Source organism: Quercus lobata, chromosome 5, assembly GCF_001633185.2.
Source record: "Quercus lobata isolate SW786 chromosome 5, ValleyOak3.0 Primary Assembly, whole genome shotgun sequence".
In the NCBI taxonomy this organism is placed as follows: domain Eukaryota; kingdom Viridiplantae; phylum Streptophyta; class Magnoliopsida; order Fagales; family Fagaceae; genus Quercus; species Quercus lobata.
Window position 1 is genome coordinate 23445069 of NC_044908.1, and position 144179 is coordinate 23589247.

General features: G+C 33.8%; 10 protein-coding genes, 2 long non-coding RNA genes and 2 other non-coding genes across 15 annotated transcripts; 6 read left to right on the forward strand and 8 right to left on the reverse strand.

Annotated features, from left to right (window-relative positions):
* Window positions 1–5527: 5527 nt before the first annotated feature.
* Window positions 5528–6831, reverse strand: LOC115989435. Its single transcript, XR_004091926.1, has 3 exons — window positions 6757–6831; window positions 5797–5879; window positions 5528–5584 (listed from the first exon to the last, which is right to left on the reverse strand). It is a non-coding gene; the product is annotated as an uncharacterized LOC115989435 (long non-coding RNA).
* Window positions 6832–14392: 7561 nt separating this feature from the next.
* LOC115992123 lies at window positions 14393–18026 on the forward strand. Its single transcript, XM_031116192.1, has 3 exons — window positions 14393–15085; window positions 17182–17253; window positions 17659–18026. Exons 1-3 carry the CDS (start codon window positions 14537–14539, stop codon window positions 17659–17661), a joined length of 624 nt encoding a protein of 207 aa, XP_030972052.1. The 5' UTR covers window positions 14393–14536; the 3' UTR covers window positions 17662–18026.
* Window positions 18027–27686: 9660 nt separating this feature from the next.
* LOC115989478 lies at window positions 27687–29463 on the forward strand. The gene is made up of 2 exons (XR_004091952.1): window positions 27687–28237; window positions 29113–29463. It is a non-coding gene; the product is annotated as an uncharacterized LOC115989478 (long non-coding RNA).
* On the forward strand, window positions 28407–28552 carry LOC115993443. The gene has a single exon (XR_004092979.1). It is a non-coding gene; the product is annotated as a small nucleolar RNA snoR111 (small nucleolar RNA).
* Window positions 29464–32758: 3295 nt separating the features above from the next.
* Window positions 32759–44109, forward strand: LOC115990205 (receptor-like protein EIX2). Its single transcript, XM_031114051.1, has 4 exons — window positions 32759–33134; window positions 33257–35522; window positions 42806–42881; window positions 43318–44109. Exons 1-4 carry the CDS (start codon window positions 32759–32761, stop codon window positions 44107–44109), a joined length of 3510 nt encoding a protein of 1169 aa, XP_030969911.1.
* Window positions 44110–58651: 14542 nt separating this feature from the next.
* On the forward strand, window positions 58652–58993 carry LOC115990206. Its single transcript, XM_031114052.1, has one exon. It carries the CDS (start codon window positions 58652–58654, stop codon window positions 58991–58993), a length of 342 nt encoding a protein of 113 aa, XP_030969912.1.
* Window positions 58994–62014: 3021 nt separating this feature from the next.
* Window positions 62015–67649, reverse strand: LOC115988744. Of its 2 annotated transcripts, none has more exons than XM_031112363.1 (2): window positions 67439–67649; window positions 62015–62837 (listed from the first exon to the last, which is right to left on the reverse strand). In XM_031112363.1, exons 1-2 carry the CDS (start codon window positions 67479–67481, stop codon window positions 62176–62178), a joined length of 705 nt encoding a protein of 234 aa, XP_030968223.1. In that variant the 5' UTR covers window positions 67482–67649; the 3' UTR covers window positions 62015–62175. The 2 variants fall into 2 exon arrangements, with proteins under 2 accessions (XP_030968223.1, XP_030968222.1); XM_031112362.1 differs by lacking the exon at window positions 67439–67649 and adding an exon at window positions 64818–65231.
* A 958-nt stretch (window positions 67650–68607) lies between these two features.
* Window positions 68608–71139, reverse strand: LOC115989313. Its single transcript, XM_031112987.1, has 2 exons — window positions 70863–71139; window positions 68608–68964 (listed from the first exon to the last, which is right to left on the reverse strand). Exons 1-2 carry the CDS (start codon window positions 71086–71088, stop codon window positions 68711–68713), a joined length of 480 nt encoding a protein of 159 aa, XP_030968847.1. The 5' UTR covers window positions 71089–71139; the 3' UTR covers window positions 68608–68710.
* A 10915-nt stretch (window positions 71140–82054) lies between these two features.
* On the reverse strand, window positions 82055–82822 carry LOC115990207. The gene has a single exon (XM_031114053.1). It carries the CDS (start codon window positions 82820–82822, stop codon window positions 82055–82057), a length of 768 nt encoding a protein of 255 aa, XP_030969913.1.
* Window positions 82823–85501: 2679 nt separating this feature from the next.
* LOC115990208 (zinc-finger homeodomain protein 10-like) lies at window positions 85502–88736 on the reverse strand. The gene is made up of 2 exons (XM_031114054.1): window positions 88433–88736; window positions 85502–86058 (listed from the first exon to the last, which is right to left on the reverse strand). Exons 1-2 carry the CDS (start codon window positions 88734–88736, stop codon window positions 85907–85909), a joined length of 456 nt encoding a protein of 151 aa, XP_030969914.1. The 3' UTR covers window positions 85502–85906.
* A 286-nt stretch (window positions 88737–89022) lies between these two features.
* TRNAL-CAA lies at window positions 89023–89106 on the reverse strand. The gene has a single exon. It is a non-coding gene; the product is annotated as a tRNA-Leu (tRNA).
* A 3319-nt stretch (window positions 89107–92425) lies between these two features.
* Window positions 92426–93304, forward strand: LOC115990209 (transcription repressor OFP14). Its single transcript, XM_031114055.1, has one exon. It carries the CDS (start codon window positions 92426–92428, stop codon window positions 93302–93304), a length of 879 nt encoding a protein of 292 aa, XP_030969915.1.
* A 5269-nt stretch (window positions 93305–98573) lies between these two features.
* LOC115990210 (receptor-like protein EIX2) lies at window positions 98574–99032 on the reverse strand. Its single transcript, XM_031114057.1, has one exon. The coding sequence runs from the start codon at window positions 99030–99032 to the stop codon at window positions 98574–98576; it is 459 nt and encodes a 152-aa protein (XP_030969917.1).
* A 22736-nt stretch (window positions 99033–121768) lies between these two features.
* Window positions 121769–125238, reverse strand: LOC115990211 (receptor-like protein EIX2). Its single transcript, XM_031114058.1, has 2 exons — window positions 124962–125238; window positions 121769–124029 (listed from the first exon to the last, which is right to left on the reverse strand). Exons 1-2 carry the CDS (start codon window positions 125236–125238, stop codon window positions 121769–121771), a joined length of 2538 nt encoding a protein of 845 aa, XP_030969918.1.
* Window positions 125239–144179: the final 18941 nt, after the last annotated feature.

Consider the following 144179-nt stretch of genomic DNA (forward strand, 5'->3'; position numbering starts at 1 on the left):
CAAATGAAATGGGCAATGCAACAACTTGGGGAACTAAGGAGAGATCGACTGACAAAGTTGAAGGACCAATGCTATAAAGATGGGATTACAGAAGAAGAGGAAAAAGCCAAGAAACTGTTGTTGATTGATGGAGAGTAGTGGACGGCGTTGGTTGACTATTGCTTTTTGCCTAAAACATAAGTATTGCTACTTTCTTCGTCTATCTTATCTTTGTGGTAATTTACCTCTCAGCAACCTTTATTCAAGAGATGTTTTGTTATTTATTTATTTATTTATTATCTTTGTGGTAATGTGGTCGTAGACATTAAGTGATAAGAACAAGGAGAGTCGTGATAAACAGAAGGAGATAGCAAGGTCTGGGCTTAAAAGTTTTGCACAAATTTCTGATATAATGGTAAGAAATGCATTAGAAGTGCTACTTTCTTCGTCTATCACATAAGTTGATATTATGCTTCTGAATCATACTAAATGTTGAAAACAAATTTTAACTTTGTTTCTGGTGGTAGTTATAAACTTAGATTTCATGAATGCCTTAGTCAATGCAAATGATAAACAACATGACAATTATGAGAGCAATTATGTTTATTGTATGAATTATGTTCATGATGTAGGCGAAATCCATAAGAGAGGTAGTCGAGCGTGCAGTCGTTTATGAAAAAGTATACACTACCAAAGATGGGACTCCTGTTACTACCCAAGCGGGATAGAACATTTTAAGCACAATTGGAATCGAATTTTTAGTATATTTTGTGTTTGTATTTTTTGTTGAAAGTAATATGTTATTTAGTTTTTGTGGAAAAACAGGCCAAGATGAGAGAATTTTCGAATGAAGAGGGCATGACACTCCAAGGAAAGCTTGGTGGTGGAATCCTATGGTCCAAAAACGATGCATATGCTTGAGTGATGGGTTCAAAGCACTCTGGACGTGTATGTGGGGTGGGTTTTGGACTAACCCCATCAGAAAGAAATGGGGCAAACCTTTCACAGTTTGCATTGACTCCACTGTTGTCAAGCGAAACGACCGAAAGGATTGTGGAGTTAGAGACTTCCCTTGTAGATGTAAAGGAGCAACTAGCTCAATCAAAGGTGAGGCATGAAGAGCAATTCACACAATCACTAGGCATCAAGAACAACTCACCTAATTACTAGCCCAATGAGAAGCAAGGTATCAAGAACAACTCGCCCAATTAGAAGTAAGGCATCAAGAACAGCTCACCCAATCAGATGTGAGGCATCAACAGCAAATGGTCGAAGTGTTGACGCATATAAGAGATATGTTGGCCCAACTTAGCCCACATATGCGCGATTCAAATCCTTCTTAGGTAGCAAAAAAATGTTATTTAACAAAAAACAACTTATTGCAATGCATTGTTATATGATATTAATACGATACTTTTAATATATTTAAGGTGGTAATGCTTGATGGGGATTCTCTGTGGTATAGAAGAGATCTTGGGAAGTTTCAAGGAGAATTGCCATAAAAATTGGTGATTTGACTTTCATATGAAGAGTAGTAATTTTGAGATAGCAAAGTTGTGCATGTATTTGGTAGTATTTATGGAAGAATGCCTTTGTTGATCACGTCCTTGGTGATATAGTGTTTTTTGGATTGAATTAGTTAACTTAAAGGCTAAATAGTTTAAAAACATTGTGTTCAACAAATGATTAGATTGGTGTAGACGATGCATACTGTTTAATGTTGTAGGCCATGTTCATCTCAAAACTCTTGTAGATGAAGTGTCAAAATGTGATAATTCTTACTACAACAAATATTATGGAGCTGGACAAGGAGTGGGAGTGTTTGATTGAATTATAAAGATTTGATGGCTTGTTTGTAATGATGGAGCCATACATATCTAAGTGTTTGATAACACAGCTTTCAGATGTATGTGTTTAAACTCTATACCTTTAAATTTTTGTTCATAATTGAATTTGTTGGCTATTGATTGTGGTAATCATTTCTATTGTTTCTAGGGTTTAAGCTTGTTCTGGTTATCTATGTATTTAAACCTGACATACTAGACCTTCAATGCATGTAAAGTAAAGGGGTGGGGGGGAGGGAGATGTTACCGAGTACTGAGATGTTTATATTTCTTTCCTAGTTCTGCTTTTCCTGTATCAGCCATCTAGCTATGCATCAGGTAAGTTACATTTAAGACATTGTCCCTTATAAAAGAGCAAACAGAGTTATAGGCACATGAAGTCTTTCAAAACTTTTTTAGTGTGGATTTCAGTTTAAATGGGTTAAGCTGAATAGTATTGCTAATGCACACTTGAGTCACTTGACCTATCTAACTATACTGTTGGTTAATCCATAGCTAAATATTAGTGTTTGTTTAAGTGATGGCCTCGAATAGTATTGCCATTTTTATTTCAAACGTGCTTCCTATCAGCTAAATCATATCACCAACCTTGCCTCTTTACTTCATGTACTATAGTCTACAAATTTAAGGAAAAGCATTATGGAAGCAGTGGTGCCTCCTCTAAATTGACTTCAAATTTGGCATTTACACTTATGTAGGTTTGTACAACTTTGTACTCTCTCCATGAACTCTGTAACTGAATATAGGCTTCTAATGTGAAGCAAATATGGTTAACTAAAATTTAAGAAAATTTTGTAGGAAGCCCGAAGGTCTGCTATAAGAATTTATGCCAAAATTGACCATAACTCATGATAGTGTTTGTTGGCATGCTTATTTACGTAGTCACTTATGAAATTTCAATTTCACCTAGTATAATAAATTAGCAATTGAATTGAGGATAGGGCTTCTCTTCACTCCAATTGTATTTCAAATGAATATGTGTCAGTTCATGGTCAAGATTTTATTTAGAAAAATCTGAGGTGTCAATTAAATGCGTCACTCATTTAAACACATACTGGGACGCTTTGACTCTCCTCTACCAGGTGCACATTGTTCAGAGGGGTGTTGTCCAGCCTTTAATTGAGATGCTTAAGTCCCCATATGCACAGCTTGGAGAGATGTCAGCTTTTGTACTAGGGAGGTTGGCAAAGGTTAGTGTCTTTCCTTTTCACTTGTGCAATTATCAATATTATTATTTTTTGAAACTTGGTTGCATATTATGCAAGGGATACATGTTTCCCTGACCTGATAAAATAAATTGAATTTTAGGACAAGCATAACCAAGCTGGCATTGCTCATAGTGGAGGTATAGTGCCTCCACTCAAACTTATTGACTCAAGAAATGGAGTGTTGCAGCATAATTCTGCCTATTCTTATGGGATTCTCAAGAGCTAACTTCTTGCCTCACATATTTTTTTTCTGCGGGTTTAGAGTTGCTGCTTGAGCTTTTACAGTCTACAAGCCTAAAGCAGAAACATGATGGTTCAAAGGCACTATACAAGTTGGCTACCAAGGCCACTTCAAGCTGACTTGTAGCAATTGTAGATGGTTCAACTCAAACTGTCTTTTGTAATGTCTCGTGTGTTTTGTTCAGGAAGCCAGTTATCTTGAAGTAGTCACTTTCTTGTATGCCACATTGTTATGCTTATATTCCTTCATTAGATCAATGGAAGAGCATAGTAGGCAGTGAGTTTTAGCTGTTGAATTGATCATATTTCATTCTATGAAAAGTAAGGTTGATTAGTTAATAATGGTTGAATTGATCATATTTCATTTGATGAAAAGCATTACTTTGAGTATGGTTTTGCATTTGGAGCATTTTCTTACAGGAATGAGTAAATGGCAGGAATTTGTGATTTAGCTGCTTTTCAATTTTTGGAGTTTCCCGTAATTGGAATTTGGAAAACATTAATTTGTTTATATCAATGAGTGAACTCAATTCCCCTTTTCTCTCAAGTTTACCGTTTCTTTGTTTCTTGTTTGTTTAGTTAACAAATTATCCACCAGTATCGCAATGTTTAGACTTTAAAATTTAAAGTATATAAAAGTTTAGTGACTTAAGTACCAATAATCGATCTTAGGATTTCCTGATAAAGATAATAATAACAAAAAGTTTAGTGTCATAATTAAATGTACAATTTTTGCTACAACTCTCTCATAGAGTATGTTGTGAGTGATGGAGTTGTGAACCTATATGAACCCTAAACTTTTTCTCCATCACTCATACCATGCCATGTGAGCAAATTATGACAAAAATTGTGCATTTTATTTTAGCATTATACTTTTGTAATAATAATCACAGGGTTCAAGCTATTAGCCTACTAGTACTAACACCTTCTATTCTAAGGCTTCTGTAGTTTTTGTTGTATGATTTCCAAACCCCATTTACCCCTTCCCCCTTTACCTAGCTAGTAATTAAAAAAAAAAAGCACCAACAATTTGGAAGTGAATAAAATTGGAAATTCCAAATCTAAGTCGGGTGACAAGGCACACATTTTCTTTTTCTAAATTTATTTTTGCTCAATTTTTATTCGTGAGGCATTGTAGATAACATATATGAGTTAAATCTCAAGTTAAAAAGGGGTAATCAAATAAACTAATAAAGCATAAGTTGGATAACTATCCTGTGTTCCCCTCATATTAACATACACTACAAAAAAAGAGGGCTATAGCCGCATTTGCAAAACGCAACTATAGCCTATAAAAAACGCAGCTATAGGCTATAGCTGCGTTTTTATAGCTACGTTTCCAAACACAGCTTATGCAGCGAGGCTATAGCCCCCTGCGGGGACCTAGAGCTGCGTTTCAAAAAACGCAGCCCAAACCGGGGTCTGTAGCTGCGTTTTAGACATCCTAGAGCCGCATTTTTTCACACACCTAGATGCGGGACCTATAGCTGCGTTTTCTATGAAAACGTAGCTATAGGTACAACATAGAATTGCGTTTGAAACGCCAGCCCAAACAGGGTCTATAGCCGCATTTGTGTGCAAAAACGCGGCTATAGGGTGTCTGAAAAGCAGCTACAGGCCCCGGTTTGGGCTGCGTTTTCAGCTCTAGGTCCGGCATTGGGTTTTCCTGTAGCCGCGTTTTCAGAAACGCGGCTATAGGTCCTTATTTTTTCCTATTTTCTTCTCCCTAAACACAATCCTACTTAAAACAAGACCTGTAATTCCTGCCAACACTTACATACAACCAAGTGGAACCAACAAAACAAATTGCCTACACTCAACAATTCCCAACCAATTACCAGCAAACAAAACAAGTTCATTGCCAAAAGATTAATTACATAAACAAATAATTACATAATATAGTATTAGCTCTAATTATATAATATCTATGTCCCAACCTGAGGAGTGTTGTAAGTAAGATATTGTTAGGGGCAAACTAGTATTTGTCTTGGAATTAACCATAAATAACATGTACAAGACTATAAGTGTGTGAATAGCCTCTTTTGAAAAAATTCTTAACCCATTAAATAGATTCTAAATTTTTATAAAATTTCACGAATATAAGTGAAAATGGGTAAGGCCCACTATCCTGGATTTTGTCCTCAATAGTGTTTTGAACCACTAAATTTGGATTAAAACAATTAAAAATGCCTTCAAAAAAGTATGGCAACAATTTTAGCAATACCTCTGCATTCTTAATATCTGGAAGCAGGTGGTGGTTCACTAAAATATACCACAGTGAATCTCCTACTCGTGGAAGAACATACAAGGCAACTGTTGGAAAATAAAATAAATGACATTTAATTTTTTATATCTGATTTCTCATTTGGTAATTCCGCCCTACGCAACTAGTTTTTCCATACACGAACAAGAAGTCTAAAAAAAATCAAGAAAAATCAGGGATAGAAGCAAGGGCATGGTAGGAAATGCAACATGATAAGCAAACTGTTGAAGAGAAGAAGCCTTGGTTTTAAGCACAAACATACCTTGTTTATCAACCCATCATTGATTACAGAACTGCTAATGCTCTTCTAAAGCTCAAAAGGTGCTTCAACTTCACTAACAGTAACTGGGAAATAAAAAAAGGCACAGAAGATGAAAAAAATTAAAACTAGAAATAGAGAGTTGAGGATGATTATATGCAACACAGAAGCTCACAACAACAAAATGCAGAAAAGGCACAAATTTTTTCCAGAATTTTTTCCTAAAAGAATCCAAGCACTTATCAATTTGCACTTATCAAGAGACAATAAATAATTGGGCTGATCAAAGTCCGACTAAAACAAATCAACTAAAAATAGAGTGGGCCAATGAAGAGCACTAGAAACCAAGCCAACTAATGCAAGTGGACAAATTCAACACCATTAAATTGATCCAACCAATCAATGACATCACATAACAGTACCAAGGATTTCCTCAAATATTAATTAGACCCATTAAATTTTATTTTTTCTTGGGAGTTTAGTAATCCTGATTGGAGTGCATAACTTCAAAATAATTTTAACTAAATTATCTCTCACCTTGATCTCATTAGGCCGACAAGCATTGCATTACGTTTGTGTCTAGCCAAGACCACTTCATTAGAAGCCCAATAAGATAAACTAAAGCCCTTAGTCTCTACCCAAAATTCAAGGGTTTATGTGTCAGTGTCCCTACCCCAAACTTCATTACTAGTTAGTACCTTCTTTTTCCCTTAAATTTTAATGGTCTAAAAAAATAAACTTCAAAATATTAGAGTTTAAAACATATATATATATATACCTATGTGGGCTACATTAAGGCCGTACTCTAGGTGCTCATGCAATTTATGGGCTGCTTAGGACCTTAATCAAAAGAGTCTCTAATTTTTTAGTTAATATATAATGGTTTAATTGAAAAAAAAAAAAAAAAAAAAAAAAAAAAAAAAAAAAAAAAAGCAAAAGAAAGTATAGATGAGAGATTTTTACCATATTGAGAACAAGAGCACAAACCATAATAGTTTGCCTAAGTAACACATTCAACTCTTCCAAGCAAATTCCCTTCGCGAAATCCTACAAGAACAACATGAAATGTTTTAAAAAGTTCTTTGCAACAGCAAAATATGAGAAAAAGCTTATGATCAGAATACTTATAGATATCATTACACAATTCTCTAGATAAAAGATATGGCCTCTCTGTTTTCCAATCACATGGCATACCTATTACCAATGTCTTTATAGATATCCCTTATAGGATAAGAATCCACAAAGTGGTCAACTCTATCACCCAAGAAATAGAGTTAGCCACATGGTCTTTCATCATCTTCATGAAAAGCATGCTCAGCATGCTCAGCATGATGCTTTTTGTTTTTTGCTTATTAATGGGTTGTTAAAACACCAACTTAACCACAAGGCAGTATGAAAAGTAATTTATCCAAACCACATAGTGCCATTCTGATACAATTCTAAAGACTACCTAATAAAATTTCCCTTGAGAATCACAGACAACTCTGACAGCACAGTAAGTTTTTGCAAACTCATATTTGTTCATTCCCAGTAGACTAGGCCTATTACCAATAGAATTGCCAAGAAAAAATAGATTAAATTAACAAACTGTGTAAAAGAAAATCAATCTTGTAAGACATAAAGGTGTAAAGAAACTTGCCATAGCATGTTTATCTGATGAAAAAATGTCATATGGCCTATGATCACCTAGGAAATATACAACTAAGATATTAGAATTCATTAAACAAAAATTAAAAAATAAAGCCACACAAAACATTAGAAAGCCAAGAAGATAGAGTATCAATTAAAAAGGAATGGTCGCATTGTTTAAATGTGCCACAAAAAACTAGACTAAGTAGGACCTACATCAAAAAACTAGACCTTCTTCTTGTTATTATTTTTTTTATAGGACCTACAAAGCCACCATACATTTCATGTCAACAACTATACATAAGCATATATCCTATTCCTCATCAAAACCCTATTTCCAGTAACAGTATTGTTTAATATTCTCCTCTACCACCGTAGACTTCAACACACATTTGTATTGTGTTGCTCTATTGCACACGTCCTAAACAATGAAAATTTGCTCTCCCTTACTTTATAAAAGGTTTTGTTCACTCTATTTTTCATAAACATGGCAAGTCAAGGTTTTAAGTCCTCATCTCACAATTCCATCATTCTCATTAAATAGCCTATGTAACCACTAATATACAGTATGTGAATTAAAAATTGTATTTCACAGAAACTCTTACAAGACAAGAATAAAGTACAAATAATACAAGACAAATATATATACTATTTGTTGTAAATTTCTTGACCTATTGTGGTCTCTTTGAATTGAACACAATATTGTCTCTTGCTATTTCAATAGTTCAACTTCCTACTCCAGTGAAGATTTGGAGTATTGAGGCAAATGAAGAGGCCAAGGGAAGGGAATGAATGTTAGGCAAGGGATGGAGTATGTAGATGATGCTGTAAAACGCTTCTTTGAGGCTGGCCTTTATGCCAAGAAAATGGGAGGTGATGAAGATTAAATTGTCCAAATGAGGCCCTCTCTCACTACAAGGCCATCAAAATCTCCAAGAAAAAATCCATAAAGAGGATGATGCTAAATGAAAAAAAAAAGTGATAGAAATATTTGTTGAGAAAACTAGTAGTGTATCGTTAGGTACATATGTACAAAAACACTAATAGTTTTATGTATCTATTCAAATTAAAAGATAGGTGAAAAAAAAAGATAAGGTAAAAGATAGATTACTGATTAAAACTATTTATTCTTTACAAGGTAGTTCTGGTTTAGTTGTGCTAAGTTGTTAAACAATTGATTATGTGCCTAGACGTTACAAAGATTAGCTCTTCTAATTTGTTTACGAGGTGAATTAGTAATTGTCTACTTGAGCCAACTACATTTGGGCAAGGGGCACTACTGAGTTATAGCTATAGTTACTGGTCCTTAAGCCCAATTTGCAATTTTATCTAGATCCTATTACTAACATGTTAGACAACACAAGCCCAAAAGAGTTTGGAAGGGTATCCATTCTTTTTAAAGCCCAATGTGCATCCAATAATTTGACCAATAAATCTATTGTCATGAGTCTCCAAATGTCAGTGAACAGAACGATTTAAATGTCATATTCTTCACAAAAGCATAAAAGGTTCAAGCAAGAGACAATATACAATCTCATAAATCAATGCACATAGGTTCTTTATGAGAAGTTGTTGCCAGTACACCACATGTACAATATGCCACGGACTCATTAGCATATGATATACTTTTCCTGTCTCAAATACAATTGGTGGTCCACAAGAAGTTTGAAATCTATATTTCCCTTTCCAGAAAACTATTAGAAACTAAAAATGCATCAAATTTTTTTCTTGTATGTACAAAATAAACTATTGCACTTCATAGAATAAATTAAACAAAGGGGTAAAAACTCTTTCACACAGTGTGTTTTTCACAAGATTTATTAAAACGAAGTGTGTGAAAGAAATACTGTCCTAAACAAAAATACAGTGCAGTTATAAAATTAGCTTTTGTGAAGAAAAGTCCATTTAAGGCATTGGTGTTAATTAACAGAAACAAATGGGAAAGAGAAAGAAGTCAAATGATCCAAACAATGGAAATTTATATGGCCACTCTACCAAACTGTCTCTAACAAAGACAATATAGACTAATGGAAAAGAAACACACATTGGAAAAGTGAGAAAAGGGCAAAAAAGAAAAAAGAAATTTGGCCTTTTGGAAATTGGAATCACTGAAATATTAGTTACATACACAGAAATTTACAATCCCCCATCATTTATAAATTTACAAGTTTGGCTGTAATATTTGTAAATTTTGAAGTTTGGACATAATTAGAATTTGTGAAATCCTTCACTATAAAAGTAGTTTCCGATTGGAATATTCCAGTGACAAGTGCATTCATTAATACAAGTTCATTTTATTTATCTTTGCTTGAGATAATACAATATATACTTACAAAACAGCACACAGTAGAATTCAAACTTTAAGAAGTGATCTCTCTAGTCATTAAAAAAAAAAAAATACTAATACTTGTTGCCTGCAGCTGTTAAAGTTTACAATATAAGTGCAGCATAAACTAATATTTATAAATGGCAATGCAAAACAACACAAGAACAAACATAGCCTTGACTTTCCTCACAAATTAAGTTCTGTACATTTAAGCAGAATTAAAAGCATCTGATCTGAAATGTTAGTACAAAAGATTTTTTTCAACTATCGAGATAATAAGAAAAAACGCATCCAGTTGATAAAAACAAAGTTTTTTTTCAAATCTATTAAATATTTTCAAACCTGACCAAATCAGAGCAGTGGAGAATGGTATGGAATGTTAGAAAACTGTTGTCCCTCTCTTCCTCTTCGTTCTCTCATCTCTGAAATAGAGCAAGCAAGACCCAAACCCAGAACAATTCATTTCTCCAGCTCTGATACACTAGCACTAAACTAAGAAAAACACAGCAACTCAAACCCAGAAAACACAACCAAAACCCACTAACACCGGCAACCCAAACCCACGAATCGAGCACCGATACCGCCACAACCAATACCCACAATCGAGCACCTTACAAATCAAAAATTCAGCAGCCCAAAAGACAAAAATAGAAACCAAATAGAAACCCATAGCAACCCATGACAAAAATAGAAACCCAGCACCACGGCAAAACAAGCACCACAACCACGACCCACGGCCAGACCGACGGCGACACCCATGATCCCACGAATCGAAGCACAGATCGGAGCACGATCGCAGAATAGAAGCACAACTGGAGTACAGATCTCCATGCTAATGACCCACGCCGATCTCCACACTGATATCACCGCAACTCTAATGCCCAAGCCGATGCCCTCGCTGGTCAAAAAGTTTCAAGGTTGGGTTCGGTCTCAGGCATGGGAGAAAGGAAGGGATGGGGCTGAGTGAGCTGAGAGTTTTTCAATTTAGGGTTTTTTCCGTTGTTGTGTCCTATTGAGGGCTTTTTTTTTTTAATAACAAACCCAGAGCTGCGTTTTATAAAACGCAGCTCTGTATGAATTGAAGCTGCGTTTAATAAAACGCAGCTTCAATTCATGTTTAAGCTGCGTTTTTAACAAAAATGCAGCTCAGTTCAGCCATTTAAGCTGCGTTTATTAAACGCGGCTTTAGGATATATTGAAAAAATAAAAATAAAATATTACCTGATGGGTTTATAGCCGCGTTTTTAAAAACGCGGCCTAAGCCCTGCCAGACAAACGCAGCTTCAACCGCATAAAACGCGGCTTCAGTGCTGGTGGAGCTGCGTTTTCTTAAAACGCAGCTCAAACATCACTTTGAAGCTGCATTTTTTTAAAACGCAGCTCCAACCTGCGTTTTTGGTAGTGATATTAGCATAAACAAGCTAGGGCTGTAAATGATAATCTATCAGTAATGATATCTTTTGTTGTGTCTCGTGCTTGTGATTTGAATACCACTTCCCCCTTCCTCACTATTTACCTATAAGAAGAAAATGGGTTAATTATCATTTTAGTCTCTAATGTTTTCTTTATGTATCAAAATCGTCTCTATCATTTTAAACATGTCAATTTAATCCTTAATCTTTATACCTCTACTATTAATGATAAATCGAAAAAGTTAAATGTAACTAATAGTGATATTAAAATATTATTTTTATAATAAAAAGAAAAAGAAAAAGAGAGAGTATATACAGTAAAATCCTCCATATTCTATTCATTATATTATGACCGTTATTACTTCATTGGCCATAATATAGTTTCCTTTCCTCCCTCGGATATGATTTTGCACCCAGTTCTAATTGAGTATATCAAACTAAAGATAGTTTTTCGGAACCAAACCTTGTCCTAATAGAATTTTGTGACAAATTAATGAAGTATTCTACTTTACGAAAAAGAAAAAGGACAATAATACAAATGGGTAAAAAGGAAAAATACAAATAGGAGAGATTTCTTCGTTGACACTCAAAACTACGTACTCCAATAATGGAATGAACCACGGCACCCTTCGACACTATAAGATCAGAAATATACATGTACTGCTATTCTCTTTAAACCAACAATCTAACTTGTACATACTACATAAGGGTGACAATTTTTTTTTTTTTTTTTCCTTGCAATGGTTAATGTAAATGAGTTAAAGGTGACACTAACCAACATAGTATGACTTGATTCATATAAATAAATATTTTTTATCTAATATAAAATTAAGTAATTAAAATAATTCTATTTATTATATTAATATATTCTTCATCGAAACTCTAAGGTTTTTACTTTTTTAACCCAAAATAAAGAGAAAAAAAATCTATTCTTTTTTTATTTGTGGTAGATTGTGCATTTCTTTTGTATAGAACTTTAAGAACTATTTATTTGTAAGATATTAGTATTTTATGATATTCTTACAAAATGGATTTTGTGTAAAATTTATTTGTTTATAATTATTATAATTCATGAGTTTATAAATATAAAAATATGCCAATCATCTTAGGTAATTTTTTTAAATGGGTTATATCATGGGTAATTATATCGTCTTAGGTAATTTTTTAATGACCATTATTTCTCATTTCTAACTTATTGTAAAAATTCAATGTGTAAGATTTAATGACACTTAAACCATAAATAATACCATTAAATTTTTTTTTTTGAATTAAAAAAACTAAATAATACCATTAAACCATAAATTTCTTATCAAGTAAATCATCCAATATTATAACTAGCTCAATATGACATAAAATCATATTCAGCCTTTGGCGGTTTTTAATTTTTTCCACGAGGATGTAGATCCCTGATTGATGAGTCTAGACAAAAGTCACATAATCTTGTTTAATATCTTTAAAAGAGAATGTTCATTACAATTTTTGGAAAATTTATTTGTCTTGTACAGTTCGTTATATTTCAACTTCTTTGGAAAAATCTGGCCCATATGATCTTTAAATTTGGAAACATGGATATTTGCAAGTACGGTACACATACTTGATTGTTTTCACTCTGTCCATTAACGTTATGCACTAGATAGTTAAATTACTACTTGGATATTTCGAAACTGATTGAATCATGAGTTGGAGAAGTTCTATCTTACAACCTGAGCGAGCTTCGAAACGTTTTGCTAGAAAGTGTGAGAAAGATTTTATTTGAAATTTTAAAACATTTACTACCACTAGTCCACTACCAATTTGGGGAAAAGAAACTGTGGAAATTTTCAAGTGTTTTTTTATAAAAAATTGAATACTAAGTAAGCTCGCTAAGAAGTTTTGTAGTTTGGTGATATCGACTACTCTCTTTTATAACAACCGAGATTCAACTACTCCTCATTTTTAGTGTCGTACCTATCAAATTATCATAAACGAATAATATATTTAAACTTCTATTTATTTATTTATTTAAATCTCATCCTTGATTTCTGATCTCAACTACTAATAATAAAGATCATAAAAGCAAAAATTCTAGTTGTAACTCATTTGACATGTCTCCATTCACAAATTGTTTAAGGGTTCAACAGAGGAGATGTTCGAGATGTGATGTTATAGTAGTATATTATTGTATATATATTTCTAACCATCTAAAAAAAAAAAAACCATAAAATATCACTAACTTTTTTCCTGCTTTTTTAATATCTGTTTGCTGGCAAGATAAAAATAAAAATGCTACTAGTCATAATGGTTAATGGATTAGATAAGAGAGAATCTTAGAACCCCAAACTCAAATAAAGGGGAAAAAATCACCTCTTTCACATTGCAAAGCTTCTATATTTCCTTCTATATGATTGTCAATTTGTCATTGCAAAATAACACGAGTTACGATTTTTATGGCAATTTTTATAATATATAAAATGCCTATTATAATTAATCTAAAAATATGCATATTATAAATACCTATAATCTTTGATTGATAATCATAATGAACTCAAAATTTTGAATGTAAAGATAAATGGAAAAAAAAAATGATAAAATTTAGCTACAAAATTAGTTGTAGCCTAAGACTACAATTTTACTCAACATCTTTTTTTTAAAGTTGAATTTTAACAAATTTATCATTGGATTACATCTTTTTATATCCTCAATGTTTACAAAATTTCTTGAAAATTAAAGATTAATAGTTATATCATCAATAAATTGTTTATATTGTAAGTTTTCGTAATTTAAAATTATCCATAAAATATAAGTTTATAGTTCATATAGTAAATAATATCTGATTGACAAAAAATTTGACATGTATTAAAAATGTAAAGCACATGTAATTTAACGGTTAGATTTTCAAAATATATAGTAATATTTATTTTATTAAGTAAGGTTATAATCTTATACTACAATAAATTTTGTAATTAAACTTTGTCAAAAAAAAAACTTAACTTTTTAAAATGAATCTTGACAATCATATGGAAATTATTCAAAACCCCAATCCATTTTTATCAATTTTATCACGCAAAAGTCCCATTCCCATATTAGTCAACATCTTCAATAATTTTGAAAAAATGTCACAAACAAGTTATTACTAGGAAATTGGCAGGGTACCCCACCACAATTTCCTTACACAAAAACAAAAAATTAAAGAACAAACCAACAAAACTGTACCAAAACCCTTTCATTTCACCAACCTATCCCTTTCAAGTTTCAACAACAACCAAAACAATGTTCACAGGATCTTAAAACTCTTTTATTCTTTTTCAACAAAATTTCTAAGTTACAACCTTCATAGTTTATACCCCAAAGCCCAAAGGGCCCAAAAAAAAAAACTCCTTGTAAGTCATAATTCACAATGGCATTGGCACATTCCAAAGCCGAGTATTACACCCACACCCACTTACCCCCGCACCAAAACTACGTCGTTTTGACCCCTTACTACCCGCCTTTCAACAGAAACCGTTGCCGCATATTCTGTACCGTTTTACTAATCCTCTTAGCCGCCACCGTGTTCTTCTTATGGCCGTGCAATCCCGACGTGAAGATCATGCGGTTCAAACTGAACCGTGTGCATGTCCACACGTTCCCGCGCGTGGCCGTGGACATCTCAATCTTCGTGACCGTTAAGGTTCGGAACACCGACGTGTATTCTATGGACTACGCGTTTCTCGACGTTGGTGTCGGCTATAGGGGGAAGAGGCTTGGCCACGTGAGGTCTGAAAGTGGTCACGTGACCTCTAGAGGGTCGTCCTACGTGGACGCGGTGCTGGAATTCGATGGGGTCGAGCTGCTGTCAGACGTGGTGTTCTTGCTTGAGGACTTGGCTAAGGGTACGGTGCCGTTTGATACAGTCACGGAGATTAAAGGCCACCTTGGCGTTTACATCCTTCAAGTCCCACTAATGGTAAAAACTGTCTCCGTTTAAAAAATTACTGCTTCATTTTACTATTATCTTGTAAATAACGTGTGATAATGAAATTTAAAATATATATATATATATATATATTAGGGTGAGGGAGGTTAAAACTTTGAAGTTAATTTTAGTTTGCGATTGAGTAAAATTGAAGTTGAAGTTGCCGGAAAATTTGTTAATAAGTTAGGCTAAAGATAAACAGATAAAATGCTAACTTGTAACTTGTAAGGGAGGTTCAACATTTTTGTTTTGTTTTTGTTTTTTTATTTTTATTTGAGAAAGAAACTTGGAAGTTAATGTCATGATTGTGTACTGAATTGGTACAAAGTGGGGTATGATTCGTTTGAGGAAGAGTTATAGATGCTGTAATTCTTGTCTTTTCGAATCAGTTCTCATTGTCCCCTACCAAGGCCCATGGGATTTTTGTCTTGAATCCTGTCTAAAAAATGGTCTTTACTTTAATAGATAATGGGATTTTTTTTTTTTTTGTGTGTGTGTGTGTGTGTGGAGATTTTAATTATTTGAATCATTTGGAGGTTTCAAGATATTTGGTTAGTTTTGAAGTTTAGAGATATTTTTGTCATTTTTTAAATCTTAGGAATATTTTGAAGGCTTTGGCCCTTTTTTGGATGTACCTTTCTTACTTTAAAATTTTAACAGGTATTGCAGTCGTTTTAAATTTTGATGTATTTTGGAGATCTTAAGGTTACTTTAGGTATTTTGTCATTTTGAAGGTCTTAAGGTTATTTTGGTCATGCTAAAAGTTTTAAAGATATTTTGGTAAAAGATTTTAAGGCAATTTGGGTAACAAATCAATATGATAATCTTAATGTGAATAAAAACATCTTAAGAAACTAACATTTCACAAAAATCTGATATTATGTGAACTGTGAAAAACTTTATACTCTTTAAGACTGAATGGAAGTTGAGTCATGTGTTTAATTCAGATTCTCTTTCTGGGATTCTTAATATCAAAATTTTTTATTAGATATTATCATTCTTTCCAATAAAGTTTAATTTTTTTTAATAAATCAGTCATTTCATTTCCAGCTCAAAAGAGTTAATAAAAAAAATTCCGTACAATAATTTCTCATGTACATGCTGCAGTGAGTTACTGTGTTTGTTTCTCTTGAGTTTGCTCCAACATGGTATTCTGAGTTTTCTTACACTGATTGATGTACTTGTTTCTGTGAAATAAATCTGTTTAATCATTGAAAAAAATTATTGAATTGTAAATTTAATCACATAAATTGTTCTTGTAACTTTATATATGGGATAAATTTTGCTTCCTTGAACCACCCAAGTCTCAACCTCTTTTTAAATATTAGAATTTAAGAAATCTAAACTTTTTATTTTTTAGGGGAGGTGGAGCTCATAATTTTTGACACAGCTAGGCTAGCTAGGTTACAAAATATTAATTCTTAATTGTATGGAGTAATAGATTTTTCAATTTTTTTGGGGGGTTGAGGAGCCCATTTCTGAACTAGTTCCACCTTTTGGTACTGGTTTCTGTGGTTTACATGTTCAATAAATGTCAGTCACCCTTGGAGTTTATTGATTGAGGATTAGTTGTGGTGCCTAGAAACATTCAAGAGAAGTTACTTATTGATGAATGATCTTGTATGGGCATATTTGCCTTAATTTAGGAGAACATTTTGAGGAGCTAGATATCTTGGTGATTTACTTGGTTTGCAGTTTTGTAATACAATCATTAACCCAAATGCTTTATATGGAATGTTTTGCAAATGCTCCACACTGTTTTTTCCTTTCTATTTTATTTTATAATTTCTCAATGGAAGAAGTTGAGTTCCATCCCTTGTCTAGTTTTCCCTCAGATCTATATAATGCATCCATTTTCTCATTGTAATTTGGTGATGCAACACTTTTGGTTTTGGAGTCTGTTCTTCTGCCCTGCATAAAGAAAATAACAAGTTAGAATTTTTGTAATCCATACCAAATTATATGCTGGTACTCCACATTTTATTGTTTCTACTTTCTAACCATCCTTCCAATTTCTCTAACTTTCCCATGTTTTCAGAATACAATTCAAATTTACTGATACTGTGTTTACTGTAATTTTTTAACAGGCTAAAGTATCGTGTGAGGTGTTGGTAAATACGGTTAATCAGACCATTGCCCATCAAAATTGTTATGCTGGGGTAAGCAGAATAAGCTTATTATTCATTTCTATTTGTCGGCCAAAGTCTCCATTTTAGATCTAAAGAATGACAATACATATCTATGCATATACACCATAACCATCCTTATATAAACTGTAGAACTTTTCAATGGAGATTGACCATGACCCCATCCATGCATACAATGGGCTACTTTCCTCAAACTGCACCATAAAGTATAATCTAATTGCTGTAAAAAATTTTGGTTTGTTGCACATGCATGCAATGGCGGCTTGCAATTTAGTCATTATTGTGCAGTCATGGACAGTGGTAATTGATTGGTAGAGCTTTTTTTGCGGCGCTTCATCGTATACTATACGACAATAAGCAGTCAATTTATGGAAACGGCATTGAATTTCTTATACTTACTTCTGTTTATGTTATCAGTGATGAATTTGAGTGCCGCACAAGGTGCCACGGAGCTAGAAGGTTCAATGGATGTCTTTAAGTTTCCTCAATCTGTACATATTGAGACAGGTTTGGATATGTTCACATTGAAAGCACAGATAGTCCATAATATTCTAGACCACATGCCGGATTCCTGCATCTTCTGTTATTATATGTTATATGTAATGGTGGGGTGGGGGGGTTTAACAATTAGGTTGTGATTGTGGGGGAAAAGTGATTTGGGTGTAAAAATATTTATTCTGTTAGCCTATTACCAGGGTTGAGTCCATATTTTTACTTGCTGTAATTATCTTTGTGAAAGTGCTTTTGGGAATCAGGCCATGGTTATGACAATGTTTTCTGAATTCTCCATCCCTATATCTAGTCAACAATCTGAAACTTATATTGATTAATACGTTGTCCGGTCTGGGGTTTATATATGGGTGGTTTTGCTCAGTACATTGATTAGGATACAGAGGATTGGAATGAAAAGGATGAGGTGCTTTGTGCAAGTGTGTTGAGTCTAAAATTGGACATGTACCTAGATTGATCTAGGTTATATAAGTGATTACAAAGATTTTTTACGTGTGCTGATATTGTGTAGGCATGGGCTGATTAATTTTCCCTGGTTACATTAATTAGCCTCAAAACAAGAATTGTATAAAGGATTGATTTGCAAGTTCTTGATCCAAAATCAACCGAGTCCAAACAGAACCCACAACCAAACAAGAAAAAACTGGTTTGATCCTTCCAACCATACGTCATGACTACCCATGCTTTCTGCAAAGATCAGCTATATATGAGAGTGAGCCTCTGCAGATAAGCTTCACCACTTTAGCACTATCCTGTGTGTGATCACAAGTCCACTACCCAAAAAAAAAAAAAAAAATTACAAAGGCCAACACAAAAGCGGCCCCTTTTCTGAGAATAAATCCAAACTTTTTCCTAAATTATACCTCACCTTTCCTTAGCCTCTTTACCTTCCTTCCTTTCCTTCAGCTATAAGAATGGAACCTAGGGAGCTATCCTAAATCCTAATTTAATCAAAAACATCATAACCTTTCAAAGTAGCATAACAAGAAGAAATATTGATGTGTCACCCGGATTTTCCTTTGGTTGGTGTCAACCATGACTGGAAGAATAGAAGAAGGCAATTTGCATGGACTGCGGGGACGGCCTCGGTGGAGGTGGTTAACCGGCAAGCCCCTATTGAGCTACCTAGAGGTGTTGATGGAGGTGGTGCAAGTGCAACAAAGAAGTACTGTCTGTGTTCACCTACACGCCATCCAGGTTCATTCAGGTGTAGATATCATCGGTCCAAGTATATATGGGTAGGACGATTAGGACCCATGTCCAAATAGGTTTTATACTTTGTGTTGCATGCAAGGGAAACTTCAGCTAAAATGTTATGTACTCCGTATTTCTTTTCTAACAAAGTTCTGCAATATGTCATAGTCTTGTAGATAAATGGTAATGGTTTTTCCTGTTTTACCCCCTAATTAATCAAATGAACAGAACAAAGGAGATGAGTAAATGAGATTTATTAAGTGGTAATGGTTGGTTGCTTGTTGGATATTTGGATTACTGGGCTAGTTGATATAAGAAAGTGATATAATTGGTATTAAAAGTGACATAATAGGTGTTAAGATTTCCAATAGGGGGAAGTGAATATATTCATTAACAATCTTGACATCGCCGGAGGAAGATCCCTCTAGTATTTAAATATTTCAATTATCTCTAATTTGTAGTTTTTTTTTTATTTTTGAGAAATCTAATTTTAAGTTTGATGTGAGATATGTGGCACTTGGTTTTGTGTGGTTTTGATTTTTTATTTATTTATTTTTTTTTATTATTATTATTTTTTTAAGATTAGAGATTTTTTGATGTCATGTATCTCTCATGTCCTTAAAAATTGAAAGAAATTAAAGGATTTAAATTGGATGGAAGTATCTGATGTTTTCCAGAATAAAGGTGCGATCAAATTAAAGTGTGTTACAAGTGCTAATAATGATTTTAATAACTATGATAGTTAAAACTAATTGGGTTATGCTAAGAAACTTGTAACATAACTAGGGGCGGCAAAATCAACCCAAATCCATTTATTCACCTAAACCCACCCACTAAAATAAGGCCCAAACCCACTCATTTATTAATTGGGTCAAATGGATATTAACTATCAACCCAATTAACATAAGTATTAATTGGGTCTTATCTAGGTATCCAATTAGATCCAAGTATGACTTAATTATCATTTATCCAAATCACTAAAAAGCCAAAATACTCACCAAAATGGTTAAAATATATTCCAAATGTCCAAAATACCCACAAAACCTTTAAAATGACCAAAATACTTCTGAAATCTTTAAAATGTCAAAAATATTTCAATATTATCTAAAATAAGCCCAAAAAAAACCCTCTAAAATAACCAAAATAACCCAAAAATCCCTAAATGAGCCAAATACCTAAAAACGACCAAAATATCTCTAGAACAAAAAAAAAAAAAAAAAAAAAAGACCCAAATACCCTAAAAAATGCAAATCAAGGCCAATTGATGATTAGGACGGGGATTTGAATGATTCGAGGACTTCTATAATATATCTCTCAAAGATTTTTTTCTCCAAAAATTAGGGGTTGATTAATTTGCTTTTGAAATTTCCCACTTCTGACATCCTATTACTTAACAATTTAATTTTTGTCTATCTTTTTTATTATTAATACACAATGCACTATACATTTATTACAACCCTAATCCTTAATGCTTACTAAATCCACTCATTAAAAAAAAAACTCAGTTAAAAATAAAATCATTGAATACTCTTTTTAATATAATTATTACTACAAATAATAATACTCTTTTAATTTATGATGTGAGACCACAACATAAATATTCATCTAAGTGAATTATTAAGTACAAAAACTAAAGAGTTTAGAATAAATGAATCCTCAAAAAAAAAAAAAAAAGTGCTTCACAATAAATTTTTTTTTTTAAATGGACAATTTATAATTTATACCTAATAATATTCTTACAAATTTTTTTAAAGAGTTAACTAAATACAAAAATGACTATCAATAGTATTTAAATTATATATATAGGAATTATATTATGCATCTTATTGTATATCTTTAAGTGTATCAATGCATATGCATGGAGTTACAAGTTAGTTCTCCAAAAATGGTATCCATTAAAAAAAAAAAAAAAAAAAAAAACTCAGTTAAAAATAAAATCATTGAATACTATTTTTAATATAATTATTACTACAAATAATATTCAACTTGTACTCCAAAAAATTTAAAAACATATTAAATGTAACATCAAATTACAAAACTATCAACCTGGATTTAGTTATTTGTAAATATAACATTTATTTAAACATAAACGTGCTCTTAAACATATGAGAAAATTAAATAATTTTATACATTCATTCTTTTTATGCATGAATGAATTGATTAAGACACATTTGACCCTGACATTGTCAAGGAATTTTCTAACTTTAAACATTTATTGAAGGTATTTTGGTCATTTTAATAGTTTTGGTGGATATTTGGTCATTTTAGAGTATTTGGAGTATTTTGGTTAGAGTATTTTAAACATGAATTTGGTCATTTTAGAGTACTAACTTGTAACCTCATGCATATGCATTGATACACTTAAAGATATACAATAAAATGCATAATATAATTCCTATATATATAATTTAAATACTATTAATAGTCATTTTTTGTATTTTGTTAACTCTTTAAAATTTTTTGTAAGAATATTATTAGGTATAAATTGTAAATTGTCCATTTTTTTTTTAATTATTGTGAAGCACCTTTTTTTTTTTACGATTCATTTATTCTAGATCATTTGGTTTTTGTACTTAATAACTTACTCAAATGAATATTTATGATGCGGTCCCATATTTGATTTTAAAATTAAAAAATAAAACTCTTTAAGAATAAATAATTTAGGACACATGGTGCAAAATTGGAACTCTAATTTGGAATTCTAATTTGAGTTTCTCTCAGTTTCACCTATTATATATATATATATATATATATATATATATATAGATTTAGAGTATTTTAAACATGAATTAGGAGTTGACTAAATTGCTTCAAAGAAACCCTAATTACTTTCACTTACTAACTTTGTAAATTTTTTATTAAGAAAAAAAATCATTGAATATTCTTTTAAGAAATTAATATAATTATTACAACAAATAATGTTCAACTTGTACTCCAAAGAATTTAAAAACCTTTTACATGTAATATCAAAGTACAAAACTATTAATTTACATTTAATTATTTGTTAATCTTTAATGAATGTAATAAACTTTTTTTCAAATATAACATTTATCTAAACATAAACTTGTATGTAAACATATGAGAAAATTAAATAATTTTGTACATTCATTCCTTATATGCATGATTTGATAGGATGTTATACACAAATCCTCTTTTGCAAATCAAACAATGAACACGTGATATGGTGATGAAATGAAAAACACAAGTAAAATGTTGCCAAGAGAAAAATCACTACAAAGTAACCTACTATGGCCAACAAAGGAATCCTCTATAATACCAACCTTTGAACAAATAGTTTACTTTAGTAATTAGTAACACGTTAGGTCTAATTCTTAATTGATCGAGTCTCAATTGAGGGATAATTGAGCTTTGATCATTCTTAGGTTGATTGAAGAGCAATTGAATCTTCATAAATTCTTTTATTATACTTATTTTTGTATAATAGTTTTGAACTTGAACAAACATGAATTTATTAAAACACATTTGATAGTGACATTGTCAAGAAATTTTCTAACTTAAAACATGTATTGAGGGTATTTTGGTCATTTGGTGGTTTGGATGGATATTTGGTTATTTTAGAGTGTTTGTGTTATTTTGGATGTTCTAAGGATATATTTTTTCATTTTAAGGGTTTTAGGGTATTTTGAATCTATAGATATTTTGGTTATATTAAGATGTTTTGAGAGTATTTTGGTAATTTTATATGTTTTTGGTGTGGACACTATAAGGGGCTTAAAGTTGAAAACGTTTTACATTTATTTTTATCAGGATTTTACACGCACATCAAATAGCAACAAACACTAAACTTGTTTTTAAAAAATCATTGTAGGTATAAACAAACATAACCTTAGTTTTTTTTTAATTATCATTTAATGTGTACTTCGTTGTGGTTGTAACATTTTCCTCTCTTCGGTGTTTATGTGTACTCCAAGTATTCAAACATTATAGATTTTATGGATTGTCAAATAAGAACCCAAGCGAAGAAAGTCATCATTGACTACAAGACAACTAGGGGTGGCCTAAATCAATCCAAACCCATTTATCCACCCAAAAAAATATCTTGAAACCTTTAAAACAACCAAAATACTCTAAAACCTTCAAATTGACCAAAATATCCCTAAACCTATAAGATAACCAAAATACCCTTGAAACCACTAGAATAACAAATATATATATATATATATATATATATCAAACCTCTAGAATGACCTAAATAACCCTAGAACTTCTAAGAAGACCAAAATAAACCCGAAACCTCTAAAATGTCCAAAATACCCTCGAAACCACTAGAATGATAAACCCCATCCACAAAAAAAAACCTCTAAAATAACGAAAAAAACCCACGAAACGTAAAATTGACCCAAATACTCTTAAAAACTCTAAAAATGACCTATAAGTTATATTATTGGTACTTGTCATATTATAAAATTATGTTAAAGCTAATGATAATGCCTTACAAAGCTATGCATATGACAATTTTGTGTTTTACAAAATAGTAAGCATTACAAAACAAAACATAGGATAATTTTATGTAGTAAGAGTATATCACAAAGCTTGTATCTATAATTTGCCCCTGAAATTTACAACTCTTCAAGAAATTTCAGGGGCATTTTTGGTCTTTTAGAGGGTTTTTTTTTTTTTTTTTCCTCCTAGAGGTTTCAGGACTACTTCGGTAATTCATAGGTTTTGGGGGTAATTCTAGTTGTTTTGGAGTTTTTAGGGGTATTTCGGTAGTTTTAAAGGGTTCTAGGGCATTTTGGTCATTTTGAAAACTTGGGAATATTTTAGTAATTTTATAGATTTAAGGGTATTTTGGCCATTTTTGAGGTTTTGGTTGCATTTTTGTGTGTGTGTGTGTATATATATATATATATATATATATATATATAGAGGGCAATTAGGTGGATTGGGTTTTACTTATAATAATTGGGTTGGGTTTGGGTTATAAATAATTGGTTAAATTGGTTATAAATGGATAAATAGGTTTTATGTATCCAACCAATTTATGCTTTAGCCCAAACTCACTCATTTGATACCACACACATTTTTTGGTATTTTCAGTAGAAACGCTCTTCTATTATGTGTCACCTTGTAGTCCTAAGCAGCAAATTATCACTAGAACACCATCCAATATTTGAATTTTACAAATAAACTGAGCTTTTTATGTTAAATTCTGTTATCAAGTAACTATTTGAATCAATTACCAGATAGTCTAATTAAGCATAGATGGAGATTTCTCTCAAAAGCATAAATGGAGATATGGATTAGGACGAGAATATGCGTACATATGTTTCCAACCAAAAAATCTTTCTGCATTTGTCCCATACCTTCGGCTTTATCTTCCAACTGCGACGAGGATTTTCTTGGACACATTTATGATTTATGTCTATCTAATCTTTGTTCTCATTCCAAGTTTGTTTGTTTTAGGTCTTTGAGTCAATTTCAGGTCTCGTAGATTTGAATATCACTAATAAGTTTGCGGGAGTTGGGAGTCCAAAGCTTCTGATTTTGATTTATTTTATTTATCTCTTTTAAAGATTAAAACTAATTCAACATGTTTATTATATTTTATTTGGTTTCTTTGGGCTTTAATGTTTGGTGTGCAGCCCGTAGTGGTAGAATAAGACTAAAAGCCTCTTTTGCATGAATGCAGGCTTAATATCCCTTTATCTCAAAGGAAACCCCTACCATGAAACGTATAACGTATTAATCAAACGAAACTCCTACCATGAAATGTATTAATCAAAGTCAAGCAAATGATCAAGAGTTTGGTAGTTTAGTTACATTACCTATTCTCTTTAAAAAAAAGAACCAGAGCTCAAATTCCCTCTTCTTCTATTATTATGGGTGAGTTTGGTTCAACTTTTTATAAAAGTGCATAATAAAAAAAGTGCATTTTCAAAAAGCTGAGTGTTTGGTAAAAACTGTTAAAAAGAGCTTTTTGAAAAAGCTGAGTGTTTGGTTAGCACTTATAAAAGTGGTAGTTTGAGGGGTAAATTACCAAAAAGGACAATGTATATATAAGAGCATCTTCAACAGATTAGACAAATTTTTGTACTGTTTGGACAATCAACAGTGACATTTATCTTTTGCCTACCCACTTTTTTAATCTTTATTTTTTAATTAAATTTATTCTTTTTTAATCTTTATTTATTCTTTTTCTATTCATTCTCAACAATTATATTTTTCAACAAAAAATGTTATATCCACAATATTTTTTACAATACTTTCACAAGAATCATAACAAAATCTTATATAAAAAGTTGTTTCTAGTTCTAATTTGAACTCATTACTGAAATTATATTTTTACTCACCAATATTAATTAATTACTTAAAATTTATTGTAAAAATATTGTGAAAATATTGTGGTATTCTTTTTAAATTATGATTTCTTCTTCTTTGCCTTTTATTTCATCCACACGTTTCCTTTTTCTTTTTTTTTCTTTTTTCTTTTTCTTTTTCTCTTGCATTTTTTCAACCACACACGTATACCGATATTAGTTCATCCACTCCTTTTTTTTTCCTTTACTTTCACTTCCAGAAGCTCCTCACTCTTTCTTTCTCCAGCTCTCTGAGGTCTTTCTACTCTCTTTTTTTTTTCTTCTATCGGCTTCTATTTTTTTTCTATCGGCTCCTCACTCTTTTTCTTTTCTTCTATCGGCTTTTTTTTTTTTTTTTTTTTCCAGAAGCTCCTCACTCTTTCTATATTTTTCACTCTTTCTTTTCTCCAACTCTTTTCTTCTATCGGCTTCTATTTTTTTTTTTTTTTTTTTTTTTTTTTTTTTTTTTTTGCAGAAGCTCCTCACTCTTTCTATTTGTTTTGATTTTAGATTTGTTGTTTAAATTATGAGAGCAAGAATTTTTTTTTTGAGAGCAAGTGAGATGAATTTGCTAAGGCTGTGGTTTGATGAGAGCAAGAATTTTTTATGAGAGCAAGAATTTTTTTTTGAGAGCAAGTGAGATGAATTTGCTAAGGCTGTGGTTTTATGAGAGCAAGAATTTTTTTTCTTTTACTATTGTGGTTTGATTAATTTTATTGCGTGAGTGAGCTCCAGATGAGATGAATTTGCTAAGGCTGTGCGTGATCTGAAGAAGGCACCTTGCCCTTTATTGAAGGGCAATTTTGGTAATTGAAGTCACCCAACGGATATATATCAAACGCCCACACCAGCTTTTACAATTATGGACCGAAACATGTCCATTTTTCAAATGCGCGTTTCTTCACAAATGTAAAACGCAACTTTTTGCTAAAAGTTGCGTTTTATACTCACCAAACACCAAACTTGGGCTGGCTTTTTTAAAAAGCCAACTTTTGGGCTCAAAACGCCCAAACAAACGGGCACTATAACGCCCAAGTTAAAAATATAAAACGTAAGGGAATGAAAAATCTATTTCAAACCAAACTCTTTTTTTTGTCCTCAGATTAAAAGGGGGTTTTTTTTTTTTTTTTTTTGAAAAAACCTTCTAAAAATCTTGTCATGTAATACAACCTCACCAACATTTTTGACCAACAAAATTGCTTTCAGTTACTAATTTCCTTAAAACAGCAACAAATATGAATATGCAGTACTCCACCATTTTGTTGGAAGGCCAAATTGAACCAATTAATACTGAAATCCAAAAGAGATGTTGCCTCAAAGATGTTCATAGCCTAAATGCCAGTATTATTTTCTTCCAAAAATGTTAATATTTTGATGATAATGAAGAGGAAAGGATTTGATGCAGCACAAAATTCTTAAATGGATTTAAGAATAAATAAATTAAAAAAAAGAAAAAAAAAAGTGAGAGGATAAACGTAGTGTTGCATGCCATCAGCCCAAGCAGGAATGTAAAGAAATTGGGCCCAATTGGCTGTGGGTCTCCATCGTATATCAACAGTGAATGCATGGGCCGCTTGCATCAACATCCATAAACAAGCGTGATTGGAAGCCTATATATGTACCTTAAAAAACAAAGAAGAAGAAGAAGAAGATCAAAATAAAATCATACACTAGTTTCAAAAATTAGGTCACTGCTAGGACCCAGCTGTGTAGTTCAAAATTTCAATAATTTTTATATTATATTAATAATCCACCACATTTTTCTTGTTTTAACAATAAAAATTGGGTTGAATATGTCACATTTGCTATATGTAAACTGGTTGACAACTTTTAATGTGTCCATGACATTTGAGATTTAATCCTCTGATCTCCTTGTTGTAATTATCGAATTAAAAAAAAAATCGTAGCTTTTAAAAAATTAAAATTAAAATAGTCTATTTAGAAAGTCATTGTTAATTTTATTTTATTGAGAATCATTTATTGTTAACTAAAGTAAGGAAAAATCAAGTAAATTGTTCATGAGACTCATCTGAGGAGTGCTGACAGTCATAATAAGAAGATTACGTTTGCATTAAATTTTATATTGCTGTTAGAATTTGCAACAATTCTTTTCTGACAGTCTGATGAGCCAAAAGCCCATTTTAGAAAAGAAAAACAATCTTATCTGGCCTAGGAATAAAAAAATTCCCCCCAAATTATCAGATTATTAAAAAAGAAAAAGAAAAACCAAAAGTTACCGACTTGCCTTGTGGAAAAGGAATTGTATGGTTTACAGTTTACGTTATGACTCAGGAACGAGTCACGGAGCGATATGCGGAAGAACTTTGGCGTACCGTGTGGGAAATTATAGAATTGTTTAGAAGAGAGTAGGAATGAGACAAAGGAAAAAGTGAAAAAGTAGTCTCCGCTGAGTGGAAAATGGGTGGATCCGGATCCTCTCCATTTCCCTCTGAAATGGAGAGGCTCCAGTACACGGTGAGGATTTCCCATGGAGAGCATCAATGGTAAAAATCGTGCCACGTCATTTAAAACCCAAACCACACACTTAACTGCACACTTAACTGGGGTTAGACACTTAACCCATCTGAATATTTCAAACTTAACCCATCTGAGACCAAACCCATCTCAATATTTCAAACTCTCTTTCTCACTCTCTTCTCAATATTTCAAACCCATTTCTCTCTCGCCTCGCCGTCACGGTTCGAAACACAAACAAAAGAAACCCACTTCTCTCTCGCCTCGCCGTCACGGTGAGGATATCTACGATTTGATCGAGCTTTTAACTCAGCTCCTCGCTCAGTTCCTCGCTCACCACACAGATTGAAATCCCTAACCCACGAACTCAGCTCCTTGCTCTCATGGATTCAAGCTCGTGGGTCATGACTCATGAGGCATACAGGATTCAAGCACGATCCCTCACCCACGAACGCAGCTCCTCGCTCACCTCAGACTATGGGTTTCCAAATTTCTAGGTAAGTTTCTGGGTTTTTAAATTTCTTTGTAAACTGCCAATCTTCTTTTCTCGCCTCAAATTCGTTTTTAGGGTTAGGGTTTCAAATGGGTCTATTTAATTTTTATAAAGGTTTTTCATTATTTTCTTGTTCTTAATTTTTGTCGGAATCAAAAGCCTCTGTTCTGTTTTAAAAGAAATGAGAGACAGTTTGTATGTCTCTGCGTTGAATCCCTCTGCGTTGTGGAGAACACCGAGGTAGAACAAAATCAACGGCCGAGATATTGTTTCAGTCGTCATTTTTTGGATTGGTGGTCTGATTCTTGCTCGTCCACATTTATTTATTTATATTTTTATCTATCAAAAAAAAAATTTTCTTTGTAAAGTTTTTAAATTTCTATTCAGTTTCTGGGTACTTTTGTTCTTCGCTTGAAAGCTTATCAAGTTTACTAAAATTGTCTCCTACAATTGCTGGGTTACTCTGCTTTCTCTTGGCAATGGTGCTTCTTTTGTAATGTGTGTTGTGGTTGGAATCATAAGCATTTCAAGGGGCCGAAGAGTGGTTCGAGTACACAAGTCTGCCTTTATTAGAGATGTTTGTTTTTTACTTTTGGTTCTTGTGTTTTTGCTTGTTATATTGATTCAAGAGGAAATTGATCTGTGGAGTGCAATTGGTTTTTCTTCAATGTATGTTGTTTATGTGATAGCACAAGGGTGCAAATGCTTTTTAGTTTTGGAAGATCAAGAGCACAAGGGTTTTTATTTTATAGCTGTTTTCTTTAGTGGATCTTTTTTAGTTTCAAGGATTTTAGTATTTTGCTAATACAAGTGTTGGATTGGCTGTGACCAGATTTTGCTAATACTATTTGTTGTTGTTTTTCATGATTTTGGTTGAAGAGGCAACGGAGCAGAGGCTACAGGAAGAGAGAGAAGATGTTGCTCATTTGCCTGGGGCAGTCTCTGTTGATAAGTGGGATGCTACTCTGCTTGATGCTTCTTTTGTTGGCTAAATAGGTGGGGGGAAAATGGGTCATTAGGTGGGTAGGTATTAGTGGGAAAATGCCATAATTTTGGTGTATGTTGGTAGGTTTTGGCAGAATGCTTGTGTTGGTATGTGTTGGCTTGAATTTGTGTTGGTATGTATTAGTGGGAAAAGGCCTGAATTTTGGTGTAATTCTCACTGTAATCTGAGACTTCAGCAATGGAACATGGTCTTTTTAATTAATCTATGACTTGTATACCAATTTATTGCATTGTTGTGAAGTGTTTGTGCCTTGTGTGCACTCAACATCAAAGCAGTTTGAACAGCACCTTAAAAGGCTTGTTTGTGATATTATTGGGAACCATAAGAAAGAAGCAGATTAACTCAGCTGAATATGCAGGTTGACTATATAATAACTAATGCACCAAGATGCAATCATGACAATCATTCACCATTATTATTTGTCACATTCACAGCAGCAGTTCTTAAAAATTAAAAGTTATTAACAACCGTTCACCAATGCACCAGTTTTTAAAGTTAACAACCATTCACCAAGATGCAATCATAACAACCATTCACCAATGCACCAGTTTTTAAATGGTGTAGAAACACAAACACAAGCAATGCAGAACACAAACAGTGCAGAAACAGAAACAGTAATTATGCAGAAACAGAAACACAAACGGTGCAGAAACACAAACACAAGCAGTGCAGAAACACAAACAGGTAATTATGCAGAAACACAAACAGTGCAGAAAACAACTATTAGCCTTGAAGTTCAATGTATCTTGCCAGAAAAATGTTTTGAAGCATTCCATGAAGCATTGAAGCCATGTATCTTGCTGTCAATAGGCTAATTTTCAGTATAAATGAAACACTGAATGTATTCTTTAGTTTTGACACTTAGTTTTCATGTTCATTTACAAAAACTTTTACATAGATTTAGAGTACAAACCAAGAAGAATGTAATAAAATATAGTTATTCTTTTATTGATATTGGTTTGAGAATGTAATAAAATGTAATTGATTGTGTGCCTTATATTTCTAATTTCTTGTAATGCTTCAAATTGAACAATTTTGATGATGCCTGTATGGTCATAAATTGATGGAAGAGTTTGATCCAAAAATAAACAAAGCTTTGTTAAAATATACACTTTGATTACAAGGCTATTATTTCACTCAAAAAGAACCTAAAAATATGCACATTCATGGAACCTAAAAATTACATTCACAAATTCTACAAGGATGCAAGTTGAAGCCGAAGTGTAATGAATAAGATTATGCCTAAGCAAAATACTTCCATTCAAAACAATTTTTGTATCATACAAGTGGCTACTAAAGGTAAAGTGTTGAAGTTTGTTAAGAGCTTGATTGTTCAAGAAAGTAATGGCAAGAATTGGAGAATGGAAAGAATGAGATGTTGGTTACTTCGAGGGTAACCACCTCCAACAGAGTAAGAACAAGAAAGATAGAGAAAGGAGAGTAACTGAATTGATTCCAAACTTGTTTATTATCATCCCAAAATTGGGGGCTATATACAATTACAATCTCAGTAATACCAAATGTAACTACCACTAACAACTGCCTAACTAACTCTCACTATTTGATCACTTACTAAGCTTCACATCATGCACCTGCACCGCACATGCCTCAATATAGCCAAGTACACACACCCTTTATCACCCCAACAGGCACACCTCATCACACTACTAGGCACCACCCACACACTACCAAGCACAGCACACAGTACCTTAACAAAGTTTCTACATATATCCAAAACATATATTTTTCTACAAGATTTCACCAGAATGGTAGAACTTGTATAAAGAACTTATACAAGAGTGAGAACATGTGGTCTACACTAACAAACAATCTAAAATTTAGTAATCCCCCTCCACCTCCAGCAACTGCCTTTTCTCGCTCTTGGTGGTAGAACAATTAGCTCATAAGGACCACCATTGTATAACCATTCATCAACGGCAGCAGCTTCCCATATTGGGTATAGCATCCATTTAATCATGCCATTCAACCTAACAAAATAACAAAGAGTGATTTTAATGATAAACTGATAAACATATATCAAAATTTCAAACTAACAGCAGGCACAGGTGAAGCTATAAGATCACTATCACTACTAAATATGTAAATTTGTTGAGGGTTTAGCTTAGGAACTTCCATATTAAGAACTCAGCTAAAGGACCAAAATTAAAAGTGAAACTGTGAAATACAAAGCAGATCATATAGTCTGAATGTTCAAGAGATACTTTTAATTTCTTTGTAATCAATGACAAAATATAATAGCTGCATAGCCCAAATTTGATGGGGGCAATCAGACAATGACAAATGCATTTTGCATTAAGTAGAAGCAAAGATAAGATATTCACCTACTAAAAAAAAAAGTTGCTGAAGCAAAATTACACCCTAATAACTGAAAAGGGGACCAAGGCAAGCTCCAAGGTATTTAGTGGCAAATGCAGGTGAAATTTTTTTGGCACGATTTTGATTTCAAGACAAGCCAATTAAATTCACAGTATGCTTAACTATTTAAAGCTTCTGTGCTGGACAAAAACAAGAAATCAAGGAAAGAAAAAAATTCAAAAAATTACACAAGAAATTATTTATAGTAAAAAACGAAAAAAAAAATTAAAGGAGGAAATCTTTGACAAAGAAATCAAGAAAGGAGGGAAAAAAACTTTTTGATAAGCAAATAAGAGTGTGAGTAGCAATATAGCTTAGAAAACCAGTTGTGCATAACAAATCAAGAATTCAAGCAGATCATCAAGCTTTATACTCAAAAGGAAACCCAGTCACTAAACAAAACTCTAAGGGATTCAGTCACTTCTAAAAGGCAAATAAAAAGAGAAACAAAAAGAAAAATAAAAGAGAAAAGACAATAAAGAGAAAGAGAGGAGGACCCGACGGCCACTAGTGGTGGTGGCACCGACGATAGCACCTCCAGCGGCCGAAGGAGAGAGATAGGAACGTACTGGAACTCCGCCGGTAGTGGAGGTGTGGGACGCAATGGCTGCTAGCTGTAGCCATGGGGAGATTGAGCAATGGCATGAGAGAGTTTTTGAATTTTGGGTAGAGAAAGATCTGAAGAGGGAGTTTTTTGTTTTTTTGGGTAGCTGAAGGATCCGGTTGAGTTAAAAGAGCCTCTAGTTCAAGTGTAGTTAAGTGTGGTTTGGGTTAAATGGGTTAAGGTATGACGTGGCATGTTTTTGAGCGTGGATCATTTAAAATAAAATCCCTACCGTGAACTGGAGCCTCTCCATTTCAAAGGGAAATGGAGAGGATCCGGATCCGAAAATGGGTCCTAGTGTTTTTACGCATGACTCACGAGGCCCGTAGCTACACTTACCGGGTCAAAAAAAAAAAAAAAAACCTTAAACAATGACTTCTATGTTCGACCGTGGAAACAACGATTGACCTGACCATTCCAATCTAAAGTTAGTTCACACTTCAGTGATATATATTCATCATTAATGCATGGCTTTCGCTTCATAAAAATCGACAAGATTCATCATTAGCGTTGTCAATATCAGTAAACTATACTCCATGATGGTTAATTATAATCAAAGTGTTGCTGTATTTCTTCTTTTGTCCTTGGGGATGTTCAAACTGGGTTCATGCTCTGAAAATCAGAGTCAGACTAATAATGTGACAGTGAAATGCATTCAGAGTGAAAGAGAAGCACTTTTCAGCTTCAAGGCAGGCGTAAATGATACTCCAGGTAAGCTTTCTTCATGGGTCGGTGAAGATTGCTGCCAATGGAAAGGCGTAGAGTGCGACAACGAATCAGGTCATGTTACGAAGCTCAATCTTAGCAACCCAGCTGGACGCCACAGGCGCTTTGATTATTTCGAAAGAGGTCCAAATTCTCCGTGTACATGGTGCACGGACTCTTGTCCTAGGTCTCGGCGGAGGTCATTGCTCGGTAAGATAACTTCTTCTTCGATTGACTTGAAATATTTAAATATATTCAAATTCCTGAACTTTTTGGCATGCTAAAGAATTCTCGATGTATCTAAATTGCTCTTATATATGCATCTTTTTCAGGAGATGTTAATTCATCTTTTTCTAGGGATGACAAAGCATCTCTTTCAGGGGAGATTACTCGTTATCTCGGCAATCTGTCGAGCCTGACGCATCTTGACCTTGAAGGAAACTACAATTTGTTTATCAGAAACTTGGATTGGGTCTCAAGTCTCTCTTCTTTAGAGTACCTGTATATGGGGGGAGTGAAGATCAACCATACCAAAGCAGATTGGCTGCAGGCAATTAACATGCTTCCTTCCCTTCTGGAGTTAAGTTTATATTCATGTGAGCTTAAACACCTTCCATCTTCCCTTACTATCCTTAATTTCACCTCTCTTCATGTCCTTGATTTATCATACAACCCATTTAACACCTCCATAGATTTAATCTACAACCCATTTAACACCTCCATACCTCAATGGCTGTTTAATCTTACGAGCCTCACAAGTCTTGATTTGACTTTTAGCAATCAAGGAGGAAAAGTCCTTGATTCATTTGGGAGACTTGGAAGGTTGAAATACCTCTATCTTGGTGGTAACCATTTTTATGGTTCAATTCCAGCTTCTATTGGCAATTTGTCATCCTTGAAGGAGTTGGACCTCTCATATAATGAGATGAATGGAACCATTCCAGAAAGTTTTGGGCAACTCTCAAAGCTAGTCAAGTTGTATCTCTTAGAAAATTCTTGGAAAAGTGTCATAACAGAAGCTCAATTGATGAGTCTTACAAGCTTAGAAGAGTTTTTGCTAACAACAAATAAAAGTCAGTCTCTAGTTTTCAATGTGACAGAGAACTGGGTTCCTCCATTCAGCCTCAAATATCTTCATCTAGAAAGTTGTCGCATTATTGACCCCAAATTTCCTCAATGGCTTCAAGTTCAAAGTGAGCTTACCTATGTCATCCTAAAAAACGTTGGAATCAAAGGCACTATACCTGAAAAATGGCTCTCTATGATATCTTCTCAACTCACCCACTTGGATCTATCCAACAACCAGATAAAAGGGAACTTGCCGCACCAATTCGTATTTCCAAATGTGACTAAGCTATTTCTACAAAGCAATTTGTTTTCAGGTCCTATCCCATCAAATATTAGTGATCTAATGCCAAGCTTGCAATATTTAGATCTTTCAGGGAACCTCCTCTATGGTAAAATTCCTCTGTCCATATCAAAAATAAAACATCTTAATATTCTTGTCCTCAGGAGAAATAATCTTTCAGGGGAGCTTCCTTATCATTGGAATGAGTCACAAATGGGCTTGCGCGTTGTGGATATTTCATACAACAACATATGTGGAAAAATTCCGAGCTCAATGGGTTTCTTAGGAAACCTTTCTATATTAGTGTTGAGCAACAACAATCTTAGTGGAGAAATTCCTTCTTCCTTGCAAAATTGTTCAATTGTGAGCATGGATTTTGGGGGGAATCGTCTCTCGGGGAATCTTCCGTCATGGATAGAATCAGACATCTTCATGCTACGCCTACGATCAAATCTATTCAGTGGAATCATCTCTCGAAAATGGTGCAATCTTAATAAACTTCACATCCTAGATCTTGCACAAAATAATCTCTTTGGGGGCATTCCAGATTGTTTCAACAATTTTACTGCTATGGTTGATCACAACACCTTTGGGTTCAAGCCTATTGAGAACTATACAGAGAAAGCATACATAGTGACAAAAGGAAGGGAGTATGAATATGAAAGCACTCTCCAATTTGTTACATGCATTGATCTTTCAGGGAATAGTTTGACAGGAAGAATTCCTATTCAAATAACAAGCCTCACTAGATTGGGTACGCTAAACTTGTCAGCGAATCATCTAATTGGAAGCATTCCCAAGAATATAGGAAACATGCGGTGGCTGGAAACACTTGATCTCTCAAACAATAGTCTTTTTGGTCCTATTCCTGGAAGCATGTCTTCTTTGACTTCCTTAGTACACTTGAACCTATCTTTTAACAACTTGACAGGAAGAATTCCATCTGGTAATCAGCTCCAAACACTAAATGATGCAACCATATACAAGGGAAACCCTTTGTTGTGTGGGTCTCCTCTTCTGACCAAGTGCCCAAGAGATGAAACATCTGATGGCCTAACTATTACCGATACTGATGACAAACAAGATGGAGATGATTATGAAAGGATATGGTTCTATGTTAGCATTGGACTCGGGTTTGCTGTAGGATTTTGGAGTGTTTGTGGCACCATACTATTGAAGAAGTCATGGAGGCACTGCTATTTTCGTTTCTGTGATCACATCAAAGATAGGATAGTACTTCTAATTGCATTGTAAGTAGTTCATTTGAAAAGAAATTTGGCCTGGAAAAAAGTTGAAGTTTGTAGATTGTAAAGCTGTTTTAGTTCTAAATTGAGGCACACGTGTTTTGCGAAATCTTAAGTTAAATATTTTTGTTTTTGGTTTTTCTGTTTGAGTTTTTGGTTGTTATACATGTGTTTTCCTTTGTAGTTGAATTCATTCTTTGTTTTCATTTTATGCATTTTGGTTGTGTAGGTAATATGTTTGACAATTTAGATTGTCAACTTCTATATCAAAAATGATTACTTGTCCAATTTCTTTTGGGTATGTATCAACATCTTAATGGGTTCAGTGTACAGGAGCATTGAATTTGACACGTATCTGCATCTCAATAGATTCTAAGAAAACTTTTCAAGCGTATTCCTATATTTTATGTGACATTTACACTTTACCCCTTAAATAAAATGTTGCTAGTTACTATATAAACGGAGCAAGACTTTTACTCTCTATCAGCATAGGGAATCAAGTGGTAGGAAGAAGCATAAAAATAACCAGACAATTATTACTTCGACATTTTATTCTTTTGCCATTTTTTACCCAATAAATAAATTAAAAAATAAGAAAAAAAAAGAAAAAAAGGAGATCGAAATAGTGTGTAAAACTCTAAATCATTTATTTGGAAAATGAAGAGGGAGCATAAAAGCATAATTGAAACAAAAATAAATGGAGAAAATGGGCAAATGCCCCTTTCAAACAAAAAAAATTTAGCATTTTGCTCACATTTCCAAACTAATTAGGGAAATGCCCCTCTTTTGAAACTCGATTTTCTCAAAATTAAGTTATAAAAAAAAAAATTTCTGAAGCCTTATAGTGGCATTTTAAGGAGCCTATAGTGACGTTTTAAGGACCTATAGTGGCGTTTTTTAACTTGATCTCCATAAAGTCGAGTTACATGCAATTTTTTTTCTTTTTTTTTTACCTATAACTCGACTTCATGGAGATTGAGTTTAAAAACGCCACTGTAGATCCTTAAAGCATCACAATAGGCTCTTTAAAAATGCCACTATAGGGTTTAACTCGATTCTGTGAAAATCAAGTTTCAAAAGAGGAGCATTTCCCTAATTAATTTGAGAAAGATGACAAAATACTGGATTGTTTTTTTAAAAAGGGCGAAGGCCAATTTTTTTCCAAAAATAAACTAATAAAAAAAAACCTATTAACAGTGTACACACCTAAAACATATTATTACATAACCACAAAACCTTTTTGTCCTCTTTGTTTTCTCAAAACCAAACAAAACTTTATCAAAATTTCATTCGAGGGTATTTGTATATATTTTTAATTAGAAGTGAAAATGCATCAATACTGTGGGGTGTATCTCTATATCCGTCTTATGAAATATAATGTAAATACGAGTCTTCATAGCTACGCAAAACATGTCTTATTGGAAACAAAAATTTTTTTTAAAAAGAAAAATCCAAAAGGCTAAAATTTTTGTATTCAACTATTTTCTATTGTAAGGCATGCATAATTAACGAAGAGAAGCAATTCATTATCTTGTAAAAAGTCTAGCCTAACATAAATTAGAATAAAACTAAAACTTTTTACACATGAAACATAAGATATTAGTGAGTATTTAGCCTGACCTCCATGGAATTGCTCTGAGAGTAGGGTAGGAAGAAAAACTTCATGATAGCATATCCTTAGAAGATGCACGGCACGTTGTGAGACAATTAGTGTGGTGATTTTTTTTGAGTAGATATGATTGGTTTTTTGAAGGTTTATTATTATTAAACTCTTTGGTTTTTGCACTTAATAATTTACTTTGTACAAAAATTAAAAAATGATATAAACATGTAGCGCTAAATTAGACTTTGATTGAAATCTAATTTAGAATTTAATTGGATTTCGACTCTTCGGTTTTTGAACCATATATATCTTTTGAAAAAATAATTTAAAAATTATATGGGACACATGGAGCAAAATTAGACTCCAATTGAAATCAAATTTAGAATCTAATTCTCATAAAAACAAATTTAGAATCTAATTGGGTTTTCTCTTAGCTTTGGTTTTAAATATATACTAGTGTGTAGTTCCGTGCATATGCACGGATATAATTAAAAATAATCACAATTATACAGTTCAAATTGTACCATTTTTTAAAGAAGAGATTCAAATTATATAGGTATTAACTTACACTTTTTTTAAACCATACATTTCAAAAATATGTAATGGTTTATCATATTATATATATATATATATATATATATATTATTTAGAATTTAATTGGATTAGACTCTTCCGTTTTTTTATTTAATAATTCACTTGCCATAAAAATTAAAAAAATAAAAATAAATGGACACGTGATGAAAAATTAGACTCAAATTGAAATAAAATTTAGGATCTAAATGGATTTGGACCCTTCGATTTTTACACTGAATAATTCACTTAGCACAAAATTAAATTTTAAATGGAACACGTGGCACAAAATTGAGAATCTAATTGGATTTTCTTTAAGCTTTAGCTATTAATATATATATATATATATATATATATATATATATATATATATATATATATATAGACTACCTTGTAACCTCATGCGTATGCATGGATAAATTTAAAAAATATGCATTTAAATGCATAGTATAATTCTTACATATATAATTTAAATATTATTGATAGTCATTCTTATATTTTTTTTAACTATTTAAAAAGTCTTCTAAGAATATTATTAGGTAAAAAATATAAATTGTCATTTAAAAAAAAAATTCTTTTAATTGTTTTATGTTCATTAATTCTAAACTCTTTGGTTACACGTGGTACTAAATTGGACTTTAATTGAAATCCAATTTAGAATCTAATTGGATTTTACTCTTTGGTTTTTGAACCCAATGATTCTCTTGAAAAAAAATAATTTAAAAATTATATGGGACAAATGGAGCAAAATTAGACTCTAATTGAAATCAAATTTAGAATTTAATTCTCATAAAAAAAAATAGAATCTAATATGATTTTTTCTTAACTTTGACTTTAAATATATACTAGTGTGTAGCCCTGTGCATATGCATGAATACAATTAAAAATAATTATAATTATATCGTTCAAATTATACCATTTTTTAAAGAAGATATTCAAATTATACAGGTATTAGACTTTTAAATCATACATTTCAAAAATATGTAATGGTTTCTTATATTATATATATAATATTTAGAATTTAATTGGATTAGACTCTTCAGTTTTTTCACTTAATAATTCACTTGCCACAAAAATTTAAAAAATAAATGGACATGTGGTGAAAAACTAGACTCCAATTGAAATCCAATTTACAATCTAATTTGCTTTGGACTATTCAATTTTTATACTCAATAATTCACTTGGCACAAAATTAAAAATTAAATGTGACATGTGGCGCAAAATTGAAAATCCAATTAAAATCTAATTGGCTTTTCTCTGAATTTTGGTTATATATTAATATATACTAACTTGTAACCTCATGCATATACATGGATAAATTTAAAAAATATACATTAATATGCATAGTATAATTCTTACATATATAATTTTAAATTTTATTGATAGTTGTAGGGTGCTGGTTTCGAGCGCTCTTCCTATTAGACGAAAGGTCTCAAACCCAACTAGCCCAATACAATGAATTTTTAGAGAGTGGGCCTAAGAACTAAGTGTTGGTCTGAACCACAATCACTATACATGGTTGGGTGTGGACGGACCAATAAGGAAATGGGTTCAAGCCTGAAATGTTGTCCCCAAGTGTTTCGTCCGAGGAGCTTGGTGTTCTTCTTCTTCTACTTTCAGTACTAGGTTCCCATGGTTTTTCAAGACCATGCAGACTGTTGCAGTTTTCTCCTTTTTTCTCTCTTTCTGCCACTTTCTTCGCGATCCCCCATTCTTGGGGGGTCTCTCCCATTATATACTTCTTTCCAGTCGATCCTGACCCTTCATCTGTTAATTATGCAGGCCATTACTCGAGTGCTCGTCTCATCAGCCACCTTCCCAAAACCCTTTGTGAGTTGCGGCAACCAAGGCCATACTGTTCAGGGGTCCTTTCATCATTAATGCGGCCAAGACGTTAGTTGGGCGCATTAAATGCGGATGTGACAGTTTTTCCTTAAACTGCTCCTACTCCATACCCCCGTGTGCGTCCTACTGTACTCGTCCTTTCTTCGGGGAACGCTCTGGGAGGCTTCCTTTGATGGCGTGCCGTTCTTTCCCACTGGAGTCTAGAACGCCGAGGACAGAATCGTCCTCGACAACATCTCTAGACCATTTGGATTTTCAGCGCATGTTCTCGGACATTTTTCTCCTCGGCGCGGGCCTTGGGCTCAACATAGAGTGGGCTGGGTTTGCCAAGTTCTCTGGCCCCACAATAGTAATTCTTGTGATTTTTTAACACTTTAAAAAGTTTTGTAAGAATATTGTTAGGTAAAAAATGTAAATTGTCCATTTTTTATAATTTTATAATTTTTTTTTATGTTCATTAATTCTAAACTCTTTGATTTTTGTACACAATAACTTACTTGGATGGATATTTATGATGTGATCCCACATTTGATTCAAAAATTAAGAAATAAAACTCTTTTTAAAAATAAATAATTTAGGACACATGGCACAAAATCAGATTGAATTGTAGAATCTAATTGGATTTTCTCTAAATTTTACCTATATATATGTATATATACATGATGTATATGCACGAGTACAATAAAAAAAAATTGCAATTATATAGTACAAATTATAAATTTTTCTTAGAAAATGTTCAAATTATACATGGTATTAGTTTGCACATTTTTTTAAATCATACATTTCTAAAATATGTAATGGTTATATATATATGATTTAGAATTTAATTGGATTTACATTCTTTGATTTTTGCTCTTAAAAATTCACTTGCCACAAAAAAGAAAAAAGTAAAAAGATGGACACGTGGCCCAAAATTGGACTCTAATTGAAATCCAAATAGAATTTAATTTTATTTGGACTTTTAGATTTTTACACATAATAATTCATTTGGCACAAAAATTAAAAATTAGATTAGCAAAAATCTAAAAAATTTATATGGAAAACTAACAAAAACTAAATCCAATTTTGACCGTACATAGTCATGGTATATTACATAAATGACTTATAAATTTGAATTATTTTGAGTTATGCAAAAATATGGCTTATAAATATAAAATCATTCAAACTCTCTCTTCTCCTAAGGGCACTCGTTAGCATTTCCCTTATTGGGTCATGCTAACAAGTGCCCTTAGGGCACTCGTTAACAATCCATTTTAAGAAAGTTTTGACATCATTTTTATGGGAAATGAAAAAAGCTGTCAAAACATTAATTTTTTTTTCCAATAAAAACTTTCTTTAACTGGATTCTTAACCAGTATCCTAAGGGCACTCGTTAGCATTTCCCTTATTTATATTGTATTCCTCGTTTTCTACATTGATTAACTCACTTGGCACAAAAATTAAAAAATTTAGATTAGAGGGACACATGGTACAAAATTAAACTCTAATTGAAATTCAATTTTTATACTGAATTAATTCACTGAGCATAAAAATTAATTTTTTATTCGTAATTGTAAAAAAGAATAACAATGAGATAAATTTAAAATAATTTTACTTTGTGAGTTTCTATGGGGTTCAAATTAGAGATAAATTTTTTATTCTTAGATAACATACCTACTTGTTATAAATAGTACATAGCTAAAAAGAAAATCCACTGCAAAAATTGCACATTGAATGAAATCCTATTAACAAAATTTAATATCATTGAAATATAATATGATTAACACTCAAGAAATTTAAAATAAGCTTTATTCTTTACTTAAATTATTTTGTAATTAATGTCATCTTTGGTTTTTGATAAAAAACTTGGTCTTATACAATTTGCGTTCCTCAAATAACTTCAAATAATTTTTGGTCTTTAATTTATATATATTCCCATATGGCATAAGACTAGTCTGGCATAATACTAAGACCAAGAAATTTTGCAAGCATCTTTTAATGAAAGGTAAAGTAAATTTTACAAAATTTAAAACAAAATTTATTTGAGTGTTGAATATATATGGTATGATTTGGTTATTATACCATTTTGGGATGGTGAATAAAATACAAAAAACATGTATATCACCTATAAATCTAAAACGACGTGGCTTGTTATTTACAAAATTGATAGCTAAAATATTAGAAAATTTATAGCTTAAAAGTTTAATGAGATATTGGAGTGAATTAATATGAGTCAACTAACAAAATATTAAGGGTAAAATGTATTTTATTGACTAAATTGAATGTTAGATACACTATGTAAATTGCAACAAAAAACATAGATATAAGAAAATAGGGATCCAAACCTAACTAGCTCTAACTATCTATTTCCCTCTAAATTAGTTACAAAATTCTACCAATCAAAACATTATAGTTGGACTAATTTGACACACGACGTAGCACTACACCAAGCTTTAGTTATTTCGACCCTCTCAATAAATTATAAACACATGACATAGCACTACAACAAACTTTAGTTATTTTGACCATCTTTTATTGAGAGCTTACTAAAATCTGTTGATAAGATCTATAAATGTGAATATGCTTGGTTATATTACTAAACTTTATCTCAAAGGTTATTAAGTCCCTCAGAATAAGTTAAAACATCCTTGAAATAAATGTGAAAAAAAAAAAAAAAAAATTGCTGATACAAAACGTTTACATTTTTCAGCCCACAACCCTTGATAAAAGATAACAAAATTTTCAGCCCTGGAAAAAAGCCCACAAAAAAATTTAAAAAGCCACAAAGCAAAAAAAAACCAAATATATGTTCACTTCACTCTCTCACAGAAACTGAGAGAATACCAATATTTATTCACTCTCTATCGACGATCATGGAAATCTCATAGAGCTCGACGATGATGGAAATAGCTCGATGATCATGGAAATCACACAGCTCCGATTAGTTACGAATTGATCTCGGCAATTTTTGACTCTTCGTCTCTCTCGTCGTTGTGTTCTCAGCTCCGATTAGGTACGAATTGATCATGGAAGTCACAAACCTTAATTTCGTCTTTGATTTTTTTGTTTTTTGGTTTACCCGCACTTTTTCATCGATTTCCCCATGATTTTCGTTTCACATTTCTCAGAAAACTGAGCTCATCATCGATTTCTCTATTTCGATTTCTTATTGTTCGACTTTTGCAATTTCATTATTCGAGTTCAAATCATAATCTCTGTTTCCTTTACAGTTTTCATACAAATATTGATTGAGTTTTTACAGTTTTCATACAAATATTGATTGTGAGTACAGGCACAACAACATTGCAAGGCTCAATCCAAGAGATTGCTATTATTGGTTGTGTGGGAAATGTGCTTTTAGACACTCTGTAAGCCTTGATTTATTTCTTAATATAATTTGCACATTCAATAACTAGGAATTTAGTTAATATTAGTTATACATTTTTTCAATCAATGTTTGCTATATATTGTATGTGTTTGAACTTGGATATTAGTTATGGATTTTTTCAATTAATTTTGCCATATTGTATGTGTGTATTATGTTGAACTGCTTTGGCTTTCTGCTGTAGTGAAACCAATTGCTTTGGCTTGATTGATTTTGATTTTGATTTTGTTGGACTTGATTGATGGTGATTGATGCTGAGAGATTTGACTGTTATTTGAATGTTATTTCCATATATTATGTTTTATTGCTATCTGTTTTTTTTTTTTTTTTTTTTTATAAATTGAAATCTAATATAATATTCCAAAGGGGGTTGGTGCACTAGAGCTTGTTCTAGGGCTCATGGCTGTGGGTTATGGCAGAGTATTAGCGAAGGGTGGGACGTTTTCGCTAAGCATTTCTCTTTTGTGGTGGGGGATGGTTCCCGCATTCTTTTTTGGCATGATAAGTGGACTGGGGATGTTCCTCTTAAAATTATTTATTCTCAGTTATTTTTGTGCTCAGCTAATAAGGAGGCTTGTATTTCTGAGGTATTAAGCCCTCCAGTGGGGGATAATGACAGAGTGTGGAGCTTAAGATTTCATAGGGAATTCAATGATTGGGAGTTGGCGGCTTCCCTTTCCCGTCTTCATTTCATCCAAACCCGTATTCCTAGGGGTGGAGGGTGTGACAGGCTTTGTTGGGATCTTAATAGTAGTGGGAAGTTTGATACTCGGTCTTTTTATCATAAGATTAGAAATGCAGCTCATTCCACCTTCCCTTGGAAAGGAATTTGGAAAGTTAAGGTTCCTAAAAGGGTGGCTTTTTTCATGTGGACAGCAGCCCATGGTCAGATTCTTACTTTGGATAATCATATGCTTCGCGGTCGCCCTTTGGTGAATCGTTGTTGCTTGTGTTGTTGCAATGCAGAATCTGTGGATCACCTATTGCTTTTTTGCCCGATAACTCATTCTTTGTGGATGTATATGCTTCGGTTGTTCGGGATTGATTGGGTCATGCCAGGTTCAGTTGTGGACTTTTTATTTAGTTGGTATCATTGGCTTCCAAAGCATAGCTCTGATATTTGGGATTTGGTTCCAGGCTGTTTAATGTGGACTATTTGGACTGAACGGAATCGGTGGTCTTTTGAGGATGAGGAGAAAACTGTGGTTTAGTTATTAGAGATTTGTCAGCGGACCCTCTTTGATTGGTCTGGATGTTGGGGTTTCACGGATTGTTCCACCCTTTTGGATTTTCTTTCATCTATTAGAATAGTTTAGGGGTTTCTTCCGTCTTTTTGTTCCTTTTTCCTTTGTTCACTACCGTGAACTCTTTGTATTTCTCTTATTTTTCTTTTATTAATAATATTTTCTTCTTACTTATAAAAAAAAAAGATAATTTTGGTTTGTGGTCTTTAAGCGTGTGCATAACATATGAATTTGTTGTGCTTAAATGCAAGGTTGTTCTTGTTGCAATTGTACTCTGTTTGGAAAAACAAAAGAAGGGTAAAAGAGCAAAAACCGTGTCCAAATTCAACAGCTAGTCCATGTTTTGGTATGTATGAAGTTGGAATAATGTGTCATTAAGATTGGCTTCTAAAGTTACTATTGCTGCACTTATACAGGTGTGCCTAATTAATTTATGGTTTTTTTTTTTTTTCCTCTATTTTAGAAGATAGAATTATTTCAAGATTTGGCTCCATTGTTGTGGAATTCTTTTGGTACTATTGCTGCACTGTTACAGGTATGCTCTTTATAATTGTCAATTCGTTTTCATTGGTTTTATTTTCTGCTCTCTCTTTCTCTCTCAACCTGTTTTTCACAGTTGTCATATATACATCTATCTTAGCATCTTATGTATTTGGGATTATAAAATAGTTACCTCAAAATTTCTTCCAAGTTTGATAGCAAAATTTGATGGTTTCTGCTATCATACATAAATTTCACTGAGCTGTTACTGTATTGCCTGTTTACGATCATTAAATGACAAAAGTAAGGGTGAATATCATTAGGTGTCAATTTTAATGTCCTTGTTTTAAGGTAAGAATGGAAGCGGGTAGCCTGCCTGATGGAAAATAGATTGAGGTAGGAGGTGCATACACATTGTTGAAACCAGAAGAGGGTGCAATTGATCCAACAGCCTGCAGCTAAATGGAAAGATAAGAGCTGTGCTTTCCAAACTGCCAAGATCCTTGAACTCCATCTGAAGTTGTAATTACAATTACTTGCAAGTTAAACGTACTTTAGACTTCTAGCCTCTTATTCTTTACAGGAATTTGAGTTGTTCAACTAAGGGTGCCTTTTCAAAGCTATTAATTTTATTTTTCAATTGTGTATAGATTGATTACATTGCTGCTGAAAGATGGTTTATAAGATCATATGATTTGTTATTGATCTGTTTCTGTGAAACAAACACTTTGTTAAGATTGTAGGGGAATACTTTACAATTAGCAGGTTATCAAGCTAGGCAGTGCTAAGTGTGGACATAGAAGATGTTTTCTTTGTAATTTTGGAAGAGAAATAGGGATTAGTTTTGATTAATGGAAAAAAGATGCTTAAAAAAGTGAGTGTCTTTTTTAACAATATCAGATTACCACTAAATTATAGATGCTTGGTTATCTTACCAAGAGGGACTGTTTAAGGTGAGTTTTTCTTGTTATAAATACTTTGAGATGGGCACTCTATTTGTGTCACCTCTGGGCATGACTAGTAACCAATTCCCCCTCTCCCCCATACCCCACACCCTCCAAAAAAGAGTAAAAACCATGCCATAAAATTTATAATGATTGGCAAGTTGGAATCTGTGTGTGGAGTGCAATAGCTGCTGAAAGAAAGGGATCAGTTATTTGGTTCTGCGGGAAGCTGTGGTCATTTTCAGTTGCAGATTTGAATGATCACTTGTTTTAGTTAAAGCTTTAAAGCACCACTAATGTTGTGTCCCTGTAATCACGCATAAAAAATAATACTGAGGATAAGCAAGCTAATTGTTGGTTTTTAATCATGATATTGAGGCTTCTTTTACTTGTGCATCTGCTTTGCTTATTATTAATTCTGTAATCACATACTTTTTTAGTTACTGAACCCTATAAAACGGTATTTCAGGAATGACCATATTGAGAAATCTCTTAGTAGCTACAGCAAAGCCTTTGATGTTGTTTACCTGGTGAATTGAATTCTGTTTCTTTTTTTAATTGGTAAATAAGTTATCATGCACCAGTGGGCCTAGTGAGTTGAATGCCTTGAGCAACATATATTTGGTTTGTCTATTTCCTCCTTTTTTGGTGTGCCTCAAGAATAGTCTTGTTAATTGGTATTCTTCTCCTGAACTGCTGTCACAACCTTAGGCAATGAAAAAAAACAAAGAAGGCAAAATTACACTAGTTGTTAGGCATTGGCAGCCTTCTAGATGCTTGACAAGTGTCTAAATCCTATTGGCTAATGCTTAAGCAATCATTGAACTAACTAACTAACTAGTTACAATAGGATTTGGATGCAACAACTTGAAATGCCCTGCATCACGAAGTTTTGAAGACCGTGAAAGAACCATCCTAGAACTGAAGATGTCTTTTGTTACTTCCTTGTTTGGTGGCTGCCTTCATTGTGTTTCTTTTCTTTTTCGTCTCTTTTAGATTTTATTGATCATTGTACTCTACAAACACGATTGGTGGTCTCTGGTTTACTCCACTCTTTTTCAATAAATTACTGTATTTAAAAAAAAAAAAAAAAAAAAAAAAAAAAAAAAAAAAAAAAACAGATAGTGATAGTTTTCCTTGATTCATGGGAACATGCTTTCTTGAATTTAATGCTTTGGGCCTTTGTAAACCTTTTTCTTTAACCCAATTCTCTTTAACATGAATTTAATGTCTGATTTATCTTAACTTTGTCTAAATGGTGGTTGCAGAACTTCCCTTGTCAAGAAGTTGAAAGGCATAAGAAGCCAGAGGTTGAACTAAAGTATGTTCTTTTGTTTCCATTTAATCTTAAATACTCTTTCTTGTTCTGCTCCTTTTAGAATAGGTTATGTTTGTAATATGGAAATGTTTAGCTTTTGGCAAGTTGGCAACAGATGAAAAATACATAGAAAGTAAACACCATGTAAACATTGCCTGGACGGTTGCAGATCTTTTTAGCATTCTATTTGCCTTTACAGAACCATGGAAGCATTACTTACCTTAAGCTAATTATTTGAGTTAACTGGAAAACTGAGTTTCTGAAGCAAATTATTCAAGACTTGTGACATTTCTCTAGTTCAAATTTGACTCCTTTAACTATTTGCTTCAGAAGTTGGCCTTGTGAGTTGAAGCCATATTGCTGGTATAATAGAAAATACTTTTTTCAATAGGTTACAGACACACCTGATGGGTCTTGAACCCATGTGCTCACCCTCCACCTTGCACTTACAAGGAGCAGAGGTGCCATTTCAATTAGAGCTCTTTGGGATATAAAATAAAATACATCACTTCAGAATCTCAAAAGCAAAGCCCCAGGCCCATCCACATTCAAGAGGACTTTCTAGTCTAAGAAAGTGTTCACAGTAACCATTTGGGTCCTTTAGTAGCTTGATTTTAAGTCTTATTATATTTAGTAGGAATTGTGGTCCACAAATTTCAGATAATGGTTCTTAAAATCCCTTTCTATAGTTATTTTCTTTGATTCTTGTTTTTCCTCTTTTTTCTTTACCTTTAATGTCTCCACTATTACTCACACTTCTGATGGCTTATTCAATAACCACATTTCAAAACACCAAAACAGGGTTTGAAACCACCTGTGTATTTGACCTGTCTCCTCTTTAAAAGAAGATAACTTATTAAGTAAAGGTTTAATAATATTCTATTGATTTCTTGGTCCAAAATCTAATCCGTTTTCAACATGTATGGCATGTGTTTACTTATTCATAGGGACTTTTCCTTCCGTTTTTGCAAGAATATTCTCAGTGTGCTTTGTTTTGTGGCCACGCTGTTCACTCTCTTTATTGAATTTGATTTCACAGAATTTGGTTGGTGATTCACTATCTTTGATTACCACTATCCTGAAATAACAGGGAAGCTTATACTTTTAAAGGAAATATACATTACTCGAATAAGTGCTTGGATCATGATCAAGTTCTTAGGGATAATGTTTGGGTAGTGAAAGTTTTCTGCTTTATAACATTTACATAGGATGGATGACCTCCTGGGAAGTCCTCGTGTTGCACCCCTCTCTTTTATCTATCAAAAAAAACATTTACATTTGCTAGTTTTGGTTCCACTGAAGTCGGTTCCTGCTTTTAGATTTTTCTTCATGTGTTTCTTCTGGTGTTCCTTGCGTGTTCCAATTTCATAATCTGTATCATTCTCTCTTTTTCAGAAACTTGAGGTACCCATAACGGCTGAAATGTTCAATTGCACTAGCTGATAACTTCTTGCTTTGGAGATGATGAAGAATAAAATGTATCAAAACTATAAGCTCTTGGACAAACTTGGTCTTTGTACAAAGTGTGATCTTTGACATCTTTTCTCTTAAACAATAATTGACATATGGCTATCTGTATGCAATTCCTAGTCAATATTGAAATTGATACACATTATAGGTGTTAATTTGTAGGTTTGAGTTTAGAGATCAAAGAAAGTGTAATTGTAGCAATATACCTTGATAAAGGGATTAGTGGTGATTAAATATCTCTCTGTTTCGGATATATGAGGCCATTGATATCACTTTTGCTATACATCAATATGATCTTAACAATTGTGAATTTTTTTTTTTGTGTATATATATATATATATATATATATATTGTGCATGAGTGTGGTTTTTTTTTTTTTTTTTAAAAATAAAAATAAAATCTTATTTTGAGGGTCAAGAGACCTTTAAATAACCTTTTACCAAGATTTAAAAGATTTACATTTACAACTTTTGATAAATAAGGTTATTTAAGGGGTCTCTTGACTCTCAAAATAAGATTAGAGAATTTGTTTTGAGGACCACGAAGGCCTTCAAAATTTCATTTTTGACGGCACAAATTTCGAAGGTTATCAAGGGTCAATGGACTCTTAAAATAATTTTTCAAGGGTTTTGACCAGATTTGTTGTAGTGGACAAGCATATATTCCTTCATATGGAATTAATAAGCAGTCCCATAACTTGCAGTTTAATAAGATAAAATATTGTCGTTTATCTAGTTCTTTACATTTGACTTTAGTTTGAGAAATAAATATCATTGTAACAAAAAATTTCTCAGATTCAACGATTAACATAATTGGCCTTAAAATATGTTGACGCTCCCAGTGCTCAAAATATTAACAAGGAGAACTATCCAAGTTCGAAGGTTGGCACGTTAAGCTAAAACAAATACAAGGACATGGTTAGAACTCTCTTATTAGAGGCAACCGTTTGTCACCTGTAAGTTTTATTGTGGCTTTCATTGTTCATGTGGCTTCTACAAGTCAAAAGGTATGATAACATTTTTAGAATAGCACATTTTCCATATATTCATAATTAGCAACACAATGCCTTTGTATATTGCTCTATTATGCCCAACTAAATGATCTTAAATTGGTTATTGTTGTCTTTAATTATGCCAATATTGTGACAAGTTAGACCATATAACAGAATCAATCTAAAATTAGAAAGGAAAAATTATCAAACCAAAACATTAAAAGTGGAAAAATTCTCAAACCAAGACAACAATTCTACGTATGATTCCATTGAAGATAAATCAATTAGAGCATCATCAAGTTACATAAACAATAGTAGCAAAAAAAAAAAAAAAAAAAAATTACATAAACGATCTATGATAAATTAGCATTTAGCTTGTTGTATAACCGTTCATATGCTTCCAAGTATGGCTTGACAAAATTCTAATATATTACCTTTATGTTCATGACTTATTCTTTCCCTGAGTCTCAAAAGGCCTATAACCTAAAAATCAAAACCTGCGAGTCAACAAAACTTAAGGAAAGTAGGCTAAATCCTAACACGACTGAATAAAAAGAGATCATATCAGCGTGGATCCAACAGAGGATCTAGCGATCCTAAGTCTACCACAATTAGGCCATAACATCATGTAATTGTACCTAACTCACAAAATTAAGATATGCATTGGGTGGCTTAACTTGAAGCCCAAGCCTGCAAAGGGTCCAACCACCGAAATTCCAACATCAGGGATGCAGTTTGGTTGGGAAGGGAGCGAAGTTTGAATAGATGGTTATCTGCTATACCTCTATTATATTTGCTTGGAAATACATAAAGAGGGAAAGAAAGAACCCCTACCTGTAATGTATTAATCAACGCAAATAAATAATTAAGAGTTTTGTAATTTAATGACATTATATGTTTTCTTTATAGAAGAGAGCTTGAATTCAAATCTCCTCTCGTAGCTATTCAGTTAGAAAAAAAAAAAAAATGGCAAGAGAATGAAAAATCTATTCCAAGCCAAACTCTTTTTCATTTTATTATATATCATTGTGAGTTTTAATCTAATGGTTGGTGCACTTGATACCTTTTGACACTTTATAATTGCAACCAACCAGTGGTCCTCATTTCAATTTTAATTCACTCATAACTCGTATAAAGTTATTTTCTTTTTGGCAAATCCTTCTAACCATTGTGTCATGTGATACCCAATTTAACGACAATCACAAACCCCTCACCAACCTTTGGGACCAACAAAATTGCTTTCAGTTGCTAATTTCCTTCAAACAGAGACAAATATGAATATGCAGTCCCTCTCCCTTTTGTTCTCAGGCCAAATTGATCCAATTAAAAGTTTAATACTGAAATCCAAAAGAGCTATAGCCTCAAAGATGTTCAAAGCCTAAATGCCAGTATTATTTTTTCTTCCATACCTTCTAACATTTTGATGATAATGAAGAGGAAAGGATTTGATGCAGCACAAAATTCTCAGCCCAAGCAGGTATATAAAGAAATTGGGCCCAACTGGCGATGGGCCTCTATCATCCATCAGCAATATATGGGCCGTCTTTCTTGCATCAACATCCATAAACAAGCATGATTGGGAGCCTCATATATATCTGTAACTATCAAAAAAAAGGAAATTCAACATGAAATCATCCACTAAGAATAGCTCAAAACTGAATCATCCAGACTAGTATTTTTAATGGAAACGTTTAGGATTTAAATTCTCTCTTTCAACTATCAAATTATTAGAAAAAAAAAAAAAAAAAAAACTCATCCCTCCTCATCTTTCATTTCTTCTATTCCCCAGCTGGCAGTGTTGTAACAGTATCATTTTGTTTCTCATGTCTAAGCTAGGAAAGATTGGAATGCCATAAAGTCAATAGATATACTGGACTGGATATTCATTGTTGTTGAGATTGGACCAGTAATGGTGAACTATTGAGTGATGTAGCCCTTGCAATGGTGAACTATTAGTCTATTGAGACCTAAGGCTAGCTTATTTATCTACTAAAGTACCTACAAGCAATAGCTTGGTAGGAAACATAATGCAACCGTGTCTTTTTTTGTTGCGATGGGAAATTGGACCAACCAGTCCTTGCAATTTAGTAGCTATAGGGGCTTCAATAACTGCAAGTTGTTTGTTCTAGTACTAGTAGTAAAAGTAATTGCAAATTCAAGTCCTATCAGAGTGAAAAGTAATGCTAGTACTGATGAAGTAAAAGTAAAATGCTAGGAGCAGGAGTCTTTGTCATTCAACTGATTCTGTGAACTTTGTTTGAGACCCAAGTAATGATAGGTCACTTCTAGGACCCGGCTGTGGGGTTCATAGAGAGTGATGGTATGTCTTGGTGCAACCATATATATCTTGTTACACTAGCCACTAGGGACCCAGCTGTTTTATTGAAATTATTTGCATTTTAACTGGTAGGTCTATGTCACAGCTTGGAGGGCACATGAACCAGAAACATCACTAATTACCAAGGGTTCTGCTATCAAATCGCTTCATGCCCAAGTCTTTTTTTTTTTTTTTTTTAAATGATTTTTACTGTGTCTCAATAACATTCATTTCAGCACCAAAATAATGGGATGACCATATACAAAAGTAACATAAAAAACCAAAACCAAAACCAAAACCAATGTCTAATTAAGAACAATAACTTAATTGAACCCTTTTGATGGTTTGATTGTATGCTTGATTATCTACTTGCACTTTACTCACTTTGTCCAATCAAAAGGTAAAGGGAATGAGACTCAAAAATTGATTAAATGGAATGAGAAAACTAATTGAAAAGTACAGTAATTAAGATCAATATTAAATGCAGAAATGCAACTTATTATGACATGAAAATATTCACATGATTAATTTTAAAATGTTCCTTTTTCAGATGTATCAAACTCTCTTCTCAAAAAAAGAAAAAAAAGATGAATCAAACTTATCGTAAAAGAAATGATTGGAGACCCCTATAGAATGCGCTGGAAAAAGATAGATTGGATTACCAGCAGCCCATACTTGACAATAATGAAAGTAGTCTCAAAAGTCAACTAAGTTTGAAATGTTCTCAAGCACATACAGCGGTGCTTACCAAACTGCTTTTTGTGTTTTTCAAGCCAATACCACCAAAGATAAGAAGGGCATAACTATATATGTAGTCGAATTAAATAATGTAAATGTTTTAGCTTCCACTCCAATTAATGACAAAAACTAATGAATTTTTATTAAGAGAACTGAACTGTCCATGTACATATACATGTATCATGATCATTATACTAGGGTAACCTCTTGATAGCATCAACGGCTTGGTTATAGTTATCAACAAGTATAGGGACACAATATCTTTTCACAACTATTGTAATGACTTTTATAAAAATTAAAAATATTGAGAAGACTTCTTGTGATTGTTGCATAGTAAAATTGTAAAAAGGGTGTTAGTTGTAGGCTCAGGTGAAAGTGATATTATTCCAATCATAATAATCATTTCAACTGTTGTGGAAACAATTATGAAAAATGTTGTATTCCCAATATTGCTTGTTAGTTATTATTGCCTTTATGGCATAGAGCTTCAAAATAAACCCTTACCAACTAATTATTAGTGACAGTTAAATATTAACACTAAACTATAAACCCCATCACAAACTAAGACAGAATACATACAATTCTTGGGGGAAGAAAAGGCAGCCACTCTTTGAGATATATATCTCACTGAAACCTCAAGTCACATGCATTAGAACTTCAATGCTTTGGCCTCCCACTTACAAAGTGATGTAAGTTCGACACTCATCATAAATTACTAAATTAGATGTTTAATCTAGTGCATCAACAATATATCATGGGAATTTAAAGGGAAGGACTAAAAAAAAGGCAATTCAAGGTCGATTGATGATTAGGATGGGGATTGGAACAGTTAGAGGATTTTTATCATATATATCTCAAAGATCTCTTCTCCAAAAATTATGGGTTGATTAAATTGCTTTAGAAATTTCCGCACTTCCAACATCCTATTACTTAAAAATTTTATTTTCATCTTTTTTTATTTTTTATTTTTTTTAATACACAATGCACTATACATATATTAGAACCCTTGATCCCAAACACTTACTAAATCCATCCATTTTTTTTAAATAAAAAAACTAAATTAAAAATAAAATTTATGAATACTCTTTTTAATAGAATTATTACAACAAATAATGTTCAACTTGTATACTTCAAAGAATTTAAAAACCTTTTGCATGTAACATAAAATTACAAAACTATCAATTTGCATTTAATTATTTGTTAAACCTCAATGAATGAATAAACCCTTTTTTTTTTTTTTTTAAACATAACATTTATCTAAACATAAAACTCTCTTAAACATATGAGAAAATTAAATAATTTTATACATTCATTCCTTTTATGCATGAATGAATTGATTAAAACACATTTGACTGTGACATTATCAATGAATTTTCTAACTTTAAACATGTATTAAGGGTATTTTGGTGGTTTTTGGTGAATATTTTGTCATTTTAAAGTGTTTGGGGTATTTTGGATGCTCCAAGGATATTTTAGTCATTTAAGGGTTTTGGGGTATTTTGAAAGTTCCATGTATTTTTGGTTATTTTTAGATGTTTTAAGAGTATTTTAGTAACGTAGGCTTGTCACCAAGTGGGACATTAAAGTGGTTGAATTTATGTGTGACTTTCCAGGGTAGTCATGTGTTGAAGGGCCCCGGCCTATGGTTTAATGGGTTAACCACATCTTATATGGGTGGGTAGCAATTACAAAAAAAGAGTATTTTAGTAATTTTATAGATTATTCATTGAATGCTGTAAAACATGGCTTTTACACCGTGACCAATTTTGATTTGAACTCCTTTAGGGGGTAGTTTGTAACGTGTGCATAAAATTTAGTCTACATGGACAACAACTAAATTGATTATTTATATAATAGATCATAGTGTTATAGAGTATGTTCGTTCATTTTGTTTCAGCTTTCATCCACTGAGCAATAACTGAAGTGCTTATATATATATAAAAAAATGTAATGCAAAATATTGCTATAGGGTTTATTGTCATTCTTTGCGGCATTGAGTAGAGCCAGCAAATTCGTAAGCAACTTATCCTTGTTTTTTCTAATTTATCATCTAACAAAAACCAAAATGAATTCAACCCAATGACGTTTTTGAACATTCTACAAAATATCCCTTAAATTTGTTTGGATTTTAAAATGTATTAGAATATCTTTCAATAGGCTATTTTTTATAAGTAACATTATTCCTCAAACTGTGAAATTATAATGACTAATTTAAAATTTTAATTAGACAATTAACTTTTCTTGTAATCTATATACTAATAGCATTATTAGCATGAGATATTATTTTTTGTGTGGAAGTAATGCATATCAATGTTAATTGATGATTACAGTGGTGTCTAGATAAGCTTTGGACACTTCTATTTTATATTTCTCAAAAATTTCTCCTCCATGAATTAGTGGGGGACTAAATTGCTTCAGAGATTCCCCACTTTTGACATATTATTACTTAACAATTTCATTTTCATTTGTCTTTTTTATTTATTTTTTATTATTTTTTTTATTACACAATGCACTTTACATGTATAAGAACCCCTAATTCCTTTCACTTACTAAATCCGTCCATTTTTTATTTAAATAAAACTCAATTAAAAATAAAGTCATTGAATTCTCTTTTTTTGAAAAAAAAAAAAAAAACCTTTTACATGTAATACCAAATTACAAAACTATCAAATTACATTTAATTATTTGTTAACCTTTAATGAATGTAGTAAAATCTTTGCAAACATAACATTTATCTATACATAAACTTATACTTAAACATATGAGAAAATTAAATAATTTTATACATTCATTCCTTATATTCATGATTTTATACATTCATTCCTTATATTCATGATTTTATACATTCATTCCTTATAAACTTATACAAAACCTTTTTACAAATCAAACAATGAATACGTGATATGGTGAAAATTTTAAAACACATGGAAAATGTTGCCAAAAGAAAAATCACTACAAGATAACCTATTGCGGCCAACAAAGGAATCCACTATAATACCAACCTTTGAACAAATAGGTTACTTTAGTAATTAATAACACATTAAGGTTGATTCTCAATTGATCGAGCCTCAATTGAGGGATAATTGAGCTTTGATCATTAATATATATATATATATATATATATGTATATTTGATAAGATCATTAATAGGTTGATGAAGAGCAATTGAATTTTCATAAATTCTTTTATTAAACTGCTTTTTGTACAAAAAGTCTTTAACTTGAATGAACATGAATGTATATTGTCAATTAATTTATTAAAACACATTTGACAGTAACATTGTCAACGAATATTCTAACATTAAACTTGTATTAGGGTATCATGGTCACTTGGTGGATTCGATGGATATTTAATTATTTTAACGTGTTTGGGTTATTTTGGTCCGTTAAAATGTTGGAAGGATATATATATATTTTTTCAATTTAAGAGTTTCAGGATATTTTGAAAGTTCCAAATATTTTGGTTATTTTAAGATGTTTCAAGAGTATTTTAGTAATTTTATAGGTGTTTGGTGTGGACAGTGTTAAGGGGCTGAAAGCAGAAAACATTTTACAATTTTTTTATTTTTTTATTTTATTTTATTATTTTTTTTAACTGGGATTTATGCGCTGGAAAAAGGTAGATTGGATTACGAGCAGCCCATACTTGACAATAATGAAAGTAGTCTTGAAAGTTAACTAACGTTGAAATGTGCTCAAGCACGTTCAGCTGTGCTTACAAAACAGCATTTTGTGTTTTTTAAGCAAATACGACCAAAGATAAGAAGGGCATAACTATATATGTAGTTGAATTATTAGCTGATATATTTTTAGCTTCCACCCCAATTAATAACAATAACTAATGAAATTTAGCCAAGAGAACTGAACAGGTCATGTACATGTATGATGTATCATGATCAATTTAATTTCTAAGTCAACTTCTTGATAGCCTCAGGCCCTCAACGGCTTGGTTATAATTATTATCAATAAGTACAGGGACACAATATTTTTTTTACAATTATTGAGACGATTTGTTATGATTGGTACACGGTAAAACTATAAAAGTGGCGTCAATTCTGAGCCCTAGTGAAAGTGATAATGCTTCAATCATAACAGACCAAGTCAACAATTGGGAAAAAAATTATGAAAAATGTTGTGTTCTTAGTATTGTTATTTAGTTATTGAACCTTACAGCTAATTAGAAGTAACATTTAAATATTGGGGGAGAAAAGGTAGCCAATCTTTGACATACATATCTCACTGAAACCTCAAGTCACATGCATTAGTACTTCAATGCTCTTTCCAGGCAGATTTGGCCTCCCACTTACAAAGTGATGTAAGTTTGACACTCAATATCAAATTAAAATGTCTTGCTTTTAATCTATTGCATCAACACTATAACATGGGAATTTAAAGGGTAGGACAATGCACAACCATTTTTCATGGGGAAAGTAATTTGTTAACACAAGAAGAAACCTCCTTCCTTGCCTATAAATATTTTAAGTAAATTTCTTTGTTCTTTCTTCTCTTTCATAAATTCTTTGGCACCACTGTCACAGTGTTACTAATTGCAATGCACCACGCCTTGTTGGTTGTACACATAGAATGGTCCAAAATCCCTGAATTGGTCCCCCAATTTCATTCAATGAATTCCAGTTATCTTACCAACTATTAATCCTCACCAGCTACAAAGGTTTTAAGATGGTATGTGTATCTACCTAAAGCAACTAATTCATCACCAACTACGTACACTGGCGAATTTGTCATCATGTACAACAAAATAGGCATGCGCATGTGAACTCAAATTTCCACAAAATGCAATAAATTCTAGTAGGACATTTTTTTATGTGCTCTACTCTATAGAGTGTAAACAAAAAAAATTAAAAATAAAAATCTGAGAATATAAGAAAATGCAGTAGGAAACTATTTGTTGTATCTTGAATTTCTTCAATTCTTCTCTTGGCTGAGAGAGAAATTTTAGTACTTGTCCAGCCATATTATTACCAAGTAAAAATCGCACCACTGATTTAAAAACATGTACCAATGATAACTTAATTTTAGATTGGCCATGAGCCCTTGACCAAAAGTCCCTTTTTTTTTTTTTTTCTTTTTTTCTTATAATAAGTTGCGGTCGGAGATTTGAATTTTTGAACACGTGTTCTTCCAATGGAGAGAATCAGAAAATGCCACTGAACCACTGATTTCTTGGCCTAAACCTAAGATTTACATGAAAACTTCAAATATTCGACAATTAATGACATTATTAACTACAGTTGATATAGATTATGCAAGAAGTTATTGTGATGAGCTCCAATAAGTTACCTAGTATGCAATGTTTGTGCAGCAAGCCACATAAACTGGATGTTCATGCACACATGAGTCATGACAAGTGGATAGTGGATACTAATATAATAGGTAAAAATAACTAAAAGCAACATTTCAGTCGTGAAGGAAGGATGATTTAAACCTCACAGGATATACGATTCAAAATGTATATGTATTTAAATAAGCAGAAAGTATATTGGAAACACTCGAAGGAATTAAAAGGATATACATACTCATGGACCAAACTAGTAAGATAGCCCTCCAGTGCTCAATGAAATTAAAGAAAATGATCGTATCAAACAGGCAATGGCAAGAGTACATAATTATAAAGGGTATATTGTCCCACTAGCTAGGACCTATATAGATATAGGCCAATAGCTTTTAGTAAAAATTTCTATACTTGATACATCCCACTTAATTGATAATTTGATAGTTACAATGGGAAGAAAGATTTAAACTCTAAATGTCATGGACACATCAAAAGATACCAATCAGTTGAGTTATTTATGATATGTACAATTTTAGTTTTTGAGCTGCATCATGTAAATTAAATGTCGAAAGCATAAGCAATCTAACTCAGTAATAGCCAATTGAATGATCGGTCAACTGGCCCTCAATCGTTTACATTGTCTTCCAGTACAAGCACAAAGGCTTAGAGAATGAAACAAATGCGTCAATAAAAAGCAGCCACATAATGTTGCTTAATTGAAGCCTTAATTCTTATCACATTCTTAAAAATAAAATAAAAATTTAAAAAAGGTAAAATGACAAGTTTACCACCACCCCAATTTGTCCTGTTGTCATAGTTTATAGTTAGGACTTCAGGAGGCATAGTATTAGATTTTGCAATCTCGTATAAATAGGCGAGTGCATGCACTTACACTCTTTGCTAACAAAAAACCCACTTCAAGTTCTAAGATCTACATTATCCATTGCTGTTTTTTTTGCGATGGACTTCAATACTTGGTGGAATTCAGGTGGTACAAGCTTCAAGTCCAGCATGAAATATGTGAAAAATGGCTATGAAAGAATTGTGTCATGTGATATAGTGGTGAGTGGATCTAAGATATCAAGGTGGAGAATCCTATGGAGGAAATTTAAGAAGGAAAAGAAGAAGCTCTTCAATCGTTCTTCGAGTTTAGAGCATGTCCCTTCTTATGATCCTTATACGTACTCGCAGAATTTTGATCATGGTTCGATGTGGACTGACCCAGATAACCATTGTCGTTCATTCTCAGCTCGGTTTGCTGTTCCATCAAGAATTTTTCAGAAGAGAGAATTGATAGGTTGATGGGAGATATGAGGAAGAAAATGGAAGGTTTGAGGGTTTTTTTTTTTTTAAATAATAATAATAAATGTGTATATTTAATTTTGTTCACTGAAGTCTTTCCAGTTTTGAAGCTTAATTTGCTTCTTTTTGTTGTTGGGTTAAAAATTTAGATGTCACGTTTTGTGATGTCAAGAATGTCTTTGTCTTCTTCATATGATCTATCTCTGTCTCTGAGACACACATACCAGTTTCCACAAATTCTCAAAGATTGGATCTCTCATCATGACTTTATTCTATTGAAGTTAAAGCTTTAAGTTAAAGTAAGAGGAATAGATAGCTGTTGTTTTTGTTCCCTTTGGACTTAGATAACACTATTATACTTGTGATGATGAAAAAGCAAAGTTTTAGCTTGAAGGAATGCCCTTTAAGTGTAATATAAGTTTATAGTAGTTGAAAATACAATGCTCTTGGGCATGTTTATTCTCGTTTCACAATGAATTACACTACTATGATCGATCTACTAACAAAATCATGAGAGTCTTGTTAAATGACTAGTGCTCCATAGTGCAGTCCTTGCAATAATTGTGATATTTGCTTCGACCTAAAATCTTAGATATGTTAAAAAAAAAAAAAAAAGTCACATATGAGTTGAGTAGTAATGGCCTAGTAACAAAATTATTTTTAACCCAAAAAAAAAAAAAAATTAGAATCTTAGTGGAGTCATGTTAGAAAGGACAATGTTCATTAAAAGTGTTTATATTGTGTGATCACTTTTTTTAGTGGTAAATCTTTTGGTGATGTTTATTTGCTTTTAATGTTATATAATCATATAAAGGTTTCTTTAATCCTTATATTACATAAAAAAAGATTTTATCTCATTAATTACGATATGAGGATCAAATCTCTTTTTTCTTTTAATCTCTCTCTCTCACACTCAGATTAGAAGTGAGGTGCTTTAGCAGCTGTCTTGACCTATTCTACCCGAACTTTATGGTATTGAAAATTGAAGGAATTTATGTTTACCTCAGATTTAGAAAACACTATTAATAAGACAACATTATTAATAAAGTGGTAAGTATAACACTACGCTCACATGGGGATACTCAGGTGGTGAGCTTATTGGTCAGGAGTGTAACGTAAACTAGAGGTTAGAGTGGAATAATCTAGCCAAAAGTTTAGTTAAAGTATTATGCTATTTGATTAGTGGTCTTGGCCTTGCAATATGGGGGGCCGGTATACTTGCTTAATTATCTAGTAAAGTGCAAGCAAGCATGTGCTAGAAAAAGTTTATACTATGTCACCTAAATTTCAAACCCTGCACATGATGATCGAAGCCACAATAGGCTTGATAACCAAATTCAAAGCTTTTGCACTTTATCTGACTCACACTTTTGGAGACATGAACAATTAGTCCAGACAACTAGTGCAACCCAGGCATAGCCTAGCTAGCCAATTCTTGCAGTATAGCAGCCAAATGGAAAGCTTTAAGTGTTTATAGCAAGCACAGACCAGAAAAATCTAAGTTCTTTTAGGAAGCAATAGTTAAGAGCCAATATTAATTGTGGATACAAGTCCTACCTAAAGTGGTAGACTATCATAGAATAATAATGATTATCACACACTCATTATTAAATCGTTTTCAAATGGAATGTATACAAAAGATGCAATAGCAAATGTGTAACAAGATTTTCCCATCCTAAAAATAACATTGCCGAAAGAAAATCTCCCTTAGTCTTGAGATCTTTCAAGAACAACTTTCCTCTCTAGGTAACTCAAGATCTCTATAATATTAGTGCAACCATGTCTTCTTACACATTGACTCAACTACCACATAAAAATTGTGAATAACTCAATTGTCAGGTTACATCTTAGAGGGCTAACAGTCTAAAGAAATGAGGCCCAATAGAAATTTAAATAGCACTGTTTTAAGTACTATACATACCCTTTTTGTCCTTTTCCAGTACGATTACAGTGTTAAATAAAAGCCAACCCCAAAATTTCAAGACTAAGCTTTGATTGTTGAATTACAATCTTCTATAAGCACTCTCATTATTATTTTTTGTTTTCATTTTTGGGGGCAGATATAAGCACTATCATGAACCACAACACTAGAATTAAAAATCTTTATAAAAGTATTTTGGATAAACTGAAAAGGGAAAACCACTTTTTATGATACATACATTATGAAAAAAATAAGTCATATACATATGTTAACTGCAGCCAAAAAAAAAAATAAAATAAAATAAAGTTTAACAACCACAGATATTAATGAGAATTATTCTTGACAGTGTAAAAAGTTTGAGTCAATAGTTGCAACAAATTAAGTAAATTTGAATCATTCTAACCCTTGCATCAACGTCCAAAAGAATAAAGGTTCTCTACTTCCATGATTCCATCATGCCTTTTTGTATTACAAAGAAAAGATTTAAAGTTCCAGTCTCCCAGAAATATAGGTCCCCATTTTATTCAATGAATTCCAACTCCTACGCACTTCACAGCCCAATTGTCACTATGAGCTGCAAAAGCAATAATTGGCAGGATATCTATTGCCCAACAAAACCATGCTTCAATATATTGTCCACCTACTGCACTTATTAATCTCTACTTCTAATGATGGTCGGTCTTGGCAGTCCTCAGAGTCAGAAAAAGTTGAAAGATACAGTCATGTACATTATGCACTAAAGTTAATATTCCAAATTCTAGATTATTCGACATGCTCCATATTTAAACATGAAAAACTGAGAATGAATAAATGTGTATGCATGGTATAGACTTATAGGAAACTGCTTTTGGTGACAACAAAGTACAACTCCCCTTTGATTTAATTTTCCAGTGATAACAAATCCTTGAATTGGCCATATCCCGGAGATTCGCACATCTTCACTACTGAACAGTTAATTGATGAACTGTGTCTGAACACCATGTATTGGTGATGAAGTGCTATGCAACCACAAATTGTTTATGCAGCAAACCATAATAGCCCTTTTGTAGAGTACTTGATTATTATTCATATATTTATCATTTGTGAACACAATGTTAGCAGAAGTTAAATGGGAGGCGATCAAACTGAAGGCCACTTTGGTTACATGTCATTGTTTTAGGCAAAATACATGCTCTTTCTTACTATTCCTTTCATTTACATCAATGGGATAGATAAATTAATAAGTAGAATAGAAATAAGTTTAATCATCATTGCAGCAGAGCTACACCAGAGAGAGGCCACATATGACAACCACTAAATAAACACTGCAGTCAATGAAGATCGCACGGGTGGCCTGGTACACCACCAGGCCTCTCTCTAAAACCTTCTCTGCTTCTGCCCAGTTATCTCTATCTTTCGGAGGTGCCACTTCTTCTTCCTCTGCCTCTTCAGGGCCTCTTAGCTTCTCAAAGTGCAATAGTACAAGCACAATTGTCACATCAGTTAGCAGAAGTATGTAAAGAGGTCTTGAGGCTACAACACTCTCTGACTTCACTATGTTTCTCCCAAATAATGGATAATCAACATAGGATAAAACCGCTAAGAATGCTATTATGAGAGCACAAATAATGCGTGTACTCTCAGAAGCTATAATGCAGGTACTCATTCGTTTGGAGGTAAAAATTTTAGGCTGATGCCTACATAGTTTTTGGAGCGGTTCTCTATCAATTGAGGTTCTTTGAACCATTGATGTGCCAAGTGATGGTTGTACTTCTATCATATCATCCAAAGGAGTCTTAATTTCTTCAATACTAGTGCCACGTTTCCTCAATTGAGGTTCTCCGTGGCTTCCAACATCAAAATGATTTCCCCCGTAAACATCATCACTAGTCTCATGTTTCAGCAATGTAGAATCAAAGGCATTATCGTTACCCTCAGGGACATCTGCAAAATGAGTAAAAAATTAATGAGAAATACTAGTTGAATATATATAAACTTCACACATTGAAATAATAATGAGAAATACTAATTGGATATGTACAAACTCCACAAGTTGAAGTAACAATGGTATCTTGTCTGGGTGAGGTAACGCTATTTAATATCCACGATTTACTGTTTTATAGTGCACTAATTGGATGGCAAGATTTTGATCAAATTTATGCTGATAATCTCAGCCTTACCTTTGATGCTGTAGAAAGTACATTCTGCATGACACTGACACTGACAATGCAATAATTTAAATTTCATTTTGGGATACTAGAAGAACATATACTCTTAATGTACTACGGAGCCTTCTGAGTACCACTTACCACTAGAGTTATATTAAGAAGGAACTACTTTATAGAATTACAAGAACTTGTCTCAGTGCTAGTATACCGGGCTGACCTGCAGTTATAACGTTGCAAAATATATGCTCCCATTGCAAAATAGACACAATTTACAACTTCGGTATATTATTTTCTTTTAATTTTAGTATGACTAGTCATAAGTCCATATATTGAAACCCTTTTGTTGCAACAATTTGAGAGATATCTAAATCTCAATCATCGTTCTGGATTTGAAAAATAAAATATAGGAGGTTGCAATTATGTTTTATGTTGGGTGTATTGGTGTAAGAGTGTTAGTAACTCTACTTGTAACAAGCCACTTTGCTCTTTGTGACCCATTCTTTTTATGTATTTGTATTGAGGGTTGTAGTTAGTTTTTAGCTCCTGGTTTTGTTTGTGTAGATGTGGTTTTATTGGTCTGCAGCTAAGCTATTGTCTTTTGTTGTGTTAAATGAAATTTCTCACTTATCCAAAAAGAAAAATATAGGAACTAAGTACTTAAATAATTTAAACCTTGCACAAAAGATCATGTTTTGTCATTTGATGCATGCATAAATCCCTTTATCTTCTCAAGATACCTTTTGTAACTTGTACATGCAGCATTACTCTCACATGTACGGGGAGTTCATGTATGTGACATAGACCCATTGTACAACATACTCTTTTACCAAAATGCAGTATATAGTGCATTGACTCAACAAAATTTAGGAAAACTAGCGATGGAGTTTTAAAATTCTGAACTTTCTCATATACTTCAAAAGGAGCTTCTTTTTCTTTTTTTGCAAAATTTGAAACATATTAAAAAAGCATTATAATTTACAGAGGATCCTTCACCATGATCTGAAAATAATATTAGAGAGTTCACAAGCCAATCTTTAATCAATCAAACCTTTCCTTTTTCTTTTCTATTAGCACAGGAAGAATTGAAGATAAATTCAAGCATGAAAAATGAATGTTTTTCCCCTTTCTTTCCCCTAAATAGATATACTAATCGTACAAAATTTCTTACTAAATAATGACTTGAAAAAGCTAATGTCACACAACTTTATTTAATTTTTTTTGTATGGAGAAATTAGATTGTGAACTTTTACATAATCTGAACTTTTTCATCATTAGATTATGTCTTGCTTTCTAAAACCTCACTTTTAATAGATGCTTATTTTTAAAGCCTTACATAGTTTATTTTTAGGCATAATATTCCAAAAATTAATCTCATCCAAATTCACTCTAATTAAAAAAATAAATAAAAAATTATAGAATGCAGAAGAGAACCCACTTAAAAAGCATATCAACACAACTGCTCATATAAAAGTGAAATTGTCCTATGGTAAATCTTTATATAACTAATAATTATTGTAAATCACCAAAACCCAACACAAAATGAAACATATATACATCTCAAAAGTCCAAGAACCTTAACATTCTGCAAGTGAAGTTGTTTCACCCAGAATGTCAACTACCAAAACACAATTGTGCGACAATAACAAATTGTACCCACTAAAAGAGAATGTATTAACAAAATCATGCATAAGAATGATAAATAGAAAGATGAATGAATTATGTGTATATAAAAAATAAAAAAAGAATTTGAGTGTACCATTGATGTGATGATGAGGGGGAGAGGCAGAGGCATGTTGGTCAGGGACATGAACATTGGGGAAGAATGATTGTGTTTGTGTGGCATGAAAATGTTGACGGGTTGATGGTGGTGATGATGAGGATGATGGGGATGGAGGTAGTGGTCGTGGTGGTGATGCAATGGAGGCATAGATAATGTCGTCGGTGGGTTTAGTCATGTGAAGGGCCGCTGGGTCTATGGTTTTTGTTCTTTATTGTCTGCTATTGCTATTGTTGCTTGCCACTCTCTCTCTCTCTCTCTCTCTCTGTGGTGGCTTTGAAAAATGCCAGACACTCAGACGGTTATTTCTGTTGAAAAGAATGACATTATTTTGACTGAACAGCGTTGTTCGTTGATTGGCTTTTGAAAACAGAAAAGAAAAAATTGGAGAAAAAAGATGTCAACAGTGGGATTTGAATCCACGCTCTCTAGAACCAGAACTTGAGTCTGGCGCCTTGGACTTAGTCCACATGCTCCTATACTCAAGTATTTCACATTTCCTTTTATGCGTCAAATTTCAAACTTTTTTTATTTTATTTTATTTTATTTTATATAGGAATGTCAAAAAACCTCATTGAAAAGTGAAAACACATAGCTGGAATGAAACTTTTCCTATTTTATCAATAGTTTTTAATTTTCAAAAGTTATTAAAAAAAGTAAAATTTTTAATTAAAGAGAAGAAAAAGTATATGTCTATAACATGCATATTCAAATTGTTTAAATATGAAAGTAATAATATATTACAAATGATTCAAAAATAATAATGTATTTTCATCGTATTCATTATATATTGCCTTATCAAACTCATTTAAGTCAATGATCAATATCATTACGTTTATCATTTTGCAAACTTATTTCTTTATTAAAATTTTCTTCATCATCATTAACATTTAATGTCACTTTTTGTTCTTTTATATTTTAATAATTTTTATTAAAAAAAAAAAATTACTTCTTGACATTCTAGTTTCTTGGACTTATAACAATAATGACAATATATATATATATATATATATATATATATATAATCAATTAACATCTTATTTATAGTATAGAAAATGAACTTGTAAATATTAAAGTGAAGTGTAAGCGTGTATTGTGTAGTCTGAATTTTGTAAGAGAAAGAGAGAAAAAAAAAAAAAAAAAACTTATAAATATGTTATTGTATTAGGCAAAATTAAGTAACCAAATAATTTTGTATTAAAAACAAGTCTAACAACTTGTTAGATTCAAATAAAAGTAAAAATTTTAACAAAAAACCTCACTTAATGCATTTTTCTATATATTGTACGATATGTACAATTTTACAATATGATAGTACTTATAATATGTCGATGCGATATAGAACTTTTTACACGCAATATAGAATTTTTTAATTTATTTTTTAACAATCCTAATCAACCTATATGTTTAAAAAAAAAAAAAAAAAAAGGTTGGATAATTTCATCCAATTCTTGCTTGCTATTATAATTGAAGCAAGATCTCTACTTTCAAAGACATGAACCTATCCCCCTTCCCCTCCCCTCTTATATTCATCATTGTCAAAATTGGTCAAGTTTTTTTTTTTTTTTTCCTAGCTCATTCTCATCAATAGTCGACTCCTAATGTATACAAAAGAGTGTGGTTCATTCAATAATACATTTTTTTAGAGTAAAGACATAGTGAGATATTATTATTACTTAGTACTGTTGGAATACTATACGTACCCTTTGTCCTTTCCCAGTAGGATTATAGTATTAAAAAAATAAAGCCAATCCCAAAATTTCAAGACTAAAGTTTGGTTGTTGAATTACAATGGTCTATAAGAACTCTCATTACTTCTTTTTTTTTTGGTGGGGGGGAGCAGATATAAACACTCTGATCATGAACCACAACGCTAAGAATGAAAAATCTTTATAAAAGTATTTTGGATAGACTGAAAAGGGAAAACCAATATTTCTGATACACACGTTAATGAAAAAAATTAAGTCATATACTTATTTTAACTGCAACCACATGAAAAAAAGTTTAACAATCACATATATCAATGAGAATTATTCTTGGCAGTGTAAAAAGTTTGAGTCAATAGTTACAACAAACAAAGCAAAAGTGAATCATTCTAAATCTTGCATCAACAAGAAAAACAGTAGAAGTTCTATCCTTCCATGATTCCATCATGCCCTTTTGTAATACAAAGAAAAGATTTAAAGTTCCAGTCTTCCAGAAATATTGGTCCCCAATTTATTCAATGTATTCCAACTCCCAAGCACTTTACAGACCAATTGGTCACTATGAGTTGCAAAGCCTACAGACCAATTTGTTTTTGGGTTAAAAGGATGTGCCAGATTTTTGTAATTCATCTGAAACTTTTTTTCTTTTTTTCTTTTTTTGCCCCTACTCCCTCTTATTTTCTAAAATTTTGGGACAAAAAATAAAATAGTTTCAGATGAATTACAAAAAATTTGGCACATACCTTTGACCCAAAAAACAAAAATTTTGGTAAATCAAACATTATTATCTTCTAGACAAACCAAAAATCAATCAGATAAACTACAAATCCGGTCTAAGATATTAACCACAGAACAATCACAAATCAAAACAACTCAAATCCCTAAAAGTTTTACCTCTCTCTCTAGTCTCAGCTCTCCGCCTCTCTCTGTCTCTCATTCTCTCTGATTCTCTTTCTCTCCCCTGTTCTCATCTGCTCAACAGCTCAAGCAAGGCAGCAAGCTTCCTCCGCCTGGACCGCTTCTCTGAATCGGTTTCTCCGCCTCTGACACTGTATCAGGTTCAGCCGTTCAGCAGGTATAAATATTTGGGCACTTTGACTTGTAGTAAGATTGGGCCCTGGTGGCTGGTTTTGTTTATCAGTTTTGGGCCTTCAAGTTTTTATTTTATTTTTATAAAGCCTGCGTTTTTTTTTTTTTGGGTTATAGATTAGATTGGATTTGTTTTGTGTTTTTGTGGGTGGGTCTTATTAATAAGCCTTGTGTTATAGTTATGCTTAAATTTTTGTTATACTTGTGCTTATTATTATTATTTTTTTAATTTTAATCTTGTATTTATATATATATATATATATATTAGTTAGTGGTAATATATTGAATAAGTCTTTATTTATGTAGGTTGCGATTGCTAAAAACTTATTATTATTCGGTGAAACTACAACAATACTTTTTATATAAATTAAATTCTATTTCTCATTTGCTCTACACTTGAAAGTTATTTTTTATTTTAGTCTTTATAAATATATTGTTTGATTAAAAATGTCTACTAGAAAATATGCATCTGGATATGAAAAAATTTTAAAAAGAAAAAAAGAAAAAAAATTAATTAAGTCTCAAAAAGGATCAATAGATAAATTTGTTATTAGTAATAAACAAAATATAACACAAAATTAAAAAGATTAGATTCATTTCCAAATACATGCATTGCTCGTAGGATTTTATTAACAATACTTGTTACAATAGCTTCTGCAGAAAGAAGTTTTTCAAAATTAAAATTAATAAAATCATATCTAAGATCGACAATGTCCCAAGAAGGATTAAGTGGATTAGCTATATTATTGATTAAAAAAGAGATGTTAGAAGAACTTGAATACAAAAATTTAATTAATCAATTTGCATCTCAAAAGGCAAGAAAAATAGATTTTAAATAAAATATATTATAAAATAAAAATATTAAATAAATATTAATTTAATTAATGTATATATATATATATATATATATATAAAAGTATAAAAAATGTCACATTTTTAGTTCACGACTTAAGTCCCAAAATGTCTAGGTCGGCCTGTACAATATTATGCACTAAAGTTAATATTCCAAAACTACTAAGAATGTTTTTATGAGAGCACAAATAATGCGTGTACTCTCAGAAGCTATAATGCAGATACTCATTTGTTTGGAGGTACTTTGTGTGGTTCTCTATCAATTGAGATTCCTTGAACCACTGATGTGTCAAGTGATGGTTGTACTTTTATCATATCATCCAAAGGAGTCTGAATATCTTCAATACTATTGCCACGTTTCCTCAATTGAGGTTCTCCATGGCTTCCAGCATCGAAATTATTTGCCCCGGAAACATCATCACTAGTCTCATGTTTCAGCAATGTAGAATCAAAGGCATCATCCTTACTCTCAGGACCAGCTGCAAAATGAGTAAAAAACTAATGAGAAATACTAATTGGATATACACAAACTTCACACATTGAAGTAATAATGAGAAATACTAATTGGATATGTACAAACTCCAAAGGTTGCAGTAATGATGGTATCTTGTCTGGGTGAGGTAAAAATGTTTAATGTCCACGATTTACTGTTTTACAGTGCACTAATTGGATGGCAACGTTTTGTTCAAATTTATGCTGATAATCTCAGCCTTACCTTTGATGCTGTTGAAAGTAAATTCTGCATGACACTAACAATGCAATAATTCAAATTTCATTTTACTGATACTAGAAGAACGTGTACTCTTAATGTACTATAGAACCCTCGGAGTACCACTTAGACCACAAAGAAGACACTACTTTATAGAATTGCAAGAACTTGTCTCAGTGCTAGTATACCAGGCTGACCTGCAGTTATAATGTTGCAAAATGTATGCTCCATTGCAAAATAGACAAAATTTACATTTTAGTTTGATATTTTCTTCTATTTTAATATGACTTGTCATAAATCCATATGTTGAAACCCTTTTGTTGCAACAACTTGATATATATCTCAATCTCAGTCATGGTTCTGGATTTGAAAAATATAGAAGCTTGCTATTATGTTTTATGTTGGGTGTATTGGTGTAAGATTGTTTGTAACTCTAACTGTAACAAGTCACTTTGTTTTTTGTGGCCAATTCCTTTCCATGCATTTGTATTGAGGGTTGTAGTTAGTTTTTAGCTCATGGTTTTGTTTGTATAAATGTGGCTTTATTAGTTTGCAGCTAAGCTACTGTCTTTTGTTTTGTTAATGAAATTTCTCGCTTATCCAAAAAGAAAAATATAGGAACTAAGAACTTAAATCATTTAAACCTTGCACAAAAGCTCATGTTTTTTCTTTTGATACATGCATAAATCATTTCATCTCCTCAAGGTATCTTTTGTAACTAGTATGGGAAGTTCATGTATGTGACATAGACCCATTGTATAACATACTCTTTTACCAAAATGCTATATATATTCTATTTACTCAGCAGAACTTGGGAAAGCTGGCAATAGGGTTTTAAAATTCTGAGCTTTCCTACATACTTCAAATTGCTATTTTTTTTTTTTTTTTGCAAAATTTTAAACATATTAAAAAAGGATTATAATTTATAGATGATCCTTTCCTTTTTCTTCCTTTTCTTTTCTATTTGTACAGGAAGAATTGAAGATAAATTCAAGCATGAAAAATGAATGTTTTTCCCCTTTATTTCCCCTAAATAGATATACTAATAGTACAAAATTTCATACTAAATAATGACATGAAAAATCTAATGTCACACATTACGTTGTTTATTTTATTATTATTATTATTATTATTATTATTTTTATGTGGAGAAATTATGTGAATTTCTTTGAATTTTTCATATAGACACAATTTATAAAGAGTACGTTTGTTTTAGCTTGAAGTCATAATCTGATTGGTTTTTTTTTTTTTCATCATCAGATTATGTCTTGCTTTCTTAAACCTCACTTTTAATAGATGTTTAAATTTAAAACCTTGCATAGTTTATTTTTAAACATAATAAACCAAAAAATTAATCTCATCCAAATTCACTCTAATTCAAAAAATAAATATCTAGGATGCAAGAATTATAGAATCATCCAGAGGAGAACCCACCCAAAAAGCATATCAACACAACTGCTCATATTAAATTGAAAATGTCCTACAGTAAATCTTCATATAACTAATAATTACAATAAATCACCAAAGCCCAAAACAAAATGAAACATATACACATTTCAAAAGTCCAAGAACCTTAACATTCTGCAAGTGAAGTTGTTTCAACTACCGAAACACAATTGTGTGACATAACAAATTGAACCCATTAAATATATAAAAGAATGAGTGTACCGTTGATGTGATGATGAGGGGGAGAGGCAGAGGCATGTGGGTCATGGTCATGAACATTGGGGAAGAATGATGATGGGGATGATGATGAGGAGGATGCTGGGATTAGAGGTGGTGGTGTTGCAATGGAAGTGTAGATAATGTCGTCGGTGGCTTTAGGCCTGGGATGGGCCGCTGGGTCTATGGTTTTTCCTCTCCCTCGTCTGTAATTGCTATCGTTGCTTGCCATTTCTCTCTCTCTCTCTCTCTCTCTGTGGTGGCTTTGAAAAATGCCAGACACTCAGACTGGTATTTCTGTTGAAAAGAATGACACTATTTTGACTAAACCACGTTGGTCGTTAATTGGCTATTGAAGATAGAGAAGAAAATTTGGAGAAACAAATTCTCCAAATGTAGGATTTGAACCCACGAGAACCAGAGCTTGAGTCTAGTGCCTTACACCATGTGGCCCTAGATTAAGTATTTCAAATTTGCGTCAAATTTCTTTCAAATTTTTTTTTTTTTTTTTAATAGGAATGTCAAATCTCATTAAAAAGTAAAAACACATAGCTGGAATGAAACTTTTTCCTATTATATAAATAGTTTTTAATTTTCAAATGTTATTAAAAAAAATTAATTAAAGAGAAGAAAAGGACCCATAAAAATTGTCACCTTTAAAATTGAGTTTTAGCTACAAATTTTTGTCCCCCCCCCCCTCCAAATTTAGTAATGAAATAATAATAACTAGTCGCTAATCTGTGCAATGCACAAGTTTATATCATATTTGAACTATTCTCTTATTTTTTGTGAGGGAATTGATATTTTGGATGACATTTTTTATAAAAAATGTTCCTCAATTTTATGGACCCTAAAGTGGTTTGATAAAAAAGGGGGCAAAAAGAAGAAGCATTCCATTACAATGAGTAGTGTAGTCAATGTGATTCAAAGAAGGAAGATGCTATACATTTGGAGTTTCTTGCTTTCAATTATTACCATGTTAACTTGAAAGAACCCTTTTTTTTTAATCGGAGATAGAATTCTTACTCTAATTTAATATTAGTGTATATGTTTTTGGAGTTCCCTCTTAGAGACTTGAACTCTATCTTTGTCCTTCATACTTGTGGAGTGACCATCATGCTAAAAGTGTTCAGTGGTCAACCTGAAAGAACATACTTTAAGCCTATTTATCATGTAAATATCTCAAACACAAATGATTATAAAAGTGATGATTTGAAACGACACAATTGTGGAAGAGAAAGATGTGCAAGGTTTGCTTGAAGTCAGCTAAACATACCATTTCTATTATAAATCTCTACCACATCTTACATGAAATTCAACTTAAAATAAAAGTAGCCAAAACACACAAAAAAATTTACAACCTATAATGCAAATGCAACCCACACGCACAATGGCACAGTAGAATTATAACCACTGCAGACTCTTTCCAACTAAAACCTCACAATAATCATGACAATTCTTGAATTCAGATACATAAGTACTTTGTACAAAAGAAAAAGGGAGTTGGCTACAGTCATAAAGCGTGGACAAAACTTATGTTAGAAACATCTTTGATACAGACAACTTGAATGTGCTGGAAAAAGGGAAAAATATCAAGGGGATCTGAACAGGTTTAGAGATCATTAATTTAAAAGATTAAAATGCTCAAACATAAATTAAGCCAAAAGGTGTAAAATAATGAAAGATTTAAACGTTAATATTTCAATTTTCTGCATGTTTTTGGTGGCATATCACAATATCCATAAAAAGTGAACAACGATCTAGTTTAATTTGGATCGATATAAACAATTTACTACATAAAATGTATTAAAGAAGAAAAATAATCACACTATCCTGAGTGATTATAAATGTCAGTTTTAGACAAGGATTTTAGATCCGAACCATTCATTGAACCGTAAAAGAGAGAGGTTCAAGATTTTTGAGATCGAACCAGCGTCAAACCGTGATGACGTCATAATTAATTTAATAATTAATTAAAGCCTAAATATAGATATTAAATTTATAAAACTAGCAAAATTTACAATATATCTATATATGTGAGGGAAATTTAATGATTTTTAAGCATATATTTAATAATTAAACAAGAAAGTTAATAAAATAAAATAATAACTATGAAAACATTAAAATTTATGATTAATTTTTGAAGTAAAGTTGAATATTTTTGAAGGATTTTAATTATATTTTTTTTTATTCCTTGTAAGAGATGAATAATTTAATTAAGTAGAATAAAATTATAGTATTTTTTTTTAATTGCTAAGGGGTTGGACCACATAGTTCTCACTGGTTCGTGCGGTCTAACCCCGGTTTTAGGGGGTTCATAGAATTAATAAAATCTGGTTCTTTAGGCTTAAAAACCGGTTTTCATCCCGATTCTTGATTTTCACGGCCCGACATCCCAGTCCGGTCCGGTTCTAAAAATCTTGGTTTTAGATATTGTAGTGATTATATCCTAACCTTCGTATTTGAGTTAATTTGGTACCTAAGATCATCTAAATCTCAATATAAAGGAAGTCATTAATGAGAGAGAAGAATCCAACTATAGATAGTAAATGCCTTATTCACTAATTACTAGACATAGCCACTGATAATAGCTTAATTTTGTATATTTATATTACTATTAGAAAGCATTATCATACTTATTTTGAGTTAATTCTTACATTTTATATTTAGTTTTGAAATAATGCTGAATAATTAATTTTGTGCTTAATTGAATTTTAATGTCTGAATTTATCTTTTGTAGGAGAATGAAACTAAATAAGTGTCTTTGTACAAAGAATAAGGCTAATAGAGTTTACTTTTACAAGGCCCATAATGAAAGTCAAAGTTAGCCAACCTAATGAAATTTGAGTCCAATTGGAGTAAGGAATCAATGAAAATTTGCACCAAATTCAAGTCCAATTCAAATTAAGATTCCAGCTTGCACACCAGTTAGTATTTTAGACATAACATTCATCTTAGATGTCCAATCTAGATGACCAATTCGGAAAATTAACTTAAAGGGATATAATTTTTTAGTTTACCAAAAGTTCTAATTTTGACGTTAAATGGGCCAAAGATGTCAGTTATTTTAAGCCTAAAAACTTGGGTTTTCTTTAAATGAGAATTCAACTTGTAATAGGATTTCTTGACCTAATTTAAAGCTCTTTAGTGAAAAATTTATGTTGGGAAATTTAGATTCCAGTTGATAGAATTAACAAGTTTTAAATTCAAGTTATTAATTAGATTTATTATGAATAAATCTTGTTAAAACAAACAAACATCATTAAGACAGGATATGATAACTCAGAAAAACTAATGAAAAAAACTAGTTTCACAGTAAAAGACTTGGGGGGAAACTTTCCCGAAAATCAATCCACTATAATAAAGAGAAGTTTCAGATTTAGTACAAAACCTTTGTCCTTAGATTCTATAATTCCTGTAGATGAACTTACAGTAAAAACCTTTTACTGCTTTAGAACCTCTGAATTCTTCAATATATGAACACCATCCTTTTCCACAGATTCCAATAGGTTACTAACCAATAATGCACAACTCCCAGTATGTGATTAACACTAGCAATTTGAAGATGTTATAGGTTGCAAAGTTCTTCACTTCATCAACAATAAAGATCAAGAAGTATTTGGTTACAAAACACTAAGATGCAAAGACAAAGTAACTTCTTTCAGAGAGAATAAGGCACTAGATCACTCTCTACATGTGTTTTCCTTGTATGACGGCCTTTAAAATAAGTCTTATATATGTTTAGGGTTGTGAGAAAAGAAACCCTACACTTACATGTCAGTATGAGCTGAAAATCAGATCTGAAAATTCTGATTTCGTAGATCTCGACAGATTCAGTTTTTATCGAGCTTTCTTCATTAAGTCTCAGTAGATATTGTTTCTGTCAAGGTGTCTATCGAGTTTCAATGAACAACTTTTTTTCACCTATTTCTTAGTCCAATCTTCATGACTTTAATACTTGCCTTGAACAACATGTTTCTTGAAGTACTAAATCCATCTTAGATCTACCAAATTACAAGTAAAGTTTATTTTGTCAAAGGATTAGCCAATTACATAAAATATGTCCTTAACAATTTAAAAGATAGCTATTGGAGAACGTAATCTAGGTTTTCTTAAAATTTCTTTACAGTTTTTAGAGTTTTATTTGTATTGTGGCTTGCTAGAAGTCTTGTTGAGTTAAGGGATGAAACCTAACCATTTATTGGTTTGTTCTTAACAATTGTTTTATTGTTTTAATGCTTATGTTATTATGTTTTTTGTTTGATTTACTCATTTAGAAAAGTTTTTAGTTTTGTATAATTCTTTGAGTTTTCATAAACTCCGGGCACATTAAATGCTTAGATTCCCTGCAAACTAACTCACTAGTTTTGGTTTACCTAAAATCAATCAATTTCATGAAACTACCTTAGACAATTAATTCTTGAGTTCTAATTGTTAAATCATCCGACTAAGATCATCTTTCGTATGAATTTTAGTTGAGTTATAAAATAAATATTGTTAAGACTACCAATTGATGTGTTGTGTGTGGATCGCTAAACTGTAGTGTCTTAATATATTGTTATTTCCTCTCATTCAAAATTATCTTCACCAAACTATCAAAATCTCTCTTCAATATAATTTTATTGTTTTAGTTATTTTCTCTTGTGGTTTGCTAATCTATTCCCTTTTCCCTATGGATTCAACCTCGGACTTACTGAGTTATTAGTTCGCGCGATAATCCTGCACTTGAGAGCAATATTTAAGTTGCAGCAGCCACTAATGCCTTATCCACCAATGCCTTATCCTCTTCAGCGAATACTTCTAAAGATAACTACAAATAGGTTCAAACTTCGGGCAACCTCATCCTTATCCTCTTCATCATCACAACCATTCTTGTTAACTCAATCGTGGATGTGTTTCTTGAAAGTGCTATGAATATGTACAAAAAGATTGAAATTAAAATTGAATTAGGCTTCAAAACGCAAAAGGATAAGATAAAGATATCAGTGTTACTAAAGAAGGATTTTTTTTCCAGATTGATTTGAAATGTTTTGGTCGCAAGCAAGTACAATACATTTAAGTCCCTAATTCAATTTTATTTTTATTTTCTTTCTTGCTTTATCGCTGGTAAGTTCGCAAGCATGTACAATTCAGTCCTTTTTGTTCTTCTTTGCTTAGGGAGGTAGTATAAAAGAAGTCATTGATGAGAGAGAAGAATCTGATTGTAGATAGTTAATGCCTTAGTTTCAAAAAAAAAAAAAAAAAAAAAGGTTAATGCCTTATTCACTAATTACCCGACATAGCCACAAATGGTTTTAACCGTTTGATCAAATATAAATTAATGGTTTAAAAATGGTGGAACTCTTATAAAATTACACCAAGTATAACTTGAATATCTTTCTCTCTATATATATAGAGAGAGAGACTTATTATTAGCAACACACAAAAAAAAAAAAAAAAAAATGATAATTCCATTCAATTCTTGCTTGCTATTAAAGCAAGATCATCACTTTCAAAGACATGAACCTAGCTCGCTTCCCCTCCCTTCTTATATTCATCATTGTCACTTGTCAGAATTGATTCAAGATTTATTTATTTATTTATTTTTTGTGTTTTCCTAATCCTTGTCAATAGACTCCTGGTGTATACAAAAGAGTGTGGTTCATTCAATATGAAATATGCTAAATACACCTTAGCACAATATTTAGGACCCTTGACACCAGGGATGGAGCCAGGAGTTGTATTTTTTTTTGGGGGGGGGGGGGGCAAAACATTAATAAATATTTTTTCATGAAAATCCAAGCTACCATTCAATATTAAAGAAATATCAATAAAAGAGAAATTACAAAATAACCATTTTTCAATATATATATATATATATATATATTTATTAATACATTATGTAGGGACGCGATTCGCAACGAACCTACATAGTGTTGGGTTCGTACGTAAACAGGCCCAGACAATGTGATTTGTAGAGCGTGGGTGTAAAGAACTAGGTTAACTGTGGTCTCCCTTAAAAAGATTCACTCTCCCGTCTTTTAAAGGCCTAAAGTTGGTACAACGATCATTTTCTTTAGTGATCAATGTAATTCTTTTTCTCTACCTTTTCTCTCTTCCTTTCTTTTTCTTGATCCCCCTCCTTCATGCTCTTCTTTTAGTTTATATACCCCCCTTTGTGTTTCATCCTCACCGCACACATGTAGGTTGGGTCCGGAGGATTTTTTTCTGTCCCATCTAGCACCTCCTGGAACTTCCTATGGGCAGCTGTAAGGCTGCTTCCTTACTGTTCAGGTATCACCTCCACATTAATGTGGCCAGAGAGTTGGTTGAGAGGTCATTAATGCGGAGGCAGCTGGAGTTATAGATATTTGTTTGCCTTATCTCTTTCATCATTAGTCGGTTATTCTATCCTTTACGGTGACCTAATTCTGAGGTCTGGTTGCAATAAGACCACGTCCTGATCGTCCTCGGACGCATACTGCCGATGAGTTTGTTGTCCTCGGACGGATATGCATCCTCGGATGGGCCACGAGCCCAACAATCTTGAATCAATTCTGAACTTTATGGGCCTATTGATTCGAACGGTCCCCACACATTAGAACTTCAATCTATGTCATCTGTTCCATGATGGAACTCAATAATTATTTAAATCCCAAAAATCACATATAATTTATATAATTATATTGATCATACATGAATAACAATGTTGATCCCATTACAATTCAAATAGTTTCTTAACTAATCAACCAACTAATGAATAACGCCAGTGGATTTTAACTCTGGATCCGCTTGGATTGAGTTTATTGTTGCTGAAACTGAAAATTGAAAACTGAAAACACTGTAACAAAATAATTTTTAAATATGTAAATTGTACCGTGGGACCCATTTTTAATATTTTTTAATGTATGAACAGTGTCAGCACAGTGCGTGAACAGTATATTTACTGTTCATAACAGTAAAATTGGTCCCCCCAAAGTCAACAAAAGCGGGCCAAAAAAAAAAAAAAGGCAAAACACAACTCTGAAAACGTGGATGCAGGATTCATCTGAATCCAAACGCCCTCTCTGCCAAACACAAAGTTCACTAATTATTATTTGTTACTTTTTAATATTTACTACTACAGTATTACTTTTTTTTTTTTTTGAACATAATAGTATAATACTACAAAATAAATTAAAAAAAATAACACACCAAACCCACACACTAACACCACATATTCACTGACACACTCTGGGAGTCCCTTTAGTCTTTAAAGCCCCACCACTCATTATTATCAAATTTCAAATAGAGAAAGAAAAGTCTAGGGAAAAAAATAAAAACAACAATAGAGACACTAGAGAGAGATGCAAACTCACAAGTTGCAACATACCATTGAAATGGTCACCCACTTTGCCTATCTCTAACCAATTCCTGATGTTTTCACTTTACGTCCTCATGCAGTCATCCCTTGGCCTTCACAAGTGTCTCTGATTAGGTTTTTGCTCTTCTTGATTTTTTTTGGAATTTGATGGAATGGTTTTGGGAATCTCTTGTGGTATTAAGTTCAGATTGGTTTTGTTTAAAATTTTCAAGGGCTGGGTCTAAAATTGGTTGATTAGGCTAAATTTTCTTTTGCTTATTTTCTCTTGGTCATTTTGTGGTTAGACTAATTTTTTTGAGCTTACTAATTTGTATTTTGGGATTCTAGATTTGTCAATATATATATTATGGGCTTCTTTTTGTTGAAGAGGGCTAATGATTTTGTTAAAGGGGCAAGAGTAATTTTATTTGGTAAAATTGCTAAAATCAGTTACTACATATATACTACTAATTTTTTCCTCAATTTTTTTTTATTGGGGGGGGGGGGGGGGTAGGATTACCCCCCAAAGCCAAAGAATGGCTCCGTCCCTGCTTGACACACAATTTTATGGCTAAGTTGATTTAACACTAAACTAAACAATATAGTCCAAGTGTAAGTTACTTAGCAAATTTCCATACAAACTAACTACACTACACTACACAAGCATGGCAATATAAAAAGATAAAGGAAATAAAGATCAGGAAAGCAAACCACACATAACACCACAAAGTGTTATGGAAGAGGAAAACCCAAGCTCCGGGCTTAAAAACCTCTCCCCCAACCATCCATTGGAAAACTCCACTAGAATGAATAGTTGTGGTAAATGGATGACTATAAACCCCCCAAGCCTATGTCTCCTTGTGTACTTGAGCCCTTTAAGCTCTACATAGCAACCAATTCAACAAGTCTTTTCTTCACCTAGCTTCCCTGAGTCACCACCGTTGAGCCACCAATGGAAACTGATGATGCCGAAAAATCGTCAGTGAGCTACACGGCACTCACGTGCTCGAAACAATGCCTGCACAACACAAAAAGAGAAGACCTCACAGAGAGCACCGGTATGGTGCCGGCCAAATACCCTCCGAAGGTCAAGTTAGAACTTCTCACAACTCTAAAGTGTTAGAGAGGGTAAATTATGCGTACCTTAGCTAGTGAGGATATTGGGGCTTTTATAGTAGTAAATGATTGACTTCTTTTTCTTGCTGTAGAAGTTTTTTCCTTATAGGAGTCTTTATGAGCGTATTTTGCGGAATCCTTTCCTTGTAGGAGTTTAACACTGAGCGTGATGTGCAAGGTATTTCCTTATATACCCATGCGTGGAAGTCAAGTCAAGGTTATGTCGGGACCGTCAGAGATTCATATATCCCCTTCAGCTTATTCTCTTCAGCTTACTGCCTTCAGCTTACGGCCTTCAACTTACTGCCTTCAGCTTACTCTCTTCATTTTACTCTCTTCAGTTTACTGCCTTCAGCTTACTGCCTTCAGCTTACTCTCTTCAGCTTACTGCCTTCAGTTTATTGTCTTCAGCTTACTGCCTTCAGCTTACGGTCTTCAGCTTACTGCCTTCAGCTTACTATCTTTAACTTACTCTCTTCAGCCTACTCTCTTCAGCTTACTGCCTTCAGCTTACTGCCTTCAGCTTACTCTTTTCAGCTTACGGTCTTCAGCTTACTGCCTTCAGCTTACTATCTTCAGCTTACTCTCTTCAGCCTACTCTCTTCAGCTTACTGCCTTCAGCTTACTGCCTTCAGTTTCGCCTACTCCCTCGTCGAGGTCGTCAGCCTCGTTAGGGTCGTCAACTTCGCCTACTCCCTTGCCAGGGTCGTCAGCCTCGTTAAGGTCGTCAGCTTTGCCTACTCCCTCACCGGGGTCATCAGCCACGTTAAGGTCGTCAGCTTTGCCTACTCCCTCATCGGGGTCGTCAGCCTCGTTAGGGTCGTCAGCTTCGTCTGCTCCCTTGTTAGGATCGTCAGCTTCGTCAAGGTCGTCAGCTTCGCTTACCCCCTCGTCGGGGTCGTCAGCTTCGCTTACCCCCTCGTCGGGGTCGTTAGCTTCGGCTACTCCCTCGTCGAGGTCGTCAGCCTCGTCAGGGTCGTCAGCTTCGTCTACCCCCTCGTCAGGGTCGTCAGCTTCGCTTACCCCCTCGTCGGGGTCGTCAGCTTCACCTACTCCCTCGTCGAGGTCGTCAGCCTCGTCAGGGTCGTCAGCTTCGCCTACCCCCTCGTCGAGGTCGTCAGCTTCGCCAACTCCCTCGTCGAGGTCGTTAGCCTCATTAGGGTCGTCAGCTTCGCCTACTCCATTCAGCTTAGTAGTGTCAGCTTTCCATTTATGACAAGTGAGGCCGACGGGTCTATTTTGAACGTCGCTTCATGATACTATATTCATGAATATTCACATTCACAATTTTACCCTTATCAGCTGCCCCCCACTCCATGACCTCGTCAGCTTAAACTGACAGGTTCATGGAGTTTAAGTCCTTTTCATTTGGATAATTCCAACTCGTCTCTTTAGTAGACTTGTTCATCTCGTTATCTTTTATGTTAAAACCATCGTCTTGTAATATTAGTCATATCCTTTAGTGGACGAACTCGTCAACTTTATGGGCTCGTCCGCTTTGGGGGCTTGGCGCAATCGTCCATTTCGTGGGTATTACTAAGTGACTCGTCCAATCTGTAGGTTTAATGATAAACTCGTCCACTTGTGGACTTAATAATTTTTTATTCTCTTAGGATTGGGTCGTCCACTTTGGACTTAGCAATGTCGTCCGCTTTGTGGATTTAGTAGGGTCGTCCAGCTTGTGGACTTAATAAGGTCGTCCAGCTTGTGGACTTAATAAGACATGGTTGTCCACTTTGTGTCCATCTTATGGACTTCATAATTTTTTCATCCTCCTAGGATGAAATCGTCCATCTTGTGGACTTAATAAGCTTGTCCATTTTATGGACTTGATAATATTTCATCCTCTTGAGATGAGGTTATCCACTTAATGGACTGCATATTAGGGTCGTCTATTTTGTAGACTTGGATTCCTCCACTTTGTGGACTTGTTGAGATGACTAAGTGTTGGTACCTCGTCACCTTGTGAGTTGTCCACTTGGGGTCGTGGACTAATTGAGGTGACTAAATTTTGGAGCCTCGTTGCCTTTTTGGTCGTCTATTTGTAGGCGACTTAGTATGGTGATCATCCACCCATAGTCAACTTCGGTCACGTGTCTACCCGTAGGTGACTTAGCGTAGTGACCGTCCACCCGTGGTGACTTTGGCCATGCGTCTACCCGTAGGTAACTTAGCATAGTGACCGTCCACCCATAGGCGTTGGCCATGCGTCTACCCGTAGGTAACTTAGCGTAGTGACCGTCCACCCGTAGGCAACTTTGGCCATGCGTGAATAAACTCCTCTTATTAAAATAAACCATGCATTCATAGAAAGAGTAGTTCTTAAAAAGAAAACGAAGACCTGCCCTTTGGGCTTTAAAAGAGTTATTGTAGCAAAAACTAAAGTAAATAGAAAAACTGAGGAGTATAGCTAAAATTTACTAAGGTAAACTAGAAATAAAAGGGGTGCTGCTCTTCATGCCATCCTTTTTACTGGTAGTACTTCCGTAGGTGCTTGGTGTTCCACGGGCAGTGTAGCTTCTGTCCGTTCAGCGTCTCCAGTTCTTGCCATCTTCTGCCCTCTGTCCTGTCGCGTATCCTTTTGCCTTTCTCTCTTCTCTCGAGTCAGAAGCGCGTCCTCAGCATTCATGTACTTGGTTGCCCTGTAAAGCACGTCCGACATAGTTTTCGGGTCATTCTTATATAGTGAAAATAGGAACTTACCCTTCCGCAGCCCATTTGTGAAAGCGGCTACAAGTATCTTGTCGTTAGCTTCATCAATTTAAAGCGCCTCTTTGTTAAAGGGTGCTATGTAAGACCTTAGCGTCTCATCTTCCCGCTGCTTGATGCTTATCAAGCATGCTGTAGACTTCTTATACCTGTGTCCTCCGATGAAGTGCGAAGCAAACTGGGCGCTTAGCTCCTTGAAAGTACTGATGGAGTTAGGCGTCAGCCTGCTAAACCATATCCTTGCGGGACCCTTCAGCGTGGTGGGGAAAGCTCTGCATATGATCTCGTCGGGTACCCCTTGAAGGTGCATCAAGGTCTTGAAGGACTCCAAATGATCTAGAGGGTCTTTGTTTCCGTCGTAGTTTTCCACTTGCGGCATACGGAACTTTGGTGGAAGGGGGAAGGAGTTGACGGACGCGGTGAACGGCGAGTCGGTTCGGTGGACCAGATCATCAAGGTCGCTGGACACCCGTCCTTTGAGGGCGTTCATCATGACATCCATCTGTTCCTTCATCGCCTGCATCTCCGCGACAATGTGGGGTTGAGCCATATCAGTGACGGATGGACAGCTCATATCTTGTTGCTTGGGTCTGCTTGGGGCATTACTACCTTCCGGCCCCTCTTGGTCTCTTCGCTCGGCACTGGTAGCTTCTTGATTTTCCCCTTGGGTACCCATAGCGGCGTTCTTTTGCCGTAGCTGTTCTTCAAGGTCCTGATTCTGTTTGGTGAGACGTTCCACTGTTGTCATGAGGGTTTGGACCTGCCTCTCCAGGGTAGTGGGTCGCAGCTCGTCTCCCTGAACGTTGTTGGTAGTTGCCATCGAGTGAGTAAGTATCATGCAACTCTTTGTCCGGGAAGCGATAGGCTAAAGTATGCTTCGTTCCCACAGACGGCGCCAACTGATGATGCCGAAAAATCGTCAGTGAGCTACACGGCACTCACGTGCTCGAAACAATGCCTGCACAACACAAAAAGAGAAGACCTCACAGAGAGCACCGGTATGGTGCCGGCCAAATACCCTCCGAAGGTCAAGTTAGAACTTCTCACAACTCTAAAGTGTTAGAGAGGGTAAATTATGCGTACCTTAGCTAGTGAGGATATTGGGGCTTTTATAGTAGTAAATGATTGACTTCTTTTTCTTGCTGTAGAAGTTTTTTCCTTATAGGAGTTTTTATGAGCGTATTTTGCGGAATCCTTTCCTTGTAGGAGTTTAACACTGAGCGTGATGTGCAAGGTATTTCCTTATATACCCATGCGTGGAAGTCAAGTCAAGGTTATGTCGGGATCGTCAGAGATTCATATATCCCCTTCAGCTTATTCTCTTCAGCTTACTGCCTTCAGCTTACGGCCTTCAACTTACTGCCTTCAGCTTACTCTCTTCATTTTACTCTCTTCAGTTTACTGCCTTCAGCTTACTGCCTTCAGCTTACTCTCTTCAGCTTACTGCCTTCAGTTTATTGTCTTCAGCTTACTGCCTTCAGCTTACGGTCTTCAGCTTACTGCCTTCAGCTTACTATCTTTAACTTACTCTCTTCAGCCTACTCTCTTCAGCTTACTGCCTTCAGCTTACTGCCTTCAGCTTACTCTTTTCAGCTTACGGTCTTCAGCTTACTGCCTTCAGCTTACTATCTTCAGCTTACTCTCTTCAGCCTACTCTCTTCAGCTTACTGCCTTCAGCTTACTGCCTTCAGTTTCGCTTACTCCCTCGTCGAGGTCGTCAGCCTCGTTAGGGTCGTCAACTTCGCCTCTCAGGGTCGTCAGCCTCGTTAGGGTCGTCAGCTTTCCTACTCCCTCACCGGGTCATCAGCCACGTTAAGGTCGTCAGCTTTGCTACTCCCTCATCGGGGTCGTCAGCCTCGTTAGGGTCGTCAGCTTCGTCTGCTCCCTTGTTAGGATCGTCAGCTTCGTCAAGGTCGTCAGCTTCGCTTACCCCCTCGTCGGGGTCGTCAGCTTCGCTTACCCCCTCGTCGGGGTCGTCAGCTTCGGCTACTCCCTCGTCGAGGTCGTCAGCCTCGTCAGGGTCGTCAGCTTCGTCTACCCCCTCGTCAGGGTCGTCAGCTTCGCTTACCCCCTCGTCGGGGTCGTCAGCTTCACCTACTCCCTCGTCGAGGTCGTCAGCCTCGTCAGGGTCGTCAGTTTCGCCTACCCCCTCGTCGGGGTCGTCAACTTCGCCAACTCCCTCGTCGAGGTCGTCAGCCTCATTAGGGTCGTCAGCTTCGCCTACTCCATTCAACTTAGTAGTGTCAGCTTTCCATTTATGACAAGTGAGGCCGACGGGTCTATTTTGAACGTCGCTTCATGATACTATATTCATGAATATTCACATTCACAATTTTACCCTTATCAGAAAGCCACTAAAGGATTTGGATTTAGATATGGCTTCTCACTTTTTTAATGCCATTCTCTCACTCACAAGGTTTGTGTTTGTGGATGAAGAAGGGATTTATAGAATCTCTATCAATACAATAAAAGAGATGGAAAAGAAAGATGGGAACTTGTTTTTTCTCAAGGAAAAACTCTCTCTTTTCATACAAAGGCTTGACTTCAATAATCTTAACACTTCTTGCATTTCTAGGGTTTGTTCAGCTCTTATCTGAAGCCTCTTGCCATGCCTCACAACTCTGTGTGTGTTTGTGTGTGTGTGTATGTTAGCAGATGTGCAATGAACAGGTACATGGTAGAGTACAGAGATCGTGCAACTTGTGACCTGGTCGCCACCTAAGGTCACGAGATGGTTGTGAGGTGCATGACTATACTCTTATCCAAAGTACTAGCCATGTGGATCTCGCAGGCAAGCTAGGTCATGAGCAAGTTGCCTCTAGGTTGCAAGATCATTGGTTGATGCTGCTTCGAATCTTCAAGAAAAGGCTTAAGTACTTTACCCCAAAATATACAAATACCCTGGAAATAGCACATCAACATTAAACATACTACAAACAAGCTTTTGTCACTGAATCAACACTAAAACATGACTTCTCATAATAATAAATTAAATGTCACATCACCATATGTTGATGCATTTTCTAAGAGTAAAGATATAGTGAGTTATTATTATTACTTTGCACTGTTGGAAGTACTATACTGTCTATACATACTCTTTGTCTTTTCCCAGTAGGATTACAGTCTTAAAGAAAGTTGATCCAAAAATTTCGAGACTAAAGTTTTGTTGTTGAATTACTATGTTCTATAAGCACTGTCATTATTTTCCTTTTTTTCCTTTTATGGGTAGAGATAAACACTCTCATGAACTACAACAACTAGAATGAAGAATCTTTATAAAAGTATTTTGAATAAACTGAAAAACGGAAAACCACTATTTCTGATACATACATTAATGAAAAAAAATTAAGTCATATACATATGTTAACTGCAGCCACATGAAAAAGAGTTTAACAACAACATATATCAATGAGAATTATTCTTTACTGTGTAAAAAGTTCGAGTCAATAGTTACAACAAATTAAGTAAATGTGAATCATTCCAACTCTTGCATCAACATGCAAAACAGTAGAAGTTCTCTCCTTCCATGATTCCATCATGCCTTTTTGTATTACAAAGAAAAGATTTAAAGTTCCAGTCTTCCAGAAATATTGGTCCCCAGTTTATTCAATGAATTCCAACTCCTAAGCACTTTACAGAGCAGTTGGTCACTATGAGTTGCAAAACCTATAGTTGGCAGGATATTTATCGCCCAACTAAACCATGCTTCAATATATTATCCACCAATTGTACTTATTAATCTCTGCTCGTAATGATGGTCGATCTTGGCAGTCCTCAGAAGTCAGAACAAGCTGAAAGATACTGTCATGTACATTATGTACTATAGTTAATATTCCAAAATAACTAAGAATGCTATTATGAGTACACAAATAAGGCGTGTACTCTCATAAGCAATAGTTGGTACTCATTCGTTTGGAGACAACTGGGGCGGTTCTTTATCAATTGAGATTCTTTGGACTGATGTGTCAAGTGATGGTTGTACTTTCATCATATCATCCAAAGCAATCTGAACATCTTCACTAGAATCAGTAGCATCATCCTCACCCTCAGGTTCAGCTGCAAAATGAGTAAAAAACTAATTGGATATATATAAACTTCCCACATTGAAGTAATAATGAGAAATAGTAATTGGATATGTACGAACTCCATAGGTTGAAGTAATGATGGTATCTTGTCTAGGGGAGGTAACAATGTTTAATATCCACGATTTACTGTTTTACAGTGCGCTAATTGGATGGCAAGATTTTGTTCAAATTTATGCTGATAATCTCAGCCTTACCTTTGATGCTGTTGAAAGTACATTCTGCATGACACTGACAATGTTGTAATTTAAATTTCATTTTAGCGACACTAGAAGAACATGTACTCCTAATGTACTACGGAACCTTTTGAGTACCACTTAGACCACTAGGGTTATAATAAGAAGGCATTACCTTATAGAATTACAAGAACTTGTCTCAGTGCTAGTATACCAGGCTGACTTGCAGTTATAGTGTTGCAAAATATATGCTCCCATTTCAAAATAGACAAAATGTACAACTTCGGTTTATTATTTTCTTTTATTTAAGTATGACCCATTCTTCAAGAAAAAAAAAAAAAAATTAGTATGACCTGTCATAAATCCATATGTTGAAACCCTTTTGCTGCAACAACTTGAGAGATATCACAATCTCAGTCATGGTTCTGAATTTGAAAAATATAGGGGCTTGCTGTTATGTTTCATGTTGGGTGTTTTGGTGTAAGAGTGTTCATAACTCTACCTGTAACAAGTCACTTTGCAGTGTGTGGCCAATTCCTTTTTGTGTATTTGTATTGAGGGTTGTAGTTAGTTTTCAGCTCCTGGTTTTATTTGTGTAGATGTGGCTTTAATGGTCTGCAGCTAAGCTACAGGCTTGTAATTTCTTTTGTTGTGCTAAATGAAATTTCTCGCTTATCCAAAAGGGAAAATATAGGAACTAAGAACTTAAATCATTTAAGTACCTTGCACAAAACCTCATGTTTTGTCAATTGATGCATGCATAAATCCTTTCATCTTCTCAAGATACTTTTTGTAACTCATATGTGCAGCATTTTTCTCACATGTATGGGGAGTTCATGTGTGTGACATAGACCCGTTATCTAACATACTCTTTTACCAAAATGCATTATATGGTGCATTGACTTAGCAAAACTTGGGAAAGTTGGATATATAGTTTTAAAGTACTGAACTTTCCCATATACTTCAAAAGGATTTATTTTTTTGGAAAAATTGAAACATATTAAAAAGCATTATAATTTATAAAGGATCCTTCACCATGATCCAAAAAGAATATTAGAGAGTTCACAAGCCAATTTTTAACCAATCAAACCTTTCCTTTTTCTTCCTCTTATTTTCTATTAGCACAGCAAGAATTGAAGATAAATTCAAGAATGAAAAATGAAAAATTTCCCCTTTCTTTCCCCTAAATAGATAAATTAATCCTAAAAAATGTCATACTAAATAATGACACAAAAACTCTAATGTTACACATTATTTGACGTATTTTTATCTTACACTAAGCTTGGAAATGCAAAAAAATAATAATAAATAAAAATAATAAAAAAAGATATTAAAAAAAAAAAGAAAAAGATAAAGATGGAAATCTAGGAAGAGGGATACGGATAATCCTTTTATCAATGATGAGAGGAAATGTCTTAGATCTATATTGAATTGGTAAGTATATATATCAATCAAATGAATTTCATTATGATGTGGATCAATTCCATTGGGTTCGGTCTTGAAAAATTTCTTGCGTTAAATACTATATATATATATATATATATATATAGAGAGAGAGAGAGAGAGAGAGAGAGAGAGAGAGAGATTTATGAATTTCTTTGAACTATTCGTTCATATAAACACAGTCTATAAAGAATATGTTTGCTTTAGCTTGAAATCACAATTTTATTTTTTTCATCATCAGCCTATGTCGTGCTTTCTAAAATCTCACTTTTAGAAAATGTAGCTGTAAGCAAAATAATCCAAAAATAATAATCTCATCCAAATTCACTCCAATTCAAAAAAAAAAAAAAAAAAAAAAAAAAATCAATATCTGGGATGCAAGAATAATAGAATCCAGAAGAGAACCCACGTACAAAGCATATCAACACAACTACTCATGTGAAAGTTAGATTGTCCTACGATAAATCTTCATATAACTAATAATTATTGTAAATCACAAATACCTAAAACAAAGTGAAACATATACACATTTTAAAAGTCCAAGAACCTTAAGATTCAGCTGTTACACCCAGAATGTCAACTACCAAAACACAATTTTGTGACATACCAAATTGTACCCATTAATAAATAAATAAATAAAAAATATTGACAAAAATATGCATAAGAATAATAAATAGAAAGATGAATGAATTATTTATATAAATAAAATGAAAAAAATAATGAGTGTACCATTGCTGTGATGATGAAGGGGAGAGGCAGAGATGTGATGGTCGGGGTCATGAACATTAATGGGGAAGAATGATGAAGGGGATGATTTTGTGTGTGTCACACGAAAAGGTTGACGAGCACTTGATGTTGATGATGATGAGGATGTTGATGATGCTGGGGATGGAGGTGGTGGTGGTGGTGGCGGTGGAGGTGAATGAAGGAAAGTAGTGTTGACATTGTCGTCGTTGGTAAGAGGCACTCGATGGGACCTAGTTTCTAAGATTTTTCTTCTCAATTCTTCTCTGCTATAATTGTTGCTTGCCATTTCTCTCTCTCGCTCTCGCTCTAGGGTGGCTTTGAAAAAGCCAGACACTCTGACAGGTATTTCTAGTGAAAAAAAATCACACCATATTGACCAAATGGCTACTGAAAATAGAAAATGGCAAAAAAAAAAAAGGCTCTTGCTCTGGGGTGGCTTTGAAAAAGCCAGACACTCAGACAGGTATTTCGAGTGAAAAAAATCACACCATATTGACCAAATGGCTACTGAAAATAGAAAATGGCAAAGAAAACAAAAAAAGAAAAAAGAAAAAAAAAAAGAAAAGAAAAAATGTCAGAAGTGGGATTTGAACCCACGCTCTCTCACGAGAACCAGAACTTGAGTCTGGCGCCTTAGACCACTCGGCCATCCTGACTGTCTTGTTAGTGAAATTCAATACCTTTTATATATTTATTTAACATATCTCTAAAAAACTAATCTCATCACACCCGCTTTATATGTGCAATGAGATTATTTTTATTTTATTTTTTTTTTTCTTTGGTCTAGTGTCACAATTTCCCCATTAATTTTTTTTTCTTTTAGTAAGTTTGTTTTGAAGATATGAATTACTAAAAGAGCATCCTATTTTATAGGCGTTATAAGTGGAGTTGGAGGTATATTGTTACCAGGTTGTACTTAAGTTTTTTCTTTGTTAAATATAGGATTTAGAAGTATTTTTAAACCAGATAAAAGTCTAGTCCAGTCCAAAGAGAAAAATTTTCTTATAAATAGTATAGATATCCATATTTTTGCACACTATTGACGTGCTCCTAGATTAATTTTTCACATTTCCATTTTTGCGTCAAATTTCATTCTTTGTTTTAATTATTATAAAGGAATATCAGATTTCATTGAAAACACATAGCTAGAATGAAAATTTTCCTTTTTATCAATAGTTTTTAATTTTCAAAATTTATTAAAAGAGAGTAAATTTTTTAATTAAAGAGAAGAAAAAGACCCATAAAAAATTGTCACTTTTAGAATGGAGTTTTAGCTGAAAAAATTTTGTTTCCTCAACCCCCACCCCCCTCTTAAGCAGTGAAATAATAATAATGATAATAATAATATAATTTTAATTCTTAAATAGAAAAATACTATTACCTCTCTCTCTCTCTCTCTCTCTCTCTCTCTCTCTCTCTCTCTCTCTCTATATATATATATATATATATATATATCACTATCAAATCTTCTATGGAAAAAAGAGAGGAAACAAATCAACCTATATTAATTTTATTTATTTTTTAACAATCCTAATCAACTTATATATGTAAGTAAAAAAAAAAAAAAAAATGATAATTCCATCCAATTCTTGCTTGCTATTAAAACAAGATCTCTACTTTGAAGACATGAAACTAGCCCCCTTCCTCTCCCCTCTTATATTCATCGAGCTTTTTTGCTTTCCTAGCTCATTCTCATCCATGGACTCTTAATGTATACGAAAAAGTGTGGTTCATTCGATAATGAATTAAATGACACATTACCATATGTTGATGCATCTTTTTTAGAGTAAAGAGGTAGTGAGATATTATTATTGCTTTGCCTTCAAAACCTCATAATAGAAAATGTTTTCTATTACAGGGCGGGTTATACTATTTGTCCAGCCTAATCCTTTTGGTGCACAAATTAAATCACGAAATGTGGCAATGTGGAAACTTATTCACTGGCTACAGTGATGACTTCATTCCTGTGTTAGTTTGTAATTTTGATCTCTTATAGTTATTATGACGTGCATCAGTGATCTTTTTCTATTTGTGGCACTCTTATTTTCTATACATATCAACATATATATTATATACATTGAAACAGACAAGCAGTGATCACTAATAAACCAAAATGGGGCATTTTTTTCATTTTTAGATCCAAAGAAGATTATAGCAGCTCAATGAATAGGCTTTCCATATTTTGTATCAAGGCTTGCGCTGGCAAAATGAACAACCTACTAACTTGGGGACACCTCTAGCTGTTTGTTAACTCATCCAAACCTCGCTCTTGTCAAGTCAAATGAACCTTCTCTAGTCAGTTTCTTTTCTTTTTTTGGGTAACAATCTTTAATCAAATTATATTATAGTCGTTTTGATTAAAACCAAATTATATTTTAAATATTAATTGCTTCACAAGTCAAGCTTCAATTATGGAAGACTAGGTTGACACGTTTACCTTGTGAATTATTGAGGGTAAAAGTCAAGCACCTACTACTTTTTATTTATTTTTAAATATATTTGCATTTCTCAATTAAAAACGCTTCACAACTATAACAATTGCAATAACAAAACCTTAATCTCAAAATTTTTTTGTTAGCTGTTTGAGATTAGTTGTAGTTAGGACCAGCCTTAGGCCTAGGCCATTTATGCCATGGCCTAAGGCCTCCTAACATAAAAAGCCCCCAAATAAGGGGGTGGTAAATTTTTTTTTTAATATTTAATTTTTATAATTAAAAAATGTGAGTTAGGTGCATTTGTTTTTTTGGCCTAAATATTAGAATCATGTTACTATATTACAAGTTTTATTACATAAGTCCTATAGATTTATATGTCAACAATTACAAGAAGTAATTTAATACTTCTTTATTCTTTTATTAAAGTGTCACATCATTGCCACATCAGTTTGTAAGTTGTTTGTAGTAAAATTTGTAGTAAGTTTAAAATTTTCTTCCATATATATATATATATATATACACATACATACATACATATATATATATATATATATATGAATTAATAAAAATACAACCCAATCACCATTTTTTTAGAGTTTCAATTTATGACATTCGCTTTTGATAATAGTTCATTATCATCAAACTAAGATACCAATCGGTTTATTGTGTAGCTGGAGATTGAATCTTAAATCTCTTATTCAACCATCATAGATTTTACCAGCTGAACTATCTGGAACCCACTATCCAATCACCATTAAGTGAATAAATAAAAATTAATCCAATCACCATTAAGTGAATGGAAAATGCTAAAACTAATACAAATTTTACCACAAAAAACTTACAAACTAATGTAATAGGAATATGATTGATGTTACTTAGACAATATAATAAATGAATGTTTGAATAATTTATTTTTTATTAGTGATATGCTAGTTTGTAAAATCTATATAGTATATAGTAAGTATCATTAGCTCACTTTGGGTGAATTAGTTATTATAATAATTAAGAATTTAAAATAGATTTAAAATAAAAAATAAATTAATAAATATTATTTAAGTGATATTTAGATGTAAAAAAACTCATTTAAAATTTTCGCCTTAACTCTCGAATAATTTTGGGCTGGCCCTAGTATATCATATTTTATACATTAAAAAGGTACAGTTCAAACTTAGAACTTAATTTTTTTTCTTCTCAACTTTTTTCCCCCCTTTCTGATTGGTAACAGACATTCTTTTTTTTATTATTTAATGGAAGATAACCTGTAAAATTGGTCTTCCGTTTTAATTTCATTTTACTGTGCCGTTATATAGGCATTTATATAATTATTAAAAGATCGAATTAATGGTTGTCAAACCTCCAGACTAGTAAAGATTCTTTAATGGATATGTTACCATTTATGAATATTTTATTACTCTTCCTTGCCTTCTTTATATATATATATATATATATATATATATATATATATAAATATGACCTACCTCAAATCGTTTTCACTCCAACCCACTGTAGTAAACCAGAGCCACCAACAAGGAAAAAAAAAATGCCTAAGAAGCTTCAAAAATCTCTCCAAGATTACCTTACCAAGATCAAAAAACCACCTTCTTCACACATTCATCTCCCCTCAAATTCCTTCTCATCTTCTAAAAATTGGATCCTCTCCGGGTGCAAGCACCCCAAGACTCTTTCATTCGCCATTGACTCCAGCCAAGACAAGGCCGGAAAAAACAACGACGACGAAGGAGGAAACAACAAGAGTGAAGCAACTTTATCAGACGTTGATCGCTTCCTCATGGAGAATTTCAAGTCACTGTATATAAAGGACGATGAAGATATGGACAACAAGGGAAAAAGGGGTAAAGCAAATCATGAAGGTGAAAACCCTAATCATGCAGTCTTGTTTGGATCGCCTCGGTTGATGGACCTGCCATCGGATATTTGTGGATCCCATCGATTCTTCATTAACCCGGGCTTGTCGGGCTCGCTTATCGAGGAATCTCGGTCGAGTGTGACCACCACATCGGAGGATGCAGGTTCAAGCTCAACCTCAACTAGCACAACCCTAAATGATTCCACCACAACAACTAATGACCATACTAAGGATGTCACACTTCCCGATGACAGCATTGCGGTCCTAGCGTATTCTCCGAGCCCTTACGAGGATTTCCGACGCTCCATGCAAGAAATGGTCGATGCCCGAATGCGAAATCAAGGAAGGGTTGATTGGGATTTCATGGAAGAGCTCTTATTTTGTTACCTAAACCTAAATGAGAAAAAATCATACAGGTACATTTTAAGTGCTTTTGTTGATTTGATCGTTGATTTGCGTCAGGATACTGATAGAATTCCGGCGAGCACACCGAATATTCGTACTATTCGGATGATTGAAAGAGAGAGGAGAAGGAAAATGAGAAGGAAGTAACGTAGGAATTAAGTCATTGAGTTCATATAAGAACATAAAGAATGCTACAAGAAAATGCAGGTTTTGAGACTTTTGTTGTATTCCCTCCCTTAGCTCTCACATGCAATGTGCATGTGTGAAATGTATTAATTACATTTTTCAAGAAAATTAAAAAACATTGTTTATGATTAAAGTTTTGTCTTCTTGTATCGTTTGGTGAAATTTCATGGATTTTCAGGGTGAGCTTGTCTGTTGCATGTTCCCCGGTGCTTTTACTAGGAATTTTCTATTCCATGTTTTCTAATGTGAATATCATCGATCAAGGAAAGAATCTGAGCAGAATATGATACAGAATGAACATGTACACTATTTAATTATTAAATGACGAATATTTTGACATTCACGATGGCCCCCGGATTTTGAGGTCAGAGGAATTCAGTATTCAGGTATCCTCGGTAACGTTTTCTATTTCTTTAATAATTTACTGTTATTGAAATGTTAACTCAAGAAGACACTCAGTAGCTAGGTTCGATTGAGAAACTGTCTTCGGTGTACAAATTATTTTCTTGAGAAGTGACTTTTTAGGGTATATACGACAAATTATTTTCTTGAGAAGTCACTTAAGAGGGTTTTTTTCCCCCAAAAAAAACCTAGGTCAATAAGAACCTGTAAATGTTGTTTTCAGTCATTTCATCATGTACTATTTTTCTTTTTCTCAATAGAAAGATGTATTGCACAAAAGAAAAAATGAGATTAAATTCTATAAAGATGTGATGTAAAATTCAAGTTTTACCCCCACTAATCCAAACATGACACATCATCATGTCACATATTAAAGAACAAACACAACCATACTCAGTCAATTTTAATACCCATATGAAATCCAACCTAATTGAGAGTTTATTGAGATGTTATCTAGATATTGTAGGATGTACTGAGTTTAAAGTAAAAAGTTGATATGAAAATTTCTTATTTGATGGTGTAAAACATGAATTTTACACCCCATCCTTACTAAATTTGAACTCAAGAAATTTAAAAAATAAATTAAAAGAAACTACAAAATTTACTCCCAAGATTATTCCTCTCTAGGTAGTACACACTACACAGTACTACAAACACTCTTTGAAAAAAAGCTTCAAGAACCAAAAACTTATTGGGAGAGTACGTCATCTTCAAGACTGATTGAGAGAGTACATCATCTTCAATAATCACCTTGATAATTTTGCATCGATAATCATTTCCATGGTTAGAGCATTCGCATCAATTTGTACAAAAATTTCTATCAATTTTTGCATGATAACCTATTTTTTCTATTTTATATAATAAATACTTTCAAAATAATTAACATCAGATTATCTGTTTTACACTACATTTTATGAAAATGTTTTTTTTTTTTTTTATTACTCTCTAAATTCATCTCTCTTTATGTATATGGATAAAGGGGTATTAGAAAATAGATTTGTATGTGAATAGCAACATTGTAAGTATATAAATTTGACATGTTATGACATTTTACATATATTGATGTGAGTGTAGACAAATTGATTTGGAAACGCGCTTCTCAGAAAATCTACTTTTGAGTCAAATTGAAGGGAGGATACCCATAAGTTCCGTATGGATGTACAACCAGGAAAATTGAATAGTTTAAGGCCGGGTTGGGAATTGAGATTTGTTAGTTAATTTGTTTTATAATTTCCGTTTACAAGATGCTAGAATAGCTGCACTAAAGCCTTCTTTCCTGGCCGAAATTATTAATTTATACGTAGATCCAAGATTGGAATTAGTGAGTTCACTTATATACTATTTCATATATGGCACGGTATCCCATTGAGATCTTAGTTTTGCCAAATGGAAATGCCGTGATGTTTATATAGCCAGCAAATGAATCTAATCAAGGATATGCACGGAACTAAATAACCACACGATATTTCTAATCAATACGATTGAAACTGGGTAGTTAGTCAAATATGGTACCCACATAGTCCTTTGTACCCATTTCGAGCCAAATCCTAAGTTTTACTTCACCGGAAAAGATCAATATCATAGGTTGGGGAGTTCAAATTTTCTGTTATACTTTTTGTGTATCATATTATTTTCTATAAATTACAATTTATTATGCATTCATTTGAATTTAAAATGGAAACAAACCAAACATATGATAATTTGTGATTTGTGAAACGTAGTGAGGAGGTCCCTTCCATTTTTATATATATATTTTTTTAATTTCACTTTTACCAACCAATAAGGAAGATATCGAAACGACAGGAAAAAGATCATATTGCAGCAATTCCTCAATAAACAAAGGAGCTTTCCGGTCCAGTCCCCTACAACACTACAACAAGTTCACATTATGCTTTATATAAATTACAAAGACATAATTTTTATAAAGATATAGAAGAAACTAGAAACCACGTACATATAGCAGTATGCTTGATATAAAATACATAATAATAGTAATTCCCATCTACAAACTTCAATATTTTCCAGTCCAAGTTTCCTATTCAAAAGAACTACCACTACAAAAAAAAAAAACAAGGTCTATAGTTGCGTTTTCTATAACCGCATTTACACACATGGCCTAAACACCGAGACTACAGGTCCAATAGGTCTATAGCCACGTTTTTTAATCGTAGCTATAGACTGAGACCTATAGCTACATTTTTAAAAATGCAACTATAGACCATGTTTGGACTACATTTTAAAACCATGGTTATAGGTACAGTTTTGGCTGCGTTTTAAAAATATGGCTAAAGCCTCCTATAGCTATGTTTTTGAAACGCGGCTATAGTTTTTTTTTTTTTTTAATTTTTTTGGTTTTTTTTCCCTGCAAAATCAAAATCAAACACAAACCCAAAAAAATTCAAAATAAAACACAAACCCAGAAAATTCAAAATCAAGCATAACATACTCACAATACAAACACATCCAGAAAATTCAAAATTAAACACAACGTGCTCCAAAATACAAGAACACAAACCCATGAATCTCCACTCATTCAACAAAATCAACCCAAATCTAACACTAAATCCATTCAAGGAACACAAAAGAACAAGCTCAAAAACACAAACCCATTTAAACATAAGCACAATATTAGCAACACAATAACACAAATTCAAGCACAGATCCAAAAAATTCAAAATCAAAACTCAAATCCAAATCAAGACATAGACACAAATATTGCCAGAATATCCACTTCATTCAAAATTTTCAACATTTCCTCCATTTTCTTACTAACTAAACATAAAATTACCAAAAAAAAAAAAAAAGAAGAAGGGGGATGTATAGACAAATTAGTGTGCTTGAGATGAAGAAAAAAAAGAAAGAAAATAAATAAAAAGAGTTGTGCTGGAGTGAAGAAGGAAGGGGAAAAAAAAAAAAAAGTAGAATCTGGCATGACTTGCAGAAGAAAGGAGCAAAAAATGGATGAGCAAAGAAAGAAAAGATGAAAGTGGGGGGTAGGTGGGAACTTGGCGTGTCAATTTTTTTTTTTTATTATTATTATTATTATTATTTTTTTTTATGTTACCTCTAGCCACGTTTTTTGAATGCGGCTATATGCCATCCTTTTAAAAAAATATATTATTTGGCAGGACTTATAGCCACGTTTGTTGAACGCAGCTATAGACTTAACCTGTCATTGCGTTTTAAAAATACAACTATAGGTAAGCTATAGTTGCATTTTTTAAACGCAGCTATTGATCCTCCTTTTAAAAAAAAAAAATTTATTAGGCTGGACCAATAGCCGCGTTCAAATATAGACTAAATCTATAGTTACATTTTTTAAGCGTGGCTATAGGTCAGCCTTTAAAAAAAATATTTATTATTGGCTGGATCTATAGCTATGTTTTTTAAACGCAGCTATAAGCCCTATCAAAAAAAAAAAAAAAAAACTTACAAACGAGGCTATAGGTCGGCTATAGTCGCCTTTTTTTGTAAACGCGGCTAAAAAAAACACGGCTATAGCCCACGTTTTTTTGTAGTATACTTTCAATGCAATTATCAGTGCTATTCTATCTTTGATGTTGTTAGTTCCATATTTTTAAGTTGAAAAGTTATGATCAAATGTAATCTTTTTATAATATTTTTGTTTAGTCTTAAGTGTGTTAAAGGTATACTATAAAGTCAAAGATAAAGATTCAAGCTTAGCTCAAGAAAGACTCAAGTTTAGCACAAGAAAAACGAAGTTTTTTGTAATCTTTATAATTTGAGCTTGACTTCTAGTTCAATTGATTGAGATTGCACTTATCAACAAAAATAAAAAATGTAAAAAATGTCATAACTTAGTTGTTTCAAGCCCAACTTGTGATACGCTTGTTGCGCTATTTAAAGGATATGATAAGCCACCCCTAGAGAGGCTTTTCAAAGAGAGAAATCACCGCTTTTGCAACTAAGGTTTGTATAACCAAGTTTCTCTCAATTTCACCATATCGAAGACATTCGAAGTTTGTTTAGATACCGCTTATTGCTGAAAATTAAAAACTAAAAACGTTGTAGCGAAATAATTTTTAAATATGTGAATAATGCTGTGGGACCCAGTTTTACAGTTGATTTTGCCAGGTTCCGTACTTGCGGGTCCCGTGAATAGTGCATAGGACCCAGGGAAAAAAATGCAGACGCGCAAAACGTGCAACCTGCCACTATCCAAACTCACCCTCGATGTCACAATATTAATATAATTAATTACTTGGTTAAGAATTGGTCAATATTGTGACAGCTGGGAGATAAAATCCTAACACTAGGAGATCAAACATATCACCTACAAAACCAAAAAAATGCCAAAAGCCAAACAGAGAATGAATTGAATAAAAATTAAAATAATCTTCCACATCTTATCCCAGATACCATTATTAATTTCAAATCAACCAAAACCCAGTATCCATAAATGTAAACTCATAAATCAAAAAGAAAGAAAACATAGGCAAATCATCAATCTCATCAACTACATAGGATAATACATTTATAACAACTAAAAACCCAAACAGAAAAACTAAGAACAAAAATCTTCTACTTAAGATCTCACAAAAACCTATACATACTTCAAATTTATAACTGAAAAAGCCTTCTCATCTACAAACTTCAATTTTTTTTTCTAGCCCAAATTTCCTTCTCAAATGAACTACTTTCAATGCAATTATTAGTGCAATCCTATCTTTGATGTCATCGCAGAAATGAAATACCAATGCCACCATGACTTCTTCAATAGTAAGGTTCCACAAACACCCCAAAATCCTACAACAAAGCCAAGTCCAATGCTAGCATATAACCATAGTTTTTCATAATCATCTCCATCTTATTCATCTTCAACACTACTGCCAGTAATAGTTGGGGCATCAGATGTTCCATCTCCTAGGGACTTGGTCAGAAGAGGAGACCTACACAACGAAGGATTAATTTTATACATGGATGCATCATTTAGTGTTTGGAGTTGATTACCAGATGGGATTCTTCCTATCAAGTTGTTAAGAGACAGGTTCGATTGTGCCAAGGAAGTTAAAGATGACATGCGTTCAAGAATATGTCTAGAAAGACTATTTTTTGAGAGATCAAGTGTTTCCAACCATCGCAAGTTTCCAATGTTCTTGAGAACATTTCCAGTTAGATGATTCATTAAGAGGTTTAGTGTACCCAATCCTACCAGCCTTGTTAGTTCATCAAGAATTTCTCCCATTAAACTATTCCTTGAAAGATCAATTTTGTTAATAAATATGAGAGTGGAACCATATTCAAGCTCTTTTCCTTTTGTCACCATGATTAATTTTTTTCAAAATAGGATTGATAACCAAAGCACCCAATGGTGTTGTTGCTATAAGTCAAAGTAGTAAAATTGTCTATATAGTTTGGAATGCCCCCAAAAAGATTCTTCTGTGCAAGATCCAAGATATGAAGAATCGAAAGATTGCACCATTATCGAGGGATGATTCCAACAAATAGATTTAACAATATATAGGTATTATGTAGATGTCTGATCCTATCCATGAAGGAAGGTTCCTCGAGAAATGATTCTCACCAAGATCAGTGTTGATAAGAGAACAATTTTGTAAGGAATAACGAATTTCTCCATAAAAATTGTTGTAGCTCAACACTAATAAAAAAAGGGTGCTTAAGAAACCCATTGAGCTCGAAATTTTTGCAGATAAGTTGTTGTATGCAACATCCATAACCTTTAGGTATTGTCAGTGTGACTCATTCCAATTATTAGGGAGCTCCCTTGAAATTTGATTGCTCCTGAGGTAAAGTGCAAGTGCATATGGGCATTTTCTTCCATTAAGCAGCCCAATTTTCTCCTTCATTTTCGAAATCAAAAAGTGAATTTTAGCATCTAAGAGGTTCTCCAAGAGATCTAATGTTTGTAAGTCTGGCTTTCGATCGCCAATATTTGATGGGATTTTACCTGAAAATAGATTTCTTTTCAAATATAGCTGGGTTATATTAGAAAACAAAAGTGGAATAGGACCCTTGAAGCGGTTATAGCTTAAATCAATAAAAGAAACATATGGAAATGCTAATTGGTGTGGTAAGTTCCCCATTATTTGATTGTTGGATAAATCCAAGTGATTGAGTTGAGAAGATATCTTAGAGACCATTCCTTAAGAATATTATCTGAGATTCCAGTGTTTCTAAGGTTGACAAACTTAAGCTCACTTTGAACTTGAAGCCATACAGGAAATCTGGGGCCAACAACATTGCTTTCTAGTTGAAGCTCTTTGAGCATAAAAGGAGGAACTCATTCTTATGCCACATTGAATACTACTAGGGATTGGTTTTTCTCAATATTTAGTATAAAATCTTATAGTCTTGTGAGATTCATCAAATGGGCTTCTGTAATGACACCTTTTCAGGAATTGTTGTCAAGGAGCAAAGTGACTAACTCTAAGAGTTGTCCAATACTTTTAGGGATGGTTCCATTTATCTCTTTATAAGAAAGGTGCAACAACGGTAAGGATGACAACTTGCCAATAGATGCTGGAATTGAACCCCCAAAAAAGTTATATCCCAAAGAGAGTTGTCTCAAGCTTCCAAATATCCCCAATGAATCAAGAATTTTTCCAATCAGCTTATTAGAATGCAAAGCAAGGGACTCCAGGTTATTATGCAAGCAAGTCAAGAAATTACCTAAAAACCCATCAATATTGCCGCTAAAATTGTTCCCTAAAAGATCTTCAATTTACAAAGATTTCCAAAACATCTTGGCAATTGGCCTGTGATTTTTTCATTTCCATGCAAATCATGGTGCTCAAGTTTTCTTACATTCACAAAATCATATGGAATGGTGCCTTGTAACTTACTCAAGCCAAGATCAAGTTTTTTGAGGTTAGAAAGATTAAACAAGCACTGTGGTATGGAAGCATAAAATTCATTGTTCCATAAATCAAGGGCAAAAAGAGAGGTGAAATTAACAAAAGGAAGGGAAGGTAGAAGGCTTCCAAGCTGACAATCAGAAACAAAACTCCAGAAGGGAAGGAAGCATGTTAATTGCAGTTAGCCAATTTTCTCCAACACCACTTAGATTCAATCGCCTCATATCTAGGTACTTCAAAGAAGAGAGACTTGAGACCCAATCCAAATTTTGGGGATACAAGTCTCTATTGTAATGAATGTCAAGATGTATCAACCTGGACAAATTACTGAGGTGAGGAGGAATTTCCCCAAAAAACGATGCATCAGAGAGACTGAGATACATGAAGTTCTCTAGCTTCCCCAAAACTTCAAGAATTCGAATGCCTCCAAAATAATTCGAGCTTAGATCAAATTAATTTAAATATTTCAAGTTAATCAAAGAAGAAATTATCTCACCACCAAGGAACAAATTCAAATGTGCATCATAGTTGATTTCCATTTCATTTGGGTTTCAAAGATCAAGCTTGGTGACTTGACTGGATTGGTTGTTGCACTCCTCTCTACTAGCTGCAATCTTCATCAATCCAAGAAGAAAGCCTACTCGAATGATTAGTTAGGCCTTTTTTGGAGTTATAAACTAGTCTTTGCTCAAAGTGCACTTTGACCTCAGAGAATACGATCTTGGTTCTGGAAATGCTTAACTTAATAAGACTTTAAAAATATGAATAGGTAAACAACTAAAGGGAATGAAAAATGCTAAGTACTAAGCTCTTGAAATGTCTAACTTATCGAATTGACTAAGACACATTACATCATCTCAAAAGGGCTCGAAGTAAATCATTTTGATTGAAATTAAACTAATTAAAGTTGATCATCTTGATTAAAGGCAAATCACAAGAATTCAATTGATTCAATCCTAATAACACAAAGTTGCATTGAAATGGACATTCATATGGATCAAATTATCATATATATGTACATATCACATTAAACTTAAACACAAGTACTTGGACATAAACTTACAAGTGTAAGATGAAGATATCCTTACAAACCTAAAAGACTAAGAAAGTAATTCCTAAGAACCTAGTCTCAAAGTTTTGAGAGTGTTGTGATATGTGTTCTAACTAAGTTTTCTTATCTGTTGGTGTGTTCATGGTGTCCTTTCCTTGTTGAACGAGGTCTTTATTTATACTTTAAGGACCTGGTTCCATCTCTAACACCATGTCTTCTCCATTTCGTTCTATTTCCATGTATCCCATGTATGTCTAAGCTGTTATAAAATCTATTTTGAGTTTAAAATGTGCATTTGTAAAAAGTTATAAGGAGTCGTGGTTGTAAAACAAAGTTTTGAGTTTTAAAAACGCTCTTTTAGGACTTGTATAGTAAGCTATAAGAAGTAGAATTTTTTGTTTTCATTTTCAGTTTTCAATGGGACTCACCAAAAAACTTGTTTGGTATAAGAATTTGTACTCAGTTTTCACTTTCGGTATCCTAAAAGTTGGTTTTGAATACAAAAATGAAAACACCTTTTCAGTGTTTTCATTTTCATAGAAAATGAATACAATGACAATTCCGTAAATATTGTGAAAATGCAAAGGGCCCCACCTAATTGATGTGAGTGTATAAGTGAAAAAAGTAACTTTAAAAAAAAAAAAGTAGAAAATAATACCAAACCATGCATGATAAATTTTATACCCAAATTATGTATTCAAAATAACTTACCAAACATTCTCAAATTGGGCCTTAATCTCTCAAAACGCCTAACCAAACGACCGTAACAATTGACATGTAATTGCCATTGTTATTGTCTATCACATGGCCCCAAAGTGTTCCTTTTACTTAAATCATCATGTACCTCTCTTTTGCTAAGTGAATCACTACCCATCTGAGCTTCCATTTCCAGGCTTTTGTATCTTTGTTACTATATGGGTTTAGTATGTTCTTATACAAAAATTAATATTTGGCCCAATATTTCCAATTTATGAATTTTGTTTGGAAGCCTCTCTCCATGACCTCCAAACCAATTATATATCCAAAGAGGCCCATGACTAAAAATGTGTGAATTGCCAAAGCACCCCATACTTAAATTCTGTTATGCAACAGAGGCAGTTTTAACATCAATTATTATAATTTAGAGTTAGCAAAAGCACATTTACATGAACAATAAAATAAAACAAGAATATGGAATCAGCAACATAGTGAATCAGTGATGCCAAAGGTAACTATGAGCCTAAAAGATGTGTGGTTCTATTTTATTTTATTTATTTTTTAAAGAGTAAATAGGGGTTGTTTGGATTTGCAAGTTTTCATCACCTATCACTTTGTTTTCATCACTCATAACTCAAAACTGGTGGGTCCCATGTAGAGAAAGTCTATTTGGCTGGGTTTTCAAGTTTTGTTTCCATCACTCAATTCTCTAATTTTTGAGTGATGAGTTAGCAAAATTGAAAACAACTTTTGGGTGTTTTTGAGTTATGAAAATTGAGTTATGATAACATTTTGGTAAATACACACACATTTGAGGGACCCACGGTCAAAGAGTAGTCAAATCCACCTCAGACCTTTTGCTCTCTCCAACACTCCAACAACGGCTACACATTTTGGGATTATTTTTTATTTATTTCTTTTTTCTCATGATCTTTTCTCTTCTCTTTTTTCTCTCTTTTAGTTCTTTCTCAGCTTTATAGTGTAATTTGTTGTGGTGTTGAAGTTGTTGGTGGTGTGAATGGCCGGATTTGCTATGGTGGATTGGTTTGGTGTTTTATGGTTTGCACGATGATGGTTTTTTTTCAATTGGGTGCTAGGTTTGATATTCTATTTCTACTGTGGCCATTATAACATCCTTCCAAAGATTCACAAAACCCCAAAAAAAAAAAAAAAAAAAAAATCTCACTTGCACTGTGGCCACTCTCAAAGAAGAAGACATTGGCAAAAAGAAAGAGTAAATTTTTTATTTATTAAAAAAAAAATCAAATAAAGTAGAAGACATAACTGTGGAACAATGGTAGCATGGTCAGAGGGTGGGTTCCACGTTTTTGAGTTTTTGAAGTTGAAAACAAAACTGAGTTTTAGGTGCCAAATCGGGTTTTGGAGATATTTGAGGATTATTGAGTTATAGGAAATGAGTTATAAAGTAATGAGTGATAAGTGAGCATTTTTTTTCACCCAAACAGCCCCTAAGGGTGTGTTTGGTTGGGATGAAAACAGGGAGAATGGAAAATAGAGAGAGAAAAATAGGGTGGAAAATGATGTTTCTACTGTTTGGTTAAGGAAAGAAAATAGGGGAGACAGAAAACAGGGGAGAAAGTTTTCCCTCCTAGGCCCACTTTTTTTATCCTCCCAAATTGGGAGGAAAATGGGGAGGGAAAAGTTTTGTGAATTGCATTTTACACAAATACCCTCTCACCTACTACTCACTTTATTATGACCTGATGACTTTTGCCTCTTCTCATCCCTATCACTTTACCTTCTCACAGTAGAACAATGTCTAGGTTCTCTTCTCTCCTCTCCTTTTTTTTTTTTTTTTTTTTTTTTTTTGTTGACCATATTGAATAGTTACAAAATCTTTTGCCTACAAAAGTTTGCTAACCATGTTTTTGTTGAACACGTTTTTGTGGGCTTAATGTTGTGTAAATTTGCTAACCACATTTTGGCTGGTTACAAAATCTTTTGCCCAATTAAATTTATATGTACATTATTGTAATTTTTACATTATAACAATAAAAATAATAATATAAATTTATGTGTATGATATGGTAAATTTTATATTATTTAATGAGTACAAATAAATCCATTTCTTACATATTATGTAACAAGGGTATAATAGTCAATTTATATAAATTACATGTTCCATCCTTCCCTTTTTCTCTCCTACCAAACAAAAAATTTTTCCACCCTTCCACTTTTCCACCCCTCTAACCAAATACACAAGAAGGAAAACCAATTATTTTATATTCTCTCACTTTTCCATCTTTCCACTTTTTCACTCCTCCAACCAAATGAACCCTAAGTATTTTAACACACACACAAACAATGAGAGAGGGGAGAAGATTTTAAAAAAACTGATAGCAGTGTATATCCAAAAGGGTCTAATTCTTGGATACAGATGCGTGGTTCTAGAGCATATAAAATTCACAGTATCCAAATTATCATAGTTCATTCCCTTGATCCTTGAGCCGGAACTGGAATCACTCCTCTATCCTTCATATGATATATAGTTTTCTAATTTCGATAGAATCTCTTGTTTCCAGAAGATCTTTGAGGTAATAGACCTTACTTTTAAACCCCCTTACTTTATTAAGCCCAATTATGTATGTATATACATATATATATATATATGTATGGAGGGATAAACACGTGCTTAGGAGTTTAAAGAATTACCAGCAACATGAGAATAATGGGCAAAACTCAAAAGTATGCTTTCCACGCTTTCTACATAGAAATGGCAGGCATTTGGGTAGAGCTGCCTGGGGAAAAAAAATTTACACGCCTTAAAATTTTTTAAGGTGAAATCACCATTTTAGTCTTTATGTTTTGGGATCACATTCAATTTGGTTCCTACATTTTGGTAGTAGTCAATTTGGTCACTGTTATTTTTAATTTAAAGTCAAATTAGTTAATTCATTAATGGAAAATGCTTACATGGTAAACGGTGTACACTACATCACATTTTAAGCTTACATATGGCTTATATAATAAAATTAAAAATTGAAAACTCATCATTTTAATTAATAAAAATGCCATGTCATAAAAAAAACACCCAAGATGACAGAAAATGAAAATCTACCAAAGACCGAAATAGAAAATTTAATTCCCTTTTATTTTCTTTCATTTTTCCTGCAATCCAAACGCACACAAACATCGAAGATCTACGAAAGACCGTCTATGTGTATTTGGATTTGTGAAAATTGAAAATCCAAAGGCGCCAATTTCTTGCCAGTGTCCTCACCACTGTCCCAAACCCTCTGCAAGCTACTGAGAGCGTTGAGTAAGGTTTTAGCTCATTTGGCCTTCTGTTGCACCATGTAATCATAATACTCTCTTCGTCAATGGGCTCAATGCAAAACAAGCAACAGAAGACCATGATAGGATCCCTATTTTCCTTTTTAAAAATGAATGTTAGTCCTTTACCAGAAGAAAAAGAAAATACATGAACTACCATCTCTGTTCTTTGTTGCGGTATCTCCCTTAGTCCCCCAACGAAAACTCAAAGCACACAAGCCACGGCCCCACACAATAAATGCCAGTACAAATCAACTCCATTTAGTCCATTTTCCTATTCTTCTTCTTTAACTGAAATCCCCAGATTCCAAAATTCAAATCCTCTGCCATGGTTGCACCATCAACTGAAATTCCCAAGCTTTGTATTCCACCCACTAGATCGAAACTTCGACTTCATCCACTGGTCTTTCATTTCATACTTTCAGTTTTCACATTCCAATAGAAGATTTTCGATGTTTGTGTGTGTTTGGATTGCAAGAAAATGAATGAAAATAAAAGAGAATTATATTTTCTATTTCGGTCTTTGGCTGATTTTATTTTATTTTCTTTCATCTTTAGTGTTTGTTCATGACGTGGCATCTTTATTAATTAAAATGATGATTTGTCAGTATTTAATATTATTATAGAAGCCATGTAAGCTTTAAATGTGTCAGCAATGCATATTGTTTGTCACGTAAGCATTTTCCATTAGTGAGTTAACGGTAGGGACTAATTTGATTCCAAATTAAAAATAACAGAAACCAAATTGACTGTTATCAAAACATAGAGACTAAATTGATTGTAATCCCAAAATATGAGGACCAAAATAGTGTTTTCCCCAAATTTTAATTTTAGGGTATATAATTTAATTTGTTGTTGACTACCTTGAAAAATAAAATAAAATAAAACTTGAATACCCAAAATAAAAATTTGAGTCCATTGAAAACAAAATTTAGACTCTCCAAAATCTTGGCTAGTTGAAGGTTGAACTAAAAAATTATCCACATAAAAACAAATAAGCCCAAATAACAACAGAAACCAATCCAAAAATTTTAACAAATAAAATAATATCCCTCCCGAAATTCACAAAAATTATTAAGAGTCTGTTTGGATCCACGATTATGAGGGTCAAATGCGCACTGGGATCTTGATCGATCCTAAATTTTGAGAATAAATGAATTTGTTTTTCTTAGGGGCCTTTAATTTGAAGCTAGCTAAGAAAAAGAAAAACTTGTTGAGTGATTTTGCTCAGCCCAACCCATTAAAAAAATAAATGGTTTTCCTAATTAAAAAAATAAAAATAAAAACAACAACAACAACAACAAAATCCCAAATTTGGGATTTTAATATTAAAATCCCTAATTTTAATACTAAAAAAAATCTCAAAATTCTTTAATTCCAAAATGTTAAAATTGTTATCTTATTTCCAACTTTGCTAGAGAGAAAAATGAGGCAAAGAGTCACGTTTATTTTAGTTAAATAGTAGTGTTTTAAGGTATGAGAAATTCATGATTTAACCTGAATATTCAAATAGTGTATAAAAAACCTTGAAAGTTTAGACCCCTAATTTACAAATTACCAATTCAAGCTTAATATCAAACAATATATGTGTGGAAACTGAACATAAGCTTATAATAGAATTGATAAGTAATCTAAACCAAATAAAATCACATCCACAGTAGAAATTAAATGGCAAAAATTAAGGGAAGAGAGATACAAATACAAGGACAACACAATGATGTGCTATCATAGTGGAAACCAAAACCCTCGGCGTAGAACCTCTCTACCGCCCTCTAAGCGGTAAATAATCCACTAAAGAATGGAGTTGGGATACATGAATAGCAGAAGACCCTCCAAGCCTAATCTACCTAGTGTACCTAAGCCCTCCAAGCTTCTTGCTCCAATAAGGTTACGCCGAACCTTTGTCTTTTTTAGCTTACCAGATTCTACTATAATTCATAGCATCAACCAATATGAATTGGGCCCTTCCTAACTGTTTCCCAAGCACCAAATAGCCTTCTCACAGACATGGGTATGGTAAGAAAAAGTTTTGGCTAATGTACCTCTTAAGGATGTAACAATGGAGAGGGTGAGAGTTGAGAAATTTGAAGAGTCACTATGTAAAGATTGTGGATGAGTCAATCTTGTTTTTTTTTTAGGTTTCTCTCTCAAAATTCTTTTTGGAAGCTCTCATATTTCGTGTGTATAAGGGGTATTTATATCGGAATGAGAAAGGAATGCGAAGAGTTAGTTTTTCTATAACAGAGTGGATTGACGGCTTTGCCTCGCGACTTGACTGAGTCGCGAGTCCAAGCCATAAGCTAACTAAATGGTTGAAATTTTTGTTTAGTAGTACTACAGCAGGCATTACAGTTCAGGTTCTCTGCATGCTTCACTCATGTGCATCATTTGGCGGCTTGCATGCTGCAAGATCCAGCCGTGAGTCCCTACTTCATTGTACAGTTTTGATAATTTCTTCACACTCTTTCACACACTACTTTTACATGAATCCCATCTAAACACAGGGTTACTAATTGCTAAATTACAAGCAAATTTGGCACAAAATAAAACCAATAAGATGGTTGATTAAATTCAACCTTTCATAACCCTTATCAATGAGGGGCGGAACTAAGATAGAGCAGGGTAGGTCTAAAAAATCTAAACTCATCCCTGCCTTGCACTGTGATGCAGGTCTAAAATCTCGCCTCATCCCCATCCCATTACCTTTGCGAGATGGGTAAAACCCACGCAGGACAAAGTGGGGAGGGGCTAGTCAAGTGGAGCAGGGAAAAATTGCCAACTCTATGCTTAATCCCGACTCAAGAGAGAAAGGAGAAAGAAACAGAAATAGACGGGCTTGAACTTAGAAAATTTGGCATCAAAAAGCTAATTCGCATCTAGAAATGAAACATTAACCAACCCATAAAATAAAATATCATTTTATTAAAATATAATACTTCGGGAAAGATCTTGCAATCTAGCTTTAAAACTACTTGATTCTATAAAAATAATTTAAAAAAAAAAAAGCTTTAAAATTACTCTCTAGCCAGGAAGACTACAACCGGAACTACTAATACTACAGCCCCATCGTTTTTTACCTACAAAAAAAAGTTGTTCACAATATTGGGTGACCCAGCAAGCAGGTAACCGAAAGTATATATATGATAAAAAAGGTTTAGCAACAGTCTTTAAGATATAAGCTCCATTCACAAAATTTTGAGAGTAGTTACTGTAGTAGACAAATTTTTTTGCTGAGAGTTGTAGACAATAAACTATGACCAAATATAGGGTTCATCACTCGTAAATTACGAATGGAACAAAATCCATCAACTCTACCTTGTGAGCAACATGTCATTTCTATTCGCCATGCATCTCTCCTAATAAAAATCTTGTTCTTTACATGTACGTCTATAAAAACATCATGCCAAGAAGACACAGATTTATGATTCTTACTTCTTAGCATCTCTACTTACCATCTTGGAGCTAGTCCATTTTAAGTACGTATCATTATCAGCAAAGACTTTATCAAGAATAAATTATTTGAAATTATCTTAGGATGACAATGATGCCAAATGAGTACATTATGGCTTTCTGTTTTCCTATTTCTTTAAGGCTATATATCTCAAGTTTTCACCAAGTATGCAGGAAATGGTTCGTTTCTTCAATAAAAATTATGTGCGTATATATTTTTTTTATAAAAAGTTTGGACTTCGGATGCTTCCGAAAACACAAAGTAGTTTTATGATAATCAAAAAATGCTAAGCAAATTTCTGTCCACAAAAAATTCAGAAGTCTGCAAGAGCATAACAAACAGTCAAAAACACTGCGCTAGAAGCTAAGATATCCTGCAACCTAGCCATATGGTCCTGCCAAAACCAATCCACATGGATCAACTATAAAGGCTGGAAAGAAGATGGCATACTTATAAAAATGTGACAAAATTAATTGGATAAATTGGTCATTGTAGCTAGTTACCTCAATTGACAAAGAAAACAGTGAAGATTGTGTGGGTTCTTCCACAAATTTCTTATGTTTTCAAATTCATTCCCATATTGTTGTAGAATTTACATAATTTTTCATGTGATAAAAGCAAAACTTTAAGTGTTTGAACCCCTACCGGTTCCCATATTCCTCCTGCGCCCAATGAATGGGTCCATTTCGTAGTAAGATGGAAAGAATACAAGCACTTAATCAGGTACAATTTGAGCAAAGTTTATCTGAAGACAAAAATTTAAGAATCATAACTTCTCCTCAAAAAAGCATCGCCAATTATTAGGAAACAGATTTGGATACTCCTCATATTCTGATTAGGGACAAATTCAGTGCAATGCCTTAATGTTTAAAATTTTTAAATACCGAATACTCACACTAAAATTGAAGGTGATCAACATCAAGTGTTCTTCGTCCATAGTGGTCATCCAAGACCAGAAACGTCCAAAGCACCCTTTAGAAAGGAGAAAAGAGAAATACGCACCACAAACATAAAATATGTATGTCTAGGAATATCACCAGTCATCCAAAGAGAATCTTGTTATCTAAGAAGAAACAGATCGTCCATACCACGAGAAGGTATGGACGACCAATAAACACTTAGTAAATTTCTGAGTGTTTTCCATAATTTCAAATGGTTAGACCACTAACCATTATCTTGGAACGTGAGGTGAATTCTCCGAAATTCACTCCACTCTGCCCACTAGGTCCACACATCTCCCTTGATGTTAGTGGCACCCAACAAGTAGATCCACCTCAAACTCTCCATAAAAGGGACCAATCCCCATCCAACCAAGGTAGGTTCTACTATTCATCCACTCACTACTCTTGTGTTCTAGAGAAAAAACTGACTTAAGCATCGAAGGGTCCTTGGCCGGTTCACCCTGGTCACTTTTGATAGTTTCTTTCTCTTCAGGTCATCCAACTGTCGTGAAGGCCCAAAGCATTCAGCTTACTGATTTTCATACATCATCAAAAATATAGATGGTTTTGACATTTAATTATATATAGGTAGGGTTTAAGTTGCACCAAGTAAAACTTTAAGTAATGTTACACCACGTATTAACTTTTAATTGGGTGCAAATTTTGATAAATCCACTGTTGTCATAGTTCATTCTCTAGATCTTTGAGCTGGATTCACTCTTCTATCCTTCATATGATATATTGTTTTATAAATAATCTCATGTTTCGAGAAGATCATTAAGGTAATAGACCTTCTTGTTAAATTCCCTTACTTTTGTAAGCCCATTTATGTGTGTGTGTGTGTGCACGCGCGTGTGTGTGATGCCAAAATCGTCAGTTGAATTGATCATTCAGATAGAATGCAACTCAGCTCATCAGGGGTCCTACACAAGAGCAAAAAGAAAGTTTTGCTCAAGTGGTCACCGGTGTGGTGCCAACCACTGAGCCTCCGATGGTATAGTCAGATAAGGATAGAACAGTAATAATGGCAAGAGCTTTAATCTTAGTATGTGTGGAAAATGAGTGAGAGTACCTTTTATTAGGATTTGACATTGTATATTTATAGGGCTTTCTCTTCTAGCCATTGGTGGCATTCAAGGGTGGCTTGAATGCCCTCTTGTAACTTCTTTGGGTGGTTTTAATAAGGTGATTTGATATCCTCTCTAACAACTATATCTCCTGCATTCATTGGCATGCAATGGTTTCTCATTAAATGTATGTTTAATGGCGCTCTCCTTTGTCCAGTGTGGGCTTATATGGATGAATGGATTTATTTGGTTCATCAGCTACCCCCTTATTTCATGATCGTCATTACGGGTAATGACGATCTTAGGAATATGAAGGGTCATTCTTTGACGGTTATGACTTTATGATTCCGTCCCCTTCTACATTTATTGTGACATGATGGCACTGTGCGTGTCGTAGCCATATGTCATGCTCTGATCGGGTTGGCAATGGTATTCTTTCCAAGGAAACTCTTGAGTTTCGTGCGGTTTCCGTTTTTTAAGGGAGCTTTTTAAACTTCTTCTTCTTCTCTTGCATTCTACTCTTCTTTGTCTTATGTTTTTTCTCCTTTGGGCTTGATTTCCCTACTTCTTAGGTACGGTCTTTTCTCCTTTTTTCCTTTTTGAGAAAAGTTATTTTCCCCTCTTTCTAATTAATGATTGATTATTCTGACGTTAGGTGTTTTTCCCCGTCCATTTCGTTCTTCTTTACTCATTTAGGAACATTTCTTAGTTCTTCTAGTGGTGGTTGTCCCCAAATTGAGGGCTTTACTTTGAGGAATAGTAATTTAGGTTTGATTTTGGCTGATTTGTACCCTTTGTTGCATCAATCTTTGAATTGGTTTCAGTCTTTGCAAGGGTTGTCTATGGAGGAAAGGATGGGGTCTGAAGTTAGGTCGAGTGATTTAGAAGTGGATCTGTTGTCTAGTAGTGACACCATTGGGACCAAGACAGATACCACTACTTCAGTGCCTTCATCTTTCCAACCCTATATTTCAAAACCACCAAGTTCCTTCCACGCTCTCAAGGAGGAGTGCTCCTTAAGCGAGGAAACTCTTAGTAGGTTTAGGGATAGACTTCAGTTCCCTGACGAAACTAGGGTCCGTCTTCCCCGTTTCGATGAAAAATCTTATGCCTTTGCCCACGGTGAGGAATGTTTTTATGAGGTTGCATTTCTGTGCGACCTTAGGTTTCTTGTCCATCCTTTCATAATGGAACTTCTCCATTATTTGAATATAGCTCCTAGGCAACTTATGCCAAACTCATGGAGGATCATCATTAGTTGTATGGAGATATGGACGATCGTTACTAACAGAGATATGATTAGGCTGGACAAGTTTGTTCACCTATATCGTTTGAAAGAATCAAAGGAGTTCGGGCACTATGAGCTCGTACCTTGTGACAGGAAATCTCGGCTTATTGTCAATCTTCCTTCTTCCTTCCGCTATTGGAAGTCGAGTTATTTCTTTGTGTCTAGTGATGGTTGGGAGACACTTTCTGATGATTTTTAGGGTAAGGTCCCTAGGCTGCTACGTAGGTGGAAAACTCCTCAACTTGGTGTGTCATCTTTTCATGAGAAATTTTTCACTAATCATTTGGGTCGTCCTTACTTGGTTTTGGCCCTCCTCCTTTTGTTTTATAGTTAAGAAGCGCTTAAAGCTTGAGATTAAGTTCAAGGGGCACGTTCAGGCAGCCATTGAGTACATGAAGACCATTAAAGACTTTGACGAACTCATTGATCCTTGAGCTTTGGCTCGTCACTTCCTAGGTCCTGAGCCTTCTCATTTTGTTATGTGGGCCATACGAAGGGAGGAGAAAAGTAAGTTCCTCAGGACTAGATCCTTTATTCATTTCTATCTTCAGCTCTCCTCAGACATTTTTTTTTTTCCCTCTAGAGATGATTACAAAATTCAATCAGGAAATGTATGCCCAAATGAAGGAGAAGAAAAGTGAGCCGCTTTCCAACATTGGCTAGAGGCGGGTTCAAGTCGTCCAAAAGGAGGTTGTCGAGAAGACCTTGTCCACTCCTACACCTGATGAAACCCAGACTACCTCTCCTGCTATCTCCCTTGAGGAAATTACTCCTCGTCCAAAAAGACATCAGAGTGGAGATAAAGGGAACGAGAAGGTTGGGGACAGTATTTAGGATGGCACCAAGGCGGCCTTGATGAGGGCTCACAATGTTGTCACGGCCAAGAAGCTAAAGGAGATTTTAGGGGTACCTTCCTATGAAATGGTGAATATCGCCACATCTATAAGCTCGTTCAAGTAGTCCTTTGTTGTTCATACTTTCTATTATTATGTGTGTTTATATATATATGTGGATTTTGGATATCGCTTCTGTCCTAATACAATGATTGCCAGGTGTTAGGAGAGATTATTCATATCACCATGGAGTATTTGGCTCACGAGGAGAAGGTCGTTGTGGCTGGTTCTAAGATGGAGGCACTAGAGGCCGAGGGTTCCTGTTTGAGAAAGGACCTTATAACAATGATGGTTGACAGTAATGCTGCCAAGGAAAAGATCAAGGCTCTAGCCGAGGAGCTAAAAGTTGAGAAACTTCTGATAGTGCAGAAGGACAAACAGCTCCAGTAAGCCAACTAGAAGATTAAGACTGTGGTTGCCAAGGCCGCCCAAGTATTCCAAATTACTAAAGAGTACAAGATTGTTCTGTTCAACTAGTACTATAAGGGCTTTGAGCTATTGAAGAGGTATCTGGTGAAGCATAGCCTAGAGGTGGACTTGGAGAACTTAAACTTTAAGTCCATCGATAAGGAGATGGAGGCCGATGAAGTTACCCAAACTGCTGCTACAAACGACGAGAATTTAGTTGAGCTTGCAGGTGAGGCTCCAAGGCCTGATGGGGGTGAAGTTCCTGATGCTTGACTAGCTTTTACAACCTTTATTCCTTTTTCTTTTTCTTTTTCTTTTTGTTGGTGGTGCCCTACATGTTTTTGGGCTTTTGAAATATCTCATATAATTTTTAATGTTTAAATTTCACTTTACCTTTCTTGCATATGTCTACTTTTTCTTTTGCTTGTATGAATGTTCGTAGATCACTTGCCATCGTCACTTGATTTCACATCTCTGGCCTCGTTAAGTGACTTGCAAGCGTTTTTAGGTATTTCGTGCTTGCCTTATTATTCAACCTTAGCGAAAAAGAAAATGTCTTTTCGCTCAGTGACTCCCATTACATGGCCTTCGTCATGCGATTTACATCCATCTAAGGAATTTTATTGCTTTAGCTTTGTTAAGTGATTTACACCCATTTAGGAAATTTTACCACATGGCCTTGCCATGTGATTTATATTCATTTAAGGAATTTTATTACATGGCTTCGTTGAGTGATCTACATCCGTTTAGGGAATTTTAACACTTTTGCTTAGTCATGTGATTTACATCCCTTAGATTAGGGAATTTTATCACTTGCCAATTTTGTTTTGGACATTTATTTGAATGCATTCACAATGAGAATTACTAAATAGTACATTTATTAATCTACTTTCAAATCATAAAAGACTGTTAATCATTTACAAAATAATTTTGACTCCTATTGATAATACCTTTTTAGGTGTTCAACGTTCCATCGACAGGGCAGCTTCTTTCTGTCCAACCCTACCAGGTGATAACTCCCTTGTCTCGATTAGTGGATGACTCTGTATGAGCCTTCCCATGTTGACCCTAGCTTGCCTTGTGCTGGATTTTTTGTTGCCAGTGTCACCTTTCGTAGGACAAGGTCTCCAATGCTGAATCTCTTGAGTTTTATCCTCTGGTTGTAATATCTAGTCATCTTTTGCTGGTACTTGGCTATTCTCTAGGATGCTTCGTTTCCACCAAGACCCGTCTAGTGTTGAACCCTTCTATCATAAGCATAATGACCAGGGAGTCGTCATGTAGTTGCTTCACTCCTTGGACATCTTCCTCTGAGAGGACCATATCCAGATTTTCCCTTCTTTGGTGCTTAGATAGGGGCATCGTATGAATGCTATTAACTTGTCTCTATTAAGAATTTTTTAGGGACTTGAATGACCCTCCTATAGTGGGGCCTCCGTTGATCATCTTTATTTCTCCTACGACGTTTCTTAGATGGTTTTGTGATTGGTCCTCGTCTTGGGGATTTTCTTCTGATCTTACTCATGTGTCGTGCTTATGCTGTCCTGACACATCCTTCTTCACGAACTTTAGTAGCTTCCCTTTTCGAATTAGCTCTTTTATTTGCTCTTTTAAGTCACTGCAATCCTCTGTATAGTGCTAGTGATCTTTGTGGAAACAACAGTACTTCTTCTTGTCACGAACACTAGGTGGTGAATGGAGTGGCTTTGGCCACTTGAAGGTGTGGTCGTAATTAATTTGCATTAATATTTTGTCAACAGGCATTACTAGGGGTGTGAATTTTACCATCCTCGAGGCTTTGTCATCTCTCCTTTTGATGCTATCACGACTGGATGAGTGATCTCCTCTTTCTCTCTTCTTCCCTTTTCGATCTTCCTGAATGCTCCTTTTGTCTTTTCTTACGTCCCCTTGTTCAATTGCGGCCAAAGCGTCTTCCATGTTCATGTATTTTTGGGCTTGTAACAACATTTCTGCCATTGATCCGGGAAGACTCTTCGCGAGGGCGACCACAAATTCTTTGGATTTTAACCCAACTTTAAACGTGATCAGTTGCATTTTGTCTTCAGCTTTGTCTACTACCAACACCACCCTATTAAACCTTTTCACATATGATCTTAATGACTCCCCATCTTCCTGCTTGATTGTAAGTAGGTGATCCGCTGGCCTCTTCTGTTGTTAACATCTAATGAAGTGGCTTTTTGAGTTGCTCGAAGTTGTCTATGGACGATCGAGCAAGTTTATTGAACCATATTCTTGTAGCCCCCTTAAGGGTAGTGGGGAAAAATCTACACAAAATCTCATTGAGAGTTTACAACAAGCTTAGAGTCATTTTGAAAGTGGTTATGTGATCCAATGGGTCCCTTAAGCCGTCAAACGACTCAAGTTAAGGGAGGCGGAGCTTTGGCAGCAAAGGACATCCAAGGACCTTTGTGGTAAATGGGGAATCGGTCCTTTTGACCATTCCATCTAGGTTCTTATTCATCTTCTCCCTCATCACATTCTTTAGCTCGTCCATCTCTTTTTGCATGCTTCTGAGGAGGTCGTTGCTCGCCCCATCAAACGGATCCGTCTTCCTTGAGTCATCTCTTCAGCTACTGTTCTCCTCATCCTAATTCCTGTTATCTTCACGATTCTCCTCTTGTAGCAGCTACAGGCTCATCTCTTAGTTTTGCCTGGTGAGTCCTTCTATATTGGTTATGAGAGTCTGAACTTGCAAGGCTAGTGTTGCCGAATCTTGAGGTGCGTTAGACTCCATTTGGATATTAGAAAGGGTAGAGTCATGTTTTCAAACTAAGGTTTGAAGTCGTTTCCCCACAGACGGCGCCAAACTGATGATGCCAAAATTGTCAGTTGAATTGATCATCCAGATAGAATGCAGTTTGGCTACACAAGTGCAAAAAGAAAGCTTTGCTCGAGTGGTCACCAGTGTGGTGCCGGCCACTAAGCCTTCGATGGCAAATTCAGATAAGAACAAAGCAGTAATAATGGCTAGAGCTTTAATCTTAGTATGTGTGGAAAATAAGTGAGAGTACCATTTGTTAGGATTTGACATTGTATATATATAGGGCTTTCTCTTCTAGCTGTTGGTGGCATTCAAGGGTGGCTTGAATGCCCTTTTGTAACATCTTTGGGTGGTTTTAATGAGGTGATTCGATATCATCTCCAATAGTTATATTTCCTGCATTCAATGGTGTGCAACGGTTTCTCATTGAACGTACGTTTAGTGACGCTTTCTTTCGTCTAATGTGGACTTATGTGGATGAAGGGATTTATTTGGTTCGTCAATATATATATATATATATATAGAGAGAGAGAGAGAGAGAGAGAGAGAGAGAGAGAGTATGTATGAAAGGACAAACATGTGCTTAAAGTATAGCAGAAGTACCAGCAACATGAGAATAATGGGCACAAGTATGCATTCTACACAACAAATGGCAGGAATTTGTTTGTGTTTTTCCACGAAGCAAACTTTATCATGAATGCACAATTGCTCTCGAGATCCTAAATTTGGGACCGCGTGTATCAAATACTAGCAAGTTCAAACATTCAAACTCACCTAAAGCAATAATAACAACAAGCTCTCTAACCTCAAATAATATTTGTAGTCTATTAAACATTTAAAATATTGCCAATGCATTCTAGCTCACTTCAAGGCCCATAAATTTTGTGTAATGTACAAGTATAAATCAATCTTGACCTGTGACGGTTGAATTATAGGTCAAACTATTCTGCCAGGGTTCTCCAATAGTGCATTGCATTTCTGTCACATCATAAGATGCACATGCACATTGTAATCCTTCTCTAGGGCAATATACAGTACAGTAGTACTTGACACTTTGAGAAAAAGCTTCAAGAACCAAAAACTGATTCATCTTCAATAATCCTGCGTTAATTACCCTTTACACGGTTAGACAGACTGATCAAGTCACGAACTTCTCAGATGATCTATTATTTGAGTCAAATGAAAGGAGTATACGTACCCATATGATCAGGATAGATGTACAACTCTACAACCTGGAATAGTGATCAATTTAAGGGTTGAGAATTTTTTTTTTTAGAGAGAATTTAAGGGTTGGGAATTGGAAATTGTTATTACCATTTCCGTTTACAAGATGCTCGAATTTCTTTGCTGGCTGAAATTACTAATTTATGCGTAGATCCAGCAAATTCTGTTATAAAAAATAAAAAATAAAAAAAGAAAAGGAAAAAGAAGAATATATATATATATATATATATATATATATATATATATTCTTTCTTCTTCTTTTTTTTTTCTTTTTTTTAATCATGGTTAGAAATTATCCTAATAATAAATTACTCCACCCCAATCTCGGGGTCTTGAACTTGAGAGGGTACCGCTGCATGAAGGATGTCTCTTGGCACCATTAAATTAATTGTTTTTAATCAAAGATATGTAAGGAGCTAGAGGATGTCATGGCACCAGTAAATTAATTATATCTATTCAAACATATGTATCTCTCTCTCTCTCTCTCTTCTCATTATGTATATAAAAGTAACTTTAATTACAATTTAGGCTAAAATACACCATTAGTCCTTAAAATTTATCATGCAAGTGTTTTTGGACCCTTCAGATTTTAAGTTTTGAATGAGTACTATTATTTTTATTATTATTATTATTTTTTTGGATACAAGTCTAAAGGAACAATGATGTGCATGAAATACATACAATAAATTATTCTCATATTTGCATATTTAGCATTACTTTCTTGTGATTTTTTGATTGATTATCTTCTTCTTCTTCTTCTTCTTTTTTTTTTTTTTTTTTTTTTTTTTTTTTTTTTAAAGGTATTAAAGAGTTTACATGCCAGTAGACTTTATTTGAGGTAGAATAATGGTCCATTAAGTCGAGCCAATTTGAGAGATCCAACCCAGGCGTGAAGTGAAGCAAGCAAAAATAAAAGAAAAGAATAAAAGCAGTCCAAGGGAATGACTTACACAAGCACAGGCTGGCAAGTCCAACAAGGAGTGAAGAAGAGAAAAAGGAAAAATAAAGAGTGAGGCCAATGTTAATCTAACGTGGTGAATACAAGTAGACAGAAGAAAACAAAATCTTGTTTGCGTGGGAGATGTACAGATGGGCTTTGGTACTTTGGCGTGGGCCTCTCGATTTGTTCACTAAAACATCTACTTAGGAGCAATTACTTTTGGGTTACATTGGTTTTAATAATGAGCTTTTAGGTCTCAGCCGCATATGTGAATGAAAGTATAAATAGAGGGAAATAGAAAATATTGGGGACTAGCTAGAAGAGAACTGAAACGCAGGGTAGAAGAGAGCTGAAACAAAGGACGATGGAGGGCTGGAGCGAAAAAGAGGAAATAGGAGCAAGAGGCAATGCTGCCAATGGCTTCCTGCTTTTCTCTAGCACTGTCACTTATCTCTTTCACTCTAGCTTTATTTTATTTGTCAAGTTTAATGCTTAGTATTTTGTTTGTGTGTTTTTTTGTCATCTACTGAGTAACTAAATTTTCAATTGAGGTTGATGAAATCTTGTTAAAGATTGTCAGTGTTATTTATGTGATTTGATTTTTCTTATAATAGTTGTTCTTTAATGATTTAAATTGTTCTTACTTCATTACAATTAACTAAGATAGAATTCTTAATATGAGTTCAATCATTTTTTTCTTATGATTTTGGATTTATCTTAATTAATCAAATGCTTGATTTTATAATTTTTTTTATTTTAAAATTGGATATCTTTTGTAATTTGTTTGGCTACAGATACAATTGATGATTTGATTTTATACCTAAGAAGTGAAGAAGAGCATACTTTAGATTATTAAATAGAGATTTTAATGAAAATATTTTCCATGATAGCAAGATTGATTTTTAGATTATCATGCGGTGGGTTGGGAAAAATTAATGTTCATAAATATATGCTGATATGACTTACAAGGCGGATTCCAAAATCTTAGGTCATTTCTCTTATTTGTTTACATCTTTTTACTACTTTATATCACATTTTTGCTTTGTTTAATTATTTGCTTAGTTTATTTTAAATTAAAAAAAAATTAATTTTTATTAAACTAGATTAGGATTGATTTGGTTAAGGTTTAATTAATTTTCCTACATTCATTCAAGTTTGTGTTGGTTCGACTTTGTTCTTATCAAACTATACTTCGATACGGTTCATATGCTTGCAAGTACTTTAAAATTTCACAACAAACAATAATAATGTGACTTTTTTAAGTGATGTGGCATCAGTATTACCAAATCAAAATACTTGATGACCTAATACGTATTCAAACCAAGTCCTTTTAGAAACAGGGTCTTCCCAATTTAGAAAAAAATAAATTTAATATAATAGTCCTAAATTGAACAATCATGGCAACCGAGGGTCATTGCGTGCAAATGAGACTAAAAGGCCTGTAATAGATGCTAGCTACAATGCCATAGAGTTAGATTTTTAAATAAAGAGAGGGATTCTTTTTAGGATTTTATTTGTTGAGTGTTGTGGGGTCTATGATACTTTATAGACCAATACTGTATTTTCATATTTTGTCTAATATTTTACTTAACCAATGACTTTGACCTAATAAAGGGAAATTGTTGTGGGATTTTGCATGCTAACAAAACTCCAAGCCTCTTTCTCAATTTTAGATCTAACTAAATGGCTAAAGAATAAAATGTCAAAGTAATGCTTATAACTGTTTGGTTATTTTTATGCTTCTTCCTACCAAAAAAAAATAAAATTGTGAAGATAAAACTATCAATTGTGTAGAACAATTGCCTTGATGAGACTACCAATAGAGTATATATTAATACAAGAAGCGTATAGAAAAGACCCTCATAAACTCTAGTCAAAATCAACTCATGCCAAGTATGTAAAAACTAAGCAACTATTCCAAACGAACCATGTGGATCAACTTTTCCCAATGGATATGTCAGTGTAATGATGACTACGTGGCACAATCTAATCCATTGAAGATTGAACCATGCACAATTTTTTTTCCAATCCAACATACACAGAGAATAACTTTGTGTGAGATGTCTGCCATTTATCCTAAAAATAAAAAAATAAAAAAATAAAACAAAAAATAAAAACCTTTGTGTGAGATTGGATGACAAGATTTGGGCACATAGATTTGGATTTGACAAATCCATGATAGAATTTGAAATAACTTCTAAGTCCATAGATTTTTAGAAATCCATAAGATTTGTTTCAATATTTAGATTTGAAATTTAGGCATTTTAAATTGATCACTTTAAAATTCAAATTTAAATACAAATTCAAATTCAAATATCTAAACACAATTTTGATATTTTTTTTTTCACATCAATTATGTCTGGGTAATATATATATATAATATGACGCCTAATGCATCATACATGCTTGAAATTATAAAAAATATTAAGTCCCTCTTTCAGTCTTTCTCCTCATTCTTTTCAGTCAATAGACTCAACAAAATAAGACCCTCTTTCTCTTTTTTGTGACCTTTTGGATTAGAATTACTTCCTTTGACCACTTGATTTTTTTTTCCTTGTCCATTGCTTACTCAAGTTTCCCTATTCCTATAGAGAGTAAAAGTCTTGCTCTGTTTATTTAGCAACCAGCTAACATTTTATTTAGGGGGTAAAAGTGTAAATTTCACATAAAATATAGGAATATGCTTGAAGAATTTTCTTTGGACCTGTTAAGATGTAGACATGTGTCAAATCCAGTACTCTTGTGCACCCGTTGAGATATTGATACATACCCAAAAGAAATTGGACTAGTAATCATTTATGAAATAGAAGTTGATGATCTAAATTATCAAACATATTACCTACACAACCAAAATGCAAAAAAGAAAACAAAGAATGAATTGAACAAAAATTAAAATAATCTTCTACATCTTATCTCTAATACCAATATAAATTTCAAATGAATCAAAACCCTACAATTCATAAATGTAAACTCAGAAATCAAAACGGAAAAGAATATAGGCAAATTATGAAATAGGTCAACTACAAAGAAAAAAAGTACAACAACCAAAAACTCAAACAGAAAAACCAAGATAAAAAATATTTAACTTAAGATTTCACAAAACACATGCATACCTCAAATTTAGAGCTAAACCAGCTTTCCAATCTAAAACTTCAATTTTTTTCCAGCCCAAATTTCCTTTTCAAATGAACTACTCTCAACGCAATTAGCAATGCTATCCTATCTTTGATGTCATCATAGAAACGAAAGTAACAGTGTCTCCATGACTTCTTTAATAGTAGGGTGCCACAAATACTCCAAAATCCTACAACAAACCCGAGTCCGATGCTAGCATAGAACCATATCCTTTCATAATCATCTCCACCTTGTTTGCCATCAACACCAGTAATACTTGGGCCATCAGATGTTTCATCTCCTGGGCACTTGGTTGGAAGAGGAGACCCACACAACGAAGGGTTTCCCTTGTATATGGTTGCATCAATTAGTGTTTGGAGTTGATAACCAGATGGGATTCTTCCTATCAAGTTGTTAAATGATAGGTTCAAGTGTACTAAGGAAGTCAAAGAAGACAAGCTTCCAGGAATAGGTCCAAAAAGTCTATTGTTTGAGAGATCAAGTGTTTCCAACCATCGCATGTTTCCTATATTCTTGGGAATGCTTCCATTTAAATGATTCATTGACAAGTTTAGCGTACCCAATCTTGTGAGGCTTGTTATTTGAATAGGAATTCCTCCAGTCAAACGATTCTCGGAAAGATCAATGCAGGTAACAAGTTGGAGAGTGCGATCATATTCATACTCTCTTCCTTTTGTCACTATGTATGCTTTCTCTGTATAGTTCTCAATAGGTTCATACCCAACAATGTTGTGATCAACCATTGCAGTAAAATTGTTTAAACAATCTGGAATGCTCCCAAACAGAATATTTTGTGCAAGATCTAGGATGCGAAGTTTATGAAGATTGCACCATTTTTGAGGGATGGTTCCATTGAATAGATTTGATCGTAGGCGTAGCATGAAGATTTCTGATTCTATCCATGACGGAAGATCCCCTGAGAGACGATTCCCCCCAAAATCCATGCTCACAATAGAACAATTTTGTAGGGAAGAAGGAATTTCTCCACTAAGATTGTTGTTGCTCAACACTAATATAGAAAGGTTTCCTAAGAAACCCATTGAGCTTGGAATTTTTCCACATATGTTGTTGTATGAAATATCTACAACGCGCAAGTCCATTTGTGACTTGTTCCAATGATAAGGGAGCTCCCCTGAAAGATTATTTTTCCTGAGGACAAGAATATTAAGATGTTTTATTTTTGATATGGACAGAGGAATTTTACCATAGAGGAGGTTCTCCGAAAGATCTAAATATTGCAAGCTTGGCATTAGATCACTAATATTTGATGGGATAGGGCCTGAAAAAAAATTACTTTGCAGAAATAGCTTAGTCAGTTTTGGAAATACGAATTGGTGCTGCAAGTTCCCTTCTATCTGATTGTTGGATAGATCCAAGTAGGTGAGTTGAGAAGATATCGTAGAGAACCATTCCTCAAGTATAGTGCCTTCAATTCCAACGTTTCTTAGGGTGACATAGGTGAGCTTACTTTGAACTTGAAGCCATACAGGAAATTTGGGGCCAATAATGTGACAGCTTTCTAGATGAAGAATTTTGAGCTTGAAAGGAGGACGCCAGTCGTATTTCACATTGAAAACTAGAGGTTGACTTTTATTATTAGTTGTTAGTGCAAACTCTTCTAGGCTTGTGAGATTCTTCAATTGAGCTTCTGTTATGACACTTTTCCAAAAGTTTTCTAAGAGATACAACTTGACTAGCTTTGAGAGTTGCCCAAAACTTTCTGGAATGGTTCCATTCATCTCATTATATGAGAGGTCCAACTCCTCCAAGGATGACAAATTACTAATAGAAGCTGGAATTGAACCAGAAAAATGGTTACCACCAAGATAAAGGTATTTCAGGCTTCCAAGTAGTCTCCCAAATGAATCAAGGATTTTTCCTCCTTGATTGCTAAAACTCAAATCAAGTTGTGTGAGGCTTGTAAGATTAAACAGCCACTTAGGTATGGAGGTGTTAAATGGGTTGTATGATAAATCAAGTATTTGAAGAGAGGTGAAATTAAGGAAAGTAAGGGAAGATGGAAGGTGTTCAAGCTCACATGAATATAAAGTTAACTCCAGAAGGGAAGGAAGCATGTTAATTGCATGCAGCCAATCTGCTTTGGTATGATTGATCTTCACTCCCCCCAAATATAGGTACTCTAAAGAAGAGAGACTTGAGACCCAATTCAAATTTTTGGTAGACAAATTGTAGTTTCCTTCAAGGTCAAGATGCGTCAGCCACGACAGATTGCCGAGATAAGGACTAATCTTCCCTGAAAGAGATACATTAACATTCCCTGAAAAAGATACATGTAAGAGAGATTTAGATACATCATGTTCTTTAGCGTGCCAAAAAAAAAAAAATTCAGGTATTTGAATATATTTAAATATTTGAATTGAATCCATTGGCGACTACACATTTACAAGCCACAGGACCACCTAACTTGCAAAAAAATTTATATATATATATATATATATATTTGCCAAAAAACAATTATATGCTAAACTAATCTATTGTGATCACCCTAATAAAAATGTTGAACATCCTAATTTGAGAATTACAAAAATTTGGCTTCAACAAAAATAAAAGTAATATTATATTTAAAATATTTTCACAATAATTTTACAGCAAATCCAATGTAATTAACTATTATTGATTCTAATTTGGCATAATATTGTTATTATTTTTTTACCCACCAATAACAACTTTTTGCATAAAATTTATTGTAAAAATATTTTGGACATAGAATTAGTCCAAAATTAATTCTGTCCCCAAACATAATCCTTAATTCATTTTTGTTTAAGGGCTTAAATAACAATAATAAATATGAGACCAAATAACAACAAACAAAAACAAAACAAGACCAAACAACAAGTGTACAAATTATTTAATAAAAAGCCTATTATAAAACAAAAAAATAAAAATTGCCAATTATTCAAATTTGTAACTCGTTCAACCAATTAAATAAAAATAATTTCTAATTCTATTTTTCCTTAAACAAATGGTATCAAGAAAAATATTGTAATTGTGAATTCTCCTTGATGGTGAGAATAGTTATGCTCTTTTTGGCTTTGCAATCACAACAATTTTACTCTTCCTAGCGACTTGACTCATAGCTGTAGAAAGAAATTGTAATATTTTTAATGTGTATAATTTAAATTTTTTAGTGATCATCTAAAAAGATTCCTAGAGCCACCACTGAGTAAATCAAAGAAGAAATTATCTTACCAAGCAATGACCTCCGATGAGCCCTACCCACGTCTACACAAGCTTCACACGAGCGGTTCGCATATTGTGAATCTCTTTGGATATAATCAAAGTGCCTGTGGCATCCAGGTGGGTTTCTAAGGTTGAGCTTGGTAACATGACCTGATTCGTCGTCGCACTCTATGCCATTCCATTGGCAGCAACCTTCACCGACCCATGAAGAAAGCTTACCTGGAATATCATTTACGCCAGCCTTGAAGCTGACAAGTGCTTCTCTTTCACTTTGGATGCATTTCATTGTCACATTATTATTAGTCTGACTCGGATTTTCAGTGCATGAACCGAGTTCGAATATCCCCAAGGACAAAAGAAGAAATACAACAACAGTATGATTATAATAATCAATCAACATGGAACAGTTCGATAATGACAATGCTAATGATGAGTATTGTGGATTTTATGAAGCGAAAGCTATGCATTAATGATGAATATATATCACTTAAGTGTGAACTAACTTTAGACAAGGTTATGAAACCCGGACCGGACCGTACGGTCCGACCGGAAAAACCTCAAACCGCTTAGTTTTGCGGTTCTTTTAGCATCAAGAACCGTTCTAAAGGACAAAAGTAGGGACCCGTATGAACCGCGGTCGGACCTCACGGTTCTCAGAACCGTGATCGAACCGTTTCTCACGGTTCCTGCTTCCCTTTGAATTTGCAGCTTAAAAAAAAAACACACACACACACAGAGAAAAACAGAAGAAAAAAAACATAACTGCTGGAAGTACATCATGTTTTTATAAACACTGCCACAACCATCTCCAGAAAAAAAACAACATGTCTTCATGTTTCTTTTTCTTCTCTCTTCAGAGTACATCACGTAGCTCCCTCTCTTCAAAAACTCTTCTCTTGGGCGAATCAAGCTTTAAATTCCAGCTTTGTTCTCCCCCGGTAATGTGTGTGTGACACGGTGAGAGTATAAGAGAAAGAGGATGAGACAGAGAGAGCTAGAGATGAAGAAAGAAAAATAAAACAAAGAAGACGCTGTGGACAGTAGAGGAAGAGTCTAGAAAAATAAAACCATGATGAGACTTGAGAGGAGTGGGTCAGTGGGGATGGGGATACGTGTGTGGATGAAAAAAAACAAGAGAAAAAAAAAGAAGGAAAAGAAACGTATGGACGGAAAGAAAGTAAAAAGAATAAAAAATCACAATTAAATGGTACTATAATATTTTCACAATATTTCATAATAAATATTAAGTAATAGGTTGTTATTAGTTAATATTGATGAGTAAAAAAATAATTTTAATGGTGAATTTAAATTGGAATTAGTAATAATTTTTTATATAAATTTTATTGTGAAAATATTGCTAAAAATGTTATAGACTTTTTCACTGCATCTGGAGAGTTCTTTGTTGCTGCGTGCTTCAATTATTTGCTGCCACAATATAATGCTTGCCTACTGTCAAGCACTTCTCCTTGGGTTTTGTTATTTATTTAACTTTAACATAAATGCATGGAGTCAGATCTAACTTTTGATATTTTTTTTCTTAATTCTTGATAAATGGTGAACAGTGACTATTCAAATGGGCTTAAAAAAAAAAATATCCACAGTCAAATGGGCTTGGTCATGAGTAAATAAACTAATTTACCTCTTAACTATTTTATTGGGTTTCATAAAATAAAAATTATTGGGTGCTAAAGTATGCTTTGTCATGACTTAAAAATAATTTAAAAACTCAATAGCTATTTATGTTTTTTTAGAATTTAATAATTTTTATTTGTATTATGAAAGTTATGTTATAAAAAATACTATCTATACTTATTTTGGACTATTTTAGTCAATTTTTCTATTTTTTTTATTAATTTAATGTTTTATATATATTTAAAATAATTATTAAATTAATTATGAAATCATCACGGTTCGACCTCGATTCAACCTTAAAAACCTTGAACCTCTTTCTTTTACGGTTCAATGAACGGTCCGGGTCTGAAAAACTTGACTTTAGATTGGAATGGTCAGGTCAATTGTTGTTTCCACGGTCGAACATAGAAGTCATTGTTCAAGGTTTTTTTTTTCTTTTTTTTTTGACACGGTAAGTGAAAGTTCTTGTTAGAATCCACACACGGTATGGACAAGTGAGTAGAAGTAGCTACCTGCCTGAGTCATGCGTTAAAACACTAAGACCCATTTTCCATTTGAATCAAGTTAAGGGGAATTTTTGACCCAATCCTTCATAGTAGGTCAAAAAAAATTCAACCCAATCCAATTCATTATATAAGTCCAACCCAACCCACATGGATCGGGTTGAACCCATGGGTTGGACAAATTTATTATTATTATTATTAAATTGAATAGAAAAAAATATAAGTATAAATATATTTAAAAAACCCAAAGATTAATATCAACGTAACTCTTTAAAAGCAAACAATACTAATGACTAAACAACAATAGTAATTTAGTAGGTTTTGTGTGAACTAATTGGTTTTTATATAGGATAGGAAAAACAAGTTATTTTAAAAAATTTATTAATTATGTAGTAATATATTTTAAATATATATATATATATATATATATTAAATATATGGGTGTGTTGAGTTGGGTTTGGCAGGTTTAGAATTTTATAACCCAAGCCTAACCCGACCCGCTATTAAAAAAAAAAAAAAAAAAAATTATAACCTAACAAAACCCACCAAACCCTAACAACCAACCCAACCCGGTGGGTTGGGTTAAGTCAAGTCGATTTTGATGGGTTGGTGGGTTGACTGTACACCTTTACATATGATTCGTAATGCTTTTCTACTTTTTCTTTTTCCTCAATTGCTCATGCATGCATAAAATAAATAAAAAATACAAACCTTTTTTTCCCCTTTTTTTCCCATTCGGTATGCCTTTTTCCAACTAAGGCCAGTGGCTAATGGTTAATAACCCTTTTTGTTTTTAACGGTCAACATAATAAAGGTTTTTCTTTCTAGAAAAATATATAATTTCCCACACTTCCACATACTATTGCCTCGTGAGTCATAAGGTAAAATAAACTGTGAAGTGTAAACCATACCAATCCTTTTCCACACGGTATGAGCATTTACACTAAACAACACTTATAATACGTTCTTCGTCAAAACTTCTATTTTTCACATTACCTAAATACTATTCATTTTTTTAATTTATTTCTCTGCATGAGTCAGGTTGGCTCGGGTTAAGGAGATTTTTTGACCCAACCCACCATGGTGGGTCAAAAAAAATTCAACTCAACCCAACCCATCACATAAGTCCAACCCAACCCACATGGGTCGGGTTGGGTTGGGTTGAACCCATGGGTTAGACAAATTTTTTTTTTATTACTAAATTGAGTAGAAAAAAATATAAATATAAATTTAAAAAAAAAAAAAACTCAAAGCTTAGTATCAATATGACTTCTTAAAGGCAAACAAAACTAATGACTAAACAACAATAGTAATTTACTAGGGTTTGTGTGAACTAATTGGCTTTTATATAGGATAGGAAGAGCTAATTATTTAAAAAAAATTAATTATAAAATATATTTTAAATATATATATATATTAAATATATGGGTGGGTCAAGTTGGGTTTGGCGGGTTTTGAATTTTATGATCCAAACCCAACCCGACCCGCTATCAAAAAAAATTTATAACCCAACCCACCAAGCCCTAAAAACCGACCCAACCCGTTGGGTCGGGTCGGTTTTGGCGAGTTGGTGGGTTGGCTGCACACCCCTAATTTCCCACATGCTAAGCGAAATTTCTTCCACATAGTATTGCCTCATGAGTCATAAGGTAAAATAAACTATAAAGTGTAAACTATACCAATCCTTTTCCACACGGTATGAGCATTTACACTAAGCAACACTTTATAATACATTCTACATCAAAACTTCTATTTCTCACATTACCTAAATACTATTCTTTTTTATTTATTTATTTCTCTGCATGGGTCAAGTTGGGTCGGGTTAAGGGGATTTGTTGACCCAACCCACCCTAGTGGGTCAAAAAAATTCAACCCAATTCAACCCATCACATAAGTCCAACCCAACCCACATGGGTTGGATTGGGTAAGGTTGAACCCATGGGTTAGACAAAATTTTTTTTTTAATTAAATTGAGTAGAAAAAAATGTAGATATAAATATATTAAAAAAACCCAAAGATTAATATTAATATAACTCCTTAAAGGCAAACAACACTATTGACTAAACAACAATAGTAATTTACTAGGGTTTGTGTGAATTAATTGGCTTTTATATAGAATAGGAAGAACTAGTTATTTTAAAAAATTTATTAATTATATAATATATTTAAATATTTATATATTAAATATATGGGTGAGTCGGGTTGGGTTTGGCAGGTTTGGAATTTTATAACCCAAACCCAACCCGACCCGCTATCAAAAAAAATTTTGTAGCCCAACCCAACCCGCCAAGCCCTATAAATTGACCCAACCTGGCGGGTTAGGTTAGCTCGAGTTGGTTTTGGCAAGTTGGTGGGTTGGCTACACAACCTTAATTTCCCATATGCTAAGCAAAATTTCTTCCACATACCATTGCCTCATGAGTCATAAGGTAAAATAAACTATAAAGTGTAAACCATACCAATCCTTTTCCACACAGGATGAGCATTTACACCAAACAACACTTTATAATACATTCTACATCAAAACTTCTATTTTTCGCATTACCTAAATACTATTCATTTTTTTATAGGTAAACTACGTTTTTGGTCTCTATCTTATACACCATATTTCAATGTGATCCCTAACATTTCAATTGTGTCAATCTTTTAGTACCGTGTCAATTTAGTCCTTGTTGTTATCTTTTGGATGAAAACTGATGACATGTCTAATGGCCAAAATAAAAATTAGCTTCCGTAGAGGTGAGAATAAACTAAAATTTTATTTTGGCAATTTTCTATGTCATTAATTTTCATCCAAGATATAATAGTAGAGACTAAATTGACATGAGACTAAAATGTTAGGGACCAAATTGACACAATTGAAAGGTTATGAACCAAATTGAAATATGGTGCAAAGAATAGGGATCAAATATGTAGTTTGCTTTTTTCTTTCTCTCTCTGCCTTTCATTTTTGTTTTTTATTCATTTCTCTATTTCTTCTTGTCTTTCTCTCTGGACTCTATTCTTCTCTTTCATCCAAAGCAAACCCATCTGGACTCTTTTCTACTCTTTTATCTGTAGCAAACCCACAGCATAGTCCCAGTGCCCCACCTCCCAACAGTCCCACCTCCACAAACCCACAGCCAACCACCACGATGCTCTGATCGGCCATCCTCCACAAACCCACAACCCCACACTCACCACATCTCCACAAACCCAACTTTGACCACCACGAATTCGATCTCACAACCACGAAACTCACCAGAGCATAACCACAAAAACCCACCGGAGCACAACCATGAAACAATCAAACCCAGTCAATCTGATCTCATAATCAAACCCAGTTAACAGAGAAGTGAGAGACGAGAGATAGGAGGGAATTTAAAATATATAAAAAAAAAAAAAAAAAAAATCCCTCCCCTCTCTCTCTCTCTCTCTCTCTCTCTCTCTCTCTCTCTCTCTCTCTCTTTTTATTTATTTATATATTTAATTTATGATTACCTACATGCTAAAGAGCTCACTTTAGCATGAAAGTAAAATCTAGCTAAAACTTTTAACTATACCAACTTAGTTGTAGGACCACTTATTTATTTATTTTTTATGGTTGAGATGCTAAGCCAGTAACTTTAGATTTCTTTTTTCTTTTTTAAATAATCGGATAATTTGGGGTAAAGTTCTGATTCCTAGCCTTAGGCATCTTACTTGAAGACATAAGAAGTAAGGTTTTCAAACCTGGATTGTTCATTAAACCGTAAAAGAAAAAGGTTTAAGGTTTTTGAGGTCGAACTAGGGTCGAACCATGATGACGTCATAATTAATTTAATAATTAGTTAAAGCCTAAATATAGATATTAAATTTATAAAACTAGCAAAATTGACTAATATATCTATATATGTGTGGGAAATTTAATGATTTTCAAGCATATATTTAATAATTAAATAAGAAAGTTAATAAAATAAAATAAAATAATAACCATGAAAACATTAAAATTTATGATTAATTTTTGAAGTAAAGCTGAATATCTTTGAAGGATTTTAATTATAATTTTTTTTATTCCTTGTAAGAAATTGATAATTTAATTAAGTAGAATAAAATTGTGTTAAATTTTTTTTAAAAAAAATTGCTAAGGGGTTGGACCACACAGTTCTTGCCACCGGCTCTACATGAATCGTATAGTCTAACCCCAGTTTTAGGGGTTCATGAAATTGCCACATATGCCCGGTTCTCTATGCTTAAAAAACTGGATTTCAATTTGGTTCCTGATTTTCATGGTCCGACCTCCTAATCTAGTCCGGGTTTGAGAAACTTGACAAGAAGTACCACAACCAGTCCACATATATATAATAGCTAAGAGAAAATCCAATTAGATTTCAAATTAGAATTCAATTAGAGTTTAATTTTACGTCATGTGACTTATCTAATCTAAGTTTTTAAATTTCTTTGCTAAGTTAGTTAATTCAATGTAAACATTAGAGTTCAATTAGAGTTAAATTTTGCACCAAGTTTCTTATCTAATGTAAGTTTTTTTAATTTTTGTGTCAAGTGAATTAATTCAGTAAAAAAAAAAAAAAAAAAAAAAAAAACGAGGAGTTCAATATAAATAAACCATAAAAAACCTAATCATATATCTAACACTATATATAAAATTAGAGGAAGAGAAAGTTTGAATGATTTTATATTTATGAGCCATTTTTTGTGTAACTAAAAATAATTCAAATTTATAAGTCATTTATGTAATAAATCATGACTATATACAGCCAATTACTATGTAAGTAATAACCACTGCATACCCTTGACTGAAATAAAGGGTGTAAGAAGATTATGGAAACTGGTTAATTAGATAGATCACTAGGAACATATAAAAGAAAACATGAAAATGTGGAATAAAGCACAACACCAGATACAACAAACTAAGGGATATTATTAGATTTAACAACTTTTTTATATTAGACATAAGAAACACTAGAATACATTTTACAACAAGAGCTTTCTTTTCTTTTCCTTCACTCTCTCTTGCCTCTTCAGAATTACAAGAGTCCTATTTATAGACCTTAGAGCTTGCAGATAATCTGCAATATTCATATCAGGAAAAGTAGGAGCTGTCTTATGGATTTACAAGTGTCCAGAGCATAGTGACATGGCTGGATTTTCATCTTCCTCCGGATAAGCTTGCCACGGGATAAGAACAATCATAGAGACCTTGAGTACTGGGCTAGCGAACAGGTGTCAAGTGAGGTGGGGGCATATCTGAATTGGTGATCTTATTCAGTTATCTTTCTGACGGGGAGGAGATATGGTACTATGGGGAGCTGTTGAGAGCATTATGTTTGAAGACGTTTCTTGGACTTTTGACAGTCTCTTTTTTTTTTTTTTTTTGGTGTTTAGTTAAAGATATCTAGTCTCATCCATCTCTTCCTTGGAACCATTCTTCATCAACATCTTCATCAAGATCATGATTATGATATTGTGGGTCATCATATCCAATAAGAGGATTTGGCATTTCCCAAAGATCTTTATGTGGCCATTGTTACTTACAAACATCCAGGCCAGTTGGAATTATTTCCGGGAAAATACCCTTATTAAGGGATTCTGCTATAGTAAGAGCATGATAACAAGATACCCAAGAGACATCCAAATGTGTGTGGAGACTTCCGTCTGAATTGGTGACCCAATACATCTCAATAGGGTGGAAAATTCCTTGTGCTCAAATGTTATTTTTAGAATGAAGTTTGGCAACCAAACATGCTGAAGTGACTTTGTGGCCAAATTTGGAGTGTTCTGTTTTAGGATACTTTATCCATTCACCATCATGAGCATCATTTTTCAAAAGTTCAGACTAAAATTTATGAAAATATTTATTTCCCCGAGGGAAAATATAGTTGTAAAATTCTAGTTTGAAATGAAGACACAAGTAATATTCATTGAGTAAGTACCATATATAGAGGTAATGTGCAACCGTCCAATTGGTTATCCAAAATGCAAAAGGGGTTTTCCATGGTTGGTCTATATCAGGGAAAATAGCAAGGAAATGGCATTAGTGTTTTTTAAGGTAATCATGGAGGGTTTTAATAATTCTTTTAGTTATAAATTCAAGGGTCAAGGTTTTGATTTGGTCCTTTATTTCTGAGGGAAGGTTTTCTATCATATTAAGAATATCATTAGGGTCTGCAGAGGAAGAGCCTAAGGATGAGGATGGGTCTGTAATAGGATATACACATAAAAGTGGAGGAATAATTATGGCATTAAGGGCTGGAGGTTTCCTAGAAAGGTAATCAATGATAAGGTTGTCCTTACCTTTAATGTGCTTGACTTGAAAAGACCATTGTGAAAACCAATTTGACCATCTGAGTAGTTGAGGATGTGGGAGCATTTTCCTTTTGAACTGGAGCATCTTGGGAGAGGAAGACATGTCCATTCCTACTAAGAAATTATGTCCAAGAAGATGGAACTGGAATTTTTCAATTCTATGCTTGACTGCAAGAATTTCTTTGAAAGTAGAATGGTAATGAAGTTCTGAGGGCTTGAAGGCACCACTTTTGTAGCCACAAGTATTCCTTTTGTCATCAATTTCTTCAAAAAGAGCTAATGCCCAAATTCATCACTTGCATCTATCTACAAGATCCGTTTACTTGGTCCTGGAATCTGTAAGGGAGGAAGTTTTTCTGATAACTTTTTCAATTGTTGGACCGCTTCTGTGTGAGTAGAGTTCCATTCTGGGGGAGATTTCTTCAACAATTGAGCCAAACAATTCCTGTATCTGGAGACTATTAGAATGAAGTCCGACATATAATTTACAATTCCAAGGAACTGTTATATTTGCTTGGTGTTTGTAAGCTTGTCTGGAAATTCACCCAAAGAGGACGCTATGTGAGGCTGTAGATTATACTTTCCATTTGAAATATTTACTCCCAAAAAGTCTATAGAAGACTGTCCTATGACCATTTTCTTTTCTGAAAGCATTATTCCTTGGGATTTCACCAAATTATAAAATTCAGTGAGCAACTTGGCATGGGATTCTTCATCTTTTGAGAACAAAAGGATATCATACACATAGATTAATGCATTGGTTAAAAGTGGCTGGAACAATATTACCATTGCTTTCTGGAATTGTGATGGGGCATTTTTAAGACCAAAAGGCATAACAGTCCATTGGTAATGGTGGTCAGGGATGCAAAAAGCTATCTTGTATCTTTCTCCTGGATTGATGCCTAGCTGTCAAAATCCTTCTTTAAGATCAAACTTTGAAAATACTTTTGCATTTGAAAGATGCTGGAAAAGGGCACTCTTGTTTGGCAAGGGAAATTTGTCATCTGCGAGAAAGTGATTAAGATCCTGGTAATTGATTACCAATCTGAGTTTGCCTCGAACTTGCTCAGCATGCTTATTGACATAGAAAGCTTCATTTTCCCAAGGAGAAGTTGTAGGTTCAATAAGGCCTTCAGCTAGGAGAGTAGATAGTTCTTGAGTGGCCAGGGCTAAATGTTCTGGATTCATCCCTCTATGACTGGCTCTTGTGGCATTGACATCTTCATTTTTCTTGAATGGCAAGTATATGAAAAATTTTGGGTTTTTCCATAGATGATTTGGAATTTTAAGTAGAATTCAGAATGGCTGTTTGCACAACAGTCAATGATAATCTGGAGTTTTAAGGAGTCAAAGGGGTCCACGGTGAACAAGTGGGGTACTTGGGTCCAAGTAAGAAGGTGTTGTTTTTGTATGAGCCCTTTTGAAGACCATCTAAGACTTGGTATTTGATGAAGGAGATCAAATCCGATGAGAAGGTCTCTGCCTGTAAAAGGGGATCCAAGGACTTGGTGTTTAATAGTTAAGGTTGGAAAAAAATCTGATGAGGATTGGCTTACTTTTTAGGGTTATAAAGAATGTTTCTCCATTGGCTGCTCTAAACATCTGGTGATGGGGTAGCCAAAATTCCGGGGGTAAAATTATGGGGTGAAGGATTGTTGCTGCCACTCCTGTATCAAATAAAGCTATCACCAGAATAGGTCTAGAGTATGTATCAAGGAGAAGGTGCACTTGGGCTATTGAAGTTGGGTTGGTCAAGGGAGCTATTATTGGTTGGGATGTGTAGATGGTTTGGATTTCTGGGTCTGAATCATATTCACTGTCTAGTTCTGAGTCTTCTTCTGAGGTAGAATAAGCCATGACTGCCAAGGCTTGGGGGGAGTATTCATCATCCAAGGAAAAGAGTGACTCTATGTCCGAGAAAGGAATATCTTCTGCATGAATCTGGGCTTGTTCAAGGAGCTTTGCTACTTTTTCCCTTTTCGGGCAATTTTTAGCAAAATGGCCTGGTTTCCCGTATACAAATCAAGCTTTCGAAGTTTTTCCTTTAAACTGCTTCCTCCTAAGAAACTTCCATTTTTTCTTTCTGAAAGTGTTTTTCTTTTTTCCCGCATAATATCTTTTCTTTCCAAAATATTTTTTGAAATAATGCCTTTTAATCTGTGGACAAGCACAATTTTTCTCATAGCACTTTATCTGCAAATCTTTTCTCCTGCAATTGTCTTTGAGTTTGCTATGGACCTTGTCAATTTCGGAAAGAAATTTCCTCTGATTGCAGAGCTTTTCCAAAGCAATAAGCAGATGTTGATAAATTTCTCCCAAGGAAGCTTGTTGTAGAGTTATTTTTTGGAGATTCATCATGCGAAGAGTTTCATCTCCCAATGGTTCTGGAAGGGAGTTAAGAAAAGTATGTTTGGCATTAACATCATCCATACCATTGAAAGAATAATATCTCCTTGACATTCTGCCAAAATGCTTTTCCAAATCTTTTCTTTCAAATGAGCAGCATTTCATCAAAAGGAATTCTTCTCGTGCTACCTCCGTGTAATGAGTTACGGAGCCAAGAAATTCGTTATGGACAATTGTGAAAAAATCTTCCAACGTGTTGCACTGGGCTGCTTGTCTTTGTCTGTATTCTCCTAGATTGATCCACCACTCTATTAGCCTTCCTGTAATTCTTGCCACAAATTTAGCAATTATCTGGGGCACAGTGGCATTCGGGGCTTGCAGTTCAGCAATACATCGGGAATACATGCTAAAGATCTCATCATGCCATCTGGAAGGAGGAGCATTATCGAGGGTAAACAAATGTTTTGAATCTGTAGTTGGCAAGTAAGCCAACCTTGTTTGGAATTCTGGGATAAATGGTGGTGGGGGAAAAATTGGTGGCGGTGGGGGTGGGCGAAGAACATCATCTTCCTCTTCCTCTTTTGGTTCATTATTTGTCATGAACACCTCTTCTAGGTCAAGATCAGACAAGTCTAGGTCAGAATCCTCAATTACTGGGAGCACAAAAGGCTCTCTAGAGTCATTAAGGGTGAGGGTTTTAAGGAATGACGAAATTGGGTTTGGGGGTTCAAGGTCCACAGTTAACATGTTCATATCTGGAGGTCTTGAGGAAGCACCAATAGTTGGGTCTAGAAGTTGGTATACTGGTTCTTTGTCCTTTTTCATGGAAGGAGAGTCATTTTGGGGTTTAACTTGTGATTCTGGTTGAGGTAGAAATGGATGTATAATGCTGGGGAGAATTCCACTTGGCTTAAAGGGATTATGATTAGGATGTGTCATGACTAATGGTTGTAGGTTTTGAGAAGTTGGTGAAAACGGTGAGGTCAAGGGCATGGCGAGGTCTTTATACAATAATTGCCGAGGCTGGTAGGGCATCTGGACATGCATTGGGAGGGCCTGAGTAGCTTTTTTCTGTGATCCTTCCATAATTGGAGTTGTAGCAGCAATTGCTTTTTCTCTTTTTCTTTTTATCCAATAAGAGGGAAGGAGACAGACAAGTCCTTGACTGTAGAAGCAATAATTGCCAACTCTTGTTCAACTGCCTTGATTTTCTTCTTCAAATCTTCAATAAGAGAATTGGAAGATGAAAAGGTATGATTGACTGCTTCAGCCATCCTTTGCTGGTTATCCAAGATTTTTGAAAGGACTTTGTTTTGTGCTACAGCATTCTCCACTTGCTAGTTTAATGCTGCTTCTGCCGAAGAGACCTGTTTCTTGGTACCATCAGAATTAGTTCCAACATGATTCTTTATTTTCCAGACGTGTTTGGTATTGGTTTGAGGGTGGTCAAAATTTTCTAATGGAGGAAAGTTCTGGGAATAGGAAGGGGAGGCTTGGTTAAACATGTAACAGGGGGAAAATTCTGATATCTGGGTTGATTTAGTGGGAAGAGGTTGACATTTTAAAGTTTGGGGAAAGACTTTCTGATAGTATGGGATTAATGGAGGTTTCTGGTTTTGGTTATGATCTTCTTTGGATGAAGAGGGAGAGATTTGTTTCTTGGTTCTAGGATAAAGGACATAATAATCAAACTTTCCAGAGGGCTCTCCTAGAAGGTCAACTTCTGGATCTCCTGCTTCATATCTTTCTTTGAGCTTTTGCTGGGAGGATTTTTTCTTTCTCTTGGAATAATCTTCTTCAAAGCCTTCTTCATTCTGGCAGTCAACACAATCACAAACGTTCCACCATATGTGACCGGAGGGTGATTTCCCTTCATAACAAGGCTTTCCATCTTCTCGAAATGCTTTGATTTGAAGTCCTTCTTCACCAACATAGGATACTGGTTGGAGCATAGCAATTTGAGTTAGGAAAACTGTGACATCCTTCTTCTTTGATGGTGACATCAAGAATTTTGTTTCTACTTCACCATTTGCTTTTATGATAAAGAGAGGATCTTTAGACTGGATTGGTTTAGTTGCTTGATGAAGCATCTCATATTTCGTAATCCATGATTCTGGGAAAAGAGACATCATTTGGTCTTTGTTGAGTTGCCTTGGGACAAAGGTACACATGGGTGTCATTCCCGGATCAACTTGAATCAGCAACGCATCATTGGATTGGGCTATGTCTGGAACCGCCATGTCAAAAGCATGATTCTGAAGTCTATAAGCTAGCTGATAGTGAAGTGTGGCAACAAATGTATCCTGCGCCTGAGAAGCTCCTGTAATTTGGACTTGTACTTTAAGAGCATCACAAAGATGGGGGTCCTTCAGAGACATGTTAAAGTTAGGAAAAAGGGTAACAAAAATTGTTCCCACATTTAAAGCGGTTTGGACCGTCCCTATGACAGCATTTTGATATTCCAAAAATCTGGAGTCAAGAAGTGAAATTCTAGAGACTACAGGGAGTCCCTTTCTTCCATGGAAAGTTAATGCCAACCTTACTGCTCCAAACTGGAGGTGTGTGTATTCCTGTTTCTGCCATGGAATTATAAACTCTCTAGGAAGTGCAAGGGTAATGAAGTTTTTTGTTTCACTAGCTGGAATGTTATACTGGTTAGAAGCTTGGACATATTCTTTAACAGTGGAAGACTGAGAAGGACCTAACAATTTTTTTATGGATTTTTTGAAAGAGACTTGAGGTTTATCAAACACAGTATAAGGATTTACAATAGGAAAGTCAGTAATAGGGATTTTACTATCTTCAGGTACATGGGAGATTTCATACAAATAGTCTAACTTATTAGTAGTAGACTTGCAAAGAGAAAGGTCAAAAGTAGGTTTAGTGGTATCAATTACTTCCGAAGATGAACTTGCCATGATAGTTTCCTATAAAAAGAACTATTTACCAAAGACCTATCAGGACTAAAACACCTACTCCAGGCTTAAACATCCCCAAAGAGACTATGGCAAATAGGATTCTCCAAAGAAAACAAACTCCTCAGTGTTCTACTTTGATTATCAAATCCAGTGTTCTGATGTGATTAAGACAGAGGATCCACGTAATGTGGCAACTGCAAATCACAGAGCATACTAATCAGGACAATAATCAAAGTATACTAATCAAAGGAGGGGGAAACCAATGAAATGGCTCTGATACCAACTATTATTCTAAGGGAAAGGAAGAGACAGAAAACAGAGGGATGACTGAAATAGAGGGTGTAAGAAGATTATGGAAACTGGTTAATTCCAGCTAGTGAAACAGAAAACTTCATTACCCTTGCACTTCCTAGAGAGTTTATAATTCCATGGCAGAAACAGGGATACACACACCTCCACTTTGGAGCAGTAAGGTTGGCATTAACTTTCCATGGAAGAAAGGGACTCCCTGTAGTCTCTAGAATTTCACTTCTTGACTCCAAGGGCTTATAAACCATGAGTGGGGCGCATCTCTTGCCGATGTGGGACTAGGGTGTCACAGGGTCAAAGCACCCCAAAAATCCTAAACCCCACACTTGGTACTGAGAACAAAACCGTGCGGGCTTGGCTCCCCAAAGCGGACAAACTGCTAATGGCAGGAAATAACCCCACATATACCATTACTATATTTAATTTGTATATTTACACACTTTTACACTATTTGATATGAGTCCGTTTTAAATAAAATTGTGTAAATTTTACATATTTTTTCTATTATACACCCACTGATGTGAGTGTTGTGCATTCCTATTAACTCAATTGATATTTTTAATTGTCAAATAGCTTGAATCCAACTGATAAACAAATAGATCCATCAAATTGAGAGCAAGTATTATCCACATTGTAATACCATTTTTATAACTACGGTTTATATAATAATTTAAATAATTTTATATATTCAAATATTTATTAAAAAGCGGATGTTTAACTTACTATATTATAGTTGTTTATTTTAAAACTATTTTTCTCTCTTTTTGAGATACAAATTTAATAAATATATATACAAAATTTTTTATTCAAATTTTACTAATATCTCATTTCAATCGATAATATGATCCACAAGTTGGTCAAAATCGTGTTTGGGGTCAACCTCCTAATAACCAACCAAATCAAGTCGGGTTTAGAATTGCACAACTTTTCATTGATTGAGGGGCATATGGATCATCAAATGCCATGGTTCAATTGTTTTGATGGTCAAATCAATCGAGATTGCCTCATGCTTGGTGGTAAAGTTTCAATTTCCAATGAAGACTTACGAGATCTCGTCGAATTTGGTCATGATCTCCATATAGATAGTGTAGATCTTGCCATATTTGTGAAGGATAATGGCTTTCAAGGATGAGAGCAACGACTGTGAATGGTGTTTCAATTAGGGTCAAGTTGCATAACAAGAAAAGCACCACTATAACTAATATAATTGGTTTTCAGAAGTGGAGACTTGCCGCCAACTGAATCAATGATCGGATCAATCGATTTTCGGTTTAGTTCACTTTGAGTTGGACGGTTTTGTTGGGTTCGAGTCTTGGATGGATGATATGTTATGGGCGATGAAATTAACTTCCCTAAAAATATGATTTTTAAAATATTTAGAGAAAGAGTTCAAACACAAGTTGGTGTCATCAACAATATGTGTTAATTGCATAGTGAGTATAGTACGTGGAGTTTTGTTGTGTTGTGATGACATTAATAGCGTCTCTTTGCAAATTACATACTTGAATCCCAATTTTGTAGCTCTGGTGCTAATAATTGTGTTACCCTGACTTCAAGAATTTTTTTTTTTTTTTTTTCATTTAACTTTAAATTTCTTAGAATTTCATTAGTAGGCACGTTGGCAAAACAAAGTTGAAAAATAGCATCTCAAGTTTTAAAAACTCAAGTTTAGGGTGGAACTCAAGTCTTAAATCCTCGATTTCCAGAGCTGGAAAATACCTAACATGGATAATTTTCCACGTGAAACCACGTAGAACTCAAGTTTTAGACACTCGATTTCCCTTTCTTCATTTTCTCATTTCTTCCTTTGTTCTCCTTGTTCTTCCTTTTCTCCTTATACCTCACCCACGGATTCATCAAATCTTGGCATCGGAGCAACAACCCAAACCACGGATTCATAATATCTTGGCACCGGAGTAAAAACCCAAACCCAAAAATCATGATCTAGGCACCGAAGCAGCTCCCTAAGCTTGAGTTTGTTGATCTTGGCACCGGAGCAACTCCCTAAGCTTGGGTTTGTTGATCTCGGCACCGAAGCAACTCCCTAAGCTTGGGTTTGTTGATCTCGACACCGGAGCGCGCTTGGTTTTGATGTTCCTGTCTGGTATTGTTGCTTGGTTTTGTTTTTCTTTTATGGGTTTGTTGTCTTTGGAAGTGGGTTTGGGGTTTTGAGAGTTAGAGAAATCGTTGGGGAACAAGGCGAAGGGAAAAACAGAGAAGGAAAAAACAGAACTCGAGTGTCTAAAACTTGAGTTCTGCAGGGATTGAAGAGAAAATGGAACTCGAGTGTCTAAAACTCGAGTTCCACGTAGATTTCAGACTCCACCTCAACTATGCCAGCATATAGAAATCGAGTCTTTTAGGCTCGAGTTGCTACAATGAACTCGAGTCTAAGAGACTTGAGATGCTATTTTACTGAATTGTTTCTAACACATACTAACTAATGATATTCTCTCCCAAATGCATGCTAGTTGGAATTACCTCCTGACTTCTACTTTTAGAGGGCCTTGGTACGTTAATTATGTCCATGCGATGATGATCTCTCATTTTATGATGTACGGCCACTGTTACTATACATGATCTCTTTCACTGATAATAGCACCAAAATTTACCTTCACAACAAAAGGGATAGAAGGGTCCCAAGTGCTATATATCTAGGGTTAATGTCTCCTACATACTAGAGCATTCTCATCAAAGGTGTTAAAAATGCTAAATGCTATTTTTTAGCATTTTTAACACCTCAAATCATAAAATCCCATCATTATCAAGGGTGTCAAATCTTAAAAATTTTAGCAACTTGCTACAATGAGGTTCTATTACTAACACCTCATTGTAGCAAGCTACTACTATTTTATTATTATTTTCTTTCTTTCCTTTTCGCTCTCTCTCTCTCTCTCTCTCTCTCTCTCTCTCTCTCTCTCTCTCTCTCTCTCTCTCGTGCTCTTCGTCCCCTTCGTCCCCTCTCTCTTTCACTTTCTCTCTGCCTCTCCGTTTCCCCTTCTATCTACATCTCGAGTTTGTGGGCCTCGGGTGTGGCCAGGATGTGATGTTGGGTGTGGTTTGGTTGCGGTGGTTTTTGGTGGATCGTAAGTTTCTACGGTGGTTCATGGATCATGGGTCTCTGCGGTGGTTTATGGATCATGGGTTGATTTCGGTGTGGCTAGGTTGCAGTGGCTAGGTTGCGATGGTTGGGCTGTAGTGGGTTTTGTGATTTTGATATCGGTGAGTTTTCATTTCAGTGGTTTTGATTGATTTTGGTGGGTTTTTGATTTCGGTGGTTGGGTTCGTGGGTTGATCGGGGTGGCTTTGGGTGCTGGGTGTGGGATAATCAAGGTGGTTGAGAGATGGGGTGGCTTTGGGTGCTGGGTGTGGGTTTTTTTGGATGTGGTGGGTTACAATTTGTTGTGATTATGGTGGTTGTGGGTGTGATAGTGGCTAACCGTGGCTATGACAGTGGTTGGCCGTGGCTGAGGTGTGGTTGCTGTGGTTGAGGTTGTGGCCGGATATGGGTATTGTATATTGTTGTGGGATATATTATTCTTTTGTATTGTTTATATTATTTGAATGTGTTGTATGTTAAAAATAGAACATTTGAATGTGTTGTATGTTAAAAATAGAACATTTGATGTTAGGTATATTGTAAAATGAGTTGTTAAAATTGATAAAGTGGCTTTTTGAGATGTTAAATGCTAAAATTTTTGAAAGCTTTGATGGGAATGCTCTCATTGAATGATCATTGTATATTTTATTAATTTGATTACTAATGAGTATAGGATTAAGAACTTCCCTTGCTTTCTCAAAAAAAAAAAAAGAAGAACTTCCCTTGCATTTTGCCTTATGATGTGATTCTATGTTATCCATATTACAATAGCCACAGATAATATGAATTTTGTTTCTTCCTCTTTTGACATCTTTAATTTTTCTTCTAAATGTAGTACTACTTTAATCCCATCAAATATGGATTTTAAATGCATTTCAAAAAACCTAATTTTGCATTTACTCATACACACCTAATATTTAACACATTTGATTTTTTGCTAGTTATGGTTGGTTTCTCTATGAGGGTTATTTCTTGGTACTTTTGTGTCGGTTTTGTATAATTTAATTTTATTGGCATGTTTTGCTTTGAAAAATAATTGGTTAATAAATAGTCTAAAAAATAGCAATGCCACTTCTACAATATTTTCATAACAGATCTTAAATATCAAGTTATTATTAGTTTTAAACTCGATCCACCACTAATATTATTTTTCTTTATCTATTAATAATAGTTTGCCGCATAAGATTTGTTGTGAAATTATTGTGGATTTAGCATTTCTCCCTAAAAAACTATATTTAAAAAATTTGTACATAAACAAAAAACTTTTGACAAGTTAAGGGTGGCAATATTTGACATAGCTGCGAACACAAAACATGGTTTTTGTGGATTAATATTTAGTATAAATGGGCCCACTTTGACAAGATTAATAAGTAGGTTAATTCAACATTACTTACTTGATCCGCAATCAACCCAATTGATCCAATTCAAACACTCCACATTTAAATATACAATTGTGTAATTCAAATACTTTATATGGTTATAATGATAAATAAAATATTTATTTTGTTGTCATTATTTAAGGGGGTAAATGAGTTATTTATGTATTAACCTAATAAATGTTTATTAAATAAGTTGAAATGAATCATGTTTATATTAAACCAACATACTTGTATATTAAGTGTTATGTGGGCCATGACTTGTTCACATCCTTGTTTTTTAAAAACTATATACTTTACAACAAAAAAAAAGTTACTTTATCTATTTTGACAACCCATTTTACAACTCACACAATGTATGTTACACCAACCAAGGCAAGTGTGAATTCTGACATGGTTGGATTCAGACCCTTACATGTGGGCCATTTGTGAGGAAAGGAAAGGGAATGTTGGCTGAGAGAGAGCATCTTTGGCTTGTGCCAATGGCGTGACCATCTTGGGGAAGAGTGAGATATGCACTTGGCATGGACACCCAACATTAGCGTAAAAGGGAAATAGCGACCCCTTATGGTCAGAAGCTATAGAACACCCCTTATTGGCTGAGCTTCTATTGGACCACTGCTAAGGACACGTGCATCACTCTTAGCATCTCTGATGTCCCTTTCCTTGTATATGGTTTGCCCCCCACCTTGTAGCAAAGTCGCCCTCCATCCCACTACCCTAACATTGGTGTACCTTCTTTCTTCTCCAGTTGTAGT

Excerpts from the sequence above, each read along its gene's own strand:
- LOC115992123 (XM_031116192.1), top strand. The coding sequence starts at position 14,537 with ATGGCATTGGCACATTCCAAAGCCGAGTATTACACCCACACCCACTTA. Across the intron at positions 15,086-17,181 it reads TCCTTCAAGTCCCACTAATG|GCTAAAGTATCGTGTGAGGT; the intron begins GTAAAAACTGTC and ends ATTTTTTAACAG.
- LOC115990206 (XM_031114052.1), top strand. The coding sequence starts at position 58,652 with ATGGACTTCAATACTTGGTGGAATTCAGGTGGTACAAGCTTCAAGTCC.
- LOC115990207 (XM_031114053.1), bottom strand. The coding sequence starts at position 82,822 with ATGGCAACTACCAACAACGTTCAGGGAGACGAGCTGCGACCCACTACC.
- LOC115988744 (XM_031112362.1), bottom strand. The coding sequence starts at position 65,016 with ATGACTAAACCCACCGACGACATTATCTATGCCTCCATTGCATCACCA. Across the intron at positions 62,838-64,817 it reads CCCTCATCATCACATCAATG|ATGTCCCTGAGGGTAACGAT; the intron begins GTACACTCAAAT and ends CTCATTTTGCAG.
- LOC115990209 (XM_031114055.1), top strand. The coding sequence starts at position 92,426 with ATGCCTAAGAAGCTTCAAAAATCTCTCCAAGATTACCTTACCAAGATC.
- LOC115989313 (XM_031112987.1), bottom strand. The coding sequence starts at position 71,088 with ATGGCAAGCAACGATAGCAATTACAGACGAGGGAGAGGAAAAACCATA. Across the intron at positions 68,965-70,862 it reads CCCTCATCATCACATCAACG|CTGGTCCTGAGAGTAAGGAT; the intron begins GTACACTCATTC and ends CTCATTTTGCAG.
- LOC115990205 (XM_031114051.1), top strand. The coding sequence starts at position 32,759 with ATGGTTAATTATAATCAAAGTGTTGCTGTATTTCTTCTTTTGTCCTTG. Across the intron at positions 33,135-33,256 it reads TCGGCGGAGGTCATTGCTCG|GAGATGTTAATTCATCTTTT; the intron begins GTAAGATAACTT and ends CATCTTTTTCAG. Across the intron at positions 42,882-43,317 it reads AATGTGCTTTTAGACACTCT|AGTATTAGCGAAGGGTGGGA; the intron begins GTAAGCCTTGAT and ends GGGTTATGGCAG.
- LOC115990211 (XM_031114058.1), bottom strand. The coding sequence starts at position 125,238 with ATGAAATGCATCCAAAGTGAAAGAGAAGCACTTGTCAGCTTCAAGGCT. Across the intron at positions 124,030-124,961 it reads TCATCGGAGGTCATTGCTTG|GGAATGTTAATGTATCTCTT; the intron begins GTAAGATAATTT and ends TATCTTTTTCAG.
- LOC115990208 (XM_031114054.1), bottom strand. The coding sequence starts at position 88,736 with ATGGCAAGCAACAATTATAGCAGAGAAGAATTGAGAAGAAAAATCTTA. Across the intron at positions 86,059-88,432 it reads CCTTCATCATCACAGCAATG|CTGAACCTGAGGGTGAGGAT; the intron begins GTACACTCATTA and ends CTCATTTTGCAG.
- LOC115990210 (XM_031114057.1), bottom strand. The coding sequence starts at position 99,032 with ATGGTGACAAAAGGAAAAGAGCTTGAATATGGTTCCACTCTCATATTT.